At 42.4% G+C, this 121,449-nt stretch overlaps 1 protein-coding gene across 6 annotated transcripts; it reads left to right on the plus strand.

The window, feature by feature from the left end:
- The first annotated feature begins 19,338 nt into the window (after positions 1-19,338).
- BCL9 (BCL9 transcription coactivator) lies at positions 19,339-102,721 on the plus strand. Of its 6 annotated transcripts, none has more exons than XM_045544839.1 (10): positions 19,339-19,617; positions 81,553-81,670; positions 83,638-83,719; positions 88,404-88,716; positions 89,695-90,011; positions 91,210-91,399; positions 92,626-92,725; positions 95,284-97,525; positions 98,760-99,020; positions 100,344-102,721. In XM_045544839.1, exons 4-10 carry the CDS (start codon positions 88,664-88,666, stop codon positions 101,459-101,461), a joined length of 4,281 nt encoding a protein of 1,426 aa, XP_045400795.1. In that variant the 5' UTR covers positions 19,339-19,617; positions 81,553-81,670; positions 83,638-83,719; positions 88,404-88,663; the 3' UTR covers positions 101,462-102,721. The 6 variants fall into 6 exon arrangements, with proteins under 6 accessions (XP_045400795.1, XP_045400798.1, XP_045400799.1 ...); XM_045544842.1 differs by having other exon boundaries at positions 19,460-19,617; positions 100,380-102,721; XM_045544843.1 differs by having other exon boundaries at positions 19,460-19,617; positions 89,695-89,789.
- The last annotated feature ends 18,728 nt before the right edge of the window (positions 102,722-121,449 follow it).

Here is a 121,449-nt window from a genome sequence, read left to right on the forward strand (position 1 = left end):
TTTGATTTTTAAACCATTTGTCTAGGACAATTTGCTCCAGAATGTCTATATATATCCTATTTGGGGGTCTACCCAAGATATCTGTCAATTCTCCTTAATTTATATGTGGATTTTCCAGGCTTATGAGCCCTTGCCTATAACAGTTAGATGTTACCTGCCCGGATGGGTGAACATCAGCAAACTTACTGGAAGTTAGAACTATGTGAAGGGAAGGAGAATCATTCCTACTTCCCTTCTGCTCAAGTGGGCTGGGGCCCTGAGTTCATTTTTCTCTGGGAGAAATTCAGCCCAATCAGAGTCAGCCACAAGTTAAGAGCCTTAAGGGGAGAGACTAGTTCTTGTTCATCTTTTACATGAAAACCCATGGTATTTCACACTCAACTGTTTATAAGAGTGCTTTCAAATATAGTATCTTTGATTCTGAAAAATCCTCATGAAAAAGGAATCATTGTTCTCATTTTACACATAAGGAAACTGAGATATCTAGAAGGCAAGTGGCTCGGGTAAGATCCCGTAGCTAACAAATGGCATGATTCAAACCCAAGATTTCTATTGCCAAATATGAAGGTCTTTTTGGAGCACTTTGCTGTGTAATACAAGGCCTGGCCTGCCATATGCCTTCATTAGCTTGTCGCTGAGTTGAATTACCTTTGGCTTCTATTATTCATGTCCAGTGCTCCCCTTCCTCAGTGTAGATGACAAGGAGTGGATGATGGGCTAGTCTGTGTCAGCTAAAGCCTTGTGCCAAGAAGGTCAAGGTCATTGGTTCACCTCCCAGAACACTTTTGTCTCAGGATGGCAGTAAGCTTAGTCCCAGTGATCCAGGCCACTCCCCCAAACAGGCATTTGCCTCTCTGTGCCATGATCAATACTAGGGAATGGGCAACTGAATTGGGAGAGCACAGGGAAAGTCCATCACTAATTCTAGGGGGAATGGGGAAGAAAATTTTATTATTAAATACTTCTATTTTTGCCCAGGAGAAGAGACAGAGAATCACTAGAGTTAGCCATAGAAGGCTCTGGGTTGATATTTGTGGAGTTGAATTCAGTGACTTCAGCAGGTCTGGCCCAGAAAGGCTTCACGGAGGAGGGGTGAGCCAGGCTGCAGGGAGAGAAAGGGCTGGGAAAAGACAACCAGCTGGGAGGTCCAGCCCAGCACCAGTGAGGCCTTCAAATAGAAGGCCACAGGGGACACTTTCTGCCAGAGGTAACTTGAAAACTTTGAGGAGTAGGAAAGTATCATGGTTCTGGTGGCTAAATTTAAAATTCAGAACCCTAAACAAAACCTCCACTCAAGTTCTCCTCTTCCACTCCTACAACTGAGCCTATGGTGCCGACAGAGATGCAAACGCTTGAAAACTGCAGAGCTCTTACTGCCATAATTTTTATAAATTCAATTCAATAAATACTGACTGACTGGCCTGTTTTGCATCCACTGCTACATAGGGCCCTGCGGGTGGAATTCCTGATGTCTCTGCCCTTAAGATATCATCCCAGCAGTGAAATGATTGTAGTACACCACACAAATCAAACAAAAATTAGTACAACTTAGTGAATGTGCTCTAGGAATTTAAGAGGAAAAGTTGGCTATGGCCAGATTCCTTTGGAAGAACTTCACGGGAGGGGTCTGAATTGGGCTTTGAAGAATTGGTAGAATCTGAGCTAAAGACAGAGAGTGGTGGAAAGAGGATTTATCTCCTGAATCCAAGGCCCTACCTATGTTCTCTAGGCCCACCCTACTATTTCAGCCCCTGCTGCAGCAACCAGCTGTGAGCAAGCGAAACCTGGCAGCACTGTCTCTGTCTCTTTGGGTGCAATGAGCAGCACTCGCCTTCTGTCCCCAGCTTCTCTGCTGCCACCGCCTGCAGGAACCTGAGTGGCCACTCTGATACACATGCAAACCTGAGAGCATGTGGGAGTTAATACCCCAAGGACAACACTTGATCGATGGAGAGCAGAAGTGGGTGGATTGATACTTCTCTCTTCCACTCTACAGCTGCCAAGCCTGAGATGCATTGCACAGGGCTCTTCAGAGCCTCCTAAGTAGGATTGATCTCTGATTGCCCACAGTGATGATCAGATAAACAAAATAATCCCGAACTGGCTTCTCTTCTTCCTTATTTCAACCTTCACAGACCTCAGATGTCCTAATCCTACTCCTTAGTGTCACTCCCCCAAATCAACCACCTGTACACAAGCCCTTGTTTTGGAGGGAATGAATGTGAACTGAGGTTAAAAGTGAGCATGTTGCTTTTTCCCTACATCCCTGAAAAATAGCTGAGGCCAGAGAAAGTCAAGCCATATGGCACAGGGAAGGAGGTGCAGATTCTCTTTAGCACATCTCCCAAGCCTCTGACTGGCTCCTTCCTTTTAATCAGTCCTCTGAGGACTTCACTTAGAGCCACCAGGCGTCTTCACAGAGCTCCCTGAAGCCTGCGTGATGGGGAGCATCACACCGGTCTGGCAGGTGGGCACCTCAGTGAGGGCAAAGCAGCTCCTCCAGACATCTGTGAAAGCCCATGCCCAGGACTGCAGGGAGCAAGAAAGCTGGCCCTCAGCCTGCCTGCAGCATGCTCTGCGGGGCTCCTATCCACACCTCCCTCTGTTAGTCCCCAGATCTCAGCACCCGGCTGGGATCTTCCCAGAACCCCCAGCCCATCCCCAGGTTGGCACTTGCTCGGGCTGCAGAAACCAAACTTTCCAGACCACTCAGCCCAGAGTGGCTTCAGCAGAAACCCTGCTCAGAAGGGCCACCAGGCCAGCTCCTGATCTTGGCAATGGTCCGGACTCTTTCTGAATGTAGACCATGTCGAGTTTTGTGCCGCACAAGTGAACCGTGATGACAAGAACTTGGAGGGGATCTAAAGCAACCAAAGGGATATGAGTTTGAGAAACAGCTATAGGCTGCATGCCTAGAGGGGCGACTTACTTTGGTGAAAAGGTAAGATGTGTAGGGACGCCCACTGGGCCCCAGGAGCAGGGCATGGCATGAGGGTGCGGCGTGAGAGCCTGAGCCGAGACAGAGCTTTCCCATGCGAAGACTGTGAAGGCCTTGAACGTGGTGAGGGGGTGGGAGCAGGAAGGTTGTCAGGGAGAGGGAAGAGAGGAGGATTACTAAGTGGTTTTTTTCTAGTGATATTACAAGGAGTTTAGATAGCTTAAGGATAGGAAAAGCAATGCTCAGAGTCAGTAGTGGGGATGGGCTTGTGAGTGTCTCCATCAAGGCTAAATCCTACCCATGTGCACTTGAAGGCACAGGGCAGTGATACGGAAATGGAGAAGGCTGAGAGGGCAGCAGGGAAGGAAAGGTGAAAGAACAAATCAGTAACTGCTGTGTGTGTACTTCGTGTTGGCACAGTCCGCCCGCCTGCAGTGATCCTTACGAAGTCTTCCTGGGCCCGTGATATGGGACTCTCTTCAGGGAAGCCCTATGGCCTAGGGTTAAGAACATTGGCCTTGGAGTCAGACCCAAGGGTCTCAGAGCTGGTTCTGTACAGACTGGACAACTCTCGCTTGACAAGTACTTATCCCCTCCAGCCTCAGTTTCCTCATCTGGAATAGAAGCTTCATGATGACAGGGACTCTACCTGCCTTATTCTCAGCAATGTCCCTAGAGCACATGGCAATACATATTTGCTGAATGAATAAATAAATCTATAAAATGGGAATAACCTTATTACTACTCCAAAGGCAATAAAATATGGTGCTAAAGAACGTGGACACTGAAGCCAGACTCCCTGGGTTTGAAGGTAGACTCAGCCACTGCTAATTCCTGTAACATCCCTGTAACTTTGGCAGGTTGGTGCATCTGTCTATGCCTCTCTGCATCTCGGTTTCCTGAGTGTAAAATGGGGGTAATAACAGCACACCTACTTCAAAAGATTGTGGTGAGGCTTAAAACAAGTTAGTGTATGTGAAATGCATAAAATAGTGCCCGGTTATACATTAGTCAACTATTGTTATTGTTAGAAGGATTCATTGACAAAATCCAGGAAAAAAGGGCTCAGGATTTCATGTCATTCTGTGTATTTCTGAACTGTTCAACTCTCTTATGATAAAATATAATCAGGCATTGTTATTAAATAATATTTCTAAGCAGTTAGCTTATCACCTAGTGAGAGCCACATCACAAGCTCTCACTAAATGCTAGCTATTGCTGTTGTTATAAAAATAATCATTCCGCTGTTACCAGGTCTGCAGGCTGATAATAAAGCCAAAGTTTTGTCCTCAAGATCAACTTAGAGTAGGAGCAGGCAATGGCAGGCTGTAACTGAAGAAGGATCCCCAGGAAAACTGCTATTGGCACCGACTAGGATGAGAGTAGTGGGAACCGAGCTGGTTGTAATGTTTAGCCGCAGGCTAGAGAGACAGACTTGAACATGAGAAAAACAGTGCCTCGAAGAAGCACGTACACTGGGTGGAACTGGTTGTAATACACCAGACCAATTTCTTCTTTACAGTTTGTAACTTCCATTCCTAGTCAGAGGGGCTGGTTCAATTCCTCAAGAAGTATTTACAAAACCTCTACTGTTTTTTGCAGTGCTGTCCTCAGGGTTGTGGGGAAAAGAAAAGCACTATAAGGCAGCCCTTGCTCTTGAGCTTACAATCTCTTGCAGAGAAAATACATTAGATAATAAAGCAAAATCATGTATGGCTATATCCCAAAGTGCACAAAACAGGCAACTGCTACAATAAGTTAAGACAAAGGAGACGTCAATTCATTTGTTCATTCTTGCATACATTCATTTACTGACTGATTATTTAATAAACAACTTACTGAACAACCACTATGCTGCAGGCCATAAGGGATAAGAAGCTTGGGAAGCTACATCCCTGCCCTCAAGGAGCCTGTACTTTAGTAAGGAACTGGTATCCATCTGTATGAAGATACCTCCAATACAGGGCAGAACATTATCATGCTTTAAGCCACCAGGAAGTTTGCTAGGTGTTAGCATTATCAGACTTGCCCTGTTGAGTGGTCTGGTATGGCTTTCCGAGGGTGAAGGGGCTTGATTTGATCCTTGAAGGCTTGGTATAATCTAAACAGATGGGGGTGAGGGTTGGCATTGAGGAAACTCTTAGAAGCAAGGATGAACCTGGCTTTTATTTTATTTATTTGCCAATGCATTGAACAAACTTTTTTTGAAATATCTATTATGTGCTTGAAAGATGAATAAGACATCCTTCCTTCCCTCAAACAGTTTGTAGTCTAATGGAAGGGGCTGACACATACCGAAAAATGTCTGTTACGGCATGAGAAGTGTAACAAGCAAGGTATGTGAAAAGGAGTATGCAGAAGGGCATCATTCTCCCAGATAATGAGCCGTGGGCTCAGTGGATGACAAGGGATCCGAGGGTGCTGTAGGCAGCAGGGACACCAAGTGCAAAGGAGCACTGGGGGGCATTGTGGTGGGAAATAAGGTAGTTAGACGGCTGGAGATCAGATCATAAAGGCACTTTGAGGACAGTCTATGGAATTTGGGCTTTATCCAGAGGACAGGGCAATCACTGAAAGGTTTCACAGGGAATGGCATATCACATTTGCATTTTGGAAAGATAATGATAGCAATGGCTTACATTATTTACATTGTTTAGGCCCAACTGTGATTTATAAGTATTCAATCTCATGATAACCTTTTCCATCTCCAGAGAGATGCACAAACTTGCCCGAGGTCAGTCAAGTAGTAAGAAGCAGAAAGAAGATGTTCTGTCTCCAGGGCCGAACTCATGGTGCTTACACTCCGCTACTTCTCTGCAGCGTGGAGGGCTGGGGAGGGGATGGCCAGGGAAGAGGCAGAAGCCAAAGTCAGAATAAAAATAATGAGGTGGGAACCAAAGCAGTGGGGGTGCGAATACAGAGGAAGAAACAGAATCCAGAAATGTTTAGCAAGTAGGCTCCACTGGACATTGTGACTGATTAGATGGGGAGAAAGCAGAGGTGGACTAGAATGACTCCAGGTTTCTGCTTCTCCATTTGCGTTTCTTGTGGGCCGTCACCAGTGGGAGGAGCTACAGGAAGTGAAATAGAGGATGAGTTGGGGAAGCTGTGGGACTTGCAGGTGGGGGGCCCAGTGGGGAGTGGGGTCATCCCAGCTGGAGCCCAGGAGCCAGGAATGGGCCAGGGACTAGGCTGGGATGGGGGGGTGAGGGGGGGGTTGGGGGGAGTTGGGGGGGCGGATCAGATTGTAGGGAGCCGAGACGACAGAACAACTTCAGGACTGGAGTGTGAAGACTAACGAGGTGTCAAAGCCCTGTGACTAGGGAAGCCACACGGTCAGGAGCAGATTTTTAAATGTCAAGTCTCAAGCTAAAACATCTGAGAGCTAAAATGGAACTTTATTCGAATCCCCATTCCAGGCTGTGGTGAAAACACCCCCTTGAGGATGAGCCAGCACCTCATGCTCGAGGTGGAGACCATGCCCAGGCTGCTCAGCAGGCTCTGGGGAAGGGCCTTGGCCGCTGTCACCGTCACGCCGCACCCTGCCTGGGACGTACGTCTTTGTTCCTGTCTGTGGTGGTGAAAGGCCGGGACCCCAGTGCTCACAGCACTTGTCTCTGTCGTGTCCCTCACACCACCTGGTGACCGAAAGGTGAAAGGTGAAAAGAAATGCTGGGAGGTGAAATGGAGGTGGGAAATGTCATTAACATCTTGAAATATTATCCCACCGATTTAATGAAAGTTATATTTTGGGAAAACCAGTTCACCACGCCGGACGAGGTCTCATGGGATAGGGAGAGGACAGAGGAAAAGGGAGACCAATTCAGACACCAGCGCGGTAAGGGCAAGGTCGTGCAGGGCTACCTAACTTTCCTGCACTTCCCCCTCCCAGGGGATCCTCGCAGCGGCTCTGTGAGTTGCTCTTATGATCTGCATTTTACAGAGAGGGCATCCGAACGAAGTTATACGAATTAGACAAAATCATCTGGCTGGCAAATAGAAGAGCTCAGGCTTCAAACCTTGGTCTTCTGATGAAAACCTCTGAGAGAAAAAAGAATCCCTTCTTCCAGTGCATTCATCAGCCGCTGCACGTCCCGCAACATCGAGCTGGGAATAAGGTGCTGGAAACATCAGAGCCTGAAGGTGCTGCGTTGCGAGGCTCTGTCTTCAGCGAAGATCCCACTGGGAAACAAGGCTGCACCGCCTTAAAGGATTCCTCTGGGCTTTGGAAGGGACTTCCCACAGGGAGCTGCTTCCGATCGCACCACGTGGAGCCTGCCACGGGGCCCCCAGTGTAACTTAACTGTCGAGGCACAGTATAAAGTCGGCTCCGAAAAGCGTCCTCTGATTCATGCCGAATGAATCGCTGGTACACACTGTCAGAATTTAAGAGGCAGGTGTAGCTCCCCTGACGCTTTGAATAGGAACTTGTTCAAATCATGTAGCCTCTCTAGGAACAGTTTTTCAAAAGAGTGGTTTATAATTTTTCATCTGTAGCAGTAGTGAGGGGGTGGATTCAGAGGAAGAAGGAGGCAGTACTGACGGGGGAGGCAGGGAGCGAGATGCCATCCTGGATCAGAGCGGCAGAGATCAAAGGAGAGGGGTGATCCTCACCTCCGGAGATGAGAGGCTGGGAGAGAATGCCTGTGAAGGTAAAGGAAAGAAAGAAATTAGATGTAGTAGGTGGAGCCCTCTTTATAGAGAGAAGCAGAAGAGGTTTCTATTTCTCCAGATGAGAGCTGGTAGTCAAGGCTTCCTGGCCCCACCACCATCCTCTGCAGGGACCTCCACGTCAGCCAGGCTGTGGCTCCTGGTCCCCCATCCTTGCCCTCCTTCTGCCCCCACTGCACCCCCTCCCTCCACCCTGTCTATAGCTTATGCATCCCAATGCCCACGCATTTGCTCTTTCTGAATAGCCATCCACCCTTTGCTCTACCTCATTGATCAGAATCAAATTTAAACGCCAAATGCCCCACAAATCTGACCTGAACTTCCAGCTCACAGTGGTTCCTACTGCCTACACCAGTGGTCCTCGAAGCCTGGCATGAGTCAGAATCACCAGCAGGGCATCTTAAAACACAGGTTGCTGGGACCCCAGAGTTTCCGATTCAGCAGATCTGGGACAGGGCCTGAAAATGTACATTGCTAACAAGTTCCCAAATGATGCTGATGCTTATGGTCTGGGGATCGCTAACCTATAGCACCATTTAGCCCTAATCATGCACTGCCCTGTGTTGACGCCTTAACTGAGCATCCAGACGAAGCTGTGAACAATTCAAAGGCAGTGATGTAGGAGGTACTGGACTCCCTCACAGTACCAGCTAGCATCCTCGGAGCAGGTACCCAAACCCAATGTAATTTATTAATTGTTGTGCAGAGTTAGTATTGATTTCAGGTAAAATTAAGAAGTAGGCAGTTTGTCTACAGGAACCTTCCACTTTCCTCTCCTTCATTCCTCAACCAATTTCCGTACCACTCCGCTTTCCCTCCTCCAGGCTGACTGAGACCCCAGGTAAACACAGGCCTGCGCTAAATACCTGGAGTTCTCTCGTCTGCCCCTCAAAGTTTACAGGAAATTCTTACAAGAAGTTGGACTGAGAAGGACAGAAGTAAGGTAAAGCAGTAGCTGCAGAGGGGTGTGAGGCACCAGAAGGCTTTTTTTATTTTATTAAGATGAGAGAGAACTGAGCTTATTTAAATACCGATGGAGAGAAGCCTGCGGAGGGGGAGGGGTGCCGGCACGGGAAAGCCCTAGAGAGAGGGAGGTCTCTGAGAGGGAGGAGAGGTGGGGTCCAGAGTACGGGCAGAAGGATTAGCTTAGACAGGAGCAGGGACACCTCTTCCATTGTAGATGGAGAAAGGAAAGGATGGGTTTAGATGCAGGAATAATGAGGCTTTAGACTCTAGGTGACTCCTAGCTCTAACATCTTGTGATTCCATGAAATTAAATTGCCACGGTGTCAGTGGCTTAATATGTCACCTCTCCTTGGCAGAGCTTTAACCCAAAGAAATGAATCTTTCATGAGAGGCACTCAGGCTACGGGGAGGCCTGCCAGTGGGGCAGCAGGGCCTCCCTAGTGGCCTCAACTACCTGCTATCCTGTGCTTCGTGTGGGTGGGATTGGAAAAATGGGATAAATATATCCAGCTGTGACAACGTAAGGACTAGAGCAAGGCCACAGAGCTAGTAAGTTCTGGAGCCAGATTTAGAACTCTGCTCCATCTGACCCCAGCAGTCGTCTGGCCCACCCATTCACACTCATTCTCGGACCACTTGAAATTGCAAGGAAGGAGTGGAAGCATTAAGAAAGCTGTTTGCTAACCCCCAGAATGGAGACTTGGGGTGCCATGCTCTTTCCCAGACCCACACAGCCATCTGGTGGCTCTAAGAAACACATGCTGGTGATAGGAATAATACCAGCAACAATGGTTTATTCAGTGCCGCCTCAATTAAATTAGCAAGCGAAGTGCCTGCTACATGGCACCAGAACCTGGATCATAGGAAAAGCTCAATACATGTAAGCTGTCCTCATCATCTTCCTCCTCTTCTTCCTCCTTCTCATTATTATCATCTTTACTATGTGCCAGGCAGCATGCTATGTACTTCATATATTTATTCTTTAAAAGTTTATGTTTTTCCTTATTACAAAAGTACTAGATGGTCAGCATTAAAAAATTCTAACAAGAAACGCATCACATAAGAAGTCCAAGTGTAGTGTGCTTGAAAGAGAGAAAGCACTGGGTTCCAACCATCTGTGTTTATATTCTGGCTCCCTAATACTAACTGTGTGATCTTGGGCATGTTATTTAACTCTCCTGTTCCTCAGTTTCCTCATTTGTTAAATGAGGGCAATAATAGTTCTTATATCATAGAATTCTTGGGAAATTTAAAAAAGATGATATATACATAAAGCAATGAGCACAGTGCTTGGAACATAGTACACAGTCAATATAAAGTAGTTATTATTGATATTATTATTGTGGTTTTTATTAAGTTCCCCATAATCCACACCTCAGAAGTAACCAATATTGATAGCTCATTGTATATTTTTTCAGACTATATATGTATATTTTTATGGGATCTAAAAATATATAAATTATTTCACATCTTCACTAAATGCATATTATGGATGATTCTCAAAACAACCATAAAAAGTACATATCGATACACATTTTATCTCTATTACTCCCTCTAAGGCTGCATCTTCCCCATCATAAATGTTCAAAGGAAACTTCTGAAGGCTGAAGTGTAGGGCGTGGGTCAGCAACCATTTTCTACAAAGGCCCCGAAAGAAATAGTTTAGTATTTGCAGACTATATGGTCTCTGCTGCAGCTACTTAACTCTGTGGTTGTAGTGTGAAAGCAACCATGGACAATATATGAACAAATGAGAGTGGTTATGTTCCAATAAAACTTTATTTGGAGGCCAGGTGCAGTAGCTCACACCTGTAATCTTAGCACTCTGGGAGGCCGAGGCAGGAGGATCACTTGAAGTCAGGAGTTCTAGACCAGGCTGAGTAGGAGTGAGACCCTGTCTCTACTAAAAATAGAAAAATTAGCCGGGCATGGTGGCACAGCCCTGTAGTCCCAGCTACTGGGGAGGCTGGGGCAAGAGAATCTCTTGAGCCCAGGAGTTAGAGGTTGCTGTGAGCTAGGCTGATGCCCCAGCACTCTAGCCTGGGCAATAGAGTGAGACTTTGTCTCAAAGAAAAAAAAAACTTTATTTGGAGATTGAAATTTGAACTTCCTATAATTTTCAGAACTCATGAAATATCTTTTGATTTTTTTTCCAACCACCAGTTAAAAACATAAAAAACATTCTTAGCTTGCAGGCTGCACTGTACAAAAACAGGTAGCAGGCTGGATTTGCCCTGCAGGTCACAGGGAGCAAACTAGCTTGCTATTCTGGAGCCTGGTTGAAAATTAGAGGGGCAATGAAGTATAGCAGTAACATCTTAATATAACCTTCCTGCCTTCTCAGTGGGAAGGATCTTTTCCTCCCCTTGAGATGCATGATCCCACCAAACATGTTGAAATCCTACTCACCTGTCAAGGTTTAGATCAAATGCCACATCCTCTGTAAAGTCTTCCAAAAATTCTCCTAAAGAATTAAAAGCTGTTCCCTCCCCAGAGTCCTCTTAGCACTTCTTTTATAGTACATACTAACTATTGTATCCCTGCTAGGCCTCAAACTGCCTGTGCATTCGATTTATTCGCTGTGCATCCGGAACCAGCACAGTGCTTGGCAACTGACAAGGACTGGGCTGAACCACTGAGCTTCACTTTCACTCTGTTGGGTGCAAGAAAAAGGGACCCATTAGAACCAGTCTTGGGGAGAGAAGAGGGGGGTTATTCAGAATCAGGAACATCCTAAGGGACCTAAATTCAGGAAGCCTCCACCAGAGCTTCTTGTTTCTCTACCCCCTACCTTTCTCTCTCTCTCTCTCTTTTTCTCTCTCTCCCCACATGGATTCCCATTTCTACCTCTCTGAGTAGGTCTATTTCTTTACTTTCTTGTTGTTTTTTTCCTTCAGCAGTCATCTCAGTTCAAGAGCTAATAGAGATCAACTAGCTTCAGGGAGCTCTACTTGTACATTTCTGGGAGCGAGAATCTGATTGGCCAGGAGAACTGGCTGCACTGTATAAGCATAAGCGCAGAAGCTTGACTGAGTGGGTAGTCCAGGGATTGTTTTCCCAAAATGGAGGGAATGTGTTAAGCAGACACTTCAGAATGCCTATAATACTTGCTGGCTTCATTTGTTTCATGATGGCTCGCGTCGTGGTTACTGGCGTACATCTTTCTCTCTCTTCCCCACTACCTAGACGGCATGCTCCTTTAGAACAGGGAAAAAGTCTTACTCTTTTTGGTGTCCCCAGTCCTAGCACAGTGTTTTGACACACAACAGGTGATAGCAAACACTTACTGAACTCAGTGGAAAACAACACCTTCTTTTCAGCCTTTCATGCATCTTTCATCTTTATGAAAGATACACATTCCATTGCTAAGCCAAAGAAGTGGCATCAAAGATAAATTTCCTTTTCTTAGCTTCTTAGTACTGTTTTTTATTAAATTGTCTTTAGCTTAGATAATTGCATTATTTCCATTTTAGGTTTTCTGAGGTCAAACAACCTAGGTCCAGATGTACTATGAATGCAACTATAATAGTTTCAGAGCAATTATCTCTTTCCAGATCTGTAGGGCGGAACAACTTGAACTCTGGAGCCCAGCTGGTGACAAATCCTTTTAATACATACCCCTCTCAGAATCAGTCCGAACTGAACTCAAGACTAGTTTGAGCAGAGAATTACTTAGCTGTGGCTAGCAGCCTAGGTAGCTGTTACCTATGCAGGCTTCTAAGAGTGGCTGAGTGCTCTAGATCATACCCGAATCCCTCTGCCCATTAACCAAGGCCAGTATAAGATCATGTTCAACATTACTGCAGCAGCCAAGGTCAATCAGGAGAGGCAGTCTCTTTCCTGGCTGCCTCTGAACTGCTGGAGAGTTTCTTCTCTCCATAGTTTATTACATCTCCTCTGATCTGCTCCCTTGGGGAGAAGTTGGCTCGTTGTTTACCAAAACCAGTGGTTCCCACCGGTAGCTCTGCTGCCTCTTTCTGCTCTGATGAGCCGTAAGCTTCAGGCAGAAGCAAATCTTACGGAAGGCGCATTACAAACACAGCCCAAGGCAAATGCACCGTGTTCTAGTTTGTGCCTTCCTTGACTTGGCTAATCGATTTCTAAGGCCTTTCTCGGGGTCTTCTAAGCTCCCTTCCACATCCTCATTATTATTATTTTTTTCTTTTTGAGACAGGGTCTTGCCCTGTCACCTGGGCTAGAGTGCAGTGGCATCATCATAGCTCACTGCAACCTCAAACTCCTGAGCTCAAGGGATCCTCCTGCCTCAGCCTCCTGAGTAGCTGGGACTGCAGGTGCATGCCACCATGCCCAGCTAATTTTTTCTATTTTTTGTAGAGACGGGGGTCTCGCTCTTGCTCAGGATGGTCTTGAACTCCTGGCCTCAAACGATCCTCCCATCTTGGCCTCCCAAAGTGCTAGAATTACAGGCATGAGCCACTATGCCCAGCCTCCACATCCTCATTAGAAGGAAGAAGGGACAGGACAAAGTGGCTTTTCTGTCCCACTAAATTGTCAGTAATATTCTTACATGTATACTTTGTTCATAATAGATACCCTAAGACTTTCATATTTCATATACCAATAATGTACATTCAAAGCTGATCTTCCTCGCAAGAGGACTGTGAATGTGCACATATATGTCACGTCTCTCTTTTTTTTTTTCTTTTTTGAGACAGAGTCTCGCTTTGTTGCCCGGGCTAGAGTGAGTGCCATGGCATCAGCCTAGCTCACAGCAACCTCAAACTCCTGGGCTTAAGCAAGCCTTCTGCCTCAGCCTCTCGAGTAGCTGGGGCTATAGGCATGCGCCACCATGCCCAGCTAATTTTTCTATATATTTTTAGTTGGCCAGATAATTTCTTTCTATTTTTTTAGTAGAGACAGGGTCTCGCTCTTGCTCAGGCTGGTCTCGAACTCCTGACCTTGAGCGATCCACCCGCCTCGGCCTCCCAGAGTGCTAGGATTGCAGGCATGAGCCACCGCGCCCGGCCTGTCATGTCTCTTAATGAAATGCAGAGAACTCCAACTTATCATTGCTTAACCCATTTAAATAACAATTATAAATATGAATCAAATGCATATGAACTCAAGCAAATCTCTTTGATGATCCTTTATCACTTAATCAGGATCTTTCAAAAGCACTTCACAGGACTTCTGCAACAATTAGAGCTTTTTTGAAAAGTGGCCCAGAAAAAGACAATAATAACTATGCTTAAAAAAATGCATTAAGATCTTGGGGCATTTAGTCTGTCGGCCAATTCCAGAATGGTTATCCTCTCAGCCTACCCATATGCTTGAGTCCATTCTTCAGATTTATTATTGTTTAAAAAGAACAAAGACGCTGTGTTCATTTATTCTGAAAGAGGGGAATTTCTATTCCTCACTACAATAATGGGCTACGTTTACCTGCCACCTCTCCTAGGAGTTCAGTAATGTGAACCTCTTATTAACACAAATTTTTTAAGTTAGTATGTTTCCTTAAACATTTTTGCCTATAAAAATTATAGTTCTCAATTTTCTACCCATCCCTTAACTTTCTGGGAGAAGCATGTCACAGTTTGTGGATTACCCAGACGCTTTCTTCTTCTTTCTTCTGTGATGGAACTTTTGGTCACTTAATGCTCTTTATTGACCTGAAGCTTAGCTGAAAAGAGAAGAAGATAAAATTTAAACTAATAATTTTTAAGTCCTAAATCATGAGTGTGTCACCATGCTTTTTTGAGAGGCTTGAACTCTACTATGGATTACTCTGAGGGGTCTTTTAAAATAATATTTTAAAATAATAATATTGTTTCTCTAAAATGCCCTCTATAGAAAATATTTTCCTTGAGTGTTTATGGTTACAGACTAACAGTTCAAGTGGTAACCTAATAAAGGCAAAACAAATGATGATAATTAGTATGTTGCTTCAATTTTCTGTGGGTCAGAAAAATCAATGGCAAGATAGACAAATAAAACAGCAGTTAAGAGCAGGGGCTTTGGGTCAAACAGAACCAGGCTTGAGCCCCTTATATTTATGAACTGTGTGTCCTTGGGCAAAGCGCTTACTCTCAGCAAGGCTGTAAAATGAGAACCAATATAATATCTAGCATTTGTTTATGACTTTTTATGTGCTGGCCACTGTGCTAATTATGTCACATGCATTCATTATCTCATTTCATCCCCAAAATAATCCCATGAGGAAGGTACTATTAATATCTTCATTTTACAAATGAAGCAATTGAAGCTCAGAAAGGTTGAGTAACTTGTTCAAACTCACAGAGTGGCACAGCATTTAACTCCATGCCGTCTCTGTCTGGCTCTAGAGACCAAGTTCATAAATACCGCGTTATACTGTGTCCCTGTAGTAGTACTCTCCTTACAGGGTGAGCTGTGAGGGTTAAATGACATACTGCACGTAAAGAACATGCCTGGCACATAGTTCATGCTGTCATTCTTCTTACACATTATTCTTATTATATATCACCAGCTAACACTTGTATAGCACTTTACTGTTTATGAAGCTCATTCACATGGTAATTCATTGGAAACTGTGGGTCAGAAAGGTTAAAAGACTTGGCCAAGGTCATTTGGCTTGTAAGCACACCGATATCTTTCGATTCTAGAACCCATCAACTTCACCCTGCCTTTTAATCACTGGGGAGTGCTATGTTTTTCTATAATTTATTTCATTGATTATTAGAAGAAGTGGATATTTTCAGATTAGGTGAGTTCTAATCTTGCCTGCCTCTAATTTGTTGCTTTATCTTGGTAAATCTTGAAATCTGTTTCTTGATTTTCTGCTTGATTCTCTCCTTTATGTCAGACAATTCACCTTCCCAGAAATGTGGAGGAAAGAGAAGCCTCATTTGTCCCACTCCCACATTCTTTTCCACAGTTAAATGTACACACGTAGGTAAGTATGAAATTACGAATGGGCTGTTTCTTGTTAATTAATTTGTAAGATGAATGTTTAGAAATCTGAGCATTTTTCCCATATTTTGATGAAACTTAGGTCCCCTAAGGAGCCCATAGGAACCTATCATGAGCCTGTGCCAGATGCAGGGAAAAGAGGAAAGGGAATGTGGAGAAAGATCCAGAAGCATGGATCCCTCCACTTCTGAAAGTCTTTGGCTTTCGATCTCCTCACCTCCTCGTAGTCTATTGTCCCGTCTCCTAGTGTCCCATATCTTTCTATTGCTCTGGGCAACCCCGAAATCAGGCCTGCATTACACCAAAGTCTTCTAAGCTCCCAAGCTATCTACCTGCTTCCCTTATTTTTTCCTCTTCACCCTCTAATCTAAATGGCTATTTGATATGAACTTGGGTGTTTGCAGGAAGGTAGGCTAATGAAATAATTCACACTAAAGTATGAAAGGCTAATTTTCCTTATCCCTTATAGAGGTGTTTTTGCATTTAAAAAAGATTATTAACATAAGTGAATTTATAAGAGGTGGGAACTCTAGCAGTGAAACAAAATAAAGTGAAAAATGGGTGACGCAGAAGGCCTTTTGGAAGAGCGGTGTCATAGTATGGGCAGAGCAGCCCAGCTAGGCTCTTTCTTGCTCTACCCCTTAACGCCACCACCCTCTCCAGCACACATGCTCATGCATGTGCCCAAACACACATCGTATCAGCTACCTGGGCTTCCAGCTTTTCCTGATCACCGGGCAACTGTTAGAATGATAGCATTTCAGAGCTGGAAAGGGTTTTAGAACTAATGTCATTAGCTCACTTTACGTTTGAGGAAACAAGGCTCAGACAGCCAGGCCCAGGTTCACACACTGGTGACTGTAGAATCAGCACCAGATTCCAGGTCTTCTGCCCAAGAATCTAGCATTTTCTTCTACACTCTATGCTTAGCATTTAGATGTCTCGTAATGTAAACTTAGAAACACTCGTGCATTGACCTTGTTCGCTTATCCACTTGGATTTCCTTTTTTTCTCTTTCTCTTTGGAGTTGGCAGGTGGAAACCATCAGCGCTGGAGGCAAGAGACTCTGACCTGGTGTTCCTACCAACATGTTCTGGCCTGGAGGCTTGGCATTCTCTGTCCTCTGCCAAGTGGGACTGTGGAGGAACTAGAACACTAGGGCCATTTGGGGGCCCTGACACATGCTTCCTTCTTCATTAGCTCCTTATAGGAGATGTCATAAGATTTAAAAATACATGTGAAAATATTAGGATTATGATTGCCTCTCTCTTCTTTCTCCCATTGAGCATTTAGATTTTCACTTGAATAATTGGAACCACTTTTTTTGCTCCCTTAGCAACACAGCATCATGGTGATCAAGGTCTCCAGAAAGGCAGACTGCCTGGGGCCAAATCTCAGCCACCACTTCCTGGCCGAGTGACCTTAATAGGTTACTTAACCACTGTGCCTCAGCTCCTTCATCTAGAAAATAGAGACACTAAGAGTTTATACCTTATGGGGTTAATATATGCAAGTGCTTAGTAAAAGTTGTCATCATCATCATTATCATCAATAGCTGTGGGTGTTTTTAAGTTTACTTTTTAAAAAAATTTTAAAATATATTTTTATGTTTAAGAAAGGGTAGATTTTGTAGTCTTAGCTGCCTTTCTCCATTGCCTGGCAATCTGAAAATAGTGCAGTCATTAAAGGTTAAGTTGACCCTTTATGCAATTCTTGCCTAGGAGGCCTCATTGTGTATAGTGAGTCACCACCACTTAGAAGTAGATGTGAGTCAGTAGCCTGTTAAAGGGAAGTCAGAAGTTCCCCCAGCTCAAAGTGAGAGGATCCAAACCCAGCCCTGGGGTACAGAGGGAAACCGTGCACTTGTATGGCTGACTGGACTCGGAGTGCCCTGGAGTAGCTGTGGTAGTCTAGTGAGAGGGCATAATGTGGTGAGCAAATGCTGGGGCTTTGGAATCACACAAACCTCAGTTTGATTCCAGCTCTACCTCTACCTTGCTGTGTGACCTCAGACAAGTTACTTAACCTCTCTGTGCCTCATTTCTTATCATCTATAAAAGGAGATGACCTTAACAGAAATTATTTCATGGTATAAATGTTTGGGAAAATGCTGGGAATCAAGAAAATGCTCAAGAAAAAGTAATTAATATTATGATTATCACCACCATTGTCATCGTTAATGGGAGTCAGGACAAACAAGCAGTTCCAGGGACCAAGGATAATGGAGAAGCAAGCTAAGAGACAAAAGTAACAGGAACAAGAACATGTCTTTGATATGGTGAATTTTAGGTAGTGACAAGCCATTTAGCTAGTACTAAGTGTAAAAGAAGTCATAATTTATTCCTTACTGCACACCTATGAAAAAATGAGTGATGTGTGTTCACATAATTTCCATTTTGTAGAGGAAGATTCTGAGGAATAGAGTACAAACAATCTTCATGCGAAAATGTGGATCTGATTTAGCACTAGTTAGAAGCTGAGCTTTCATTCAGATCCTGGTGTCTCGGGGTAACTATCCTGTCCTAGGCGGAGGAGGACCTTGTTAGGTCTGCGACTCCAAAACATGCTAAAAATATGAATGTCGTGTAATCATCCTGTCCTTCCTCCTGATCTCAATTGGCCCTCCTGATTTCATGCCATCTGCAAATTTGCACATCCTTTGTGCTCCTTTTTGCTCACATTTTATGCCTTTCTTTGCCATCTCATTTATTCCTCATGTTTCAATCTCTGGGCTTCCATTTTTCTTCTTTTTTTAATGCAGTGTTGTTTCTCTCTCTCCCCCCCCTCCTTTACACCCTCCACCTCCTCTCTCCACACCAATCAAATTCCTGCTTGCTTCTTGCCATATTCATTATCCTACCTCATTCCCCCCTTATTCCTAGAAAACAGCTCACAGAGACTCACCCTTCCCCCCTCCAACTCACAGGCCCACCCTCCATAAATTCCAGCAGCCTGGCAATCAGTAACTTTAGCATCACACTTCACAGCTCTCATAGTTTACACTACTTGTTACTACTCTCCTTGCTACTGCTCTCTAGGGTTTCTGCTAAAAAAAAAAATGCTTCGCTTTAAAAATATCCTGGGTACAAGTTGAACCTACAGTTAAGTTTACTCGCACATTTACACATTTCATGGTTTTATTTTAACTAGTAGCTTAGGTCTATGCTCAATTATGCAGTGAAGGAAGAGAAGATCCTTAGGGAACAAATTTTTCTTTAAAGAAGAAAAACCATCTAAACATTCAACAGAAACCCCAGTCCTGAGTCCACCCACCCACCCTCCTTATCTGCCCACTCCCCCAATCTCAAGCTGATGGAGCTTTGCTTTTTCCTTTGTCGGATCATTTGTTTCACTCTTCCTGGAGCTCGATGGCCTCGAGTCTGTGTATGTGTGCACACGTGTGTGGCCACTGCTGTTTTTCCAAAGGGCTCACCTCTCTTCTGCCATTTTACTAGGACACAGGAGGCGGCTCTCCGTTCTCGCTCTCCCTCTTTCTCCCTGCCCCCAACTCAGCCTGGGCTTTTTCCTGTCTCTTAACTCCACCAGTGCAGCAGCAACTAGCCGAGCTGCTTGCGTGAGAGAGAGAGAGAGAGAGAGAGAGAGAGAGAGAGAGAGAGAGAGAGAGAGAGAGAGAGAGAGAGAGAGAGTGTGTGTGTGTGTGTGTGTGTGTGTGTGTGTGTGTCTGCGTGCGCAGCTAGGCCAAGCCTGCGAGCCTGCCTGTCACTGGAGAGTTTTAGTTTGCATTCAGAAGAAAGGAGGAGGGGAGACAAGAGGGGAGGAGGAAAAGGTGGAGGGGGGAGGAGTGGGGGGGCGCGGAGAAGGGAGGGAGAATGTCTTGTTTGTGGCTTGTCAGCAATTGCTTGAGACAAGCTTCCATGTGTGAAAGCTACTTGGCATGAATGCCTGGGCCGTACCAAGTGTCACCGCAGCAAGAGGGGGAGTCAGAAGAAAAACAGATCAGACCAGAGCAGACAATAGGCCCCTAAAGTGTTCCCCCTAAGTTGCTTTGATGTTGTCCTGGTGTCTTGATACCAGGAGGCCAGGGATTGCAGGAAAAGGGTCTTTTTTGTCTTCATTCACTTTCCCCCCTCAGTTTCTGAAATGATTCTCCAGAATTTCTCCTCATAAAAAAGGTAAGAGCCCTAACAATTCCTTCTTCTGTGGCAGGCTTGTTCGCCTGTGCCTGGAAGTGGGGGTCTCATTCCTGCGCTGCTCAGGAGGAGCGCTGGGGTCCTGCGATTGGAGCTCCTGCGTTGCCCCTGGAAGTCTTTCAAGGCACTCAGGGCTGGGGATGGCCCCTCTTTCGAGGGAACCCCAGTAACACGATCTGTGCCTCTGGGTTGGTGGGGGAGAAGGGGTGGATGGAGAGGGGTGGGAGGAGGGTGTGAGGGTGGAGGGTGGGAGGGAAAAGAGGGAGAGAGAGAGAGGGAGAGAGAGAGAAGAGAGAGAGAGGGGGGCCTGGAAGAGGCAGAGAAGGGCAGAGCCCTGGTTCAGAGAAGCCCCAGCCCGAGCCCAGGGAGGCCTTGCAAGCTCCCAGCCGTGCATTCTCCGGCTGAGCCAGGGCCGGCCGGGGCTCCGCTGGGCGACTGCAGAGATTGCATCGAGCTTTGTGTGTGCGAGTGTGCCCGTGGGTCTGTGTGTGTGTGTGGACTTCCCACACACTGCCCTGGCGCGCCTCGTTGTGAAGGGGAGGCACCCCGATCTCTCTCACCGGGCCCAGACCCCGCGAGGAGCGGCGGCATGGCAGGCGAGCAGGGAGAGCAAGAGAACTCTGCCACAAGACGATCCAGAAACTTTTCCCGTCTCGGGGATCTCTCTGGCCGTAGAGACTGTAGAGGAGTTGTGGGGTGCCCCCCGCCTCAATTTCCCCACCTGCAAAATCGAGACAGCTGATCAGGGATGCTGCGTGCCTCCCTGGGGATTTAGCGAAACAGAACCCGATCGCTGTGTCTGAAACGCGTGGAGAAATCTTCAAACTAGAAATGCCCTGGAATCACAAAGTAGAAGTGTTATCATTACTCTTGATCATCATCATCATGATAATAAAACCATCATTTAAAGACACCCTGAGACAAATAGACCGGGGAGCACAGATCAAGTGTCTGAGCATTTCTAAGGAAACAAAAAGCCTTTTTCCACCTGTTGGCTTCTGTCCTTTTCTCTTGTGCCTTTTCGTTAGATTTATTGGTCGATTTGTACAGAGAATGGGGTGGGAGGGGTTGGGTTTTCCCCTTTCCTCCTCCCTTGTACATATTTTTTTAAAAAGAAGGTCAATGTAAGATGCTGGAGAGAAAATGTGCCTCCTGCTCTAGTAGTTTATACAAGACCTTGTGTTTTCCGGCGCTGGCAGGGCACGCAGACACATCTGTAAACTCTACCTTGGAGGTTACAGATTTTTATTGTGGCTTTTAGAGATTAAATGAGATTTATTTACAATTGCTGTTTATCACAGAGTAAATATCTTACTGTGTGTGTACGAGCGGAAGAATGTGAAGGCTGTTTACTCACTGGTGGTTTTGTGGATAGAACCTTTTGCTTTTTAAAGTGACATCTTGAGAGATGGGAGTGGAGGGCTGAAATCCGTCCCTAACATTCATCTTGTATAAATTTTTTTTGAGGAAAGAAATGGTTTTTTATTTTCTTGAATTGTGGATTTCCTTTCTTCTGTTCTTAACGTGGTGATTGTTCCAAGGCTCTCGGTTGTAACTCTCTCTGAATTCTCTGGGGGAATTTCTGCTTTCTTACCTAACTGTGGGTTTTCTATGACTCTACTACTTGTCCAAAAAAATCTGTAAAAGTCTGGGAGCTGTGCTTCCTTCCATTCAAACTGCAAATGTTTATCAGACTGACTCTGTAAGAGCTGGAGACTGAAGCAAAGGGCCAGCCCTGGCTGGGAATATTTATGTCCTTCTCATAGAGGCCTGGAAACCTGACTTCTAGGTGTGCAAAAGGAGGTGAAGGAAAGACATTAGTTGACCTGGATCTGGCAAGAAAGTCCCCCCACATTTAATGTTTTATTGGAACGGAGCTGTAGTTTATATCTTAAAACTTAATTGTTTCCTACTTTGTAGGCAGAGATCTTACCACGGTTTGTCTCTGACAAGATTTCAGGATCCAAATATCTTCCTAAAATGTTAGAATGTCAGAACTGCAAGGATAAAGAAAGGCATTCATCGTGTTTTACATGAGGATGCTAAGGCCCAAGAAGGAGAAGCAATGATCTGAGGGGGCTCAAGGAAGCTGTGGTGCATCTAGACCACACCCTGGGGTTCAGAGCACCCGAGGGTCTTCATGCCAGTTACCCTCACCTCACACCTACTGCTGGCACTGCTGGGTTTTACACCCTCCAGCACTCGGCCAGCCACAGAGAGGCACCTTTTGCAGTTCTGCTTGCTGCGCCGGATTACAGCAGCACACTCTGCCCTCTCAGGTCCTAAAATGACACAAACATGGTTAACATGGGTCACAGCATGAATTTGCATGAATTCATTCATGGCTTCATTTGTTCATCCCGCTAATATTTTGAGGGCCTTTACTATGCACCAGGCACTTGCTGGGCACTGAGGATAGAGGAACTAACGAGGCAGATGTGCCACTGTCCTGAGGGAGCTTGCAATCTTGTCGCTATGATCAACATTAACCACATAGTGATACAAATCAGTAATTGTAATATTGATAATAAATATTGAACAGCATGCAGATATTATAATGCAGGGCAAAAAGCTGTATTAAGTTACTACCTAAAGTCTGTGCGTGGACATAAGCTAACTGACTTTTTCTCTTTGTGGCTGAGTTTCCCTTGTCCCAGCTAACCCCCACGCCACCAGTGGCATTCCCACTCACACAGAGCCCAGGGATTCCAAAGACAGGAGCAAATCTTCCCTTTCCTTCTCCCTTCTTCCTTCCCTCCTTCTTTCTTTCTCTCTCAGCACACAGTACAGCCAAGACACAAATAATATCTGCTGACTCTTTACACTCGTGCTATTAAATAACTTCACACTTGTTGTAAGCTGGCCTATATAACAGTCATTATCTGGGTAATTCACCCTTGACTGTGGTTTGGTGAGTTTCACTTTGCTTATTCCATAGTTCCTCCAGGGCTGATACTAAACCCTAAACTGCAGGAAACTCCACCATTATCACTATCATCTTGGAATTCCAAAGACAATAAATGTAATGAAATGACTTTTCCCACCCCTCCCAGCAAAGACACATGTCTATTTACAAAGGGAAAAATTTTTTAAAAACCTCTTCAACAGATTCCATTTTGGTTGGGTTATTAAAATCCTAAAATCTTACTGGTTTGATGGTATCAAAGGTAAGACCATCTTCCCCCACACCCTCTTCCTCCTATTTGTAGTTTTTGTTGGAAAGAATACAGTATATGGTCGAAATGCCAGTCATTTCCATAGAGGCAGATTTGTGTTTGATGCTGGTATCACCATTTTCTATGTGTGTCTTTCTCTAGTACTCAGAGGAGTGTTGTCTTCAGTGTTGTCAATCCACCTTTTAGAAAGATTAATTTAATAGTTTAAAAAGAAGACAGACATGCCCACCCACACATAAATCATAGGTTTGGTGCCTATACTTTGGGAACCCACACACGTTCTGTGGTTAAGTCATGTCATGAGCAAAATAAGAGTCATTTCTACGCACCCAACGTTGCTACACAGTGATGTACCCAGCCCACATTGCAGCAACAACCTAAACTGAGCTTGCTTGCTTGCGTGGTCTGCATTTGGTACCTGTGGCCAGTGCTTTCTCCTCTGAGCTGCATGCACTTCATTTGTAAGTCTTTGATCACTTCCGACGTACCCCCCACCCTGCCCCCACACCCCCACAAATGTGTTACTCACTGGGGAGCTGCCTCTGGGGGAGGCAATCAGAGCTGGCATCGGAAGAGTAATCCAAAGACAGGAACAAGCTGGGTGGGGAGTTGAGAAGTGAATAAAACAAGGGTCTGGTTGGAGGAAAGATTTAACAGAACTGGAGAGCCAGGCAGCAGTGACACAGGCCATCCTTAACTCTGGGGGAATAAACTGAAAACTGTTAGGACATTTGAAAGGTGCAATGTGTGGGTACTGTGTATAAATAAAAATGCTAAAGCCTCTAGTTTTCCCGAAACTAAAACCAACACTCCATGCAGGACATTCCCCGAACTCATTACTTACAAATACTGCTTTTTCATGTAGTTTTTTGAAGGGAATTTTGTGGTGTTCTCCCCCCAGGAGACATAAATACGAGATGTACAATGGAAATTTTCTCCATTCCTTTTAAGCCTTGACATTTTAATGTATTCTAAAATATCTGCTTAGTCCTCTCTTATAACAGCTCTGTGAATTAAGTAATACTGTTATTCTTCTGTTATATTTGTGTAAGGTTATATGACTCACCCAAGGACTCACAAGAAAGTAGGGGTGAGATGGCTGATTAAATCTCCCTGTTAGGCATTCAAGAGATGAGAGGCAGAGAATTGAGGCAATCACCATGATACCCAGATTAAAGGTACTGATTGTGTTGACATGGCATTAAAATAACTGCCTCAGTATGGGGGCCTTTGTTTTAAAGACTAGGATTTTGAATGTTGCTCAAAAAAAGAAATCCCCAATTCGAATTTAATAATGACATGTTTTCTACAAAGTACATTGGACCAGTCTTTGATTTGGGTTTTGCCGGTCTATGTCTTAGAAATCTCCATTCTTCTTCTCTGGACCTCTTTTAGAATAAGAATGAGGGAATTGGACTAAATCATCTTTAAGCTTCCTTCCAGCTCTGCTCTTTAGTATTTCTCTGATTCTGTGAATAGGATACTCTGTGAGTCGCATCTTTTGGACACCTTATATGAAGCCCAATTCAAGAAATGTGGTTACAAAAGGAGAAACGTAGTAGGTTTTGTGAATATATAGGGTTCATTCCTATACATCTACCATATAAACAATGTTGATATCTCGAAGTAAAAAGCCCAACAGGAAAAAGTGGAGTTTTAATTTATGTATTTTAAGAAAATTTGCCCATCAGCATGCACACACATTTACAACAGACTAAAGAACCATTTCAAAATGAATAGCCTGTTTTGAATGCATGTCTTCCTATATAAGTATAAATTTAAAATGGACGGGCACTGGGTATAACTCTTAGCTTTACCATATTCACATGCTTTTTCATAGCTTTTTTTTTGTATTATGCTCACATCTTATTTTGAGGATGCAAAGGAGCAGTTTAAGCAACTGTGGTAGTGATGATACATGCTATATATTTAACACTGTGATTTAAGGACGACAGGACTATTGACAATCTTTATGATGTGCAACTCCTGAAAGATATTATTGAAGACTTGCTAATACATTACATATATATTATATATGTGTGTGTGCATATATATTATATATACCTTTGGGATCTGAGTAATAAACTGCTTCTGAAATGTGACTGAGGGCTATGCAGAGACGGTAGAGGATGAGTGATGTTTGCATTAATCATGTCATCTCTATGAGTAATTACAAGCACTATTCATTTGAAATTGGTTAAACCTTTGAAAAGATATAATTTTAAAATTTTACATGGTAGCTCTTAATGCAATTTTTAGAACCCCAGAGTAAATTCTTCTGCCATGTTTAGAAATATCATCTTGCTTATAGCAGGGAGAACAGTTCAAGGATGCTGTGATGGCTAGTAAACCACTGGCTCTCGTTTAATTAGTCTCATATTTTTTCCATCTGAAAAAAAGATAGTATGAAAGATATAATTACTTTCTAACTAGGAAAGGAGATTCTGAAGACTGTCTATAATAATTTTTTGACTTATATCCTTTATTCTGGGTGGCTTAAAATTCCTAACATTGGATATCTTGCATAATTTTATCATAATCCTAAGAAGTAGGCACATAAGAAAAAAATGTGTTATTGACTTTAAAGATGGGCAGACAGGAGTAGGTTAGTGAAGTGGGTAGAACAGCAAGCTTTTTAGAACATACGAATGTACTCTGTAGACACGTGTGAAATAGCCAGGTCTGATGGCGTGCTGTAGTCCCAGCTACTTAGGAGGCTGAGGCAGGAGGATCACCTGACCCAGGAGCTGGAGACCACACTGGGCAATATAGTGAGAAGCCCTCTCAAAGACAAATGCAAAACCAAACAAAAAGGAACGTATGAAGTATTTGGTTATTGATGAATGCTAAACATTATGAAGGAAGAGAAAAACAGATTCTGCACATTATTGTTGCCAATCTAATTTTTAATGATCTAAGTAGTTATCAAAAGTATTTTTAGGATTATTCACTTAGAAGATTCAAAATGCCTTTAGTTTAAAGCTTTGGAAAGCTTTAGTAATTCTATGAAACATATTCACTTTTTTTCCTGGAAACACAAACTCAGAACTACCATTAATGGCATTTGAAAGAAGCCAAGCCATCGCTGGCTCGGAAGAGAAATTTGTGAACCTTGAGGTAGCTTTCTCCTGTCTCCATACACTGGGCTTTCTATCATTCTTGGGGCCGGTGTAATTAGGATATGTTTGAGGAGAGAAATTTTGCTGAAATTCTGTGGACAAAGGGACATTTTGAGTGAGGCTCAAGGGTAGACTTCTCTAAGAATGCTTGCATTGGTGGTTTACTGTACAGAAGTGTCTGGCACACTGGAGTGTTTAAGGCAACCAGTCTAAAGAATGCAGGACTTTAACTCTTATGCCAGTGTCCAGGCTGCTGCCTCTGCCTGGAACATCCTTTTGCCCCATCTTTTTCAAGCTAGCTCCCACTGCTCCCTTCAAGACTTATCCTGGGCATTTCTTCTGGAAGTTTCCTGGACCCCAACCACGCCATCCCGGCCCTGCCACCTCCTGGATTGGGCGTGCACTTATACAGCCTTTATCACACTGCACTGGAATCCTCTGCCTCTCGCTCTGAGCTGTGGCCCCCTCAAGGGTCCGGACTGTCTTTTACTGTTTGTACCCCTAATGCCTAGTACAGGGTGAAACAGAGCAGGTGATCAATAAATGCAGAATAAATAAAAGTTCACATTGAAATATAGCTTATTAATAAATTTAACTAAGTACAAAAAGAATTGACAGGAAAAAATCTTAAATTATGCAACATTATGTTTCACATTAAAAAGAGGAAATTTCTCATAGAATATTCATTCACCTCCCCCACCGCAAAGAGTAAATTACACATTCATAGTGAAGTATTTTGAATGCCCCCAAATCCTTCTTTTCTATGTACAGCTCTTCTCCCCCAAAAGCTTCTGTTTTCCATGTTTCCCATTCTTGGGCCTTGTGATTCCATTTCTAAGAGTTTATCTTTTACGTCAAAGAATCAGAGATGATAAATGGTTAAGTTTGCCTATCTTACCTGCTATTTATTGATATTTAGGTAGTAGCTAAAGAGAAGTTTCTTCGGTAAATAAAGAGCTCTTTGAGGAAATTTGGGCAATCAGAGGATAGTAAGGTGAATGCCTGACTTACTTCCTGTAATCTGCACTGGTCATCTGAAACAAAGAATGGGACAATACAACTTAACTCTCATTTTCTAAAAAAGATTTTAAGTGCTGAACCCTCTAGAAAAGGGCTTGTGGTTGCAAAGCACTGACTCACTCAGGTTTCTTCATGCCAAGCGGGGTTCATCGTGAGAGTGCTCACAGAGCCTGCAGTCAGACTTGGAGACCTTTCAGGCGCTCAGGCAGCTGTAGGGACATTTTCTTCCATATCAATCTAATTCTCTCCCTCTGTGCTTGCTTCACTCAGGCTCCCTTTGCTGCCCTCTGGCTTAGTCTTCTAACTTTATTCTGGGTAACCTCTCTCAGTTTCACAGCTTTTTGCTCACACCCCAGATTGTTGCTTTTTTAACTCGCCAAGACCCCCATGTCCAGAGATCTGCTCTTTCTAGCCTCCCTCCCTTCATGGCCTCCTTCTTTACATTCTTTCAGTTTCAGTAGTTTTCCCTGATAATTGCTTCATTCTCTCAGAATTCCCTAATTCAGATTCCCAAGAAAGAATCCAGTTCACCGAGCTCGTCTTCTCATTGCCATGCTTTATACATCCTTGGCTAGCATATGGTTAGAGTTGTCCAAGGGTCAGAAGCTCCCCTCTAGTCCAGGATGCTGTGAAAAGGGACATGGGTAGGGAAAGGGGAGTTGACATTTGGTGTAAAACAGGATTGATTGCCTTTTAGTAGAAACTGTGGAAGGGCTGTTTCCCCTTCCACGTAACTGTCGATGAATGTATTTGACATATCTAATATAAGTCTATTATGGAAGTCTAGGAAATGAAAGATAACCAGGTTATTAAAATTAAAATGTTTCATGGATGACAATTACTATAATTGAGATAAAAAGACCATGGGAACAAATAGCAAATTTATAACCAAAAAAAAAAAAAATGGGGAGAGGGGAGTGGATTAGAGTTAGCTCTTAGATGAGTGACATCATTTCATACGCTTATTGAAAAGCAAGAGTAGGTGAATAGTGAGAGTGAGAATATATTGACATGGATCCCAGAGGCTAGTTTGAAAAGTAGACATAATACTGGAATTGGGGCCCAGGATGAGGATAAACAGAAATACTAAACTCCACAGGGAGTTTCTGCCAGTGCTTTCTTCCTGTGTTTTCTTCCTACACTTCCCTATTTATTCTGTACTTGATGCTTTTATCTGTAGCTTCTGAAACAGTCTGTCCTGAGCTACTTATGTGACCTTGGGCTGGTTATTTGTTCTCTCTGAAACTCAATTTATCATCTGTAAAATAGGGATAATAATTATTATTTCAATAGCTTGTTATAAGAATTAAATTAGATGGGATAATATATTTAAAGTGGCTGATGCATATTAGCTGATATGTTATGGGTGCTCAATCAATTGTAGCAATTAGTCTAGCACATGGGAAGGAAGGAAACTTTAACTGAACAATATGCTGACTAAAATTCCACTTATTATATCATGTATTCCTCTTAATCCTGAGGGACTTGTATTATTGTTTCCACTTTATGAATGAGGATACAATAGTAATAATTGAGCATTTGCTATGTCCCAAACACTGAGCTAAACTCTTTCATGCATTGTCTCATTTAAACTGAGATAGGTGCTGCTAATATCTTCAGATCTCATAGTTGAGGACACTTCGCTCTAGAGCGTAACTTGCTGAAGGTCAAACAACTAGTAAGGGACAACCAGAGCTTGAGTGTAAGTCTGTCTAAATCTAGGTCAGTTTGACTCCAAAGGTTTTCCAAAGTCATGTAATTGCTAAGTGACTGAGTCAAGATTTAGGTCTTGTTAAGGGCAATACTTCTTCAGTTCACTACCAGAGGTTCATACTGATTGAATGAAGGATAGTGACAGGCACACACTTATAAGAATCTTGCATCTGAATCTGAGTGCCATAATTAGACAAGGGCAAATTTTGGAAAAGACACTACTATGGTTCGAATATTCCCTCCAAAACTCATGTTGAAATTTAATTGCCACTGTGCTGGTATTAAGAGGTGGGACCTTTAAAAGGTGATTGGGTCATAACAGCTCTGCCCTGGTGAATGGATTAATGCCATTATCACAGGAGTGGATTAGTTATGGAGGGAGTGGGCTCCAGCTCAAAGGGTAAGGTCTACCTCCATTTTCTCTCTGTGGTGCTCACCCTGTGATGCCTTCTGCCATGGGATGACCCTCACCAGATGTGGCCCCTTGATCTTGCACTTCCCAGACTTCAGAACTGTGAGAAATAAATTTCTTTTCTTTGTGAATGACCCAGTCTGTGGCATTCTGTTACAGCAATGAAAATGGACTAAGACAGATACAGACAGAAAAATTTTTAAAATAATATGTCAAAATAAGGTCTCTGAGAAGAAGTGATTTAACAAACATGATGAATATCTATTGTGTGTCAGGCACTGAAAAATAAGCTTGGCATTGTGGGGAACGCAAGACGTGTGAGGCTTGAGTCCCTACCTTTAAGGTGCTTTCATCCCGGTGGAGGGAAACAGATGCTCACACAACTAATTATAAAGTACATAGCGATGGATCAAAGAACTGTGGTAGTCAAGGGAGAGAACAATTAATCTGGCGGTGAAAGGAATGATGGTGGAAGGAGCTGGGGAAGGCGTCATGCAGGAGATGACATTTGCAATGGTCCTTGAGGGATGAATGTGGAAGTGCTAGAAGTTTCCTTCTATAGTTTTCCTCTTTCTTCACAATAGTGGTTTTATAAAGGGTAGTATAAACTACCTAACTACTGAGGTAATGTATGGATAGAAAACAGATAACTGATCTTTTAAAAGATTAGTTTCCTTGAGTGATAGTGGAGAAATATCTACCCTTACTAATGGTAAGAATATATTGGCATTTTCCTAGTCTGCACTTACACAGATTTCTATTGAAGGAATCAGAAAATGGAATCCTCTGTTCTATGTTTCCTGGGTTGAGGTTCTAGAGGTGTGCAGCAATCTGACAAGGACCTACAAATCCTTGGAGTGACAAATGATGCACTAGTGTCAGTTCTTGTGTAATACCAAGTAGCACTAAGATACTGGCAGGTGAGTCATTTATTCATCTGCTCTTTGATTGGAAATTTTAGTCTGCAGTTGGGAATTTCTGATTTTGCTTACATACAATACCAAGCTTTCTGTATTTTTTTTCCTGGAGTTTGCTCTAATTTAAAACATTCTGTCTTGTCTCCATAAGTGTATTCATGATTCATAGTCTATGTGTTCTGGCTGTTTTTTCAGGTTGTTAATTGAGTTTCCACATCCTAATCCTGTTTAAAGAGAGGCCAAATAGAAATCTGCATATGGACTTTATTCACTTGCAGTGAGAAAGTGCATAGTAGTCTTTACACTGGGAGGTAGAAACCAGATAAGATCTCTAGTTCTGTTTTGGTTCTTTGCTTTGGTTCCGTTTCTGTCGATGGACATTATGCTCCTTCTTCCTTCGAGACCTGGCTCAAATGTCACTTTCTTCAAAGTCTTTCTTGATTCCTAGAGCCAGAGGAATCTCTCTAGCCCCATGTTATTTTCTCTTTTTCTTAGAATGATCACAATGGCTATATGTGTTCACTACCCTGAATCCCTTAATAGGTGATAAACAAGAGGGCAGGGATTTAGGCTCTATTCACCTATGCCTTCCCCAGAGCACCCAACAGAGGCCCTGCCTTACAAGTGGTTGTGCTCAGACATGTTTATTAAACTCAACTGAATTGAATTGTTGGCCTCATTAGATTTGCTTTGAATATGGTAACACTGATGTCTGTGCCCCTGTTCCCTTGTGGAAAAGAAAGAAGTGGTGCTAAAAAAAAAAAAAAAAAAAAAAGTCTTACCTGATTTTAGGATGAAAGAGACCACGTAATATAAACAGTAATTGTAATTATTATTAATAAGCATCATTAAAATAGTATGAACTGATAGAATTACTTCCTTTTCTTGCTTTTGCTGGCAGAGTGGGCAGGCTTGATAAACTAACTGGTCTTTTCCATCTTTAATATCTATGATTCTCTGAAATTTTATGTAGACAAGTGCAAGCTAATGTACACTGGAAGGAACAATTGAAACAGCTCATACTCACTGATGGGCTCTGAATTACTCTACTTGTAAGTGCTCAGGAAAAAGATCTCGGATTCATTGTGGATTGCTCAATGGAGACATCTGCTCACTGTGCAGCAGCAGTCAGAAGAATGAATGAGATATAATAGGCTGTATTAACTTTGAGAATGGGATAAAGAATAATGCAGAAAATAATATAGTGCACATAATTTGGCATTGACTATTTCTGTAATTACAATAAAACATTTTAATGATATACATTGATGTTATGACTTTACCTTAAAATCAGAATTCAGCATTGGGTCCTTTCATTTCAAAGAAAACAAGGCATAAATACAAAGGATCCAGAGAAAAACAACAGACAGTCCCAAAGACATAGAAGGGATTTGCCTGTATTGAGAAACTGAAAAGACAAGGACATTTTAATTTGGGTAAAGGAAAGAATGACATTGTATAAATTTATTTAAAATTAATGAAAGTTTCAGAAAATTGCTAGAGCTAGCTTCGGTTTATCCTTGGTAATGGAGGTCAGAGATAGGCAGGATAATTGAAATCCCTGATAATCTCTAACCCTCATTTTAGCTATTAGTCGCAGCATCCTGTTCTACCAAAAGTTTTAACAAATGAATATATGCAAGACACAACATCTCAGGGTTTGTGAACTGAATAGCTCGTGAGAAAGGCAGCGAGCGTAGGGTATTGGGAAGCACACAGAATTTGGAATCAGGTGACCTCAGTTCTAGTCTCTGCTATCTGTTTATCATCTGTGCGACCTTGAATGATGTGCTTAACTTCTGTGAGACCCAGGTCCTACATCTGTAAAAGGGAGATTATGGAAATACTTATTTTACAGGCTTGTTGGGAGAACAGAATGAGCTAACTGGCAGTGGGGGGAGGGGTTGCGCTACAGGATGCTGAGTGTTGGTTGTGAAGAGTGACTGCTTTCCCATTCGGCATAGCTCCCAGTGTCTAGGTCTTTCAGCCCACCTTCTCTTCTCTTCAATTTCCTATCTTCTTGTTTTTGGCAGGAGATTTTAAAAGAAGTATAAAACGTTTCCTTATCTCCAGAATCATCCTCAGTGTTCCTACTCCCTTGCTCCCAGAAAGCTTTAAAATAATTTTGCATACATTTTTATTAATGCGTGATTAATTAGAGGTCATCGCACATAATCTTCACAGTAGCCCATTGAGATGAGTACTACTATTATCCTCATCTTCTAGATGCAGACTCTGAGGCCTAGACGACTTGTTTAAGAACACACAGTAATGGCAGAATAAAGAGTCAAACCTAGGCTATCTGGTCTCTGAGTTAATTTACAAAGGCTAGAAAACTGAGTTATGTGACTGTGATTCCTCCTCTGGGAAGTGACTGGCCTTTCCTTGCTTCCCTAGGAACTCCTACTCTATCATTTGGCACCTGAATCAGGACTCACCTCTCCCCATGGAGGCTGTCCTAAGCCCTCTCTCCGCCTCAGCACCATGTACTGTAGCTCTTAACATGTTATTTCGTTAACCACAATAGAAAACCTTATACCCAATTCAATTAATAGTTAGTGGTTTAGTTGAACAAGTTAGTTAAAGCAGGAATGATACGAAATGATTGGATCTTTCCTTAAGACTTAATTTTAACTTGAAACATCCCTCAAGTTTTTGATGTAGGGCCAAGGCCTCATCTTTGGAGTTTAGGGCCCCCTGTTAGAATTCTGCATTCTATTTCTTATAGAAGCCACTCCTCTGAAGCTTTCTCAACCATTTTTTGTCTTGATTTCTTTAAAGTGGAGCAAGATCTTAAAGACATTTTTGAGGCAATCAGATTTTGCCAGATTTCATGTTTTATAGTTGACTCTCCCATGCCTAAGTGGACAGCACTTTGTTTTAGTAACTCACTTTTATGCCTTTCCCAAGCATTCAACTTGGATCTGTAGAAACGACTTATCTCTTCTGCACTCATATTTCATTATATTAAGTTTAATTAAATCATGTGATTATAATAATAGGAAGAACTAGCATGAATAGGTTTGGGAACAAGCACTCACTCTTGGTGAGCTAACAGACCCACTGGTGGGAGCAGCAGAGTTCAGGTGTCCTAGAGTAGCCTACTACTAGCAGCAATGGCTCAGCGTGTCATGGGCCTTACATCTTCACATTTAAAGAGTGAATGGAGGCCACAGATTAATCAGTTACGGGTCAGTCACTTGCGAAAGCCCCTGTTCAATATGGCTTCTGTTCCATGTCTTTGCCCTAGACGATGAATGCCTTGAAGGTCTTGCTTTTATCCTTCTTAGTTAGTTAGTTAGTCCCAGAATGGAGCACAGTGATAGGTATATTGTGGGCCCTCTGTGAACATTGACTCATTAGCTAACTGACCATACTAACAAAAACAAAACTCAGCTTTGCCACTGTACTTCTTGTGGGGTTACCAGGCAGCAATCCACTGGCTAGAAGTTGGACCAGGGAGAAAGAGACAGAACTAGCAAGTGAATTTCTAATATTGCTACAAGATAAGATGATATATCCCATTAAATAGTTAAAAAATGTAAGGCAGCCATAACGAGGAGGACTTTGTGTAATATGTAATTAACCTGGATAACTCACTAACACAAAACAACAGTGAGACAAAGTGCTTGATAACATTTTATAAAGGATTAGATACATTCTTACATGAGGAAAAATCCACACTTACAACCACAGTATCTGACTACAAAAGGCCTCTCTGATGATTATGTTCAGGGCCAGCCAGGTCAAGAAAAAATTTCCCCTACCGATATATCTTGCAGCATCGAGTTTATTATATGCTTCTTGTGACAAAGTAAAACATCTTGAATTGAGCGCCGGGAGAGGAAAGAAGTCAGATCTGAAGGATATTAAACTTGACAAAGACATTCTGTGGTAGCTGATTTGTTTGGAAGATGGGGGTAGAGGGTTGAAGATGGCAGGGATACCCTCTTTCCTAAGATAAAACAGGCGAACACTTTTAGCCTTGTACTCAGTAAATGAATTTCACTTTGAACCAAAATACACTGAGCAAGCAGAGTTGGAAAGTTACACAATGTTTACATGACCACAGGAAATAGGATGACAAATAATATATATACACACATACGTGTGTGTGCGTGTGCGTGTGTGTGTGTGTGTGTGTGTGTGTAGTATAGAAATAATCCTCCATAGGATCTGATGAGTGTGAACTTTCTCATTAATTTTCCATATTGGGAATCTGTAGGCCCATTCCAATTATTAATTCTTGAGGACCTCTCTATTCCTCAAGAGGTTGTGAAGCAGTTGTCTAGAAAAGGAAGAATGGAATTAACATTGTATTTAGCGCTTATCGTGTGCCAGCCATTATGCTAAGTGTTTAATATATATTAGCATATTCATTTGAATATAAGTTGCCATTGATTTTTGTAGGACCCGCATTACTTTATATGTCACTATGAAAGAAAAAGAAACCTCTCAGCTGAACTGTATGTATGCCATACATACCATCAATGTTAAAATGCATCTTGATTTCAGAGCTATTAAAATGTGAAAAAATATGCATCTTAGAATCATTGCGATGTGGTATCTTATTTGATCCTCCCAACAACTCTTAAACTAAGCATTAATATGGATAGATGAAGAAAGTGAAGCTCAGAGAAGTCAAGTCATTTGCTTAAAATCAAATAGTGGGTAAGTGTCGGAGCTGGAGTTTGGCCCAAATTTGTCTTTGTCCAAATACAACGTCCTTTCCACAGTATCATACTGTTGATTGAAATCAGCACTTGCCCAGAACTCAGAGATTTTTAAAAAGAAATAAAAGCATTTTATTCCACTAAAAGCATTTATAATACATTTGGGCCTCTCTCCAAAAGACCTTTCCTCAGAGAAAAACTGTGGATGATGCTGGAGTCAATAGCAGCCATAGATTTCTAGGGGTAGGAGGAAATTTTGAGTTCCTCTGGTCTGGTCTCCTGTCTAGTGTCTGATGATGCTACCCAAGGTGCCACACAGGCTCTGGAAGCACCAGTGGGGACAGGGTCACTCGGGCAGCTCAGTGTCCCTTTCATGAGCTTTGCTTTTTCATCAATTCACTGGTCCTGGTTCTGTCTGTGGAGACATACAGAGTCAGCCCTACCCATCTTAACATGACGTGGCCTTACTATATTTGAAAACAGGTATGAGGTCTCGTAAGACTTCTTTTTTCCAAGTGGAATATTCTGAGTTACTTATAGGATGTGGTACAGAAATCTTTCTCTCTAGCTACTATACTGAATGCACTTCAGTTTGTCTGTATTCCTTTTAGAGAGAGACATCCAAAATTGATCACTTGGCTCCATATGGAGTAGAGAACTATCAGCCCCTGGCTTTAGGTACCACGGTTCTTCTGGTGCAGTCTGAGAGTACGTTTGATTTTTCTAGCACCTCATCACACAACTGTAAACTCCTGCTTCCCCTGCTCCTTCCTTGCTCCCCTCTTTTCTAAGTCATGCTGCTATGTAGACAACCTGGACCTTTGTAATTTATATGCTGGACTTAAGTTGTTTCTGCTTTTATCACTTTTGAAATTCATCTTGTTAGAATTGACATTTCAGGGGTTTTATCTTTTGGTTTTGGTTTTTTTGCAGTTGATGGTTGTCTCTCCCAATTTTGTAATATCCTCAAATGAGATTTTTAAAAATGTTTTCTGTAGCTTTAACCAAGTCATTGCTCTACAAATTGAGCAGCTCAAAGACGGAGCCCTTGGGAGGTTGTACGAAATCTTTCAATTGTTCAGTTACCAGTCCACCAGATTCTTCTGTTACCCCTTGCATTTCTCTATTTTGCCTATAAGAATAGCTTTACACGTGCCATTCCACTTGATCTGTGCAAAACCGTCACGTATCAGGTATTTTTGTTCCTGTTTTACAGTTAGGGAAACCAAACCCTGGTTGGGTGACGTAGTTTGCCCACAATTACTCTGTTTGTTAAAAGCAGAACAAGGATTGGCACCCAAATCTTCACGTCCCTCTACTCTACTGTGGCCCCACCCATTGTGTATTACCTTGACGAAATGCAAAGACGGTATTTTTGCCTCATTTTCCTGAACTGCGGGAGAGCACTTTTGACCCCAAGGAGCCAAATATCATAATAGAAATCCACTCTCTTCCTTCTTCCCTCCGAGAACCACAGGTGAGAGAGTGGCTACCTCCTTCTCTGAGGATAGGACTCACAGCCTTACCTTCCCATTGACCCCTCTTAGAAACAGATACAAAAATAGTATTTAAAAAAGATCACTTTCTGGCCTATCTGGGCAATGGAACAGTGTTTGGCTCCTGAGAGCCAGGAACTAGGACCCAGAGAAAACAGCTTTTAAGAAGCTGGTAGAAAGCTGGTTACCTAAACCTTGCCAATAAAGTCACACACACACTCACACACACTAGAAACCAGAGTTAGAAAGTCTGGCTTTTTCCTTCTCTCCCTCTGGGACATGCTAAGAGGACTTCATATTTCAGAATAAATACAGACTGTTGTAAAGTGAAAAGAAAAGAAAAGAAAAAGAACACAACGATGCAGGGAACCACCCTGCTGTTCATACACAACTGGTGTCAAGCCTGTTTGCAGGTGAAGGGTATTGGCAGCAGCCAAGGTGGGGTGAGTCGTACACTCAGGACGTATGGACTGCCGTGTTTCTCGCTCACTGACAGACTGATCTTTGGTAGATTCCTTAATCTTCCAGGAGGAGCCTTTTAACTATTAAAAGGGAATGAAAACAAGGCACCCTTGTTTTCATGGGAGCTTTATGATGCTCAGATATAATTAATAACAGATGGTTTGCAATGTACTAACAATATGTGTAATTTAAATAACAACAGGGACATCAAGGTACCCTCTTGTTCATAAAGAAAGTCAAGGTCAGTGCGTGAAACAAAGATACTGAGTGGGAAAGGTTGCCTTGTTGCTTCCCAAGCAAATGTTATACCCATTTTCTACATAAATAGAAGTCTTCACTCCATGAGGAAATTCATTCAGTATCTTTCTTCCAAAGCAAAGTCACTTAAGATAAATGAACTCACCAATGCAATTGATTGAGGTAAACCCCAACACACTAATTTAGTCTTTCTGGAATGCTAATACAGTACAGTGAAGAATTAGGGAATTAACTGAAACTTTTATCTTTTTTTCTGAAAAGGAACTGCTCAACTCAAAATTAATTGCTAAGGGAAATGGTTTTACATTATTTCCCATAAACCTACCAGGGGGATTGAAAGACTGTGGGTAGTGGGGAGCCACCGACACGGAATCTATGTCCTAGAGCACTCTTAACACAGTGCATAATTTTCAGCAACTCCCAAGTGACTTTTTCTGACATCCATTCCATGTGAAACAATGGAAACCTATTTCCATGCTTATTTGTATTTCCCAGGAGCCCTTAAATGCCATCGTAAAGATTAAAGGGCTAGACCCTTCTTATTCCCTCTTACGATTATTCATAATTTTCTAAAATCATCTTATTGAGCAATGCAGCCCAAAGAGGAATTTTAGGGTTTATTTGTCTATTCGTTTGTTCATTCATTCATTCAACAAATATTTATCAAGTGCCTCCTGCGTGCCATGTTCTCTGCTAGGAACTAACAGGCATAAAAAAATGAAGAGGATTCAGTCCTCATCCTCAAAGAGCTACTAATTTAATAGGGGAGTCAGACATGTACACAGATAACTATAATACAAGGAAGACTATAATAAATGCTTTTAAAAGGTTCAGACAAAATCCTGTGGAAGGTTCACATCTAGTCAGAAAAAGGAGAGAAAATGTCATGGAGCTGGTATCATTTGACTGCAGGGATTGAATAGGACAGGATCTCAAAAGATGCTATTGGGGGAAGTGTCAATTCAGACCCAGGAAATGGCATAAATAAAAGCAATCCATATTCCAAGAACCAGTTGGGCCAGAACATGGATGAATACAGGCAAGTGTAGAGAGAAGAGAAGAGCAGTTCAGGATACACAGTGGAGGATCTTAAACAGTGGGACAGAGAATTACAATTTAGTTTCTTGGGCACTGAGCCTTGAAAGTTCTTGAGTAGGAACATGACATAAACACTTTGTTTTTGGAAGACATATCTGGTAGTAGTATGTGGAGGGGGTGCAGAAGGGTCAGACAAGAGTCTGGAAGACCAGTTCAAGAGCTACTGAAGTGATTCTGGGGAGAATTGATGAGAACTTGAATCGCAGTGATGACAGTAGAAATACAAAGGCGAGGTGGACAGTTGAGCTTCATAAACTCTACTGAGGCAGACTCGATGAAATTTGGCAATAGATTGAATGGGGGCAGAGAGAGGCACATGACTAGGTAACTGGCAAAATGATGAGGCTCTTAAGAGAAACTGGGTGCATGCACTTGCGCATTTACACTGAAGAGTTTGGGCAGGGGGGCGGCAGGATTAGTAGTAATCTTTTGAAAAGGCAAATCAGATCTCATTGCTGCCCTGCTTAATATCGAAATGGCTTTCCACTGCATTTAGAATAAAATCCAAACCCCTTACCGTGGCCTGGTGTAAGCCCTACGTGATCTGGCCCCTGCTTTTCTCTGACCTCATGTCTGAACACTCCTCTGCTTCAGCTTCAGCCACACTTGTCTTCTTTCAGGTCCTCAAATGCACTGAGTTCTTTCTGCCGCAGGGTCTTTGCATTTGCTGTACCCTCTGCCCAGAACACTCTACCCGCAGATCTTCACATGGCTGGCCCCATCTTGTCCGTCAGGTCTTGGCTTAAATGCCACCTCTTTAGAGAGGACTTCTCTAGCCAATCAGTTATCATGCCCTTGGTCCACAGCCACTCTTTGTCACGTCATCCTGCTTTTGATTCTTCACAGCACTTACCAAAATCTGAAATGATCTTATTTGTTTACTTTATTTGTGTCAGTTCCTCTGCACCAGAAGCAAGCTCCAAGAGTGTGTCTTGGTCATTCCATGCCCTGGTTATTAGAACAGAGCCTAGCACATGCGAGGTGCTTCGTAAATAGTTAGCGAATGGATCAATGAGTGGGCTCTCTTTAGGAAATGTTGGCTTTTCATGCAGGTATAACATTCAACTAGGCATGGGCAACAAGGACCTGGATATGTGGGATTAGAACTCAGGAGAGGGCTAGGCTTGGCACCTGCTTACACGAGATGGAAAGTCAGGAGAAAGTATGACAATTCATGGGCCTTTCTGAGCAAAGGCATCACTTCACTGCTTCTGCCTCAGTCACCAATCCTATCAAAGACTGTTTTAAAACCTGCTGTACCCATCCAACTTAACCTCCTGTGTCAAATGAGTGCGCTTTGTCCTCCAGAGATCTTCTATTTGGTAGACTTTAGTAATAATGCTACCTCATCTGAAGTCATTTTTGGAATTCCTTTCCACTGCATTTAGAATAAAATCCAGTGCATTTAGAATAAAATCCAGTGCATTTAGAATTGCCTGTATCGTCTGCAGCACTTTACTAATAATGTAAAATATTATAACTACTGTTCACTACACACTGTGCCAGGCATTGTGCTGTGTTTTCACACATTATCTCATTTAATACACCCCATAACCCTATAAAGTAGGTAAAATGATTCTCTAATGTTGCAGTTGAGGAAACTGAGACTCAGAAATGTTAAATCCTTTGAACACTGACAGGTCTGAGGTTCAAATTGAGTTCTGATGACTCCAAAGCCTGCCTCTTAACCACTTTGCAGCATCCTAGGCAAAGTGGGGGATGGGGGGAAGGAACTTTCACTTCCTTTGAATGTGGATGTGACTTTTGGAAACAGCCAGAAGCTATAGATTGGAATCCCAGGTGTGCCACTTGCTAGGTGTGTGATCTCAGACTAGTAACTTTTCTCAGCAATAAAATGGTGCTGAGAATGCTCTCTCATTGGATTGTTCTGTCAAGTACAATCTGTAAAACACCCAGCACATTGTGGGAAATTAATTATTCACGGATTTCCGTTTCTCATAAGTGACACAACTAACTCTTGATTCATTCAGAGTTTGATCATCCAGCCGGTGGAGTACTGAGTGCTTTGCTTTTCCTCATCTTTCTTATTTTATTTTATTATATTTACAAGTATTTTATAATTTGTTATCATTTCCATGTTGAAGTTAGGCAAGGGGAGGTATTAGAGGTTGTACTGTCTTTGAAAGGAACAGGAAAAATAAAGTCTGAAGTGATTGGCTCAAATTACTGCTTTATTACTGTTTGAAGTTTGTGGCCTTGGGCAAACATCCGGGTCTCAATTTCCTCCTCATCTGTAGAATGAGAAAATATTCCTTGTCTTCGACATCACAGAGTTGGTTTGAGGATCAAACTGTAGCCATGAAAGACCTCTGGAGAATATAAAGTTGCGTGCAACTGTAAGGTACTATTATCATTGTCTGCATTGCAAAATGAGAGTCCATCCCTCTTTGTAGAAGGTGTAAACAATAATTGTGCTCTATTTGTAAATTGTCTACATTAAACCCATGCCTTCTTTATTCTTCCATTGAAACAGTTTTCAAACCATTCTCGTGTTCTTTTATCTTTCTACCTGAAGTCTGGCTTAAATAAGGTTGATATCTGCCTTGCCCAATAAGGTAACCACTATCCACATGTGACCTTTTAAAGGTAAATTAATTAAAATTAAATAAAGTTTAAAATTCAGTTCTTTAGTCACACTAGGCTCATTTCAAGTACTCAATAGCCACATGTAGCTAATGGCTACCATTTTGGACAGGGCAGACAGAGAACATTTCTATCTTTGGCTAAAGTTCTAATGGGCAAATATTGTTGTTGATTTTCTTTTTTTTTTTTTTTTTTTGAGACAGAGTCTCACTTTGTTGCCTGGGCCAGAGTGAGTGGTGCCATGGCATCAGCCTAGCTCACAGCAACCTCAAACTCCTGGGCTTAAGCGATCCTACTGCCTCAGCCTCCCGAGTAGCTGGGACTACAGGCATGCGCCACCATGCCCGGCTAATTTTTTCTCTCTATATATTTTTAGTTGTCCAGATAATTTATTTCTATTTTTTTAGTAGAGACGGGGTCTCGCTCAGGCTGGTCTCGAACTCCTGACCTCGAGTAATCCACCCGCCTCGGCCTCCCAGAGGGCTAGGATTACAGGCGTGAGCCACCACGCCTGGCCTGTTCTTGATTTTCTTGAATTACATTTTTCCATGTTTTCTCCCACCCCTTTAGCCATGATAAAACCAAGCTCGTGGGTTTTTTTGTTATTTTAGGTTTTTGTTGTTGTGGTGGTTGTTGTTGTTTTGTTTTTAGAGACGAGGTTTCAATCTGTCACCCAGGCTGGAATGCTGTGGTGTGATCATAGATCATAACTTGCTGCAGCCTTGAACTCCTGGGCTTCATCGATCCTCCGCCTTAGCCTCCCGAGTCACTAGGATCACAGGTGTGAGCCACTGCACCCAGCTTGTTGTTTTTTGGTTAATAACCCAATGTACTTGCCAATGACTAAATAATGGACTATTAAGAGTTGAAGGGATGTTAGTCATCATCTATTCCAACCTCCTAATTTTATACATGAAAAAATTCAAGCCTAAAGAAGTGAAATCACTTGCTCAAGCCCATACAACTGTTCGATGGATTTCTACTGCTATTTTCACAGCGTAACTATAAATACGTGAGTAATAGAGTAGGCTTATATTCTTTTTGCAAGACTGCTAATATCATCCATCTCAGAAGAAAATATACCTGAGACAGAATTTACAGATTGCTTGCAGTTGTTAATGGGCATTCCTTCTGCATGGCCAAGTGCCACCGGTGAGTCCTCACTAGGTCACAATGAAGACATGGGGAAAGTTGGATAGCACACCTTTCTACCACTATCTCTGTTAAAGTACAAGTGCCCTAGAAAGTTGGTTGCTTTGGAAACCGGAGTATTCTGTGACTCAGAATTCCCCAGACTTAGTTCAAATCCCCTGGGATAGACCTTACTTCCATTTTACACATTCATTTAAATCAATGAAATATTGGATCTTTAAGTACACTGCTAGAGAACTTGGAATGGGGATGGTTGTCTCCCAGGATTACATGCAACACAGATGTAACGTGCTCTTGTTCATAGCTCTTGCTTGGCACACAGTAGGTGCCCAGTAGATGTCTGACATAGAAGGTACCTGGTAAATGTTTAATTCCCTTCCCTCTAGATCCAACCATTTCAGCCCCTATCCTCTCACCAGCGGCTAGCCCATTGCTAGATAACCAACATAATACTTGCAATTCCCATATTCTAGCCTGTAGAATTCCAAACCATTGTTTCTTAAAACTCTTATCCCTTTGATTAATCTTCATTGAGAGCCCACATTCAAGAGCACTGTGTATTAATAGGTGTAAAGATGGGGGGGCATATTTTAAAAATTTATTTTCAAGACATTTAGCATCAAGACAAAGGATCTGGTTGGCATAAAAACATTTCTTAAGATAGCAGGGCACAACAGTTGAATAGGGGTATGCCAGAAACTTCACTGTGTGGTCGCTCTATCCCTCCAATATATGTCGATATGTGTCAGGTGAAATGACGTTGGGGCCTTACTGGCAAAGAGGTTAGAACAAAATATATGTGTAGGCAGGGGTGGCTCCAGGGTTTGTGGAGCCTGAAGCTTATTCAATTTGGGGGACCCTCCTGAAGAAAAGAATATTCAAAATTACTTAGGTGCAAGGCCTTCAAAGGAGACTATGAAAGTGATGTGCCCTAAAGCTAAGGTTTCATTGGCTTTTTGGCTTTTATGTATAGGCCAAACTGCAAGTGTTTCTTATGTTTAAGATACCCCATATTTATTTAGGGTGAAAGGAATGCTAAGTGGAAGCTAATCATAGCGGGATTCTGGATATGTGAGTTATTACACCAAGCACCTTTTATTAAGTAATCTCATATAGAAGCTAGGGGGGGAAAAGGGTTAAATTGGGCCCTGAGGGAAATAGAGTCTGAGTAGTCAGGAAGCCTAAGAGGAGGAGAAGAACCTCTTCCAGTGTGAGGTAGGGACATCACTCAAGTACTGATATTATCTGTTTGCAGTTTTATTTTTCTTAATGAAGGGATATTGTATTCTTTTATTCCTTCTTGTTTTTTAAAAAAAATCCAGTCCCTTCCCAACCCTCCCTCTCCTGACATATATGCACACACAATTCCAACAAGTGGACTTTAAAAAACCCATTGGCTTTGGTAATGACTTCTTATAAGGATGAATTCATGGACTGTACAGAATTAGGGAAATCAAGTGAAGTTTTTCAGAAGAGAGTTTTGGTTTTTTTAATCTCCTTTAATAGAGCTTATTGATACTATTGCAATAGTAATATCATCAGTAAGTTTAGGAAGAGAATTCTGCTCTGGCTTGCTTTTCACAATCATAGATAAATTATTTCCAAAATATCCTATTTGAGTTGACATTTCACACATACCTGGTATATGCCTAAGGGAAATTTACGAGGAAAAGACAAAATGGAACCCATTCATTTTTTTAATTTTATTTTTTATTTTTAATTATTATGGGTACATAATAGTTGTCTATCTTTATAGGGTACAGGTGATGTTTTGATACAGGCATACAATGTGAATTAATCAAATCAGGGTAACTGAGGCATCCATCACCTTAGGCATTTAACACTTGTGTTAGGAACATTCCTAAAATGACTTTTAGTTATTTTAAAGTATACCTTATTGTTGATTATAGTTACTTTGTTGTGCTATCAAATATTGTTCATTCTACCTAACTATCTGACTATATTTTTCACCCATTAACCATCCCCACTTTACTGACCCCTCCCCACTACCCTTCCCAGCCTCTGGTAACTGTCATTGCACTGTCTCCATGACATCAATTATTTTTAATATTTAGCTCCCACATATGAGTGAGAACATGTGAGATTTGTCTTTCTGTGCTTGGCTTATTTCACTTACTGTAATATTCTCCAATTCATCCATGTTGTTGCAAATGGCAGGATTTTATTCTTTTTTGTGGCTATATAATATTCCATTGTGTATATGTACCACAATTTCTTTATCCATTCATCCTTTATAGACATTTAGGTTGATTCCATATCTTGGCTATGTGAATAGCGCTGCAATAAACATGGGAGTCCAGATATCTTTTCAATATACTGAATTCCCATCCTTTGGATATATACCCAGCAGCGGGATTGCTGGGTCATCTGGTAGTCCTATTTTCAGTTTTGTCAGGAACCACCATACTGTTCTCCATAGTGGTTGCACTAATTTACATCCCCACCAACAGGGTACAACTGTTCCCTTTCTCACCTCGCCAGCATTCGTTATTGCCTGTCTTTTTGATAAAAACTGTTTTAACTGGGGTGAGATGATACCTGGTAATTTTGATTTTCATTTCTCTGATGATTAATGATGTTCAGCATTTTTTCATATGCCTGTTGACCATTTGTGTGTCTTCTTTTGAGAAATGTCTACTCAGATCCTTTTCCCATATTTTAATTGTATTTGATTTTTTCTGTCAGGTTGTTTGATCTCCTTACATATTCTGGTTATTAATCTCTTGTAGTTTGCAAATATTTTTTCACATTCTGTGGGTTGTCTCTTCACTTTGTTGATTGTTTTTTTTGCTGTGCAGAAGCTTTTTAGCTTGATGTGATCCCCTTTGTCCAATTTCGCTTTGGTTACCTGTGCTTTCGGGGTATTATTCAAGAAATCCTTGCCCAGATCAATGTTCTAAAGCATTTCCCCAATGTTTTGTTTTAGTAGTTTCATAGTTTCAGGTCTTATATTTAAGTCTTTAATCCATTTTGATTTGATTTTTGTATATGGTAAGAGATAAGGGTCTAGTTTCATTCTTCTGCATATGGATATCCAGTTTTGCCAGCACCATTTATTGAAGAGATTGTCCTTTCCCCACTGTATGTTCTTGGCACCTTTGTTGAAGATAAGTTCACTACAGATGTGTGGATTTATTTCTTGATTCTCTATTCTGTGGAACCCATTTATTTATTTTTGATTCAGCGAAAGCAAGGAGAAATATAAAAGATATGCTCAATAATTAATGGCACAAAAATCAATACTCTTTAAAATATAACATTTAGCATGTAACTGACCCTCAATAGGAGTAATGCCTAACTCTGTTGAAGGAAAATATGTAGGGAAATAATGAGACCATGAGAAGTGAAAGCAAGTAGTGTCCCTGCACAGTGAAGCCTAAATCCGTTCTTGTCCTAGGAACCCTCACCCACCTTCCAATCTCAGGAACCAATCTATCCCTCCTTCTAATGAGGAGACCCCCTTATCTACTTCCAGGGTGGTATTGCTAGTGACCCAGCAGGTCTGACTGCCTTTCTGCTCAAATTTCATATTCCATTGCAGCTGTTAGAGCTCTGCAACTCACATGCACACACACACATTAGCAAACCTCATGCAACAGCACTCTGTCTGTGACAAAGCATGCTACCTCCTTTCTTATGGAAGCCCTTGCATATCAAGTTTTAGATATACTGATGATCTTGCTCACCTCTGTAATCAATGCCTCATCTTTTTAGAAATGTCCAAGCTACCTTCTTATTTTCAGGAAGACCCTAGTCTTGTTACTTCTCCCAATAGGGTTCTGTCATAGGACTGAAGTACTTTAGGGCGAAGCATTGTGGTCAGATTATTTCCTAAGAGATGTAGTTCCACAGCCTTGAGGGGCTTTAAAACCTAACAGAGCAAATCCTTCCTAACAAATGCCCTGTTGACTGATAAAACCTAATGCTTCACTTCAAGGAATCACAAACTTTCTGAGTTAGAAGGAATCACACTGTACCATTTGGTCCAACTTCTACCTGAATGCTTAAATCCCTCCTATCATTAAATTTCATACTTGGGCAATGCCTAAATACAAAAGTTGCTAGAAGAAAAAGCAAAAAGAAACCAGTTTCTTAGTTTCACTTGAATCTAGACAGAACAAGAATTAATAGCCTATGATTTTTGTACACCTACCTGGGGGCAATCTTTTGCTCTTTTTCAAATATAGGAAGGGATTAATTGAAATACAAGGGCTTATTCAAGAGGACTATTAGCAATCTCCTTCTCTTACCTGCTTCCTTCTGTCCCAGTAGATATTCCTAAAGACATAGTAAGTGAAATAATAAGATGTGAGGATATTTTGGAAGAATGGCCAGATTCTGTCTAGGCCCAGGTCATTGGGCATTCCAGGAGAAGGTGCATTTCTTTAAGTGCATCATTGTATACATTCTTACATTTTTCCCATGACTTTCCTTTGTCTATCCTATTTCTCCTATTATTCTTATTCGTTCATTCATTCATTTCCTGAGTACCTACCACTGTGCTAGAAATCATAAGATAAATTTCTTCCTTTCAGCGAACATACTGTGTAGTATAGTGATGAATAAATAGTCCGATATAAAGCAACAAAAATTATTAATGGAAACCTAGAGGAAGGAGGTTCTAACCAACAGGTAGCTAGAGGAAGCAGGAGAGGAAGAAAAGTATTAAAGTGAGCTTTATTTAGCAGAGTCTTCTGGGTGAACAAATGGGCAGGAGGCAAGTAAAGGAAGGACACCCAGTAAGAGAGAACAGAGTGTGTAAGGTCATGGAGCTACCAAAGAATTAAAGGCCTTTTTAGTAAATAACTGTTTTCCTAAAAATAATTCTTTTTGGAGAGAGTAGGAGGAAATGAGCAAGGAGCCAGGAAGAGGAAGATACCCCATGATAAGGAATTTAAACTTTATCCTGTAAGGTCATCCTGACCATGCTTTGGAATAGAGCAAGACCGAAGACAGAGATATCAACTAGCAGTGTGTCAAGGTGAAAGGTGGAGAAGACCTGTGGCAGTGAAAAAAGGAAGAGGAGACATATTTAAAACACTTGGGAGGTAGAATCTGCAAGACAGTGTGAGAGTGAGGAAGTGGAAAGAGTCTAAGTCATGACTCAGATTTCTGGCTTAGGTGCCTGGATATTAAAGAGGCCATTTTCTGAAGGAGAAAGGAGTTAAATAAAAAGGATCAGGCAAATGAGAAGATTAGTTTTTATGTTGAATCTGAAGACTCTATGGGACATCCTGATGGTGACGCCTAACAGAGCTTATAGTTGGAAAAATCCAGCTAGAATTCCAGTTAGTTTCATCAGACTTTTATTGCTTATTTTCTGTATGTCAAATATTATGTTCAACAGGATGTCTGGGCTAGAGATATTGGTTTGAGAGCCATCTGTTCGTTAGCAGCAATTGAAACTCACCTAGAAAGAGCACGTTGAATAAAAAGAGGAAGTCTTGGGATGGAACTCTGGGATCCCAGATATTTCATGAAAAGGTAGAAGAAACAGCTGAGAAAAAGTAAGAAGTGAGAAGAGCTGAAAGATGGTGTCACAGAAGCCATGTTAGGGAGAGAACTTCAGGAGGCATTAAAGGACTTAACAGTGCAAATCCTGCAAAGAAGTCAGGTAACATGTAGACCGGAAAGTGCCTTTTGGATTTGACATTTTGAAGCCATTTGTGACCTTGGTGAAAGTTTCTATAACGAAGGGAGGGTGGAAGCTTTGCAGTATCATCTAGGAGCAGGAATCATGTTTCCTCATTCTTATTAATATATGTTTATACTCTCTACCTTTTGCTCCTGTTCCTCATCCTACTCCTTTGCCCCCCACCCCGCCCCACAACATTGTTGACTGATTTTGCAATCATTGTTCCCTTTATTTTCCCTACGGTTTCCCATAGCTTCAACAAGTATTTCAAAAGTATTTCTTTTTTACTTCTCTCCTGAGTTTCAGACACATTTTTCGGTTACTCATGGACCCCTCCACCTTGATCTTCCATGGGCACCTTGAGCAAAACAAAACACATTCACTTTCATCCAAAAAGCCTGAATCTTCTCCTGTATGCCCTTTCCTAGTTAAAAAATACCTAACCTTTCATCCAGTCCCCTAAGGTAGAAATCTTGGACTCATCAAATTCTTTCTCCTTCTTAATTTCTACGTAGAAATAGTCCTGCAGATCATTTGGCTTTACCTTAAAAATGTCTCAAGACTTAGCATTTTCTTTCTTCATCTAACACTGTGTACATACTTCTTTAAAGTCTTCTCCTCTAAATCCTGAGATCCTTGAGAATAAAGTTGTTGCCTTATTTAATCTTATAACCGTGTGTCTAGTACAATGCCTAGCACCTGGCAGATGCTCAACACATATTTGTTGAATGAATGAATGAATGAGCCAGACTTCTTCATAGTTGACATTTGCTTTACCATCTAGAAGCTTATGGAACCATTTCTCCACCTGTGGTTCCACTATTTCTGCCCTCTGATTTCCCTGCCAACCCAGCTCCTTCACTTTAGCTCTAGTTGGATGACATCTGACCTCTTTGCCTAAAGAAAATGAGATGCTTTAAACCAACTGGTTAGGACTTTTTCCCTCCTTAACCCTCCCACAGAGGAAAACACTTCTCAGATAGGAAGAGTGATAGGTAACCTAGTCTGCAGGGGTGAAGCTAGTGGGTAATTAGGAGAGATCAATTACTCCTTCTTGCAGGGATACTATCTTCTCAAGCCCTACCCTAATGTAACTCAGAATAGGAACCTTGTAAGTGCCAGCTGAACAAATAAATCAATGAATGGGCAAAAGCCCCAATGTGGAGGACAACCGTGAATTAGATCCCTAATTTCAAAGAAGAACCACTTTCATACCACCAGGGAAGATTAGCTTTAAAGACTTTTTAGGGCTGGGAACGGTGGCTCATGCCTGTAATACTAGCACTGTGGGAGGCTGAGGCAGGAGAATCACTTAGGTCAGGAGTTTGAAACCAGGCTGAGCAAAAATGAGACCCCATCTCTACCCAAAATAGAAAAATTAGCTGGGTGTTGTGGTGCATGCCTGTAGTCTCAACTACTTGGGAAGCTGAGGCAGGAGGATCACTTGATCCCAGGAGTTAGAGGCTGCAGTGAGCTATGATGCACTCTAGTCCAGTGACAGAGTGAGACTGTCTCAAAAAAAAAAAAAAAATTTAAGAAGACCAATTTTAAAGTTTGGCCTTTAGGTGAGGTTCTTACTAGGAAGATTCTAGCCCTTCAGCCCCCAAAATGTGTAGTCATTTGTATGTTTTTGAAAATAACATTGGATGATATTTTCAGGGATGACCATATTCCTTTAAGGGGACTCACTGGACATACACAATCCTGAAGAAATCAACCCCATTGTGGCTAATCCTGGCCACATGGGGGAAAAGAATAAACAGGACATAGGCTCCCTAATGCCTCTGTCTCAAGTGACTTCCTAGCACCTCTGTCCTTTGTAGAAGTCAGTCTTGGATTGCTGAGAGTCCCATATTCACTGGGGGATTTCTCTGATGCCATTAAATGGACGTTGCTTTTTGGCAATTTTATGGACTTTTTTCCCCCTACAGCAATGGATGTAAAGCACTTTTGTTTTTCTTTTGCTTCAGATTAGAAAAGCTGGTGTGTTTTCTCAGGCAAACATCCCAACATCCTGTCTTCAGAGGGGCATAGTTGTGTGGACTTGGGCACAGCATGTAAACTTTCTGGGCCACGACTTTTTCATCTGTTAAATGGAGTTGGTTGACTTGACCAAATTCTCCCTTAGACATGCTCTGCTGTGGTTTGGGGGTTCAGACTATTTCTCTCAACACCCTAGTCACTGAGGCTCTCATCTGTCTGTCTGGCATATCTTAGCAGCATAGGAAGTTGAGGATCTCAGCTGAATTAAGGAAATAAAAGTGATATATTAAAACTCTTTATACAAAAGACAAAATGAGAATCAGGAGAATTGCATGATGAATCCCCTTATAAAAGGTTTCTTAATTTTGCCAAAGCATTTATTTATTTACTTTTTTATCCTCTTAAATTAATTACCTATTATGTTTTAAGACCTGTTCTAAGAGGCCATTTCCTGCCCTCTTTTAGGATTTCTTAAAAGTGTGTTCTGCTAATCTGTCAAACTGGGGTTTCCTGTGACCAAGGGCCTTTCCCTAAGTCCCTCACTTGCCAGGGCTGTCCTGTGGCCAGTAGAAAATGAGGAAGGAATCCTTGGCTCCATCGGTCTTCATCCATATAAATCCACCCCCAAAGTAAGGTATGGAGGCCAGGATGACCATAAGCGTGTTATCCACTGCCCAGGTCTAAGGCTGTTGAGCCATCCTGCTAGACAAGCAGCCAGAACAAATCTCTTGGTTATCAGGGTACCTGTGTGCGTCTCCCATCCACTAGGCTATATCCCTTGGGAGCCACTAGGTGTCCCTGAGGACATAATGGATCACAAATATTCCTAGGCCCGTCCCATCATAATTAGAGACAATCAGTGGTCAAGAGGTAATAAATCACTATTATATGACATTTGCAATGTGCAATTGGTTGTGGCATTTGTTTTTTAGTTCTTACAACTCTGAGGTAGGTAGGATTGCTCTTATTATCCCCATTTTATATAGAAAGAAAGTGAGGCTGCCTGGTCAGAGACTTGAGTCTTCTGCTTCCAAATCCTTCCTTCCTTTTCCCTGAGCTTTCTGCCCAACCATCACTGATGTTTCCACCTTGCAGGTGAGTGACCCATCTGACACCACCGTTGGGCAATGTATTTCAGACACAGGCAAGGGTGGTTCAGTGTTTTGCAATCTCCAAAGAGTTAGCTGTAGACAGAGACCCTCCTTTGCAACGAAGCAGAGCTCCTAGGTTGGGAGGAACTTAGAAATCCAGGCATTTGGGGTAGAGTTTACCACCACCCCTCCCCAGGTTATGTTGAGGACACTGAGTTCTTCTTCAACAGGTGAAAAAACACCCTTTTCCCTGCATCCCATCTTCCTACACAGTCCCCAGGGTGATAAAAATCAGAGACATGAACAAGGTGTGGGTATAGGCAGCCTTCAGACATAAGAGTTAAAGAAAAGCCCAAACTACTAAATGTTGCCCTCTGAGGAGATAACACAGGAAGGAGAGGGAAGATACAACTTCCCAGACTTCCACATGTCTGAAGAGGTATACATGTTTCCTTGGTTTTGCCCCAAACTCCTGCATTGGGACCCAGAACTCTATTCATTTTCTCTACTTGTTTGTTCCACATATATGGCATCTCCTATATTGCCACGCCCTGTTCTGGGTATAGGAGATAAAAGACCTTACAAAACAACTGTGTCCTCCTAGACTTTACATTCTAGTGGGGTATGTAAGATTAGGGGCCAGGTTTAGAGCAATCTCCTTTGCAAAGAAAGCCTGGTGACCAATGTGTTTCTATTCCAGCATCAATAGAAATCGCTTCAAGGACAAGCTGCAGCTCTGGTGGTAGAGGACACTCTTGACCTGAGGTGACTATAGGTGGCCCACTCACCTATGGTCACCTTAACATCTCCTTAGAAGCAAAAGTTCACAGGTTGAAAATTTCAATCCCCTGTAATATTTAAGAACAGAAGCTGGGGCTTTGTTTATTGGTTTTGGTTTCCGCTGATGGAACAATCCGGCAAAGAATATGTATGTGCGTTTGTGTGTGTGCATGCGTGTGTATGTGTATGTGTGTATGTGCCTGTGTTTGTGTACCCAGGTATTTGTGGAGTGTCTTATTAGATTAATTTGCCGGGGTGTTTGCGTTGCGGGGAGTATCTTATTCTCCATGGGGTGGAGCTTGTATTAGACACACAAGAAAGACTTCACAGTAAATGAATATTGCTGGCTGCGAATAAGGCTGAGAGGCTCACCCTGTAAGACAGAACCAGAGGCTCAGAGGCAGAAGGGACTTTGGAGATGTTATTTCCAGTTCCTTTAGGTACAAGTGGTTTGGGGGAGGGGTTGGTATTCGATGTGACAGTGATTAAGAAGTTAGGCTCTGGAGTAATACTTGGGTTCAATTCCTGACCTTGTCATTGAATAGAGGTGAGGATTTGTTTCGTTTTGGTTTGTTTTGAAATTATTAATTGTTGAGGTCTCAATTTCCTTCTCTCTAAAACGGGGAGTATTGCTGTACAGGTTAAGTCAGAAAACCCATGTAATACATTCAACACAGTGCCTGGCTCATTATATGCAGTGAATGTCATCGTTTTTCAGGAAGGAGAAGTGATTTCCTCAAGTCACAGGGCCAGTTAGAGGCGCTCTGTAAGTACTAGGTTCCCTAACTCCCTGTCCCGCGCTTCTCTCCACTCCCCTGCACTACGCCAGAAGAGAGTAGCAGGGCGGGTAAGACGTGGAGCTTAGTTCAGGGGTAGGTATTATGGTGTCTTGAAGGAAAAGAAATCCCATTACTTATCAAAGGCTGCTATGTGCCAAGTACTGTCTTGCCTTCTGCATGTGTTACCCTTTTCGCCCTCACAGAAATGCCACAAGGCATCATTATTTTACCTGCCCCAGAGATGGAAAACTGAGGCTTAGGTACAATAAGTCACTCACACAAACCTAGGTCTGCCTGACAAGTCACCCCAACCCCGTGCCTTACTCTGTGCTGTGATGACATGGTAAGAATGCTGACGTCTGTTAAATGTAACTGCAGAGCAAAAACGACTTTGAGCAAGGCTGTGGGTGGGTTCCCTTTGCCACTGTCACCGCTCTCAGTGGCTGCCCCTTCCTGAGACTGTGACTGTCATTTGTGGAAGAGCATAGTGTGATGTGCGTGAATAGTGTTTTTACAGTATCTGTTTCGCTGTATAGGAGAATCTGCATAGACAAATGAAGAGCCTACTGCCATTTAGGGCCAGAATTCCAGAGGAACAAACCATCTGTGCACCTTGATGTCAGGGGAAGGTGTTTTATTTCCAGTGTGAAATGCCAAATAGTCCAGGAATGATAAAATCACCCTAGTTTTTCTTATGAACTCCTAGAAGTCATCTTTGTTGGTATAAATGAGATCATTTAGCCTAATTAGTTCCAAGCTTAATTAGCAGTAATTATCCCAACATGGGAGTAATATCCGAGCAGGAAGTGCCGAGTCCTCGATTAGATAGATCTCTAATTGGTGTTACAATATTGTAATTAAAGCGTGTTTGTACGCCTCTGCCACAGCACGCGATTTGTTTCATGTCTGATTAAACAGGGAGACCCAGCAGCCTTTGAGGGGGCCAGAATTTTAGATCTGACTTATATAACGTGTTAACCTTGTGACAAAAAAGACTTGGAGACATGCCTCTGTGGTCAAGGTGAGTGTACAGCCCTGAGCCAAGAGCCAAAGGCATTTTTGCCAAGAGATTGTACACTTGATCTACTCACCCCTCTCACTCCCATGTAGCATGCGCAAGAAAACATAAGAATTTGGTTGAAGGACCACTTTGTAAATTTCATACTTTTGAGGGTTGACTGATATATAACCCGGAGAAGACTATACAAGAACAAATAACAATAGCTATCATTTATTGAGCATTTACTATGTGCTAGATGCTGTGCTAAATGCTTTAAGTACCAAAACTTATCAAAACTCCAGAGAAATTCTCTGAGATAGCTAGAATAATCCCCATTTTACAAATGAGGACCTGCAGAGGAAGGAACTGCTTCACCAGGCTGTCTGTGTTATCCTTCAGGTCTCATCCTAAACACCACTCCTCTAGGAAGCTGCCTCTGACCCCTAGACCAGGTTAGCACCCCCACATAGTTCCTCCTAATTTTCCTTCACACACTTAATTATAATTTAATTGTCCATCTTTCCCACCAAACCATAAGTTCATTTATGCCTCGTTGACGGTGCCATGCCCAGTGTCCAGCACCAAGTGAAGTGCCAGCAATGTAGCAGGCATTTAGCCAATAGGAGCAAAATGACTTGTCAGAAGTCACCCCCCTTATCAGTTTGCAGAGCTGGGATTCAAACCCAGCTCTGTGTGGTTCTGCAGTCTGTGTGTTTTCCATTACGTCATGCTTCCTTTTTTTAATGTTAAAAAATTCAAAGTTTCTAGGTAGTACAAGTATAATATTAATAAATATGTTCTTGAAGAGGGATGGGGAATAGAGGTTTGTTTTCCTCTCATTTCAAAATACTATCTTAAAACTTTTACAATAAATCCCTTAACCATTCACTATATTTATCTACTTAATATTTCAACCTTATGTTACAATTTAGAGATTTTTGTCAATAATCAAGTAACTGGTAATTGAATTTAATAAGCCCAGGAAAAGAATTGGAGTAAACCAGATAGAATTTATGTCCATTTACACATCACTGGTCTCTGCAATTTTTTTTTTTTTTTTGAGACAGAGTCTCGCTTTGTTGCCCAGGCTAGAGTGAGCGCCGTGGCTTCAGCCTAGTTCACAGCAACCTCAAACTCCTGGGTTTAAGCGATCCTACTGCCTCAGCCTCCCGGGTAGCTGGGACTACAGGCATGTGCCACCATGCCTGGTTAATTTTTTCTATATATATTTTAGTTGGCCAGATAATTTCTTTCTATTTTTTTAGTAGAGACAGGGTCTCGCTCTTGCTCAGGCTGGTCTCGAACTCCTGACCTTGAGCGATCCACCCGCCTCGGCCTCCCAGAGTGCTAGGATTACAGGCGTGAGCCACCGCCCCCGGCCTGCAATTTTTTTTAAATGTACCTAACACTCTCAGAATCTGTATTTCAGTGATTCCCAGCTACGGTTTTGGCACACCTCAAGAATGTCCAGTTATTTTGAAGTGACACAAAATTCTCAGGATTTTTTTTTTCAAATTAACTTTGCTGAATGTTTGAAAGAAAACATGCCACATGATACATTGTGGGAAAATAAGAGGCAGGCTAGATCAGAACGGAGCCAATTCCTTTGAAAGTTTTGCAATCATTGCTGTTTAATCTTTTTTTTTTTTTTCCTGAGACAGGGTCTCACTTTGTCTCCCTGGCTAGAGTGCCGTGGTGTGATCATAGCTCACTGCAACCTCAAACTCCTGGACACTCCTGCCTTAGCCTCCCAAGTAGCTAGGACTACAAGCACGTGGACCACCAAGCCCGCTAGTTTTGTTTTTTTTTTATTTTGAGTAGAGACAGAGTCTCAGTCTTGCTCAGGCTGATCTTAAACTCCTGAGCCCAAGTGATCCTCCTCCCAGAGGGCTAGGATTATAGGCGTGAGCCACAACGTCTGGCCTGCTGTTTAATCTTGGTCACTGCTGAAACATATTCAGAGATTAAGAAACTCAACAAGAATTTTTGTTTATTCATTAAAAAAAATTTTTAAATGTATTTTTTAAATGAGTAGATGATACTTGAACAAAATATAAAATTCACAAAAAGGTCTAAGTGAAAAGGCCCCTTCCACCTTTCCTCCATCCCGCAGCCACTCCAGAGATAACCAGTTTTGCATATATCTTTCTGGAATATTTTTTGCATATGCAAATATATACATTTTAAAAGGTATTATTTCTTGATAAAGCACCATAGTACACACTGGATCATAAAGGTAAATTAGCTCACCTTCTAGGCTAGGCAAAGACAGGAAATGAGAAGCACAAATTCACTACGTAGAAAGCAAAAGCACAAAGCTTTGTAAATCCATTTTCTTACAAACTGTTACTAACCATTTTGGTGATATGTTGAAATTTGAAATATCGTGCTAATGAAGGAGAAATGCTGCTTGACTTACGACAATAATGATATCAGCAAGTGTGAGTCCTGAATCTTCTTGGGTTCTCTGTTCTAACTCTTAGGATGATGTTTCTATGCAGCTATTTATCTCAATATCAGCAATAATGAGGCCAAGGTGATAGGTTCCAGCCACTGTTAGCAACTTAGCTTACTGCCGGGCTCTTGTTACTAGAGGAGCTAGGTGAGAAAGTGAAGATGAATTCATGCAAATCTACTACCATCAAAAGAAATGTCTATTTACATACAAGACATCATCATTATGCTATTTTATGTAGACAGGGCTTGATGAATTGCTTGAATGACTATTTTAGTGCAAAAAGATCCACAAAGCTTCCTGCAGTTATTATACTAAAATTTGGGATTGTTTTTGGCTTTTGAATAATCAGAAATGGTCTAACCATGATATTAAAATAATTGTATTGCATTTGGACAAGTAACAGATAAACTGAGTTAAAATTGTTGCAGTCTGAGTATCTTATGCTACCTAAGGAGCACACTAGCCAAGATCATTATCAGCTTATTATAGTTTATATTTAGAATGTATTGAGCCCTGCATATGCAAGGCTCTGTAGAAAACTTGCTGGCCTGTGAACTGAGAGTCTAAAATTATTTACCATCTCATTTTGTTTATCAAAGATTTGCCTACAATCTCTGTGGCTTTTCTTTTCGCCAAAGGCTTGCCTTGGATAGAGGTAGACTCTGACACTTCACTTATGACTATGGAAGGCTCTCATGACTGAGTAGAATATGATTCTTTTCCGGTATGTATCTTTGGCAAACAAAAGGACTAATGTAGTGAAATATTCTGGAAGTATCACCTAGGACCACAGTAACATTTTGTCTTTATTTTAAATATTCTGTTCCATTGTGTCCATAAGTGCACTTGTATTTTGTGTCCCAATTTTTGGCTTAGAAAATGTAACCACTAGAGCTGGAACAAAGCGTCTCCAGAGTTGGGCCCAATCCATTTCGCTTTCCTCAGGGGAAAGTAAGTTTTCGCTTTGTTTCTCTGGACCTTGATCTTTCCATTTATGATGATATGTTGGACCCACTGATCTCTAAGGCCCCTTTTGTCTCCGGCGTTCTCTGAGTCTACACGTGAGCTTTGGAGCAGTACTTCTAAAGTTTTTCTGCCAGTGCCTTTGTGTGAGTGTACATGTTTAAATGTCTTCATGATATCAAGCTCTGAATGAATGTGGCTAGAATCACCATGACAAATCAACACATTATGTCCTCAAGGACAAACTCCAAATATTTTTGAACTATAAATTAGTTGATTATTTTTTCCTTTATTCAATTTAAATGTAGAAAATCTTCCCCTCTGAAACCTTAATATAATTGGAGTTCTCCCTCTCAAGGTGTGTCCCCTCACAGGCTAGCTTCTGTTTGGCCTCACAGGATTTCCCAGAGTCTGCTTTTCTCCTCCTTCTGGCTAATGACTGACTGTGCGACTGACTTCAGTTATTCCTCTTTCACCATTACTAAATATAGTTAGTGCTGCTATCTTTTAGGGCAAGAACCATATGATGATCACCTTATTGGCTCCTCTCCTAATGTCAGCTGCTTTGCATATACAGGTTGAGCATCTCTAATCCAAAAATCCAAAATGCTCCAAAATCCAAAAAGTTTTGACAATGATATGATGCTACAAGTGGAAAATTCCACACCTGACCTCATATGACAGGTTGCGGTCAAAACACATTTATTCAGGGTCCCCAAGGGAAAGATAATCATAGGCTATGTGTACAAGGCATATATGAAACAAATGAATGTTGTGTTTCCACTTGGATTTTATCCCCAAGATACCTCATTATGTATATGCAAATATCCCACAATCCAAAAAATTCTGAACTCTGAAACACTTCTGGTCCCAAGAATTTCAGATAAGGGATACTTGTCTGTATTAGGCATTCAGAAAATAGTTGTTGAATGGAATTGAATTTCTGACAATTTCCTACCCATCACATAGTTCAGATTTGTCTCCAAAGAACTCTTTCCAGACTAACTAATTTCGAACTTTTATTCCTTTAATTTAGATTCTATAATACTTCTGAGCATATGGTTTGTATCATGTTAACTTGTGTAGTTATCTGTTCTTGTTATTCCCTCTGAGGTATAAATGAAATATAAGGGAAAGGTACCCAGATATGGAGTTGGGAAAGTTGGGTTTTTTATCTGCTTATTAACTAGTTGAGTGACTAAGGATAGTCCATTCAACCTCCCTAGATTTCAATTTTTTTTTTAATCTAAAAGATCAAAGGAAAGGTGAGGTTGGGATGAATCAAATGATTCATTCCTAGGGTTCTTTCTAGCCTTAGAATTCTGATTTTAGGCATATTGGTTCCCTAACAAGATCATAAACTTCTCAAAGGCAGAGAAATTTCCTTTTTCGACTACAGGGAATAGATACACTGCTTGACATAGATGGTGCTTAATAAATTCTTCCTTAGAAAATAACTACCGTTCTACCCCTGCTAGCAAGCAAGTGCAGCTGGAGAGTGCCCCTCTTACAGCCCATGTCCTGAAGGGGCTCTCAGAGCCACTCGGGAAAATGCTCTTCTGGACTTGGACGTCAGCAGCTGAGACTGGCACACTGCATTCGTCATGAAGAGGGGTACACCTCAGAGCTTTGCCTTTTTAAGTAAATGTGTTTATGGTTTGTGCTGCTTTCCTCAGTAAGATCATTTCCTTGCAAGTAATGAGAGCTGTGTGTGATATGGTTGAAATCCTGTCCCTCGGCTGAGATGGAGAGCTCACGTGATGCTGAGTGGGGCCCATTATCCCAACGGCACTCCCAGGAATGCTAAGTCTGGCAAATATTAACTCAGGAACCACAGCAGCAGTTAGGAGACAGCAGTCTGCCCACTTTCCTGAACCTACCACTTTTGGGGTATTTTCTGATTTTCCTTTCCTTGGCTTGGGCATTGCATTTATTTCCCCTTTCATTCATTCTTCCTCTTCTCTTAAAAAGCAAAAACAGGACATTTTACTTCCTCCATTTGTCTCTAACTGGAAACCCTGATATCCTCATTCATTTCAGAGCAGAAGGCTTTTCCTCTTTTGCCCGGTTGACGTACAGTGTGTTTATTCATCCTTCACTGCCTCCATGCTACTGGCCTGGGCATCGGAAGAATTCTGGAGTCTTCCAGGGGTCTCTGGGAACAGGCTGTCATGCAGGCAGCTACGGATAGAATAGAGGGGTTGTGAGAGCAGCTCAAAACCAAGCCTGTGTGCTGGAGAAGCTTTCCTTGCAGGAAGAGAAGCACATGATATTTTTCCATATGGCAGGGGAAGAAAGTGACAGATCCGATGAACGTATGCAAAGGAAAGACTTATAACTGAAAGGGAAGAGTTGTGGTTTAGATTAAAACCACAAAGGAAGTGAAGGACGTTACCGCTTTCCTCTTTGTGGGTAGAAGATTCTCCTTTGGCTCATCTAATGGGCTCTGTGAGACTGAGTCTTCCTATAGGAATATGTTTATTACTCCTACCCTTCCAGAAAAACACCATGCATAGTGGTTTGTGGTCTTGAAGAGTTTAGACTTGATTTTTAAAACATAAACATACTACAAAGCACCTCCATTTCCAAACCTGTTATCCCAAACATGCTTCCCTAATCTTAAATAGAAAAGCAAACAATTAAAGCTCTCTGGGAAATGAAGGGACGGAAAAGCCCTTTTCCCAAGTTATCTAAGCAATTTCTCTACTTCACCTTAATTATCCTTTGTTTTCCTGGTAGAAACCTTGTGACTGCTTTGACTTAGCAAAGCAAATTATTAATAGTAGTTCTGTTCCCTTAACAGCCATCATTTATTGAGAGCCTACTATGTGCTGGGTATTTTTCTTACATTATCTCTGAACTTCTAAAACTTCTGCGAGATAGGTTCTATTGGTCCCATTTTTATAGGTGGGAAAACTGAGGCCAAGACAAATCAGTTGTCCAAAGTCATACTATGACCTTGAACTTTGTATCAGGTGTGTTTGATAACATTGGTGTTCTACCCTGCCTCTCCTTAAAATCTGGTTTTAGAGGTAATTTGGCCATCGGCATCACAAACTTGGAAGGTTTAAAACCTGGCTCTGCCTCTAATTACCAAGATGACTCTGGGCAAATTATTTGACCCCCTAAAGTCTTATCTGGTATGTCTTGTCTGGTATGACAGCTGCTTAGATAGCATTGGGAAAAGGCCACCTTATTGGCTTCTTATTAGAATTAAATGAAGCAGCAAATATAAAGACATGGCATATTAGACTGACATACAATAATCTCCCCCAAATGATAGCCACTACTTGTACATAGGTCAGGTTCTAGACCAAACTGTGAAATGGTTGAACTTTGAGTAAGAGAACTCTCCATTTTCTTAAACTCCCCTCCCTAATTCCTGTCACTCTCACTTTCTAGAAAAAGATACATCAAGTTCTAAGTGGATGTGAACGCTTGGAAGAGAGAAGTCATACTTTTTCTACAATAAAACAAACGAAGCAAGCATTACTTGTAGAATTCCATCCTTCATAAGTTTGAACCAAGGGGTTTTTTTTTTGGTTTTTTTTTTTTGGTTTTTTTGGTTTATTGTTTGGGAGATGGTGGGTTTTGGGGAGGGTAGGAAAGACGAAGCCCTGTGAGCCCCCCAGCCACACTACTTAAGGACTGACGGCTGCTCTTTAATCTCGTGCTTCTTTTTCTGGATACGTTCAGTGTAGGGTCAGTTGTAGATTCCAGGTCTCAGCTGCTTTTGATCAGAACTTTTTTTTCTCCTGTGGTGATTTTGCATCAATCTTAGACCCTGGCGACTTTCAGTTGCCTGGGTCTGTTTTTCATTGCAGATTTTGTCAGAATTTTACATCTAAGTTGCATCTGAAAAACTTTTCTTTTTTCTTCTCTCACTATTCTGTGTGAATTTCTGATTCTGGATTTTTTTCCACTTTATTTTGAACATAATATTTGTATATTTTCCTGATTACAAAAGTAATAACTGTTCATTGTGGAGAATTAGAACAAAAGAATAAAGAAAAAATTTAATCACCCATAAACCCAGCATTTAAAGCACCGTTCATATTTTATTACATTTCCTTCCATCTTTTCTCTATGCATATATGTTTCTATCTATATAAATTGTAGGTATATATATGTTTTGCAAAATTGGGATGGGACAATATACACACTATATATCCTGTTTTCACAGAACTTTATGTTATGAACATTTTGGCATGTCATAAAATATTTTTTACAAAGGATTTATGACTGCATAATATTTCATCATATGAATGTACCAAGGTTTATTTAACCATTTCCATTCTACTCTATGTTTAGATGCTTCTTTGTATAAATTTCTGTCCAAGTTTCCTCATTTCCTTTGCCTTATAAATTATTCCTAGAAAGGGAATTATTAGGGCAAGTAAGACAAAGAGTATGAACATATAATTTTTTATTTAAAAAAGTATTTGTGCCTGATTATTTTAATACTGACAGTCTGTGTACAGCCTTTTTAAAGCCTCTTGATATATAGCGCCACATTGATTTCCAGAAATGTTGCTCTAGTACAGGGGTTGACAAACTAAGACCCAAAGGCTAAATTTGTCCCACGGCCTGTTTTTATACAGCCCATGAGCTAAGAATGGTTTTTACATGTTTAAATGCTTAGGAAAAAAATTCAAAGAATAATATTTCATGACACATGAAAATTATATGAAATTCACATTTCAGCGTCCATAAATATTTTTGGAGCACAGCCATGCTTGTTTATTTACACATTGTCTATGGCTTTCACCCTACAACAGCAGAGTTGAGTAGTTGCAACAGAGACTGTATGGCCTGCAAACCCCAAAATATTGACCATCTGCCATTTACAGAAATGGTTTACTGATCTCTGCTTTAGTGTGTAATCCTACAAGTTGCATATGAGAATGTTCATGTGACCACACACACATTGACACCAAACACTGGAATTTTCTTATTTTTTGTTAATTTGAGCACATTGACAAATATTTACCAAGTGTTTACCATGTGCCAGGCCCTCATGGAAAATACAATTGGCTTAGTATTTCTTTGATTACTAGTTAGGATGTTTTTTTTCATAAGTTCAAGTGGATTTTTCCTATTAATTTTCTATGTGTATGAAATGTTAAGGTTTAACTCAGGCATTTATATTTCTCATATTGCTTTGTATGAGCTCTTCATGTACTAGGAATATTCATTTCTTTTTAGTTATACTTATTGAAATCATATTTGTTGAAAATAATTTGTTTCCAGTAGGCTGCTTGCCTTTTAATTTTATGATTTTTTAATATACAGAATTTTACATTTATATGTAGCCAAATCTATTCAATTTTTAATTTTTTCCCTTTGAGTTTATTCTAAAAACACCTTTTCCTGTTCCCAAGTTCAGATAAATATTCATCTATATTTTCTTTCATTCTTTTAAACTGATTCATCTTCATATTTATCTCTTTAACCCCGCTGGAATTTTTTATTTTATGGTCAGAGACAAGGATCTTACATTTTCTTTCAAACAGTAGAACAATTATTCCAATATTATTTGTTGAGTAATCCTTCTTTTCTCCACTTATCTGTGATGTCGCTTTCACTAAATTCTTACATATCCTGGGATGTGCTCCTGGCCCACATTCCAGTTATCTTCAGTGGTATTTGTGTCTTTTTTTCATTGCTGATTCCTGTGGATGTCCACCTTATTGTTCCTGATTACGCCTACACAGGATACTACAGACCCTGGCTGGATTTTTGGGTGTATATTTTTTCTGTGCCTCCCATGTATTACTCCTTTGCGATTGTAAATTTCAGTAGCATCGTCCCTTCTCCAGGTCAGTTTGTCAGGGAGGCAGTAGACACTTATCTCCTAAAAGTACACAAATGGTAAAGAACCTTCCTACCAAACAAGAGATAAAGGCCAGGGCCTGGCCTTACATGTATGTGAACCATGAACCGTAATGCTCATTCATAACCACTCTAAGTGACAAAGGCTTTAGCTTTGTTACCTAGGAGGTTGGAGGTTTTCTGGCCAAATAGCATCTACTGGCATAAAAAGAGCAAATCTCCGGAAGGGGTTCCCAGAAGAGCTGTTACATGATGCACGGCCCCTAACCTTCTGTTAACGGCTCACCCCAACCCGACCTTGGTTCACAGTGGAGTTATTTCATTTACCAGGTGTGAAAATTGGATTTTACCACAGAGGAGGGGAGTTATTACCTATCAGGTCTGCTCTTTAGGGGAGCTGAGACTGTAGTGGGATTTATTAAAAGAGATTTGCTATGCATGGAACATATAATTAGAGATGTGTTCCTTTAAAACTAGATTTGCAATCTTTGTCATTTTAAGAGTGCAGTTTTTTTTCCGTTCAGTTTTTCTGACAGCCTTCTTTCCCATGTAGGTTGCACACATCCTACCTAGGATCTGAATATTTTATACGGCACCATTCTGCCAAGAGACGGACCTCAGGGGTGTAACATGTGACAAAGAACACAGCTTAGGGGGATGGTGGGGACTGCCTGTAGTTTGGATACTGATATTAGTCACACATATAGATACAAAGAATGAGGAGGGGATGATAAAGTAATTTTCATATTAATTGATTGCAGTATAGTCCAGGCCTCAGTTTGATGGAGGTATTAGGGCCACTCTGAGACCCTCTAATGAGGGAATTCTTGAAAATGAAGAGTTTAGATGTAATTACCTGTTGTTAGAGACTATATAGACAGCTCCAAAGTTAGTACCTGGTTAACTACATCTGCTTTTAAAAAAAGACACCTTGTTTACTATCACCGTGAAGGGGGTGGCTGAATTTATTATTGTTTAGCATTTCTAGCACACTTTGTTCTTGCTGAGTGCTTTAGACTTATTTATGTATGTATATTGGTTGCTGTTCACAGCACTCCCAAGAGATGAGTGGGTGATAGTTTTATTATCACCTGCTTTTCCAATAAGGAAGAGGGAGCTCCTGAGAAGAGAAGGGACCTGCCTGGGTTTATCGCACAGAGCTTCTGCCACCTTGTTAGGTGATCTCAACAAAATGGTGATAAATTCATCCCTTACAGCCTTCCTCTGCCCCCTCCCAGCCCTGGTGTGCCACCTGTGCCCCATCCTGTATCCCACTAACCACAGTGGGATGTTCACTCATGATAAAAATCATCAGGATCATCGGCCTCTCTGTGCGTGGCACTTTACATCTCTACAGATCACCTTCCTCACAAAGTCTCCTTAACCTCCCTGCTTTTCTCTTAAGGGCCCTGCCGTTTTCCCCATTGTCCAGCTCAAATCTCTGAAGCCATCCAAGTAGATTCTGCCACCCAAATGTCTTTTACCTTGTCCCTTCCCTCCTCTTCCCCCTGCCACCACCGTTATTCAGTCCTCATTAACTCCCTACCTGGACCACTGCAATAGCCCTTAACTGGGTCCCCACACTTCTGTCGCGGAAGTCTTCCTCAAGCACGGCTGTCATAAATAACCGTTCCCACTGGGTTCATTCTCAGGAGCCTTCCTACTCAAGTTCAGATTCTTACCCTGCACTCCAAGCTCACCTTCCTTCTCAGCCGTCTCTTCGACTAAGCCACTCAACAACTTCCTGTGGGGCTTGGCAAGCAGGCGCCCGCCCGGAGGGGTTCTGATCTGGCGGGTCTGCTCTGGGGCCCGGGATCTGAGCGGGGACCCGCGCGGCCAACACGCCTGCAGGTGACCCACTTGCGGGGTTCCCTGTGGCCCGCACTCCGCTTTAGCGGGGCTCTTACCCCCGCGGGAGTGTTCAGCCGCTGCGCCCGTCTACGCTGCTCCTTCACTCTGAAATGCTCTCTCCCCGCCCCGTCTCCACCTGTTGAAATTTTTCTCATGCTTTAAGGCCCAGCTCAAATATCTCCTCCTTCGTGAAGCCTTTTTTGATTGTTCCAAAGGGACAGGACGCAAACTTCTTCACCTTCAATTTAAAGTCCTTTCACAATGCAGCCCCCTTTGACAGTTCCAGTCCCATCTCCTGCCTGGTTCCTCCACTCTCCCTAAGCTCCCACCACACCGAAAGGCATTCTCAGAATAGGCCCCCAGACATACCTCCGCCAGGAATGCGGCGCCCCTCCCCCATTTCCCCCTCCCCTCCCCCACCTCTCCCTCTCCTCCTTCCCCCACCCACCGTGTCTGTCTGTCTGTCTCTCTCTGTACTCTCTCAACTTACCCTAGTAGACTCAGCTCATATGTCACTTCCTCTGTGCCACACTTCATCACAACCGACAATCTCTCCAGACTCTCCCCCGCCCCCCACAGGCACTAAGTCACTCCCTCCTCTGTGCTTTCCCCAGACCTTTACAGGCCTAAGAGAGAACCCAACGACAGTTATCTTGCTTGTGGTTTACCTGTTTTAACTTCAATTTGGCTCAGGTTGCATTCCGAGGACCTCGAAAAGGCCTGGCACGGAGTCCATGCCCAGTCAGTCCTTCTAGAATGCACGCATGAATGAATCTCTGCTTCCCAGCCGCCCTGCCCCAGAATAGTCTTTACGCTGCACTTCAGCAGCATTTCTCTGTCTGTTCTGTACTCGTTTTATCTCACCTACTAGAGTGCAGACACCCTTGAGGGGAGAAACCTCGGAGGATTTTGTTGCCTATCTCCACGCCTGGGTCCTTACCCTTAGCAAGAGGTCAATAAACGTTTGTTTAATTGAATTGTCGGATACTGTGCTCAGCTTACTGCTGAACAACAACGCCATTTAAGGGGTTAACTAATAACACTCTGAGAAGTTCTTCTCCTTTGGGGGTATTTGCATTTTAATGGGAATGTTAAAAACCCAAAGGAAATATTCTCTAATGGTGGGATTTCAGGCCTGGTAGGGAGGCTTTTTTTTTTTTTTTTTTTTTTTTTGGTGGTGGTGCTAGATGAGGACTAGGAAAAATTCTTCTAGCCCAGGGGTCCTTAAACTTTTTTGTGCCAAGGGCCCCCTAGGGCAGTCTGGTGAAGCCTATGGACAGTAATGATTTTAATCACATAAAAATAACATAGGATTACAAAAATGGTTATAATGATCTAAATATTAAAAACATCAAATTTGTGATACAGTAGTATATGCTTCTACATCAGAGCATTAATATAAAAGTCTACTGGCAGGTCTAATAACTACTGTAATTTTGTCATAGGGATGACTATAAGGGATCTTTGGGATATCTGTGATTCTACCTGTGAAAAAGTCATGAACTGCTCATACTGGCTGTTGCCTATAGTCATAATGGAAGGAAATGATAAATTTCAGTTAGAAGTTAATGAAAGTAAAGATATATTTTTTTCTCCATCCAAGTTCCAGCCTTAGTCTCCATTGTGGACCCAGGGTTAAGAGGTTCCGCCTAGCTGAGCTCCCTGAAATGATGTGGGTGCTTCTGAAAGCTGTGTTGTTCCAGACCTAGCTTCCTTTTCTACACTCCACTGCCTCTACCTTGAGCTCTCAGATTCTAATTTTTTACCCTCTATTTTACAACAAAGGACAGTAGTTCAAATTTGCTTCCTTTACACCAAAAATATGAAAGAAGGAGAAACAAAAAGGATTGTCTGGATTCATCCTCCTTCCATCAACCAAGGCACAAGATGTTAGGCCTCATGGGAAAGAGGGGATCTCTAGCTTCCTAGCCTGGAAGGTCCCCTCCCTGAAGTTGTAAGTGTAGAGTGGGGTGGGATGGGACTGGGAGAAGGAAGGTTTGCCCAAGTTCAGAAGAAAAAAGCAGTGGCAGAGTTTACCTGGGAGGCTCCGCTGGCTCTTTCTAAATTCAGAAGTCAATATCCAAGCCAAAGAGCTGTAATCCAGGCTGGGCCAGCATAGTATACATCCTGGAGACAAGTAACAGTGAAATGGCATTGCTGTTGAAACCCTGCACTTCCTCATGCCAATGTTATTTCTAATTTGGGTCAAAGTGTTCGTGCAGTTCTCTTTTGCGCCCCCAAATACAGGGAACATATTCAGTCTATTCCCAGTTATCCTTGTGTATTTGAGTCACTCAGAGGCAATTTCCCCCCAGACTGATTTACCCTACTGTTTGCCACACCTTGAGGCATATACGTCTGCTCTCAGTGGTGCGCAATTAGAGGATACAAGTGAATTTTAATACTAGCCAGCCATGTTGCTAGTAGGGTGAGCCCCATATTAGCCCAGGCAAACTATCGTCCCTGCCCCTACTGGTAGTGAGGACGAAAGTTTTGCTGGTGACACCGTCCTTTTCTCTTGTGTACCTTTTCCTTTGGTGAGCCCATTCATCTTCCTGGTTTCAGTTCATACCTCTGCACCTCCAGCCTGCCCTCTCACCTGGCAGGACATCTCCACTTCGGTGTTCAGTGGTCACCCATAATTTAAAAACTTAACTATCTTTCTTCTTTCACGAATCAGCTTCACTTTTCTAAAAACACAGCTTTTTTAAGATATAATTTACCCATTTTGAAATTCACCCATTTTAAGTGTATGATTCAATGATTTTTTTGTAAATTTACAGTGTTGTACAACCATTGCCAAAACGCAGTTTTACAATATTTACTTTACCCCTAAAAGATCCCCGTACCCATTTGCAGTCAATCTCCATCCCCACTCCCACTAATCTGCTTTCTGTGTCTATAGATTTACCTTTTCTGGACATTTCATGTAATTGAAATCATACAGTTTGTGTCTTTTCCATCTGGCTTCTTTCAGGCTTCTTTTACTTAGCGTAGTGATTTTGAGGTACATCATGTTGTAGTGTGTATCAGTGGTTCATTTCTTATTCCTGAATAATATTTCATTGTGTGGATAATACCACATTTTATATATCCATTCCTCAGTTGATGGACACTTAGGTCATTTTGCCTATTAGGAATAATGCTGCTATGAACACTCACATACAAGTCTTTGTGTAGATATATGTTTTTATTTCTCTTATGTAGACACTTAGAAGTAGAATTGCTGGCTCACATGGTAAACTTATGTTGAACTTTTTAAGAAGTGGCTAAACTGTTTTTGAAGGTGGCTGCCCCATTTTACATTCCCATCACCAAAGCATGAGAGTTACAGTTTCTCCCCATTCTCACCAACACTTGGTAGCGTCTGTCTTTTTTATCATAGCCTTTCCTAGCTGGTGTGTAGTGGTATCTCACTATGGGCCAGTGTCATTTTTGAACCCTCTCTCATTTCTGACCAATGTCCCCTTTCTACCAATTTTATGGCTAGAAATGAAACTTATACTATTCTTCATTTTTCTTATATTTATGTGCTGCAGAAGAAATGAGCTGCTACAGCCTTTCTCAGGTGGCATCTGGATTTGGCACACCGTCATTCCCCTTTACACTACCCTACCTAGATCTGCATCATTTTACACCTGAATTTCTGCAGTCTTTTAGCTGCTCTCCTTGTCTGTTGTATAATAGTTCCTGCTTCAAATCTTCCTTGCTGTAGCTGCAGATTGTTAGAATAGTAACATGAAAAGAGCATGCATAAATGTGGAATCATCTGTGCTCTGCTTCAGGAATCACCACTCACTGTCACATGACCTTGAACTAGTCTTGTAACTTATATGAGCCCAGCTCCTTCATTAAGTTACTTAACCTTTCTGAGCTCCAGTTTCTTCACATGCAAAGTAAGAATAATAATAGAACATATCTCATAGAGTTGTTATACAATGCATGTAAAGCCCTTAGCACAGTGCCGAGTATATGAAGAACACTCGATCAGTGCTGGCTAATATTGTTGTTGTTGTTATTATTATTTATGATGGAGTTATCTACCAAGCCCATGACATGGTTAATATATATAAGGGTCAGATGTGGCTGTGAATATAAAAGTGCTTTGAAGAATACCATGTAAATTGCATTGGTGTTATTTTTACATGGTTTTTCACCTGCTAAAGGAAAGAGGCAGTGTAGGATAGCAGCAAGAACACAGGCTTTGCCACTAGCCTGCCATTCAAATCTGGACTGTGGTATTTATTAATACAATTGTGGGGCTCAGACAAGTTCTTTTTCCTCTCCATTTTGGTCTTCTCATCTGTAAAATGGGTATAATTATAAGTGATATTCAGGATGATGCTATAAGGAAGGTGCCTGTTCCATAGACAGTGCTCAGTAAACTGTAGCTTTAAAAAAAAAAAAAACACTAAAAACCTCACAGTGTATCCTTCTTGTATACTTTTTCTACATTATTAATATTTTCTTTGTAATTAATTCTCACTTTATTTATACATCTGTATTCCCCACTGATCCCAATGCATGCATTGAAGAGAAGCCGTAATATGGAAAGATTAAGTGATTTCACTCAGACTGACTTTGGTTTTAATCACAGCTCTACCACTCTCTAGCCACATGACTTAGGGCAGTTATTTACCTTTCTAAGTATCTGCCCCCTCAACCGCAAAACAGTTGAAGAGTAAGAGTTCATACCTCATGGGGTTATTGTGTGTATTAAATAAGATAATATAAAGTATTTAGAGCAGAGCTTGGCACATGAGCATATTAAATACTCAGTGAACAGCAGCTGTCATGATTGTCTCTAGTCACCTTTACCATTGTCATTTTCTGACCACTGCCCACATGTATGCTGTGCTCCTCTCAGTCTCTGGGATGGTGCCTTGTCTCTCTCCCTACTAGGTCATCCTCCCCTGCTGGAACTGCCCAAATCCTACTCTTCAAGGCCAGTTTGAGTTCTGATCCTTTATGAAATTATTACTCACTATTCCAGACTCCACTTGTTGTTTTTCTTTTTTTTTTCCTGGAAGTCTATAGTTTGTGTCATGTCTGTAATTCAATTTAGGAATTAATTGTTATTAAATATTTTTTGTTGCTGCAGTTGTTTCCTCAACTGGACTGTAAGGTTCCTGAGAGAGACTCTTTCTTAAACTTCTAATGAAACTCTCACACTACTTAATTTGGAATTAAACACATAGTAGGCTATTATTAATTCTAGGTTGATAAACAATAACTAAGAAAGCAAACATGTAAAAGTCATTATGAAATTTTAAGAACAGGGGTTCCTTGGTTACCTGCATAGTATCCTCAATGACTATAAGTCAAAGATAATCCTGAACAAAATTATTTATTCCAAAACATAGCACAGAGTGGAGAAAGGGGTGGTTGTTGTAGAATCCCCAAATCAAGGTCAGGACTGTTTTAAGTTAGCAAAGCCTGTCTTTACTGGCACAGATGACCTTGTTTTTGTTTTCCTCATCACTTCTTGGCATCTCTCTCCAATCTCAATCCCTTCCTCCAATCCCAGAGGACTTACTGCCCTCAGAAAGCCCTCTGAGTATCTCTCCTTCTAGCTTGAATTTCTGGGGAAAATTCTCCAAGCTTCAGAATTAGACTTCCTTCTTCCCCACAATATTCCCTCCGTGCAGTTAGCAGTTAAGGAAGATAGGGATCTGGCCAGACAACTTATTAAAATAAAACAAGGCTAACCCTTTATTGTATTACTCTCCCAAGGGCTTGGGGAAGTGACATTTGAAATCCAAAGGTATGAATTTCTAATGGCAGAATTTAAAGGAGTGTGTCAGGAAAGTTAAGGAGATATCAGTAAATGAGAATGGGTGTGAGAATGAGTGAAGTATTGAGAAGATGGCCTTTTCAATGCCCCTAAAATCTCCCTAAGGCTAATTCCATTTTGGACAATCCAGAGTGACCAAGTGCAATAATAATAACCAACATTTATTGGGCACTTGCTATGTGCTAGGCACTATTCCTGTATATATTCATGCAGTCACCCATTTATTTTGACACTACTTTGGGAGGAAAATATATACTATCATTACTACACTTTATGGAAGAAAAAACTTGGACCCTAGACAGGTTAAGTAATTTTTCTCAGGTTACACAGCTCACTAATGGCAGAGTGGGATTCAAAATCAGGTAGTCTTATCAAAAGCCCCTCCACTCAAAAATGGCTCTGTTGAATCCTAAGTCTCCCCTTGTAAACATTCTGGGAAAACAGAGGAATAAATTTCATGAGAAAAACCTAGATATTATCACCAACATCATCACAGCGGACAAGGTACTGTGCAAGTCACTGCAATGAAGTGCTGAGAAGATAAAGAGGCATCTGGCCCTACTGCATGTCTGACTCAACCTGACCTTCCTCAAACACCTCCACCTCCATGAAACAGTTTTTGCTCATCCCCTCTCCTTCAAATAATGTATCTCTTCTGGTTGCCATTTTACTTTTGCTTCTGCTCTGCCTTTTATTTATTACCTTCTAGCTTGCATTGTGGTTATTGATATACATTGTCACACAGCTGAGCCTTTGCACGTTTCTGAGTACTTTGCTTGGCTGACTCCTACTCATTCTTTAAGATTCTGCTCAAATCTTATTACATTCCCTGACTTTCCTGTCTGGATTACATACCTCTATTCTATATGCCCCACACACTTGATATTTATCCACAACATAGCACTCAATATAATTGATTATAAATGTTTACTTGTCAGTATTCCTAATAAAATAGATCCCAGATCTCAACATCAGGGATCATGTCTTACACTTATTTGAATCTTCAGTACTTTGTACAATACCTGACACATAGTAGGCACTTACTGAACTCTTTTTTTTTTTAAAGAATGAACTCTCCATGCAAGTCTGACTATATCTTGAAAACAGAATTGGATGTCTGATTCATTTTTTGTTTCCCCCAAGATGCCCTGCACTTAGTAGATGCTCAATAAATATAGCAATGGGCCAGGCACGGTGGCTCATGCCTGTAATCCTAGCACTCTGGGAGGCCGAGGCGGGTGGATCATTTGAGTTCAGGAGTTTGAGACCAGCCTGAGCAAGAGCGAGACCCTGTCTCTACTAAAAATAGAAAGAAATTAGCTGGACAACTAAAAATATATATATAAAAAATTAGCTGGGCATGGTGGCACATGCCTGTAGTCCCAGCTACTTGGGAGGCTGAGGTAGGAGGATTGCTTGAGCCCAGGAGTTTGAGGTTGCTGTGAGCTAGGCTGACACCACAGCACTCTAGTCTTAAAATAAATAAAGCAATGAATAAATGATTAAAAAACAAAAGAGGTATAAGATTCTGCTCTCAGGATATAGGGGGAAACTGGGACCTACAATAAAAAGTAGGTGATATTAAAAGTTTGCATATCTAGGCTATGTTTTAAAATTGGTGATATAAACATCTACTAGTGAAATGGATGATGTAGAAATCACTGTTTTTGCCTGAAGTTACTTGGCTAAAAAAAATGTAGTTCAATATTCAAACCCAGGTCCTTTTGACTCTAAAGCCAATACTGTTTCTATTGTACTGTATTGTTGAGATCTTAGTGTAGAGGGGTCCTAGTTGGGCCCAGGGGAACCATTAGGGCTTAAATAATCAGGGAGGACTAGGGACTGCATGAACTGTAATATATGAAGGTAGAACTTTTAGGAAGATCCATCTGGGATGAGCATGTGGAATTGACTGATGAGGGGAGAAACTGGAGACAGGAATGTCTATTGCAACAGCCCTGTCTTGGAGACAGAAAACAAGAAATTGGTTTTAGAAGGAATTTGTGGACACTAGTGACTGAGGAGAGACATAGACTGGAGATGTGGAGCCAGGATTACCCCCAAAGTTTTGAGCCTAAGTGAAAGACATAGGGAATTCAGAGGAGAGACTAAATTTTGACAGATAATGAGTTTGTTTTTTGCCATGTTAAGTCCCTCTAGATGAGCAAGCTGAATAGATAGAAATGAAGAATTAAGTTCAAGAGAGGCCTAAGCTAGACCTGTAGATATGTTGGTCATCAGCAAAGAGGTGATAGCTGAAGTTAGGAGAGTGAAAGAGACACCCTAGGGAAAACCAAGGACTTTAAAGAACATCCATAATTAGGAGACAAAGGGAAGAATTTAAATCAATAAAGAAGACAAAACCATAATATTATCACATGTTAGAATTAAAAACTAAAGAGATTCGGAGAGGAAAAGATATTCATTACATGGATTTGGCAATTAGGTTTGGCTACGTTGGAGAGAGAATTTTAGTGGAATGGTTAGGTTAATTACAGAGGAAGAAACAGAATTGTGGTGGCAAAGAATGTATTAAGAATGTATTAAGAATGTTACCCTTTGGATAAATTGGGAATACAAAGAAAGGGTAAAAAAGAGTATTAGTGTAAGAAAGATTTTAGGGAGGACAGTAAAATAAAGGGTAAGAAGCCAATGGAAAGGAGACAGTTGTCTCCTAATTATGGATGTTCTTTAAAGTCCTTTGTTCTTTGGTCTCACCTCTCTCCAGGGTCCTTCAGATGTGAGATGAGATGACAAGGTTGGTCTTGCAGTATAGGAGAAGTGTGGATAAAATCTGGAATAATTGCTGTGGGATATGATAGAGGCAACAATGAGGACACATAAAAGGATTACCAAGTAATAAGTCATGAAGTTCAGTTTAAGTTTCATCACCTGAATTTTGGTTGGGATCCATTTTCTTGGTTTCATGTTTTTTTCTAGTAATGTCTGGTAGCCCAGCTGTGGAAAACCAAGGAAGTGTGGGTACATCTCAGCATTGGGGATTTCCATTGCTGGAATGGTGGTGGGTGGTCAAGGATTCCATAAAGGCAATGTGGCAATGAGAGCAACCTGGATGCAAACCATGAAGGTGAAGTCAAAGCTGAAATGGTTTGGTAGTAATTCCAGAGAAATTGGGAAGAGGTTGATTGTGTGAAGTGGGAAGAGTCTAGCAGAAAAGACAGAGTTCAGGAAAAATAAAATAGGTGTATCTGAAGGGCAAAATTCCTAGGGAAATGTCTAGGAGAAGGAAATGAAATGAAGTAGTAGAGACACTTGCAGAATTATTGTTGGGAAGAGGTTAAGAATAAGAAATGAAATAATAAATTAGTCGAAATTCAGGAGGAAGAGGAAAGTGAGACTCTTAAGGATGGATGTGAAGAGCTGTATGAAGATCAAGAGTCTTGGGGAGAAATGGTTAGAGCACATGGAACACTTAGGTTGTCCCTAGTTAAGCCATGATGAACTACGGTTAAATTGGAAAAGTGGGGAAGGGGATCAGCATCAATATGTCAATCATTTAGGGCTCAGGATATGGCAAGCAGTGTCACAAAGCTTGAATTTTAGAAGGCAAAATGATGAGGATAGGAGGCACAACCATACAGGTTTGAATGTGAAAATAAAGGGTAACATTGGTGATGCCTTCTTAAGGGATCTGAGTGTCACATCACAGATTCATCAGAGCTTCACAGATAGGGTGCCTCTGATCCCAGAGTGTGGAAAGCAGACATGTGGTGACACAGAACAAGACCCAAGCTCTCATCAGAGTGCCAGTGGCCCCAGGTGAAGCTGTAGGAGGAAAGGAGGTGGAATATTGATTTCTACCTTACACAAGAGACAATTAGTCCTAAATCGTCCAGGCAGGAATGAAGCTCCGGGACTCCCCCGTTGACTTCAATGGACTGGTGAAAGCTAGGACAGAAAGATTTGTTTCACCTCTATGGGCAACCTGAAGAAGAAATAGTTCCCTGGCTATGTTGTTACAGCATTGGGGCAGCAGCACTATGAAAGCCAAGAGATGCCATTCCATTCTCACCCTCCATTTTTAGTCATTAATGACTGTCTTGATAGTATTCCTTTCGAGTTGAAATTCACCAGGTTTGGTTTGGACAATGAGGTAGATGAATTTGTCATAATAATACAAACAGCAGGAACCCATGGACAAGCAGAGGGCTTTGACCAAGGCAAGAATTTGTGAGGGCCTCTTACAACGCTAACACCTGCTGGCTGAGTAGGCTCAACCTTTCTTAGTCTTAATTTCATCATTCCTAAGGTAAAACTTCATGTTCTCTACTACAGTAATAAATATTGTCAGTAATGGACAATCCTTAGAAGTTAGAACTTGTAGAGTGTTGGACTCAAAGTCTAGTCCCTAAAAATGAGCATAATCTTGGCAAATCATAAACTTCTATGCCTTAGAATTCTCATCTGTAAAACAGAATGGCGTCCCTCCCAACCCTAAAATTTAGCTATATATTTATCAGGAGCTGAGGAAACAAAAGCACTTGCTCTCTCAATGTGAAAGTGGCGTTTACAGGTAGAGAAGACTGGAGGCAAACATTAACACAAATTTTGTGATTGGCTGAAGAACTAAGAAGCCAAACTTCTATCATCCATGTTTGCAACACAGTGAGTGCTCATCATTATTATGGGAAGCAAATTTCAGTAAGTGAGAAAATCAAAACCAGGTCTCTTTAGCATCAAAAGCCTTCGTTTTTAGCAATTTTACCATTTGGGTAAAAAAATGACTTTTTTTTTTTTGAGACAGAGTGTCACTTTGTTGCCCGGGCTAGAGTGAGTGCCGTGGCGTCAGCCTAGTTCACAGCAACCTCAAACTCCTGGGCTTAAGCGATCCTACTGCCTCAGCCTCCCGAGTAGCTGGGACTACAGGCATGCACCACCATGCCCGGCTAATTTTTTCTATTTATATTTTAGCTGGCCAGCTAATTTGTTTCTATTTTTAGTAGAGACGGGGTCTCACTCTTGCTCAGGCTGGTCTCGAACTCCTGACCTCGAGCGATCCACCCGCCTCGGCCTCCCAGAGTGCTAGGATTACAGGCGTGAGCCACCGCGCCCCGGCCCAAAAAAAGAAAAAAAAATGACTTTTTATCTTAAAATTTTTAGAGTAGCAGTAACAGTTTGAAGCTTTTATTTATAGGATGCTTTTAAAAATGATTTCATCATTATCCATTAGTGTTTATGTATATACAATGTGTTAAATCCATATATACCAAAATAGAATTCTTTCTCAAGTGAGATGGAAATACATGAAGTTAGAAAATTCAGAGGGCGAAAATTCTAGTAAAATAAACCATGTAGTAGAATAAATAATATTTTAAAACACATTTTGATCCCATGTGCAATGTAGCTAAATTAACATTACTATGGAGACTCTAACCTTTAGATTTCATGACTTTTAGCATGCTTAAATTCTCAATATTATTGCTCCTTTACCCTAGTGTTGTACATTTAATATTCATTTGCATTTTTCTTCTGATTCAGTAATAATTTTGAACTTTTACATATATGATGTATGAGGGCTTAATGCCTAGTAAAAGGGTTAATACTTTTTTTTACAAGTCTATCATTGTTATAATGAGTTTGTTTTTGAGCTTGCTGAGATGAGGTGACCGGGTCTGGAACACCCCAGCCCGGAGCTTATTTTGGCAGTGGTTTTCTCTTATTGATACAATCTTTGAGTCCCTTCTTTCCACCTACGCAGGCAGTCCCAAACGTTTCTGGCATATTCCTGGTTTGGTTGTCTTTTTCTTATGTCCATACCTGACTTTTTGCTCCTGCCTTCTTTTACAGACGTTCTTAGCTATGTTACGTCAAATATTCTATGGCCAAAACTTGACAAAAAGCATTTTATTTTAATTATTTCCTATATGGAACTCTTAATTAATCTTAGCTTTATATTGTTTATACTCACTATTGCCTTTTTTCTTTATTTAATTTATATCCTCAGTCCTAACAGAAGACAAAGAGAAAATGTCTTGCTACGGATTTTCATAGGATCTAAGCAGGGGAGATACGGTATGGAAACTTAACATGACTAGTTAAGAGTTTGAAATGATTTCCAAAGCAGCGAATCAGCTTTATCACTTAGGGCTCTCTTGTACCAGTCTTTACAACCAGCACCATTCCTTAAAAGGTTGCCCCAAGTAGATTTCCTATTTTATAGACAGGGAAACTAACACAGAAATAAGTATCCTGGTCAAAACCATGGTAAATAGAAACAAGAACGGAAGAAAATTCATCTAGTTTTCTTGGCCATGTTGCCTCTATCCATCTTCAGGGAGAATACACAGTGCATCGGAACCTGGGCAGTCTTCCCTTAACTGATGTAGAAAAGCGTGAGGCCAGTGCACATAGTGGCAGGAGCATCTCAGATCAAGACTCCGCGAAGCACAAGCACAGAGACGTAACAATGGTTTATTTTGGGCAGAGCTGCGGAGCAGACAAGTCTGCAATAACGGGTGGTCAAGGCAGTAACAAGGGCCACACAGATAAAACACGAGTGTCCCGAATCTGAGCTTTGATTCAGCAACAAACGCCTACCAGGATGCTGTCATTTTTCCTTCTGAGAAAAAGTGCAATCTAATGGGCTACTCTCTCACTTCACCAGGGGCAGTGCCGGGATCCCGGGGCTTTCAGCCCTCCGGAGCAGAGGGCTTCCAAAAAGTCAGGGGAGCTATACCGGTCGTGAAGCGACTTGAGGACCCGGGAGGAAGGTCTCCCCTGCCAGGGGCACTAGGTAGCGATGCCTTAGCCGGGCGGGCTGGCCGGACTAGGAGGGAGAGCCCCTGCACCAGCCACGCGTCTGCAGGACCCCTGCGAGGACGGAGAGGGTGGAGGGGAGCGCAATGCCGAGAGGGGCCTGCTCCCTCGGGAGGGGCGAAAGCCGGCAATGGCAAAGGCGTGCAGACACTGGGCGGTGAAGAGAAGGGACCGGAAAGGGGACCGGGCAGGGTGGAACTGCATCCTGGAGGTGTGAGGAGGTGGCCTTGAAGACTGGGGTCTGGGCCGGGGCCGGGGCGGCAGGGAACAGAGAGCGAAAGACCGGTTCCTTCAGCAGTCCCAATTCGTTTCTGTCAAAGATGGCCAAATTCCACGCTTCCCTTCCCCCCTCCGCGCCTTTTCCAGTCCCCTTCGGCTGCTCCCAGTGCTGCGGGAGGCGGAGGGCGGTCCGGGAGAGTGTGTGCGTGAGGAGGAGGGTGCGGGAAAGACGAGACCCTCCCTGGCCGCACCTCCCTCCCCGCGGCTCTCTGGGAGGTGGAGTTGGGAAAGGACGCTCTGCCGCTTTAAGGTGGGGAGTGGGCGTCACCTCTGGCCGGGTGACGATCTGTGAAAAGGGACATGGTGGGCGTGTCCATGCAAACCAGGAGGTGGTGCCGGCGGTGGGCGGCCCCATAGTAAAATGTGGGGGGCGGGGCCGAGGAGGGGAGCCACTTGGTGGGCGGGGCTCGGGGCGGGGCCTCTGCGGGCAGGCGGGGGAGGGGGAGGAGGAAGCGGCCGGCTGGTACCACCGCGCGCGTTCCGGGAGGGGGAAGAGTGACATTCCCAGGGAGGGGGCGGGCCCTTCCCGGCGGCGGGGCTGGGCGCTGGGGCGGGGAGGGGCGGGCCCCACTCCCCCGCCGGGCGGGCCGTCGGGCCCGGGGGAGGGGGCTCTTCTCTGCTCGCGTCAGAGGCGGGGCCGGCTGTACCTTTCGTGGCGCGGTGCGGCTGGGGGAGGGCCGGGGGGGAGGGAGAAGGGGCGGTCCCGGGAAGGGGGAGCCGGAAAGGGGGAGGCGCCGGCGGACAATGGAGCCTATGTGTGCTTGCGGGAGTGGGACGGCGCCGCCGCCGCCGCTGCCGCCGCCGGGGGGAGACGCTGCGCCGCCGCTGCCGCTGGCCCCGGCCCCGGCCCCCCGGGGCTGAGAGCCGCCCCGGACCGAAGCCCCCTCCCCTACTCCGCTCCTCCTCTCCCCTCCCCCACTCCTGCCTCCGGGGTAAGTGGCACCTGGGAGGGGGGAGGGGAAGGACCAGAGCCGGGGGGCAGCGGGGACCGGGTCCGCGTCCGCGTGTTTTGAGCTGGTTTGGGGGCAGGGGCAGCCCCAGCCGCGGAGAGCCGTGGTTGGGGGAAGGGTCGGGGGTCGAGGTTGCGGATTTAGTGAGTTGAGTCTGGAGGAACCTGTGGGAGGAGGCGGCGGTGCCCCACGAGCGGTGGGGAGAGACAGGGGCATCTCAAAATTTTTAGAGGTTGCGTCCCAAGCAGTGCTTGGAGAGGTTAAACGAGGAGATGGGACCGTCTCATGGTCCTGGGATGAAGGAGCTTTGGAGGGGCGAGATGGAGAGCTAAATAAGGGAATTCAGATTGAGTTCGGTGGGGTCTGTAAGACCCCTGAATGGTTAGAGAGGTAAAGGGGACTTTGCAGGCCAGTGACTTGTTGAAGGGTGGGGGGGAGATGAAAGCTAAGAAGAATGTATGAGTAAAGGGCTCAAGCAGGTGAGTTGGTGATGTCTAGGTCACTGAGTCATTGTGGGGGTCGTGGGACACACCAGTGACTTCCAAAGTGGAGCCTTAGTCACTGGCCTTTGAAAGTTGCAGACTATTAAGATGTCACTGATTAGTGTTGGGTGAGCCTGGTGAAATGGAGATATCCTAAGGAAAACAACAGGAGGGTTGGTTATTATGTCCAGAGGGAAGGGCCAGAGGCCTGTAATAGTATTGCTAGGGGCCTTATGTGAAGGCTATCAAGCATGAAGGAGGCCTGAAATCTGTCCTCCAAGAGTCCTAGTCTGCAAGAAAGTAAGGAAGAATGGGTTTTAAGTAATAGAGAGCAGAGACTTAGAGCCTAAATTGGAGTCCAGTGGGGATTAATATAATTACTAGACAAGGTAGAGAAATGGACATAACTGTCTCTTAGTGGAGAAAGTCTCTAAGGTGGGAGAGAATAGATACAAAGTTAGACTTTGGTTAAGGCAAACACAGGCACTGACTTCAGTGGGAAAATGATTGTCTATGTAAAGAGTTACATTTTAGTCAAAGATGTGTAATGGAGTTATTTGTTAGGGCTTGATATATTCAGGAATTAAATGTTCATTCTCGTGCGGAGATTTGGGTTCTTGTGCACTGAACACAAAGCGAAGAATCAGAACTAGCAGGGAGTAAGGATAAACAGTAAAATAGTTAAGAGAGGGCAGGAGGGCAAAAGGCAAAACGATGTTGGAAGGTAAGATTCATGGATTAAGAACCTTTGTGGAAACTGTTTAACATGATTGTCCTGTTGGTTTTGTTTTTTTACTGAATACTAGTGATGGGAAAGTTTTAGCAAGGAAGAAATGTTTGTGTGAATCATGTAATGGTCCTAAGTAAAAATTTTAGAAAGGCCTCCTTATTCACTGTTGAAAAAAACCCAAACTGCCAAAGACAGAGATGGATTTATAAAAGGAGCTGTTAGTTAAATGGCATAAGCATGCTTTGAGGAATGAGGGTTTCATTAATTGTTTGAGGGTTTGAATAAGAAGAGACAATTTAATGTAAAGTTGAGAAAGGTTGAGATGGGGGAGAGGAGTATGATACTTGGTAGCTTAATGACCTAGAGCTTTGGTATTGAAACATTAAAATATTATTTTATAACAATAGTATTGAATGTAAGATGATAATGGTTTCAGAAGACATGGTAGACAAATAGGGAGGTCATTGGCTAAAAGATGAAAGAGCAATTTCCATACAGTTCTCTTTTTATAAGGCAAGTAGTATGTATTATAACTTGGCTCTTCAGCAAGAGATTCCTCAACTGGATTCCTAGATGACTAGCACAAGCAAAAAAGTACTTATATACTTGGAATTTACTCTATGGGATATTTTCACCATAGCCTTCAGAAGTTATCTACTGTGAATCAAAAGAAAATATTCCCTGGCTTGTAGGGAAAAAAATACAGAGGTTTCACAAGCATTATAATCAACTAAATGTTTGATCATGGTGACTTGGTACAGTGGTTAGAGCCTTGAACTTAGAATCAGGAGGTTAGCTCTCTTTTTGACTTTTGTGTGACTTTGAACAAATCTTTGATATCTATTCTCCAGTTCTTCCATCTACAGAGTGGTGAGACCACCTGCCCTATAACCACTCATAACTGCATTTCAACCTAACCAGTTAATGCCCATCTGCAAAGTGCTTTGAACATCTTTGAGAATGAGAGTTTATGTAGTCCAACTTGTTTCTCGCTTCTAACAAAGTGCTATCTCACTAACAGACCATACTCAGCCTTTGTAACAGTATAGTAACATGTTCAATCAAGGAACAAAAAGGAGTATCTTGTACATCTGTCTTGTTCTGTTGTTTGGTTTTTTGTTTTATATTACTTTTGAAAGGTAATAAATACCTCTCTCAATTTAGTGGCAAGATAGTAATAGTGATGACCGTTGTAGAAATGTAAGCAAAGGTCCCCATGGGAGAATGAGAAAATAGATGCTGTAGGTGTTAACGTAGGATATACCAACCCCAAATATGTGTGGCCTTAGACATGTTTCTTGGCTTCCTGGCAGCTTGATTTCCTTCACCTATGACATAGTGTTGGTGGAATGACTGACTTCTCTGTCTGCCTTGGTGACTATGATGATTGAGTCTATTGAAACTTTACTTGCTCCAGATCAGGAGTTCTTGACCTTTTATGTCCCACGTACCCCTTTGGCAATCTAGTGAAGCCTAGGACCCCTTCTTGGAATGTTTTATAAATACACAAAATCAAATACATAGAATTACAAATGAAATGGAAATAGTTATCAAAATGTTAATTGTGATATAGTAATACATGTGTTTCTTTATAACACGTTAAATAATAAAATGTAGCCATAGGTCCAATGATCCTGTAATTTTGAAGTAGTAATGAGTATGCATATTATGCCAAGATATCTACAACAGCTATAACATGATGTGAAAATGTCTTGTGGTCACCAAATGTCTGTTGATGACATGGTCACAGGATTACTAATTACTGTCATGGGTTACTCCTAACATTGCATTCACAATTGAAGGTCATGCTAACTTTTACGTAGATGTTAGTCAAAATGAAGATCTACATTTTTTTCAGCAAGTTCACAGACATTTCCCCCTCCTCCAAGTCTGTCCACAGACCCCTGCGGAGTCAGTGGATCCCATGTTAAGAACTCTGCTCTAGACCAGCTGATTTTTAAAAGTTAAATTATCTTATGGCCACTTGGATTTTAGGTTTTGTAATATTTTTCAGCATCTCCATCATGCTAAGAACAGGGTCATACAGAAGACATGAAACAAAAGTCCATTTTGCAATCTGTGGTGACTGTTCTTGGTTGTGGAGAAACTTAAAAACAATGATTAAAATGAGGCTTTGTGTCTGGTGGATTTTGCTTTTCTAAACTCCCAGTCATCCCTTAACATGGCTAGTCCTCAATGGGATGAATTTGGGCTGCAGTGTCCCTATCTTCAATTTCTTGCATTTTGAGTTTTAGTGATTTTGCCTTCCTTCCTTATTTTTGACCTAATTGTTTTCTTACTGTTCTGTCTCCAAATATTGCTTTGGCCCCAGAGCACTGGGGAATGGGTGGTTTTCTTTGGAATCAGTGTGAATTTGGGGTACGAACCTATCCTTTCTTCTTATCCCTGTAGGACTGAATGATTCCACTTTGACCTAAAAATTCCCTTCTGTTTGGGTGGCAGAGTTTATTCTTGGAAAGCTCTTCTGTGTCCCGATGTAGAAGAAAGAGCAAATTGGACATCTTAAAAGGTAAAGAACATGATGATAAGCCCATTACTTTTGTGATTCAATCTGAGTATGTTGGATTTTTCTTTCTGTTTCTGTAGGGTCTCTTGTAAGTTAAAACTACATTTGTTTTGCTACTACTTCAGTGGACTAAAAATTAAAAAAGAAAAAAATTGCATTTGTTTATTATTCTATTAGTTTCCAAGGCAAAAAGTCATCAAATTAAATGCAAGTCAAAACTATTATATAAGTGCAGTTACCTTAAACCTTTTCGTGAGCAGAGACTTGTGCAATAATTCATCTCATAGGGCTGAGGAGAAAGGCAGGTAGTGAGAAGTTAAACAAGTATTTATCATGTCATTGTTGGTTTGGGTGACTGCAAGGTAAGGGTAGCAATATGCAAGCCCCAAGCTCATTATAATACATGGATCGACTAACATTTATTGAGTTTCTACCAAGTGTCAGGTGCTGAAATGATGAATGATAACTGCCCTCAGGGAGTTTCCTGTCTATACCTAAGGGGGGGGAGGGCTTTTGTAAGTGTTACAATAGTGTCATGAATATAATGCTATGGGGCCAAGGAAGATGTACAGGGGATAGTTGGTAATCAAGGAGAATTTTACAGAGAAGGGACATTTGTGCTGAAATATTACTTCAGGTAGCCATTATTCTAAACGATGATAGTTGAAATTCATTTTCAGATGCTTGAATTCTGTCAAAGCTTGATACAAATTTTTATTTGCTTAAAGTTTGTTAGCTATTAAAGGACAATAGATGTATTTTTACCCCATGAGTACTAAAATATACATTAATATTTTATTTGGACCAAGGTTTTCTATACCCGATCATTGTATAGGTTGCTTTTCCGCATATATTGGGGAAAGATTGGTTCTTCCTATTGTGTACTTTTTCTGAAGGAAGCTTTTTAGTAGTTGGCATGCCAGAAGTTAAGAATGAGCTAGGAATGGAATCCTGAGGCCTTTTAGTTCCACATTCTAAGTTTGATACTATGCCTTTTTTGGAGTAGTGGTCATAGCATAGAAATGAAATCTGTTAAACATGACATAGTTCTAATAAACTTGACTTTTTAGAGCAGAGAAGTGGGAAAGCATCATTGGAAGAGTTGAAATTGGAATTGTAGAGGTGATTCTGAGCTTGGTCAGATTAATTTGTAGATTTACTTACAACATATGGCAACCCTATTTAGAAATTCTTTTATATATTCTTAAATAATTTAGCCCTAAGACAGTCTGGAACTTGGTTCTCCTTTGCAATTTCAAAACTATACTTTTGGCCAAAGTGGGAGGCTCAGTGTCACAATTCTGGTTTATAAGGACTAATGTTAGAATTTGTTCTGCTTGACCAGTAACTGTTATATTGACTTAATCTAGCTCAATTCAGTACAGTGCTTTGCACACAGTAGGCACTAAATAAGAAGAAATCATCTGGCCAGGTGGTTCAGCTCTAAGTTCTCCCAAAGGTGTATGAAAATAAGTTTTCTTGCTGGATGCTTGCCATGTAGAGTTACACTTGAGAGTAGGGAGGAACTGGGAGTGATCTTCACTTTGTAAATTCAAAAGTACATCTAAAATTTTATCTCTTTGTACCTTAACAGTCCTCAATTCTCTATGCTAATAAGGAATGGGCAGAAGCAAAATGTACAGGTTTTTTTCCTACTAAATGCCCAGAAATTTAAGTAGAAAAATTGATTTTATTTGTACTTAGTATTTCTCCAGCGTGTGAAAATAAAATGTACAGTTGGGAAGAGGGGAAAGCCAAAGAGCCTTGAAATATCTACAAATTGGATACATACCCTGTAATAATTGGGAGTTGATTCTGTTTATGTGAGCAATGACAACTTCCCCATAAACTAATATTCTAGAATAAACAAGAAACCTGTTTTTCTCTTAAGATATTCAATGACAAATTTATATTGTTGTGTTTTTTTAATCCACTTAGGAATTTTTTTCCTTTACCTTATTGTCTTCCAGGTGAGGGTCATCTTTGAGCAAGGATTCCTGGACTCCTCACCTCCAGGATGAACACTGCTGTGTCGTGACCCTTGGGGTTTTGGTGAGTAGACTGATGGGCGATAGCACCAGGGCACAGGCATGGCATAGAAGAAGGATGATCTTGGGGAAAAGCTTCAGCTTTTATTCAACAAATGTTTTTTCTTTACTTTACCCAAGCTCACTGCTGCCCTGTTCCCCCCAGTCTCCAACCCCTGGTAACCACCATTTTACTGTCTGCTTCAATGAGTTCAACTTTTTTAGCTTCCACATATAAGGGAGATCATGTGGTATATTTGTCTTTCTGTGTCTGGCTTATTTCACTTAACATAATGTCCCCCAGGTTCATCCATGTTGCTGCCAATGACAGAATTTCCTTCTTTTTAAACGCTGAATAGTATTCCGTTGTGTGTATATACCACATTTTCTTTATCCATTTATCTGTTGATGGACACTTAGGTTGATTCTATATCTTAGTTATTGTAAATAATGGGGCAGTGAACAAGGGAGTATAGCTACCTCTTCAACATGCTAATTTCGTTTGCTTTGGATAACAACAGATTTTTTTGAGCAAATACCATGGGCTGGTCACTATAGTAAGTGCTGGGTATACAGAGATGAAAATTTAGTCATGGTCCCTGCCTTCATTGGAGCTCACAGTCTAGTAGGAGAGATGAACGTTATACAAATTATCACATAATTAACACATGTAATTACAAAACATGAAAAATTTTATGAAGGAAAAACCCAGGATGCTATGAAAAGAATGTAATAGAGAATTTCATGTAGATTGGTGGCATTAAGGAAACCTTCCTTTAGAGAAGAAACCCTTAAGCTGAGACTACATTCATTCAACAAAAATATTCAAACTTGATATGGGAGGGTTGAAGGTGAGGAGGAGAGGTGTCGAGAATGACTTCCAAATTTTTGGCATGAGCAACTGGGTGGATAAAGGAGCCATTTATTAAGATGTGGGAAACTGAAGGAACAATAGCTTGGGAGGAAGGCTATACAGAGATGAAGAATTTATATTTGCGCCTGTCAAGTTTGAGACATCTAGGGAGATGTCAAGCAGGCAGTTGTGTATACAGGTCTGCAGAGCCAAGCTGAGCCGGACATACCAATTTTTGAGTTGTTGGCTTGGAGAGACCTTCCAAAGTGAGAGGAGAAGAGTGCAGAGGAACTCTAAATTTTAGAGAAAGAGCCTAGAAACGAAGCAGATAAAGCGTGACTGGAGAGATAGAAGGAAAGCTAGGAAAGTGTGGTGTTAGGGAAACCAAGAGAAGAGTTTCAAGAAGCGAGTGAGCAACTGGCAAAATTTAAGAGACAGAGTAAGATGAGGTTAGAAAAGTAGCCAGTAGTGAGCTTAACAAAAATAGTGGTCTCTGTGATCTAGAAGTTGGTTTAAAATGGTTAAAGGGTGAATGGCAAGTGAGGAAGTGAACACTGTATGTCTCATGTACTCTGTAGAGAAATGTGGTTCTGAAGTGGGATAGAATGCTGGAGCTGGGCTTTGGTTTTAATTTCTCTTTTTTTTTTAATTTTACACTGGAAGATAGATACTACAGTGATCTGAATGCTGATTGGAAAAGGTACGGTAGACATGGGAGGTAGAGGGGAACAGTCAAATAAGAGGGTGAGAGCTCTCAGAAGCTAGAAGAGAGGGGCCTAGTACTCTTTAGTGGGACTGATCTTTGGGAAAAAGTGGGCTATGTATTTTTTGTTTCAACAATAGAGAGGAAAAAGGGGATAGGTACTAATGAAAATAGGTTCACATAGTTAGTGAGGAAGACTTTCTGCCCAGTGACATCTCTCCCTATTAAGTACTGGGCAAGACCACACTGGGAGTGGGAAGTAAGGGAGAGGAGGTAGACAGATAGGGATGTAGAAGGTATGACAGGGCATCAGGCAGAATAAGCCAGTGAGCTTGCTAGAGAGTGGTCGTAGTCATAGTAATAGTTACTGGAGTGCTGATGTTATGCTGCTGAGCACTTTCTGCTCATATAAACTAGCTCACCTGGCCCACAAGTCCCTGCTTTGACAGGCATTACAGTGACAAAGAACACAGACTTTGGGGCCACTAGTACTAGGATGTGATTGGGCAAGTTATGTGACATTTCAGAGCCTCAGTTTTCTCATCTCTAAAATGAGGTTAGTAGTAGTACCTGCCTTACAGTGTTGTGAATGAGTTAACATATGTATAGGGCTTAGAACAATGCCTGACACGTAGTAAAGATTTTAAGTATTATTTAAGAAGTGAAGAGAGAAACATAAGTAAATCTAACGAGTTAGGAGATTTAGTTATATTGGGGGGAAAAAAGATCTCTGACTCTAATGATTCTGTGGAAAATCTTTTCCAGTCCTTTTAGGTAAACAATTGAGCGCTAACCTGCTGAAGAGCCTAATTTTATTCTTTGGAACTACGTGATAAGATACTTAGCAGATTTTTTGCTCGGTTGTTTTTATTGTCAGAAAGGCCAAAGCTAAGGATGATTTATTTCAACAACTTCCTAGGATTAGGGATTGGAGAACCTGGATTTTATTCCCAGTCACTGGGTGAGCTCACATGCTTGTTTCAATTTCTGCTGTCTCTCCATCCATGAAGCAGCAGTAAGGGGGTGGCTTGCAGGAAAGAGCCAGGGTCTGAGAGCACTGATTGGAAACCTAGGAGAAGTCGTTCGTACCCCATGTGCTCTGTTCATTCATCTGTAAAATGCCTGTCCATCAAGGTCAGGGGAATCATGCGACTAAGAAACTATATGTAGAAATACTCTGAAAATAAAAGTGTTTATGTTCACAGCATTATTAGAAATCATCTTTGCTACCAGCTCATCATAAATGACTGGCAGATTAATAAGGTGATTTGATATTTGTAATATGTTTTGAGTTTCTTTGGAAGAAAAGTACAACACAAATGCCAGTTGTTTCTGTTCTGTGAGACACTAAATAAGTCACACAGGCTCTAACTACATTCTTAGTACATCATGCTGAGTATTATAGAAAAACCAAAGAACTTGAAACAAGGTTCTTGTCTTCAAAGAACGTAGTCTTCACAGGGAGATAAAATACACACCTAGGATTATTCAATACAGCATGTGATGGAGTGCTAGAATGTGTGATGCAGACAGAAAGTACCAGCAGAAGTTGCAGAAGGGGACTATAAAGGTGGTAACTGCTTTTCTTTTCCTGAGGTAAATGTTTTCTGATGGCTTTGTCCATGCAAGATTAATTTGCTACTTCTATTTTACCGGTGACTTCTAACATTTAGTGAGAGGTTACAAAAAGGTTTATGATTATATATGTCAAACTTGACAACCACAATCCATTTTCTTAGTCTAAACCAACCAACCAAACAAACAAACAAACAAAAAACTGGAAGTTGGTGAGGGATAAAAATACAACCTTAAATATAATCAAGACCAAAATATGTTTTAGCATGCTTTTTCCTGACGTTCTTTATTCTAGTTTTTTCCTGACTTTTTTATTAAAAAGGAAAAAATTTAATTGAGTATACTCAGAACTTCCATAAATTCCTTTAAACATTACAGGTAAAATAGCTGGGACCATTGCAAAATCTATATGAAGAAATAGACATTTGACACTTGACAGTGATCATAGCACCGAAACCTAGAATATAACTGATCCTCCCAGTTTTCAGTTCAGTTCTCTAGTCTCGTTCATAGGCTACATAAGCTGTAACACCTGAGCTATTTCTGACTCCGTTTGGTTCTTTAGTCACTAATCCTGCTTCTAATATCCTCCTCCTTCATTTCCATACTTTGTCAGTAAGCTACCAGAAGCTGGAGGTGGGGAAGGTGAGGACATAGTAGTTACAAGGAAACCATATTGGAACTGCCCTGGGAGGGAGCAGTGACTTAAAGCATGTCTTGGTTTTGCCTGAACTAGTCTAGGCTTCCCTAAATAAAAGACTCTCATTTGTTCTCTAGCTAGGTTTGGGAATATTTTCTTGACCTTTATGCTTCAAATTAGCCTTGCAAATTGGCTTAAAAATTATCTCAGCCTTCAAAGATGTTCTTTTACCTTCAAAATTATGGATCATTCCCATGCTTAGCCATGCCTGCAGTCCCTGTCATTAAGCAGTGAGAACACGAGACACATACTCGGCATAATTTAATAGAAAGATCATGGAAATCGGGGGCAGAACTGATTGTATTTGGTGTTGGCTCAATATTTGATTTCAGAAGTACCTCCTTTCATGTACCCCCATCCCTGAGGCCCTGAAAATATAAACATAGATCAATTTGCTTCATGGTTTGAAATGGGTGGGTTTGTTACATTTCAGTGCCATTGTTGGCCATCAGGGCTAAAATACCAAATAGTCCCTATGGATCTGCATTACCCAGAGGTCTCAAAGCATTGTTTTTAAAAAAGAATAACACAAGTTTTTGAAGGTTTTGTATTTAGAAGTAGAGAAAATGTAAGGGGGAATATATGGCTAAAGATAAAATTGTCTTTCTCCCCTGCTCACACACGTCTGCTCCGTGCTGCTCGGGTGGGAGGCCTGCCTGCCTGGCAGAAGTCTCAGTCACCCTTCAGCTGCTCTAGCACCAGAGCCTTTGGCCAGAATAGGAACATCTCCCTTTCCTTTAACCCTGGTGGAAGCTGGGGAATCATCTAGCTGCTGCTTTATTGACTTGGCTAGTGCTTTCACCTTGATCCTGTTGTAAGGGTGTTTTATGTCTCTGTGTTTTCACTCCCGACTTTTTTTGTGTGGCCTTTTCCCGTAGTGTGCCCTGGAGATGCGAGATTTTCCTTTGGCAGCAGGAGGCACACACCCAGAGAATGCTGGAGCTGCAAGGGGAAAGGACCCACTTCCACAGCAGAGAAAAACAAAGAGGAAAAAGGCATACAGGTGGCCAGCGCTAAGGGACGCACCCAGCAAGCAGTGGGCCACTGCCACTGCCCCCAGCAGCTGTTTCTGCTGCAGCCCGAGAGGAACTCGGTGAGCCCGTCCCTGTTTGAGACTGCAAGCTCAGGATTTCAATCAATGCATTCCAGTAACCCTAAAGTGAGGAACTCTCCATCAGGAAACACACAGAGGTAAGGGCTAGGGCCTCCGCCGAGGCCTCTGGAGGATGTCATAGGTGCACCGCAAACACTCATTGGTGGAACAGTGTGTTGAATTGGAAGCAAATGAAACTCAAATGGGAAAGGAAGAGAAAATAGATTAGTAGATAGCAATGGAATAGTAAACAGGCTACAGTATAATCAAAGCTTATGTTAGAGTTTTCCTTTGTTGTTCTTTTGTCCATCGTTCCCTGACCTCTCCTCCCTGTCCCTGACAAAACACAGACAAAAGGACCTTAGGGGCCATCCAGTACAATCTGCCAAACTTGGCAAACGAGGAAACTGAGGCCTGGAATGGTGAGGCGGCCTGACATTTTAGAACTAAAACACCAGCCCCAGAACTCCCACTGTGAAGCTTTTTCCTCTATTCCACAGTACTTAAATTGTTACTTTAAAAGAAATTGTTTTCTCACCCCTTGAGGGCAGTGGTGGCTTCACTGCTTTGGTGTAATACTGCTTGTTGGGAGGGATTAGGATCCTGGATGATTTCCCTAACCTGACAGTCACCAGCTCCCGTGCTTCCCTGGACCTGCTTGTGTTTTCCAGCAGGGAAGCCAGGCTCTTGTTACAGCTGCTGCTTGTCATCAGCCTGGGCCGGGCAGTATTTTGATCTTAACGATGCCTGTTTGTTTACTCTGAGCTAGTCTTAGTGTGAGAGTCACTTCTCTATGTACATAGAAACCGTTGTCCTTTATTGACAAAAGCCCTAGAGATGGGTCCCCATGTGACTCCCGGGTTCTGAGACCTGGCAGGCCACTCTGCTTGATCTTCCTCTCTGTTGATAGCTCTGACATAGGAGCAGGGGAGGAGAGAACAAACGAGTGGCCGAGGTGAAACATGGGGTGGTTACTGAGTCCTGAGGGTCTCTTTGCCCCACGATAGAAGCTGCTTCTCCCTGATCTGTGCTAACCAGCTGGTGTCTGATCTCCCCTTGTTATTTGTTTCTTTTAGTAGCCCTAAGTCAAAGCAGGAGGTGATGGTCCGTCCCCCTACAGTGATGTCCCCATCTGGAAACCCCCAGCTGGATTCCAAATTCTCCAATCAGGGTAAACAGGGGGGCTCAGCCAGCCAATCCCAGCCATCCCCCTGTGACTCCAAGAGTGGGGGCCATACCCCTAAAGCACTCCCTGGCCCAGGTGGGAGCATGGGGCTGAAGAATGGGGCTGGAAATGGTGCCAAGGGCAAGGGGAAAAGGGAGCGAAGTATTTCCGCCGACTCCTTTGATCAGAGAGATCCTGGGACTCCAAACGATGACTCTGACATGAAAGGTATGTCTATAAGATCTTTGAGACTCAGAGGGAAGTAGGTATTCCTGAGGGAAAGCCTCTGACATTTGGTGGAGGCCAGAGGGCCTGAACTCAGCCTAGTGGGGAGAGTGGGTCTCAGATTCAGGAGTTCTCAGGTTTATGATGGAACTAATTTGCTACTAACTGAAGAATAGTTTGGAACCACCTTGCTGAGCAGTTCTCACTCTTGAGGGTACAGGTGGTTTAGGAGCTATGGTGGGATGTTTACGGGCCTAACCATGTTCTCATGCATGTTTCTGGCCTCCATACTGTTTGTACTTCAGTTTCAAGCTCCAGTTTGTTGTGCCAGTGGCCCACGCTGGAGCAGTTTTTCTGGCATCCCCTCCTCTTCTCCATCAGAGTAATCCTCCAAGGCTTGAGTTTTGTGCTCTCTGGTTGCCACTTTGCCAGACGTGTAGACACAGAGGAAGCCTTAATGGCCCTGGCACTAGGCCGGGTTTGTCACAGCTGATTCCAGTGTGGCAGGAATGAGCGGCTACCAGATGTGTTATAGATTTGGCAGGCACCGGAGTGGAGTGAGCCAGAAGGGGTATGGAACCAATGACTGTGGTTTTAGGCTTTTTTCTTCCTAGTGTAAGATCAGAAATCTTAACTGTAGGCCAGAACACCAAGTTAGTATTAAAGAATGGAAGTGTGATTCCCCAAGCCAAATTAGAATGGAAACCTGGGTGGTTGTTCCTTCCTTCCTTCTGGCTGCCTTCCTCCCCCAGTGTTCTGAGTGACAGCACTGTGCTGGGCACTTGCTGTCCTCAAGGATTTGAGTGCACCTCGGAAGCTGATCATTAAACAAACAATTAGAATGACACTTGATAAATGCTGAAATAAGAGAAGTAGGAGGGCTACGAGATCCATTAGCAGGGGCATCCAGTCAAGTCCAAGAGGTTTCAAAAAGGTTTCCAGGAAGGAGGGACGTTGACGCTAGTATCTGAAGGATGTGTAATAGTTAGAGAAGTAAGAAGGTGGGGGAAAAGTGCTTTATAATTGGTCATTTAGGGAGAAAAGTATTTGAAATTTTGTGAGTAGAAGAGAAGGCTTCCTCTTAGCGAGGTACTTCCTTCTTAAAATTCTCAAGGTGGGTTTGTGTTGTGATGCTGTAAATGCTGGCAGAAGAAAGGGAGGCATATTCTTTCTATGATGATGAGTCTTTTCATTCTTTTAGAATGTAATTCTGCTGACCACATAAAGTCCCAGGATTCCCAGCACACACCACACTCGATGACCCCTTCAAATGCTACAGCCCCCAGGTCTTCCACCCCCTCCCATGGCCAAACTACTGCCCCAGAGCCCACACCTGTTCAGAAGACTCCAGCCAAAGTGGTGTATGTGTTTTCTACTGAGATGGCCAATAAGTAAGTTGATGGCTATGCCTTGCTGTTGGGCATGGCTTGTGTGTTCTTATTCCAATTGCACGTTGAGCCTTTTTTTTTTTAACCCCCCCCTGATGTTACCACTTAAAGTTAGCAGTACAGAAAGAGCTGAAATAAAACATAAAACCTCCCCACCCAACTTTCCAGAGGTAACCAATGATAATACTTTCTTGGCTTTCCTTTCAGAAATTTTTTGTGCTTACACAAATATGCATATATATCTTTTCTAAACACAGAAGAGATTGATCACACCATACACGCTTTTCTGCAGTCTACTTACTATTATTTGTTAAATGACACAAGTAATAAATATACATTCTAGAATAAGTAGAAAATATAACTAAAAATTAAAACCTCTGGAATTCAAAGAGATAATCACTGTGAACATTTTGGTATATATGTTTCTTGTGAATGGACGAATCAATGGATTTTTATTTATTTATCAAAATTGTGGTTATATCCCACATTGGATTTTCTGATCTTTTTCGCTGTTGTTTTTTCTTTTTTTGTTTGAGACAGCATCTTGCTCTGTTACCCCGGGTAGAGTGCAGTGGCATCATCATGGCTTGCTGCAACTTCAAAGTCCTGTGCTCAAGCAATCCTCCTGCCTCAGCCTCCCAAGTAGCTGGGACTACAGGCGTGCACCACCACACCCAGCTAATTTTTTCTATTTTTAGTAGAGATGGGGTCTCACTCTTGCTCAGGCTGGTCTCAAACTCCTGAGCTCAAACAATCCTCCCGCCTCAGCCTCCCAGAGTGCTATGATAACAGGCGTGCGCCACCATGCCCGGCTGCTTTCTGACTTTTTTAACCCACTTCTGATAAAAAGTGAATATTGACAGCCTCAGACCATCATCAGGTGTTTGTGAGATTTTGTGTTGCCCCTTCTCGGGTTGGGATTTTGAACTAGAGTTGTTTATAAAACACCTACCACAATGGATTGGTTTGAGGAGGAAATCTTGGTTTTTGTTTTTTGTTCTTTAATGCCTCTTTTGGGATTTGCTAATGGCTATCTTTTACTTTCAGAAGTTTGATGGTAAGAGATAAACATAAATAGTGAAGCATGTTTGTCTTGATTTCTTCTCATTCAACATTTCTGATGGTTCTTTATACTCCTTCCTCTCCTTTACAAATTCAGTCTGTGCTTTAGAATTAGTTAGTGAAATAGAAACAAGGTCTAGTGTATGCCGTCTTTTCTGTCTTTGCAGAGCTGCAGAAGCTGTATTGAAGGGCCAGGTTGAAACTATCGTCTCTTTTCACATCCAGAACATTTCTAACAGCAAGACAGAGAGAAGCACAGCCCCTCTGGTATGTTGTTTCAGAAATGGAATAATGGTTTAATGGTTCTACAGTGACTACACAGGAGTGGAGGTGGTGAATTTAATTGATAGGGAGATAGTCTTGATCGTATGAGCTGCATTCTGGGCATTTAACCTAATTTTGGCATTGTGGAATGTGGGGCATATCACACTATACTATTTTCTGCTAGAATGCTGGTAGATTAATTACTAGGGGGAAGAAGATGCAGAATACAAGAGGATATCTTAGGGTTTCCTCCATGTGACCATCTTTGGGAAAATGGAACAAGTTTTTAAAAAATAACACTCTTGAGTTAGTCAAAGAACAGAGAGAAAAAGCAACAACTAAAACTACAGTGCTGGAGTACGGGATGATAGAACCATAATCAGAGTCTCAGTGACTTTCAAAATTATTTCTATTTATTTCAAAGTGAGAGGACCATTGAATGCTTTTAATTGCTTGATGTTTCCAAAATTATAATAAATGTTAGTCTGTTTTCTGTCTGGATCTTAAGCACCTACTATAAACTCCATTAGAAAAAGCATACAGTGGATGTTTTAATGCATGTAGTTTACCAAATTGAACCAAAAGATAATTCTTGTGTCTAGCATCATCAAGGTATTGAACCGAATGCTCTGGGGAATACTAAGAGGTTCAAGACACAGTCCCTGCTTTCAGAGAGCATAAAACCTAATACTGGGATGATTCTTAAACATGGGAAAAGTTAAATGACAATAAATGATCAAAGTAACAATTCAAGATAAAAATGGATGCCATCTTTCCTATTTTGTGTAGCAGAGGTCTCCATCTCTATAGACATAAGCAGAGCTTGGGCTTTGCTAAACTTAGACAAGGAATTTCACATTCCCTGTGAATCTCCACTACTCAAGGGTAGAGGATACATATAATTATACTTAAAATGTTTATTGTGTTGGAATGCACAGGGTATATGCAACTCAAACCAACATTTTATTGACTTAATGACAGTTTTCAAATGCAGTTATCACCTCTATCTTCTCTGGCACTAAAATGAAATCAGAAAAGGAGTTAAGGAGGGAATTGGGAATAAACCATTACTCCAAATCTAAAATGACAAGGGTGAAACTAAACGATTTCTACTGTCATAGTCACTCTATATGTAATCAGCACCCACACACAACTAACAAACGAAGCCTGACCAATAAAACCAAGCTTAAAATGATACTAGAAGGGGAGTTCATGTGACCTCCACACTCCAATTAGAGAGTTGTGGACACAGAATACACTTTTGACTATGCAGAGTCATACAGATTCAGCCAGTCTAACCCACACAAATCTTATCTAAATGTGCATGGGCACCTCCAAGTGAAACATTCGTATATATATTCACAGAATGTAAACACTCAAAGATATGTCTTTGTGTATGTACAACACAAACTGTTCATATGCAGAGATACACATAATGATTCGTTTACACATTTGCACACAGGTAGACACATTCCAGAGAGTAGATGGGAAGTAAAAGCCTTAATGGTTTGGAAATACAGACTGGATTAAGTGAACAAGTAGGAGCAGATGAACACCAAAAAAGGGATCTGGAGGCTGGTGAAAGATTTCTGAGACTGAGTCTGTAGACCAGGCTCTTCTGGTCTTCAGTATCCTCTTAGTCTCTGCAGTGCCATAGTTTAGACCCAAACATACACATCCCTCTTCCAAACACTCACGATGTCCGTGTTACCTCTTGTGAGTGCTTTTACCTAGCACATAGTGTAGCATTAGATATTTAATAAATAATAATAAGGCAATCATCCAACCTCTTAAAAGGGCAGTCTGCTGTCTATTAGAACAGATCAAGAGACACCATGAGCTAGATAGCGTCAGATTTCTCCACAGACACTTCCTGCCTGCAGATTATCTTACTACAGTTAATATGCAAATTCTTATCAAATATGAATCAGTGATCACAAACCAAAAACAGAAACCAGAGATGTCAGGCCCCCTGGAAACTCACGGAGGGGAGTGCCTCAGCAGTCGCCCTTCAAGGAGACATTGAAATGGAGCAGGCTTCTTCGCTGCCTCCAGCCGGTAGAGCACAATGCTGCAAGTGACTTACGCTTTCTCTTTCAGATGGAAGCATGAGACCTTTTGATTGACAGTGAGAAGTCTACATACCCAGTGTACTTTCAGGGAAAAGAAAAAAATGTTAGGTATAGCCTCCCACATAGCAAGACACTAATCTCTCTCAGAATCAGAAACACGTAGTAGACATGTGATATCAAACCTGTTCCTGGAAATAGATACTCAAATGTATTCACTTTGGCAGAGTGGCTCTCCTCTGGCATGCTTATAAAGTTATTGAAATCTAATCTTCAGCCAGGGAAAGAGGATGGTATTTGACAGTAAGTTTTAAGAAAAGTAAAAATAAAAATGTCTCCATGTCCAAAATGGGGTCGTACATGAACAATTTCTACAGCAAGTGTCAGTGTAGATTTATGGGACTGGAACAAGTCCTTTGTAACATATCTTGCTCTTTTAATTGCTCTTCTGTTCAGTTTACCAATGATTTTAAAAATCTCGTTTATCTTCAGAACACACAGATATCTGTCCTTCGGAATGATCCGAAACCCCTCCCACAACAGCCCCCAGCTCCAGCGAACCAGGACCAGAACTCTTCCCAGAACACCAGACTGCAGCCAACTCCACCCATTCCGGCACCAGCACCCAAGCCTGCCGCAGCCCCACGTCCCCTGGACCACGATAGTCCTGGGGTAGAAAACAAACTGATTCCTTCTGTAGGCAGTCCTGCCAGCTCCACTCCACTGCCCCCAGATGGTACCGGGCCAAACTCGACACCCAACAATCGAGCAGTGACCCCCGTCTCCCAGGGGAGCACTAGCTCCTCAGCAGATCCCAAAGCCCCGCCCCCTCCACCAGTGTCCAGTGGTGAGCCCCCCACGCTGGGTGAGAACCCCGATGGCCTATCTCAGGAGCAGCTGGAGCACCGAGAGCGCTCCTTACAAACTCTCAGAGATATCCAGCGTATGCTTTTCCCTGATGAGAAAGAATTCACAGGAGCACAAAGTGGGGGGCCCCAGCAGAATACTGGGGTATTAGATGGGCCTCAGAAAAAGCCAGAAGGGCCAATACAGGCCATGATGGCTCAATCCCAAAGCCTAGGTAAGGGACCTGGGCCCCGGACAGATGTGGGAGCTCCATTTGGCCCTCAAGGACATAGAGATGTGCCCTTTGCTCCAGATGAAATGGTTCCACCATCTATGAACTCCCAGCCTGGGCCCATAGGACCCGACCACCTGGACCATATGACTCCTGAGCAGATAGCGTGGCTGAAACTGCAGCAGGAGTTTTATGAAGAGAAAAGGAGGAAGCAGGAACAAGTGGTGGTCCAGCAGTGCTCCCTCCAGGATATGATGGTCCATCAGCACGGGCCTCGGGGAGTGGTCCGAGGGCCTCCCCCTCCATACCAGATGACCCCTAGTGAAGGCTGGGCACCTGGCGGTGCAGAGCCATTTTCTGATGGTATCAACATGCCACATTCTCTGCCTCCGAGGGGCATGGCTCCCCACCCCAACATGCCAGGGAGCCAGATGCGCCTCCCTGGATTTGCAGGAATGATTAACTCTGAAATGGAGGGGCCAAATGTGCCCAACCCAGCATCTAGAGCAGGTCTTTCTGGAGTCAGTTGGCCAGATGATGTGCCAAAAATCCCAGATGGTCGGAATTTTCCTCCTGGCCAGGGCGTTTTCAGTGGTCCTGGCCGAGGGGAACGCTTCCCAAATCCCCAAGGACTGTCTGAAGAGTTGTTTCAACAGCAGCTGGCAGAGAAACAGCTGGGTCTGCCCCCAGGGATGAGCATGGAAGGCATCAGGCCCAGCATGGAGATGAATAGGATGATCCCTGGCGCCCAACGCCACATGGAGCCTGGGAATAACCCCATTTTCCCTCGAATACCAGTTGAGGGCCCTCTGAGTCCTTCTAGGGGTGACTTTCCAAAAGGAATGCCTCCACAGATAGGCCCTGCTCGGGAACTTGAGTTTGGGATGGTTCCTAGTGGGATGAAGGGAGATGTCAACCTAAATGTCAGCATGGGATCCAACTCTCAGATGATACCTCAGAAGATGAGAGAGGCTGGGGCGGGCCCTGAGGAAATGATGAAATTGCGCCCAGGTGGCTCAGACGTGCTGCCTGCTCAGCAGAAGATGGTGCCCCTGCCATTCGGCGAGCACCCTCAGCAGGAGTATGGTGTGGGCCCTCGGCCCTTCCTTCCCATGTCTCAGGGTCCAGGCAGCAGCAGTGGCTTGCGGAATCTCAGAGAACCAATTGGGCCCGACCAAAGGACTAACAGCCGGCTCAGTCATATGCCACCACTACCTCTCAACCCTTCCAGCAACCCCAGCAGCCTCAACACAGCTCCTCCCGTTCAGCGTGGCCTGGGGCGGAAGCCCTTGGATATATCTGTGGCAAGCGGCCAGGTGCATTCCCCAGGCATTAACCCTCTGAAATCTCCCACGATGCACCAAGTCCAGTCCCCAATGCTGGGCTCGCCCTCGGGGAACCTCAAGTCCCCCCAGACTCCATCGCAGCTGGCAGGCATGCTGGCGGGCCCAGCTGCTGCTGCTTCCATTAAGTCCCCCCCTGTCTTGGGGTCTGCTGCTGCTTCACCTGTCCACCTCAAGTCTCCATCACTTCCTGCCCCATCACCTGGATGGACCTCTTCTCCAAAACCTCCCCTTCAGAGTCCTGGGATCCCTCCAAACCATAAAGCACCCCTCACCATGGCCTCCCCAGCCATGCTGGGAAGCGTAGAGTCAGGTCAGTATGCTTGCATCCTCACGGTTGCACCTTGTAGCTGGAGATGGCTAGAACAGGTTACTTTAAGAAAGTAAGTTACTTTAAGAAAACTGGTGTCTTGATTATACAACCAGAGGAGGCAGTTTTTGCCGAAATGGACGTATTTGCGGCAAGGTGCATAATCAGTACTTTTGTGGGATTATGCAAAAGTGTCTAATCCTGGCAAAAAATATGTATGTCAGATGGAACTGTTGAAAGGAAGAGGGGAAATGGGAAATATATGTCGGTTCACAGAGTAATTTACATTTGAACAGTGAACATATGCTGGTGAAATAAAATGTCTTAACAGTGGATGAATGTGGCTTCTTTAAATACTGGACCCACCCACTTCCAGGGGCTGCCCTCAGGTCAAGAGATTCTGAGTATAATCCTAAGCAAAGAGGAGGGAGGCTGCTGTTAAGACTTGCGTGGTTTTCATAAGTACGTGCTGACCACAGAAACAATTACCAAAGCCTTCTCCTTGGTAGACTGCTGTTCTCAAAGATCAGCTACAATTTATTAGTATTTTCTTCCTAGGAGAGGCTCTTGCTGATGATGGTGGTTTTGTGAGTGGGACCAGAGGTGGTCAGTGGAAGTAGTGCCAAGGTGTAAATACTAGGTTGGTGTCATCTCCACTTGAGAAAGACTAGAATCAAAGTAAGAGAGGAGATTTATCCTGCCATGCTAAAGTGTCTCTCTCTGTGGGATAGCAGCTCACTCAAGCAGTACAGTGGAACTCAGACTTTTTTAGTTCAGGCATCTTGGTTGTGGAAATTAATTAAGAATGTGGATAGGGTGATGTGGTTAGTACCTGGAATTGGATCACTAGTCTGGCTTCGTGGCATACTAATACCTGAGTTGAATTCTAAACTGTGATTGGCAAGGGAAAGAGATCCACTTATTTCACATTCTATTCAGTGAAATCGTTGTCTGTAAACCATATTTTCCCCAAGCTTGAACTAATATTTCTAACATTCCTGGCGTGTTTGTCTTCACATCTGCTGATCCGTCACCTCCATGTCACGCCGCAGTCTCCCCCTGCACACACACAGAGCTTGACTAGAAGATTGATGATTTGTGTCTTGGGTCTAATAACACTGTCCTGTTCATCTGTCTCACTGCTGGCCTTGCTAGTTCATAATCATAGGGCCCAATAGCCTTCAAAAGGAATCTAATTCCCTGCCCATTTTTGTTCTGTTTTGCTTTCTTCTCTTAGGTGGCCCCCCGCCTCCTACAGCCAGCCAGCCTGCCTCTGTGAATATCCCTGGAAGTCTTCCCTCTAGCACACCTTACACCATGCCTCCAGAGCCAACCCTTTCCCAGAACCCACTCTCTATTATGATGTCTCGAATGTCCAAGTTTGCAATGCCCAGTTCTACCCCATTATACCACGATGCTATCAAGACTGTGGCCAGCTCAGATGATGACTCCCCTCCAGCTCGTTCTCCCAACTTGCCATCAATGAATAATATGCCAGGTAAGAAACCAGAAAAAGAGGCCATGGAGCTAGTGCTGAACAAAAGAAACCTCTTGAAGTGTTTTCTGAATGGCTGGAGGCCTGAATAGGTAGAAGTTCAACAAGTTAAAAAAATGTACCATCTAAGTTAGTTGCAGTAGAATTAAAGTGTCTTGACTAGAGGAAGATAACAATTTTTAATTAGCTTGAGTCTGTTTGTAAGAAAGCAGATTTCCTTATAGTTCTGATGTGCCTATGTACGTGGATGGGTTTTGCAAATTTGTTTTTTATTTTGTTTTTTCTCTTTTGGTCCTCATGTGGCAATACTGAAAGCGGTTTCTTTTGAACATGCTGATGGGAATGCCCTTAGCTCTCAAATATTTTCCTGGAAGGGCAGCCTCAAACCACAAGCAGCCGCAGGATTTCAGACAGTGGAAAGCCCCTATTTCCTAGAGAAGCCCTTTCTTTAGGACTAGGGAGATAATAAAATTCTTCCCTTCCCTGTGCATTCTGTATGCCTTCATTCCTGTACCCAGCCCACCCAACCCCTGCCAACCTCATTAACAGGAAATAATCTGGGATAGTGAGGGTGGATCAGCAAAGAGACCAAGACTTTTCAGCCATGGATTTCAGATTGTTTCCGATTCTGTTCTGATTGTTAGGAATGCTGTTTGTCCTAACTAACCAGGTTAGGACATGCTCCGTGGACAGCATAAGCACCATCCCTACCATACTCAGCGGTAATTCCACAGAGAGGCCAAATATTTAAACGTCCCAGAGACTGTAGTAGAATGTGTGCGCTTTCCTTTTCCATTAAGTGTTATTGTTTCTTTAACAGTTCATGTAACCTAGAGTTTTAAATGCTTTCTCTACAAGGCAATACAAAATAATGCCAATTGAAAAAAGGCCTGTTTGGGTTTTATTATTATTTCTGTTAATTAGAATTGTAGATCTGATTAATCCTTTTTCTCCAAAAGGGCCATACTTCAGTCATGCAGGCAAATTGTTTTCTTCTGTATTAAATGTCTCCAATAAAGAGGACTACACTCATTTGTGTATTAATTTATAACTTTTCACACAGGAGAATTTCCTCCTTGCTATCGTCTACACACTCCTTTATCATACAGGATAAGACTCAGTAATATATTGTCTTGTGGAGCTGTTGGTTTATATGTCCCCAAATGTATTATAATCTTATTGTGGGTAGGGATTGTATATTATATGTTCCCAGCATACTACTGTGCATATTAGATGCACAATAATTTTTTTGTTAATTTGATTTATTATAGTTTTTCTGAGTTGCTTTTGGTTAAGTTGATTCCTTTGATATCTTTATTTTTCTAGGAATGGGCATTAATACACAGAATCCTCGAATTTCAGGTCCAAACCCCGTGGTTCCGATGCCAACCCTCAGCCCCATGGGAATGACCCAGCCACTTTCTCACTCCAATCAGATGCCCTCTCCGAATGCCATGGGACCCAACATACCTCCTCATGGGGTCCCAATGGGGCCTGGCTTGATGTCACACAATCCTATCATGGGGCATGGGTCCCAGGAACCACCAATGGTACCTCAAGGACGGATGGGCTTCCCCCAAGGCTTCCCTCCAGTACAGTCTCCCCCACAGCAGGTTCCATTCCCTCACAATGGCCCCAGCGGGGGGCAGGGCAGCTTCCCAGGAGGGATGGGTTTTCCAGGAGAAGGCCCCCTTGGCCGCCCCAGCAACCTGCCCCAAAGTTCAGCAGATGCAGCACTTTGCAAGCCTGGAGGCCCCGGGGGTCCTGACTCCTTCACTGTCCTGGGGAACAGCATGCCTTCGGTGTTTACAGACCCAGATCTGCAGGAGGTCATCCGACCCGGAGCCACCGGAATACCTGAGTTTGATCTGTCCCGCATTATTCCATCGGAGAAACCTAGCCAGACACTGCAATATTTCCCTCGAGGGGAAGTCCCAGGCCGGAAACAGCCCCAGGGTCCTGGACCTGGGTTTTCGCACATGCAGGGGATGATGGGCGAACAAGCCCCCAGAATGGGACTAGCGTTACCTGGCATGGGTGGTCCAGGGCCAGTGGGAACTCCGGACATCCCTCTTGGTACAGCTCCATCCATGCCAGGCCACAACCCCATGAGACCACCAGCCTTTTTGCAGCAAGGCATGATGGGACCTCACCATCGGATGATGTCACCAGCACAATCTACAATGCCGGGCCAGCCCACCCTGATGAGCAATCCAGCTGCTGCTGTGGGCATGATTCCTGGCAAGGATCGGGGGCCTGCTGGGCTCTACACCCACCCTGGGCCTGTGGGCTCTCCAGGCATGATGATGTCCATGCAGGGCATGATGGGACCCCAACAGAACATCATGATCCCCCCACAGATGAGGCCCCGGGGCATGGCTGCTGACGTGGGCATGGGTGGATTTAGCCAAGGACCTGGCAACCCAGGAAACATGATGTTTTAAGCTGCTAAGATTGGATGTGCCGATCCTTGTCAAGATGAGATTCCAGGTCCTGAGAGCTGCTTTGAGGGAGTTCCAGGAGTACTTGCTATTGGTCATGCAATAGGAGATCAGAGACCCGAGGGCTGCTTTGGGGGAGGGGGGAACTCAAGAATGTATGGATTTACCTGAAAACAAATTATTCATTTAATCAACAGGTGTGTTTTTTTTAAGATTTATTTTTTAAAAATTATTTTTGTGGACTTGGGTATCCCATGATGGCACCTCCTTTTGGGAATCTGTAGCCGTGCTTTGAGAATTGCCATCGGTCACGTGTTGCACCGTTCTCTGTATGTTTACGTCCTTTGGACTGGCTTCTCCCAGGATTCTTTTCTGTTTTTGTTTTTTTTGATTTGGGCTTTATTTTTTTGTGTACTGTACTATATTGTAAAAGGGATTTTAGCAGAGACTTTAGTCTTTGGGGCAAGAGGAGAACAGGAATGCTGGGCTGTTTACTTTAGGTGGAGAATCCATCTTCAGACCTTTGGACTATTTTCTTTCAACTCCAGTGTATAGAAAAACCAAACTACGACCTCAGAGCAGAGTATTAATGAAAAGCACAAAAAAAGGAACTAAGTTCAGCGAGGGGTGGGGGGAGGGGGGAGTTTTTCTTTTTAAAAATAACAAAGCTTAGGACATTTGTTTTTCAGTTCAAGTGCTCTTCAGCACTGTGTGTCTCTCCCAATATGCCAACCCACCGTCACTTTTTTCTCTTGTTTCTCTCTCCCATTTTGCCCTGTCTCCTCAGTTAAGTGTGTTTCCTTCCCTTGTGCCCCCACTGGCGACCCTCTGCTTCCCTCTTTTTCGCTTTGGCAGCTGCAATACACGGTGTTGGGGAAGTAAATCTAGCGAAGCCTCGCCTTCCATGCCGGGCGTCCTCCTGGCTCCGGGAGGGAAAGGTCTGTCCTCGGGATGCTCTCTGCTCTTTTTTCCCCTTAGTCTTTCTCTTCCCCAACGTACCCTTCCTTCCCTGCCCACCTTGTTTTCTGTCCTCCTTTTATTAGGAATTCCCAAGTGAATTTTATTAATGTGGGGGTGGAACAGATGCTAAAAGCTATCCAGGATTTTGTTTTTGTTTTTGTTTTAAATTTTGTGGTTCCTTCCCTTGCCTCCCCCTCCCATGCGTAAAACGTTCTGTGTAACCTCCATTAAATTTGGTACAAAACCACTCGCCAGAGCTGTGGTGTCAGAAAAATAAAATATATTGTTTCTTACAAAACCGAACTGCCTTTTTTGTTTATTTGGATTCCTGTTTGTTTAGTGTTGGGCATGCTGGCTGCCGTGTGACCCAGAAGTATAGAATCTTTGTGTTGGGGTTGATCATAGGGTCATGGGTAGGAAGAGTGTACAAAAGTGCCTCCTCCAATAGAGCGCATGCCTTGCCATTGAGGGAGAGCCACTCATGTAGGTTCATCCTGTACTGTTCCTTTCTCAGTCATGAAATCCTGGCTATAAGCAGAGGAGCATTGCTGAACTTTACCTCTAGGGCAATTAATGGTCTTCATGGGAATTTTTGTGAGGGCCAATTTAATGGTATAAAGTAATTAAGAAAGCCAAAGGTATATTTTTAGTTATTTAAGCTAAAAGATGTCCCTGGTATTGTTAAGGTAAAATGCTATTACTATACCTGCAAGTCACCGGTTGCACAGTCCGTGGGTTTCTGTGGTCCCCACCCAGGTGCCACCTCTGCCCCTCGCCGCTGGCCCTTCTGCCGGCCCTTGCCAGGCTGTGAGCAGCTCACGTCCCACCCCACACGCCTTCAGGACATCAGTGTGTATCCTGCAAGGTGTGTGTCTGAGAGCTCGCTGTTGTGTTTCTGTGCAGTTAATTTCGTTCTGGTGTGTGTATTTCTTTGCATTGTAGGCGTTTTTAGCTCAGTGAGTGGGCGTCTGTGTGCATGTTTGTTCTTAGGTGAGAGAATCTAAGCAAGGAGCGGCAGGTGCAGAGTCATCTGCAGACAAACTCGTACAAATTGGGCTCTGCTGGTGTTTCACAGTCTGAGATTTTCTCTCCGACAATTGTTTTTGAGAGCCGTTTTCTTTTCCACCTTCTGCAGCCCTGACTTCTCAGTAACACAAGTGCCCCAGACAACAAAAAAAATGGGGAGATGAACGCCTGATGAGTCCCTATTCTACTGGTCACCTCCATATGCCTCCTTGTGCTGAGTTTTGAGGGGTCCTGTGAAATAGGGGGTAATCATCTCATTTGCAGGTGAGAAAACGGAGTTAAAGAATTCTGACCCAATCCAATCTATTCTGTTGATGCTGAGTGGTGAAAATTTTATGTTGTAGAGAAATTAGGACAGTAAAATGAAGATTTTGTTTCACGAATTTAGCCATGTATGGAAGAGAACAGGGCAACAGCTAAGCCTGGGGAGCACGAGATGAGGACCTGAAGAAAGTTTGGCCCCTGGCATTTGTCCACTGGTCTGGCTTCTCGGGCAGCTCCCCTCCTTGCTGCCCCTAATAGTGTTGCAGTCACTAATGGTGTGTGGTCCCGTTGCTGCTTTCCCAGGCAGGGAGTCAAGGCAAGAAAGGATCGCAGAGCAGGTACCCACTTAGAGGGCCAGTAAGAGACGGGGTACCCTTGCGGAGGCAGCCAGGGGCTGCTGGGGGAGGCTGGGGTGGGACATTCCTTGCCCACAGCCCCCTGCTGGAGACCTCGCGGCAGTGCAAAGCTTTCCCACTTGGCGTTTTTTAAAGACCCCCATAATAAATCTTCATTTTACCTTATCAGCATATGCCAATATTTCATCACAATGATCTCTGATATACCTAGTTTATTTAGGGTTTAAATATAACAACTTCTAATTTACTAAGATTGTTACCAAAAAAAAAAAAACCATCACATTTTGAGAGACTGGATGGAGAACTAAGGATGCAAGATTTTTAAAAAATCAGTGGAAGAGTGATAAACGCGTTTCATATTAACATAACCCTGTGAAAGCCCAGCCAGTCTTCTCTTCCTCCTTTCCCAAATTTGGGGATTGAATGAAGGAAATGCAATAATAATTTGTTTACTTCAGGGGTAAGTAGTGGGTGTGGGTCGTAGCGTTATTTCTTAAGGACTAATGAGGAGTATGTGGCATTTTCCCTAAAACAATGTAAAATAAAATAATTTACTTTTTAAGATTCTGCACTTATAAATGAAAACACACGTGTAATGGTTAGGGGTCTTATGAAAGGTGTGGCATCAGAAAATACATTTTAAAACAACATTTTTACATATTTTAAAGCTACTCTTTAAAAAATGGATCCAACATTTTCCCAGCCTCCCTGCTGTCTTACACTTCTTGATACTGTAATCACGATGCAACTGCAGGATGTGCCACCTGTGCAGCTAGAAAGGACCCTGGCTTGTGGTTTAATGCTCTACTGTCACTGCTTGAAATTCTTCATTGCTGAATAGGGGGCCCCACATTTCCATTTTGCGCTGAGTCCCACAAATTACTTAGCCCATCTTGCCTGTTCTGAACAAGAGAAGTTGCAGCAGCTCCGCAGTGATGCTGGGATCCTCGTCTCTACAGTTATTCTTTTTTTTGGGGGGGGGTCTTGCTCTGTTGCCCAGGTCAGAGTGCAGTGTCATGACCATAGCTCACAGCAACCTCACACTCCTAGGCTCAAGCGATCCTTCTGCCTCAGTCTCCCAAGTAGCTAGACCTGCAGAGGTGCACCAACGTGCCTGGCTAATTTTTCTATTTGTGTGTGTGTGGGGGGGTCTCATCTTGCTCAGGCTGGTCTCAAACTCCTGACCCCAAACAATCCTCCCCCCTCGGCCTCCCAGAGTGCTAGGATTACAGGCGTGAGCAACTGCGCCAGCCTTTATATTTATTCTTATTTCTCCTTAACCAGCGGCTGGGGGCACCCCCAGACAGGGTGGTGTTGTGTTCCATTTAAACTGTCTACACTTTAGTCATTTCCTTTTCCTTTTCTGAGTACTTTCAAAGTGCTGAAAGGAGAGGGAAGTTGTATTTAACCCAAGGACTCATTTATTCAGCAAACATCTATAGAGCACCTACTGTGTGTCAAGGACTGTGCAAAGGCTGGGATAAAGAAAAGGGTGTGTAACTCAGTTGTTATGATACCGTGATTACTACCGTGAAGGTGCAGACAGGGTGCAACAGGCCAAAGAAGAAGGTTCAATGAAGCCTCGAAGGAAAGGTGAGTCTTGAAAGGCTCAAAGGAAGCATTTCCTGGAGGATGGTGGTGAGCCCGTATGCAGAGGAAGAGGGAACAGCGAGGGCCTGCCAACGGGGTGGGGCTCTTTAAGGGAGGTGGAGGCAAGAATTGAGCCTAGAGAGAGGGCATGTCCTGGGGAGCCCCCTGTGGCCCTGTAAGGAGTTTGAACGTCAAAGTTGTCAGCAAGGGAATCAGGTGATCAGACTGGCTCTTTAGAAGAATTCCTAAGTCGGGCTGTAGAAGATAGGCTGGGGGTGGGGTGAAAGAACCACAGGAAAATCACTTGCAAAATCTTGCTTATGCTACAAAATCCTTAAAGCTCAGACTCATCTCTTTTGCTTTAAATAACATCAAATTGTATCATATTTCCCATGCTGTTTAAACAACTTGAGCCCCACTGCCACTTTCTTTTCTCTAACCCAAAAATGTGATTTTTTTCAAAGTCACAAACCCTTATATTTAAAAAAAAAGTCATGGAATCTTAATTTGGTGGTAATAATAACACATTTAAATAAACAGTTCACACAGCACAAAAACTAGTTTGTCGCCAAACATTTCCTACTGGAGGGGGCTAAATAATAAAATGTTACAAGGAAGGTGTGCTTTGAGGATGGTAATAAAAATTGTCTCTCTGTATTTAGCATGGCTTCTTAGCTGTGTCACTGCTAAACAGACATGGTTGTTTTCTCTGCTTATAGGTGACCACGCTTCAGCCATTAACTTGCTGGCTCAGTGCTTAATCGTGCTTGGCAACCAGTACTGCTAAAGGGAAACAATGAGTGTATGTAGGATCATAGAAAGAGAAGTTAAAGAGAAGGTTCAGAAATTATTTCCTCACACACATTTAAAGCATGGAAAAATTCTGTTATTTCACCAAATATAAGAGAATCAAGGCCTCCCTCGCAAAATACCCCCTCAGAGCCCCCCAGCAATTATATGGGACCCTGGGTTCCAAAGAAAGAGTGGGTTAAAGAAACCTAGTCCTAGGAAAGTATAAGTCTTCGCTGGGGGTCAGAGAGGCCAGCTTGATGTGCCGATGTGTGGCTCTAGGAGGTTTGGTTTCTCACACCTTGCAACCTGCATCTAGACCAGTAAACCCCTTCTCATGAGGGCCTGAGGCAAAAGTCTCCCCAAAGCAGGTAGGAAGCAGCCCTCTGCCTTCCTTTCTCCAGTGGCTGGAGGGGCAGAAACAGCTTACAAATCTCAATGGTATCTAGTGTCCAATTAATTAGTGTTGAAGGTAAATTTAAGTTTTCAAACAAAATTTTTTTCTTTGCTACAGCCAAAGTCTTTTCTGTTAAAGACTCCTGGGAGCCTATGTTTATTTCTCATCTTTACCAAGCTTCCAGGAGCTTTCATTTTCCTCATTTCCCACATAGAAACTCCACCCCATGAGCTTCTTTCCCTGGAGGCTTCTGCCTGTCCCTGTGGATCAACCTGTGATCTAAGCACATGCTTCCTGCCATGCTTTGACGGCTCTGGAGTATTGGCTTCTGGCTGCTAGGTTCTCAGCGTCAAACACAGTGAGGGGCTAGGCCCAGCTCCCTGCTAGTGATTGAGTCATCGCCACTGTGTTCAGTCAAAATGTATGTGGTTGCAGGGGATGGTGGATTACTATGATTTATTTTGTTCTCCAAACTGCAAAAGTTCTCCTCGGCTTTGGTAAAATTCTCTAGAGAGCTGTCTGTACCTGAGTTATTAAAAAATTTTATACACACACACACATACAGATTTATTTATACAAGTGTATATTTACCTTTAATATACTGAAGTGTGTAAATAATTAAATGCCAGTTGTGAAATGTCAACACACTGCAATGAAGATTAGTTTGTTTTTGTCTTGTCAATGAAGCTGGAGAATCCCTAGAATTTTCTTCATTCCTATTGTACTTGATGCCTGCAAGGCCTTTAAAATATAATCATCATTATTTAAAAGTGTGACGATACTAATGAGGAAATACAAGGATCACATCCATACAAAGGATGAACCAGGTGCACGTGGCCCAGGTAAGAAATTATCTGACCTTTCGCATTGTGTAACAGAATCCATGATGGTAACAAGGACCTTTGTAAGAAGTTATTACCATCACTTAAGCAATAAGCTTCTAGTATCTGTTTTATATGCTTCCCTGTGCTAGGCACAGTGGAGTATATAATAGCTGTCCACAAGGAACCTACATCCAGTTGGAGCCGTATACTGGGAATTACTGCAGAATAAGACTATATTCTATTCTCAGTGTTTCCATATTCTATATTTATATTCTATATTGAAATAATTACTAAATTGGACAATAAAGACAGACAAGGGCCATACCTAATGCATATTTAATAAGAATGTGATCATAGCTCCAATGCCCTTTCTGCATTATTTTTCTTTTTTTTAGCAAGAAAGTATTTTTTAAATTAAGGTATGTGTTTTTTTTACATAATGCTATTGTACACTTAATAGACTATAGTATAGTATAAACATAACTATTTTTAAAATTTTTAAATTTTAATTATTATGGATACATAACAGTTGTACATATTTATAGGGTACATGTGATGTTTTAATACAAGCATACAGTGTGCAGTGATCAAATCAGAGCAATTTGGGTATCCATCACTTCAAGCATTTATCATTTCTTTGTGTTAGGAACATTCCAATTCCATTCTTTTAGTTATTTTAAAATATATACCCTTCCTGCATTATTAATCTCTCCTCTACCTTTAGATCATCCCCATCAGCATGCAAACATGTCCTAGGCTTGGTTCTAGGTCTTCTACTTACTCTTCTAATTCATCCAGTCCCCAACATTATATACCATCTGTACACTGATAACTCTAGAATTTCTATCTCCCTATCAGCCTATTCATATGAGTTCTAGACTCACAGATTCAGCCGGCACCTTGACACTGCCTTTTGGATGTCTTGTAGGCACCTCAAACTTAACATGTCTTAAACTCAACTTCTGAATTTCCCCCAAACCTAATCACCATACCCCAGTGCCCAATCGCAGTAAATGACAAATGTCCATCCACCTAGTTCTCATGTAAGACACCTGGGGTCATTCTTAATTCTTTATTCCTCACATAAAACCACCAGAAAATCCTTTTATGTCTATTTCCAAAACATACCTTAAATCCATCCACTTTTTTCCATCACTCTAGTTCAAGTTTCACCAGATCTATTACATTATTTTCTTCACCACTGCTTCTACTCTTGCGCCCCTTCAATTTGTTCTCCACAGTGTAGACAGAGTCATCTTAAAAAGTATAAATCCTATACATCACTTTCTTCCTTAAGACCCTTTAGTGGCTTCATGACATAGCTAGCATGAAATCTGGGATCTTCAGCATGGCCTGCCAGGCCCAGGTGCCTCCTCAGTTCCACCTCCTGCCCTCTCCCCTCACTGGCTGTGCTCCAGCCAAGCCATTCCATCTCCAGTGTCTCCAATGTGCCAAGCTCTGCTCTTGCCACGGGACACTTGTGCACACTGGTCCTTGGCCTGGTGTACTCTTGACTCCAGCCTTCCTGATGGCTGGCTCCTTCACATCCTTCAGGTCTCAGCTAGTCACCTTCTCAAAGAGGCCTTCTCTGATTACCATATCCAAATACCTACCCATCCCTCACACACACACCCTGTCATTGTCATTTTGTATCACAACATCCTGTTTGTATCCCTGGTAGCAATTATTTATTTTGTCTTTCCCACTCTATGAAGTCAGGGGCTAAATTTTTCTTGCTCATCACTTGCTCACCAGCATCAAGCATAAGTACAAAAAAAGAAGCATCATCATGAGCTTGGGTGGCCAGGAAAGATTGTTTGTGGTACACGAGGTGGACCCTATAATAAAGCTGGGGCTGGGGGACCCAGGAGGCCAACACAGATGAGGGAATGGAAGTGGGAATGAACAGATAAAGACAGTCAAGCAAGATGACATCGAAGGGAACACATTAACCAAAAGTGGTCATATGAGTAATGTGAAATTGAACAGGGAAGGAAGGAAGAACAGCTCCAAAAGCCAAGAAAAGGAAGTTCATCTTGATATGAGAAGTAATTGGGACCCACTCTTTGGTCTTGATCGGAGGACTTACATGATAGGTATTTAGTAAGATGAATGCAGGGGTGAGCAGCATGCATTGAAGCAAAGTTCAGCCCAAGGCTGGGGAAGCTGACCAGCAGCATGCACAGTATTCTGGGGTGAGGAAGTGAGGCTCCTGGCAATGTGACAAAGAGGAAAGGGTGAACCCAAGAGACTTGTGGAGGAAGAACCTCCAAGACGTCATTAGATATAGGGGCAAAGAGACGATAGGAGTCAAACATGGTGCCAAGATTTTGAGACTGAGAACCTGAAAGAAAGACAGAGTCATGGTGCTGGAAAGGACGGACCTATAGGCTCCCTGACGGTGGCCAGCACCTCTACTTGAGCCGTCCAGGAATGGGAGGCCATTCTACTGAACGTCATTTGTTCTGATATTTAGAAAATTCTGCGGAATAAAAGTAATAATGAACCCTAACAGAAACTCTCATTCCTACTCAACGTCATGGAAGCTAAACAACCTTCTCCTGAATGATTATTTTATAAATGAAGAAATCAAGACAGAAATCAAAAGATTCTTTGAATTAAACGACAATGGAGACACAACTTATCAGAATCTGTGGGACACAGCTAAAGCAGTCCTGAGAGGAAAATTTATTTCCATAAATGCCTATATCAAAAAGACAGAAAACTTACAAATAGACAATCTAATGAATAGACTAAAAGAGCTGGAGAAGGAAGAACAGACTGACCCCAAACCCAGCAGAAGGAGAGAAATTATTAAGATCAAATCAGAACTGAATGAAAAAGACAACAAACAAACCATAAGGGAGATTAATAAATCAAAAAGTTGGTTCTTTGAAAACATAAACAAGAGTCACACACCTCTGGCTAGGCTAACCAAGAGCAGAAAAGAAAAAACTCTAATTACCTCCATCAGGAACATGAAAGGAGAAATCACGAGTGATGCCACAGAGATACATGACATCATCTATGAATTTTACAAAAATCTTTATGCACACAAATTGGAAAATGAGGAGGAAATGGACTAATTTTTAGAAACACACAGCCTTCCCAGGCTCAACCAGGAAGAAATAGAATTCCTGAATAGACCAATATCTAGATCTGAAATTGAAACAGCAATAAAAAACCTTCCCAAAAAGAAAAGCCCTGGACCAGATGGGTTCACACCTGAATTTTACCATACCTACAAAGAAGATCTGGTGCCCATCCTACATAAACTATTCTCCAATATCGAGAAGGATGGAATTCTCCCCAACACATTTTACCAAGCCAACATAATTTTAATACCAAAACCAGGAAAGGATGCAACAAAAAAAGAAAACTACAGACCAATATCCCTTATGAATATAGATGCAAAAATTCTCAATAAAATCCTAGCAAATCGAATCCAAGTGCTTATCAAAAAAATAATCCATCACGACCAAGTGGGCTTCATCCCAGAGATGCAGGGATGGTTTAACATACGCAAATCTATAAACATAATTCACCACATAAATGCAAGCAAAAATAAAGATCATATGATCCTCTCAATAGATGCAGAAAAAGCATTTGACAAAATTCAACACCCTTTTATGATAAGAACACTTAACAAAATAGGCATAGACGGGGCCTATCTAAAAATGATACAGGCCATATATGACAAACCCACAGCCACCATCATACTGAATGGGGAAAAATTGAAAGCATTCCCACTTCGAACGGGAACCAGACAAGGCTGCCCACTGTCCCCCTTACTTTTCAACATAGTATTGGAAGTCCTTGCGAAAGCTATCAGGCAAGAGAGCAGAATCAAGGGAGTCCAAATAGGGAAAGAAGAGATCAAACTCTCACTCTTTGCTGATGATATGATGTTATATCTAGAAAACCCCAAGGATTCAACCAAGAGACTCCTGGAATTGATCAATGAATTCAGTAAAGTCTCGGGATACAAAATCAATACACACAAATCAGAGGCATTCATATACGCCAATAACAGTCAAGTGGAGAACCTAATTAAGGACTCAATACCCTTCAAAATCGCAACAAAGAAAATAAAATACCTAGGAATATATTTACCTAAGGAAGTAAAGGACCTCTATAGGGAGAACTACAAAACACTGAGGAAGGAAATCGCAGAACATGTAAATAGGTGGAAAACCATACCATGCTCATGGATCGGAAGAATCAACATTGTTAAAATGACTATTCTGCCCAAAGTTATCTACAAATTCAATGCAATCCCTATTAAACTACCAACATCATTTTTCACAGATATAGAAAGAATAATTCTACGCTTTGTGTGGAACCAGAGAAGACCCCGTTTAGCAAAAGCAAGTTTAAGCAACAAAAACAAAATGGGAGGTATTAATTTATCAGACTTCAAACTATACTACAAAGCTGTGATTATTAAAACTGCTTGGTATTGGCACAAGTGCAGGGACACAGACCAATGGAACAGAACAGAAAATCCAAACATAAAACCATCCTCATATAGCCATCTAATCTTTGACAAAGCAGACAAAAACATACTCTGGGGAAAAGATTCCTTATTTAATAAATAGTGCTGGGAAAACTGGATAGCCACATGTAGAAGACTAAAACAAGACCCACAGCTTTCACCTCTCACAAAACTCAAATCACGGTGGCTAACAGACCTAAATCTTAGAGGGGAAACTATTAGAATTCTAGAAGAAAATGTAGGAAAGACTCTTACAGACATTGGTCTAGGCAAAGAATTTATGAAGAAAACCCCTCAGGCAATCACAGCAACAACAAAAATAAACAAATGGGACCTGATTAAATTAAAAAGCTTCTGCACAGCCAAAGAAACAGTCATGAAAATAAACAGACAGCCTACAGAATGGGAAAAAATTTTCGCATACTACACATCAGATAAAGGTCTGATAATAAGAATCTATTTAGAACTCAGGAAAATCAGCAAGAAAAAATCAAACAACCCTATCAAAAAATGGGCAAAGGACATGAATAAAAATTTTTCAAAAGAAGATATAAGAATGGCCAACAAACATATGAAAAAATGCTCAATGTCCCTAATCATCAGGGAAATGCAAATCAAAACCACAATGAGCTATCACTTAACTCCAGTGAGAATGGCCTTTATCAAAAAGTCCCAAAACAACACATGTGGGCATGGATGCGGAGAGACAGGAACACTCATGCACTGCTGGTGGGACTGCAAACTAGTGCAACCCCTGTGGAAAGCATTATGGAGATACCTCAAACAGATTCAAGTAGACCTACCATTTGATCCAGCAATCCCATTATTGGGCATCTACCCAGAAGAACAAAAGTCATTCTACAACAAAGACACCTGTACCCGAATGTTTATAGCAGCACAATTCACAATTGCAAAGATGTGGAAACAACCCAAATGCCCATCAATCCACGAATGGATTAGTAAACTGTGGTATATGTATACCATGGAGTATTACTCAGCTATAAGAAATAACGCTGATACGACATCTCTTTGGTTCTCCTGGAGAGAGTTGGAACCCATTATCTTAAGTGAAGTATCCAAAGAATGGAAAAACAAGCATCACATGTACTCGCCAGAAAATTGGTTTCCCTGATCATCACCTAAATGCACATCGGGGAAGGGTACCAATTAGATATCAGACTGAGATGGGGGGTGGGGGGAGGGCATGGGTGTATGCCTACACGATGAGTGCGTTGCGAACCGTCTGGGGAATGGTCATGCTTGAAGGTGCTGACTCAGGGAGGTGGGGGGTGGGGGGAGGGGATGGAGGTATGACTACATGGTGAGTGCCAGGTGCACTGTCTGGGGCATGGACACGCTTGAGGCTCTGACTCGGGGGGATGGGCAGGACATGGACATTGTATATAACCTGAACTTATGTATCCCCATGATGAGCTGAAATAAAAAAAAGAAAGAAAGAAAAGAAAATTCTGCCACATAATGAATCAGGCTTCTTTTAGCTATTTGCTTATTGGTCCCAACTCTACCCTTATGAGTAAATACAGAGTAAGGGCAGTCCTTATTTCACATGCCAGCCCTTCACGTAGTTGAAAACAGTTAATATGTCTCTTCCAATTTTCTTTTTCCCAAGCTAAATCCCCTGTTCCATCAATCAAGACTGGTGAGATCTAGTTTTGAGTCCCCTAACTCATAATTTTATTGGTTTTATCACAGTTTATACATACCTTGAAAGAAGCCCTAGTACTGCCTGGTCAGCACCGAGCACAGTGAGACTATTACCTCCTTTTATCTGAACACGTTTTACTAATAGACAAAAGTTTGCCTTTTTTGTTTCTACTGTGGATTTAAATTGGAATTTTAGGAAATTAAAACCTTAAGATCTTTTTCACACAAAAAAGCCATCACTTCTAATCATACATTTTTTTGCTTATTTTTATATCCTATATTCAGAATTCTATAGTTATTCCTATTTAATTTCAGTATTGATTTTGATCTATTGTTCCAGAATCTTAAAGTCCTTAGAAACTTATTCTAACACTCTTTATAATTGGTTCTCTCTAATTTTTAAATCAAAAGCAAAGCTGTTAAGATTTTCATCCAAGTAATGAAAGGGCTCAGAATAAAGTCCTGGATCTCACAATTAGAAGTACTTTTTTTCACCTTTTTTAAAAAATTGTGGTAAAACATATATAGCATATAGTATACCATTTTAGCCATTTTTAAGTGTACATTAATGTACGGAGCATTAAGTACATTCACATCGTTATACAACCATCATCACCATCCATCTCCAGAACTTTTCATCATGCAAAACTGACACTCTGTACCCATTAAATAGTAGCTACTCATTTCTCCCTCTCCCCAGACTCTGGCAACCTCCTTTCTACTTTTTGTCTCCATAAATCTGACTATTCTAGGTACTTCATACAAGTGGAATCAAACAATATTTGTCCTTTTGTAACTGGCTTATTTCACTTAGCATAATGTCCTTAAGTTTCATGTATGTTGTAGAATGTGTCAGAATTTCCTTCCTTTTTAAGGCTGAAAAATATTCCACTATATATGTTGGCCACATTCTGTTTATCCATTCATCTGTCTGTAGACATTTGGGTTGCTTTCACTTTTAGCTATTGTGAATAATGCTGCTATGAACATGATTATACAAATACCTGAGTCCCTGCTTTCACTTCTTTTAGGTATATGCTTAGAAGTGGAATTGCTGGATCAGATGTAATTCTATGCTTAATGTTTTGAGGAATTGCCATATTGTTTTCCAAAGGGGCTACACCATTTCACATTCTCATCAGGAATGTACATGGTTCTAATTTCTTCACATCCTTGTCAATATTTGTTATTTCTGTTTTTTATAACAGCCACCTAATGGGCATTAAGTGGTGTCTCATTGTGGTTTTGGTTTGCATTTCCCTGATGGCTAGTGATAGCATCTTTTCGTATGCTTATCAGCCATTTGTATTTCTTCTTTGGAGAAACATTTATTCAAGTCCTTGGCCAATTTTTTGATTGGGATTTGTTGTTGTTGCTGAGGCAGTGGTCCCCAGCCTTTTTGGTACCAGGGACCAGTTTCATGGAAGACAATTCTTCCATGGATCGGGGGTGGTGGGAGGGTAGTACAGAGCTCAAGCAGTGAGTGAGGCCCATTTCCTAACAGGCCACAGATTGGTATCAGGCCATGGCCCAGGGTTGGGGACTGCAGTGCATAGCAATCCTTATCAGATATATGATTTGAAAATATTTTCTCCCATTCCATGGGCTGCCTTTTCACTTTGTTGACTGTGCCCTTTGATGCCCAAAAGTTTTTTTTTTTAATTTTGAAGAAATCCAACTTATCTATTTTTCTTTTCTTTGGTGTTATATCCATAAATCATTGCCAAATACAGTGTTATGAAGCTTCATCCTTAAGTCTTCTTCTAAGACTTTCACAGTTAGAACTAACCTTTAGATTGACATCAATTCAGAACTTTATTCATTTTTAAAATGTACTTGTTTAATCACTTAGAAGTCTACCTATTATCATCCAGCTCACATTTCCCATCTACTTACTGAGTGATTAGTTCTTTTATTTATTCTTTTAATCAGTTCCTACAAGGCTAGGAACCACGGGTACAGCAGTGAACTGGTCAGGAATGGTCCCACTCTGCCCTCACCAAGCTCATAGTCTATTGAAGAAGTCAAACACTGAACAAGTGATTACAAGCAGAGTCATGACATGCAAGAAGAAAAGGAAGCTGCCAACATGTAAGGCAGGGAAATGCAAGCTAATCTGAGAGATTTTATCAAATTTCCTGGGCATCTTTCGATCTTTTGGTCTATTAACACAAACAAGAAAGGAATAGTTTAGCTAAGTACTGATCCTAATGGTGAGTACTGCTTTCTTCCCTAAGTGCTCATAGACTTCTGTTTGTTTAAGAGTGATGCATTGGTCTCCCAGAGTGCAGTTTTGATAAAGCAGAAGAAATGAAAAGGTAAGCATGGTAGGAATAGGGTTTGGGTGTGAAAGAGACAAGGAGATACTGAGTTACACATACTCAGTAGGTTTGACAGTACCAGGCAAGAGAAATAGAATGGTGGCTAGAAGGAAAGCAGACATAAGCAAAGTTTAAGACATTGTAAACACTACTAATTTAAGACAGAAAGGAAGAAACCAATTGAGTGGGAAGGACTGAGGACACAAGAGAATGCCTGCCATCTTTGGTGGGAAGATCACAAGAAACAGGAAAGGAGCCAGAACCCAGGCAGAGGTAAGCTTTGGGGAAAGATACTGGAAAGCAAAAGGATAAAGGCACCACGTGTGGTAAAGGAGATAAAGCAAAGGGACAAAGGGACACAACATGTTAACTATCAGATGTGATAGTATGTGTGCTTAGTATGAGTTATCAGACATTTTAAGAGTCATCCAGAGCTTGCAATGCAAACAGAAGATCTGAAATGGCTGCTCTGGTGAGTAAATTTGAAAGCTTACAAGATACACTGGCTGGGTGGTAAGAAGGTTCTAGCTGGAGCTGAAAACTGTGTTTCTTCTTTCAGAAGGGAGATCTGGGTGCCCTCTTACTGCTCTCCTGGGGACTGAAAGGTAGACTGAAACACCTTACAGAAAGAAGCACCAGAGTGCAAAGTCCAAGATGGGATGGTGGTGGCAGCAGCAGGAAGGTGTTTTTCAAGAACTACTATTCCCTGGAGTCCCAAAGCCCAACCAGCCCAAGGTGGGGCTAGCCACAACACTTTTAATAGGGTTATACTGGGGTCACTAGGTTCTCAAGCACTTCCCTCCATCTTCTTTAAAGTTGAGAATCACCAAATTAGAGGACCAAACCCCCTCCCTAACCACATGAAAAGCAAAATGAGTCCTGCCTCTGACTCAAAGTGTTCACAGGGAATGAAGGATATGTGGAATCATAGAACCACAGACTCTCAGGGCTGGCAGAGACTGGCCGGCGGGTGACCTTCTACCATACTCTGGCTAAATGCCAGCGTAAGCTCACAAACCTCCAGTGACGTAAGCCCTCTGAGGTAGCCCAATTCATCCATGGTCATTCAGCTCTGATTATTTCAAACATTTTCCTTATATCAATCTGAAGTCTATATATCCTTGTAGTTTATACATACTGGTCTGAGTGTGGTCCTCAGGGCCCACATAAATCAAATATTTGATTTGCCCTCAGTCCCTGCGATCCCTCCTTCTTGGTGATCCTTCTCCAGTTGACAAGTTTGTCCTGCTCTTCCATCACATCTGGCTCTCAGAGCCGAGCACGGTTCTCTGGGTGTGCTCTGAGCTGTGCAGGGTGGAACAGGACTGTCGCTGCCTTCATTCCAGGTAACAGGACAGCTGCTGCACATTGAGAATTTGGAGGAACACATCACACTATTGATTCACACTGAACAAAATGCTCACTAAACTCCTTTCTGTTTGTGGGGAATTGATTTGAGGACCAAGATCAGAAGTCTGCATTTGTCCCCATTAAGTTCCACCTTATAACATTTGGCTTAGGATCCAAAAATTGTATCAGCCCAAACATACCTAAGACATCTATCATTTATTCGGTTTCTCAGTCATCCAATAAGCAGTTTCTCCCAGCTTTATGTCTTCAGTAAAGGTGACCAGTCCACACTCTGTATCTTCATTCAGTTGTATTTTTATACAAATCTTTGAAAAAACATGTTCAACAGGGCAGAAGCCTATCATAAAACGTGAAACACCTCCCCGAAGGTGGTGACCACTGAATTAGTTACTTTATCATTCATTCTTTAAGTATGCACTGGGCCCCAGCTATGTGCGAGGTCATGATCTACACACAGCGTACAGCGTGTTCATAGCACACAGCAGTGAACAAACCAGACACAGCTGTTGCTATCGCAGAGGGAGAGACAGAGGATAATTAAAATTTTTTAAAATAAATAATAGCCAACATTTATTGAGCATTTCCTTTGTGCTAAGCGTTGTTCTAAATGCTTTGTGTGTTTATTCCTCACGAAGCCCTATGAGGTAAATACTATTATTGTTCCCATCTTATAGATTAAGTGTCCTGAAGCACGGAGAGGTTACTTGCTCGAGGTCATACAGATCCTAAAGGATGGAACATCAACCTAGGCAGTCTGGCCCCAGAGCCTATGCGTGTAACCACTGGGCTTCCACTGAGTCTCTGTAAAAATTAGCACTAAAGTAAACATACACATACACACATAAGAAACTATTCCCATGTGAGAGAGAGACACTTAAGGTGAGATCTGAATGACAATAAGGAGCCAACTTCTTCAGATCTGGGGGAAGAGCAAGAGGGAGCGTGGTAGAGGATGAGGCTGGAGAGGTGGGCAAGGGACCTATCACACAGGGCCTTGTGTGCTAGGATCTGGGCTATACTAATTCAACCAGCTATTGCTTAATTGCTGATTGCTTCAGTATCCAGCCCACACATACCCATATTGTCCAAAAATATACTGTGAAAAATTTCCTTTCCTGATCCTCACACGTGACCAAAGGCCACCCCCCACCCTTTAGACTTTGAGCTGTTCTTTTCCGGTCCTCACCTTCGGTGTGGTACAGCAAGATACACGCTGGATGCACAATCACGAGTCAGAACCTATTAAATCTCCATCGCGCCATATGACCTTGGCCAAGTCACAGCCTCTGTGATCTTCAGCTTCCAGGGATTTTCCCCTTTGTTCCATAACAATGCCTCACTTCTAAAACTGAACCACTAAGGTATTCAGCATTTTGACACTTTGACCTAGGGAGCAATCACACCTTGAACCTTTCCCTTCCTGATCTCTTCCATCCTTCTCTCCAGAAGGCCAGGTAAGCTGTGTCTACCTTTATGCAGCCAACTTCAGTTACTAACAGCTCCAGGGACTGCTCTCTCATCTCCCAGAAGCCCTGCTGGTTTGACCCCATCAAGTTCTACTTACCCAAGTGTTATACAACCCTCCCCTTAATTACACACTCAATCAGTTCCTCCCGAGCTCAGCAATTTGTGGTCTCTGGGCATCCCCCGGCTGCTTTTCCGGAGGTAGCTCCCAGGCTGGGCCTTGGCAAGCCTCTGAAGCACTGACTGGGTTTCTAAGGCCACGGTGCCCAGAGTTGAAAGCCTTGCTGCTATTTCACACTCTATTTCCTTCCAAATTAATTCTCTGATGAATACTGTCCTTTGCAGTGATTCAGTGCAGGCCATTTCCTTACATCTTTCCCTTACCTTTGAGACTTTTAATCTCTCTCGAATCCAGATTTTCCTCTGTGAAAAGCCTGCCTCAGAGAAAAATGCCCTGGTTTCCTACCAATATAGACAGCTCTACCAACACTGGCCAAAGCCCATGGCACGCCCCCGCTCCCCCTTGCTGGTTTACCTAAGCTGTACCTTTGATTTCAAAGCACACACCTGCCTTCGCTAAAAATCTCTGCCCAACAAGGAGCGACTCAAATTTCTGGACATACAGTAAGCTGCTGAATTCTAGTTTCTTTAAGCCCCAAATACAAGCGGATGCAGATTCAAAATTTGTATTTAAGCAGCTAGCATGGTCTAGATCCTTTCATATAGTTATTTTGCTTTTCATCCACACACTCTACACCACCCCCAGCAGATAATATAGTCATCTTCAAAATACAGATAAAGAGAGATTCTGCAATGTTAAAGGAGTTGCTCAAGGTCACAGGGCTCAGGAAAGTGGCAAAACTAGAATTCAAATCCCTGGTCCTTAAGTCCAAGGGAGGTGCTTCTTTCAGCCTCCCTCATGTAGTTTATGCACCCCTAAAACAGCTTGATCTTCAGTCACCAACATCTTTCCACCCCATGGCAAGCCATCTAGGTCTGGGTACCCACTGCCCACAGCTGCCTGAGGAACACTTGGGAGGAGCCACAGAGAGGCTTATCTGGCAATAACATGAGCAATGTTTTACATCTGTATAACTTTTCCTACTAGGAAGTGCTTTACATACCTAAGCTATGTGATTCCTAGGATAATTCTGTGAGGGAGATACTGTGTCAGAGTCCATATTACAAATGAAGATATACAGGTTTATTAATAGGAAGTTAATGGACTTGCCCAAACTCACACAGATAGCACATACAGAAGTAGGACTTGAACTCAGAGCTCATGACTCCAAGATCAGTGCTCTCTCAAGTTCTCAGATATTAGTTTGGACCTTTGCTGCAGAAGTGGTGATTGTGGGCCAAGCCTCCCCCTCATTTTTCCAGGAAAGGTACATTTCAAAAGCCAGGTGGAGAGAAAGGATTCCTGAGATACAGAGAAGACCAACTTTTTATTGGGAGAGTGTTTTTCAGCTCTCTCTAGCCAGCCTTAGATAGGGACCAGGTTCTGAGAGGCTGGCAGGAAGGACTGGGCTGGTTGGGACTGCAAGGTCCCCTTGGCCACTAGAGGGCAGGCTCTGAACAGAGCGCACGGCCGTATCCCCAGAGAATTTCCCAGCCAGCCAAAGGGACTCCTGCGTCATGCTTTACCTAGCAGCCCAGGACACACACTCTAGCCCCCAACTGACCTGGAATGTTGTAAACATAGTTGCCCTTAACCCCACCAACCACCTTTGCAGACAGATGGGGAGTGTTCTAGAGCAGCGGTCCCCAACCTTCTTGGCACCAGGGATGGGTTTCATGGAAGACAGGATGCAGGAAGGGTGGGTGGGGACGGAGCTCAGACGGTGATGCGAGCGATAGGGAGCGGCTGTAAGTACAGGTGAAGCTTCGCTGGCTTATCCATCACTCACCTCCTGCTGTGCAGCCTCCTGGTTCCTAAATTTCAGGGAAGACAAGTTTTCCACAGATGGGGGTCAGAAGCGGGAGTGGAGTCTGAGGCCTGGTCCCTAATAGGCCACGGACCGGTACCAGTCCACGGCCTGGGGGTTGGGACTGCAGTTCTAGAGGATTCCAGAAGGGACGCCAGGTGCCACTTACAAAAACCTAAGTTTCCTACAATGAATGCAAACAGGTCAGCATGCGAAGTGCCAGTGCTCTGAGGACTAGTGGTGGGGTGGGATGGGAACTCTCTCCTCCACCCTATCCAGGTGGCCCTGCAGGGTTTCTGTCCCCTTGCTGTCCTTTTGAACCATCCGCGTGAAATTGTCAAAGGGAAATCAGCACAGAGCAATGACTGGTCTTGTCTAATGCCAGTCCTTTCATTCTCAAGCCTGCCAAGAGACAAGAGCTCTGTAAGATAAGCCATGAGGCTCTCGGGAAGAGCTGTCAGATGAATCGGGGATGAAGTCAACCTACCCAGGCAAGACTGCCTATGCTGGTGAAGAGGAATGACCACTTTCCTCTACCCGG

Source organism: Lemur catta, chromosome 3 (assembly GCF_020740605.2).
Source record: "Lemur catta isolate mLemCat1 chromosome 3, mLemCat1.pri, whole genome shotgun sequence".
In the NCBI taxonomy this organism is placed as follows: domain Eukaryota; kingdom Metazoa; phylum Chordata; class Mammalia; order Primates; family Lemuridae; genus Lemur; species Lemur catta.

Excerpts from the sequence above, each read along its gene's own strand:
- BCL9 (XM_045544839.1), top strand. The coding sequence starts at position 88,664 with ATGCATTCCAGTAACCCTAAAGTGAGGAACTCTCCATCAGGAAACACA. Across the intron at positions 91,400-92,625 it reads TCTACTGAGATGGCCAATAA|AGCTGCAGAAGCTGTATTGA; the intron begins GTAAGTTGATGG and ends CTGTCTTTGCAG. Across the intron at positions 99,021-100,343 it reads ATCAATGAATAATATGCCAG|GAATGGGCATTAATACACAG; the intron begins GTAAGAAACCAG and ends TTATTTTTCTAG.